Genomic DNA, 117,306 nt, shown 5'->3' with positions numbered 1-117,306 from the left:
CCTCTTTTAAAAAAACCTTGTTAAACTTTGTGACATATTTACATTCTATGGAGGTCAGGCGCGAATAAACACCCACTAATTTTATTATACCATATTTCTTCAAACTGAAACATAATTATCAAAGTATACTTACGCAAACAGATATGAAAAGTCTTTGTTAAAGTTTGTGCCATTTTTCCATGGAGTACAGGCGTGAACGCAGACTCCACAATTGTATTATACCATCCCTATTTAAGTTGAAACATACTTATCAAAGTATTCTTATGTACATCTATATCAAAAACCCTTGTAGACGTTTTTTTTCCCCCCATTTTTTATTTCCATACTTTGGGGGCCAGGTGTGAACGCAGACCTCACAATTTTTATGAACCACCGTTCTGCCAGATCAAACATACCCATTCCTGATCCTCGATACATCTTCTGTCATATGTAATCAGTTTTTTAAAATAGTCAACCATATAGAAGCCTATTCGTGACCAGACACACACACACACACACACACACACACACACACACACACACACAGACGTTCAGCTTTATATTATAGATATATAAAATCAAGAAGTAAAGATTTAGTTCACAAGTCAAAAGCTTCTGTGAACTTCAAGAGAATATTGGTATTTATATAGTAATCCCAAATATAAAAAAAACAAAAAGCTTGATACAACCACAATAGGAAATGGAGCTTGTCATAAAAGAACACAAATATTGTAAATTGTTATTTACAAGAATTTATTACAATTACAAAAAATCACAATGATTAACATTTTTTTAATTGGTTGAGGGGATGGGGTGGAGGAGAGTGATCTGATTAAAATTCACAAAAGTTGGCTGGTACTCACTCCCTTCCCCCCTGGGGGGATGGTGACGAACCCCAACTTGGTGTGCACCATTCCTAATTGGGGGAGTTTATGAAGAACTGCATTAAATATGACCTTAACTTTTGACCTTGACCTTGAAAAATGGTGTGCACCATTCCCAGGTTGGAGACCATCATCCTGTCAGGTTTGGTCATGATCAGTCTAGTGGTGTGGGTTGTAAGAGAGTGTATATATGTTGTATTTTGTGTTCGATTATTATTATGAATGTTCTTTTGTTGTTCATGTTATAAGAAGAGTAAGAGTCTTAGGAGTGTTCATGTTGTTGAGATGTGTTGTTGGAAGAGATGCTAGTTATTATATATATTCATTGTTGAGATGTTCATATTGTAAGAGATGGGATGGAAACATTAACAAGTATATATATATATAAAGAGAGAGATTACATATAAATACACTTTGAGAGGCGATTCGATATCTAGATAGATAGACCGAGAGATTGGCATTTATGCTTTTGACAGTTCTGTATGAAACGGGAGTGTTTCTATAACATAAATAGTTTGACACATATACTTTCTAACACACATTTTTTAGATGATGATTTTATCAAATGGTTCTTATACATAAATGGACAATACCTTTTCTCGTTGTAATGATGAATACAGAAGACGGCAGTTATGATAAACATGATCATTTATTTCTTCCATATGACCGGTCAATGGCTTTGCATCCAGGAATTCAAAATTTCTTCTTTACATCTTCTTCTAAAACCCTCTCGCTTCCAGACGGTGCCAAGGTTCGGTCTGAACCTCTCTGCGTCCCTGGTCGGACTCTCATCTGACTCTCGTCTACCTCTCTCTCTAACTTCGAACTCTTTCCTATATTGAGAAATCACATGTATGTCTGGCCAACGTGACTATAATTCACGTGCCATCAACATGCGTGATTTGCATGCTTTTGAAACATTCTGATGACCAGGAAATTTCCCAATTTCCTTTGTTGTTTTACAAAGGAATTTAACCAACTTATCTAATTCATATAACGCATATTTTATTATGCACATTCTTTCTAACAATGTGCATAGTTTCCAGCCAAATTTGTATTTATAAAATATTTTATCAGAATCAACAATTTACTGGACATTCCATTTAAAACCTATTGTTCTTTAAAACTTATCTCCAGGATTCCCGTTTTCTCTGATTTTATTTTCATTTACTAATTCTCTTTATTTTTACTTACATGAAAAAGGGGACAAGCCTTTTTCATGTAACATCTCTTACTAAGTATATGCGTTTCTGTTTTCATTGTATTTATTACTTCTTACTGGTACTTAAGGTAGAATTGTGTTTTTTAGTAATCGAAAAAACAAAACAAATATATAACAAATAAAAGGTACTTGTGCACTTATGCTACCATGCTGAAATAACATTATTTAGAAACCCATTCTTAACATGGGGAAGGAAGGGTGTTTTGTTAACTATTCGGTACTTTCACCTAACAATTAAATATAATATATTGTGAATCTTTAATTTATTTTTAACTCCTTGTCAAGACCATTTTTTAGGTGTTTTTTTTTGTTTTTTGTTTTTTTTACAGACATCACCACATTACCAAGGCCAAGAGGCCACTCGAGGATAAGGGTTGAAGAGTGTACAGTAGAAATTGGATAATATAGTAATCAATTAGATAAATTTAACTTATATGGAACGGCTCATTAAGAACTTGTTTACGTTAGACTTGAAGACAACCATATGGTAGTCAGCAGGAAAACGGAAGACAATTCTACAGGCGTGCAGTTCTAAGAAAAAAGCTTGGTTCATGGAATCTACGTTTAGGTTTCAGATAAAGAGTTGGGGGGGAATTATTGATAGTGTTTTCGATAAAGAATTTCATTGTGATGCATTTTGTAAATTTTTACCTTATTTCCACCTTTACATTTTTCTTTAAAATGACTACCTTTTAAGGTTTTCGGGTATGCTGAAAACAAATATCGCATTTAAATTTTTTGCAAATAAGTAGTTTTCCGGATATTAAGCAATGTCATTTCTTATGTTATTGATGGTGGCCAACCTGGTACGTGCGTTTGCGCATAGTTTCTCGGGATTGCGCCTGCGCATACCAATATGGCCACCAGCGATAACATAAGAAATGACATTGCTTAATATCCGGAAAACTACTTATTTGCAGAAAATTTAAATGCGATATTCGTTTTCAGCATACCTTAAAACCTATAAAAGTAATCATTTTAAATGTTAAGGTGGAAACAAGGTAAAAAATTACTGTTTTATTTTTTTTGTTTACATAATTGAATTTTCAGTAAAACAACGATAGAAATAACAAAAATTACCATCAACTAGTGAATATTTAGTTGTTGCTTATCAGGTATCCTGGTGCTGTGAAAGTTACATCCAGCATTCATGTAGAGTACGATTTCTGGTTGAATCTCAGAAAATAGGGGTATATTTTGGGCCAGATAGAGAGGATTTACAAAATTGAAAATTGAACTGGTCCCAAAATGCATAAGTTCTGGTCGACTATGGGAATTTCCATCTTTTACAGAAATCCAAAATCTATATTAAAAATTTTCTTCAATTTATTTCTGAGATTAATTCATATCTACTCAATTTGTTTTTTTTCTTTGAGGGGAGTAATAAATGCCATGAATGCTCTTTAGGCATTCAATGGCTACACCCAGATTAAGCTCTCCTTTGGTGAGTAGGCAGGAAAATGCCTGCTCTCAATAAAGCTATATTTAAATACCACTATAATACTTAGTTTTATTCATGAATAGACACCCACTGTATGATACCATGTGCCAGTTTTAAAAAAATTGAAATTTGTACATCTGAATTTATAATTCATGGCTTATGGTAAAGAAATACATCAAATTTGACTGCATAATCAGAAAGAGCTCACAATTTTACGTAAGAGTGCCAAGTTTCATGAGAATAGCTTGAAAAATAAATAAATGGTGGCGAAATTGCCAAATTTCTTGAAATATTGAGGTTCGTAATTTTCTAAAGAAAAATGTCCACAGAAAAGCCTAAATTTTTGCACTTAAAATTCTCATAACTTTTGAACTACTGATGGTATTCGCATCATTCAAACGGTTTTAAGCATCTTTTACGTAGCTCTTTTCATGCAAGTTGATAAAATAACAAAAAATCAACTTGTAATGCTAATATATATAGCAGTGTTTCTACACTATCACAATGAAATTTCGAAAATCGTAAAACTGAAATAATGCTATCTACGTTTTCCTCATATTTTTAAGATGATTATATCCAAAAATTATGAAAATCAACAAAGTAGAAAATTATGTATTAAAGAAAATAGAATTTGAAGAAAACAATTGCTTATATAAGACACAGGAGAGTTCAAAAGGAAAGTAATTTTCCATTTCGATTTATTTTATAAAAACTAGATGGCCGTAATTTTTCACCTGCTAACACGATTAAAGTTTTTTTTTTTTTTTAATAATTCAATAATATTGATAATTTCGACTGCATAATTTGGAAGCTAACATTGCAAGTTATTAGAATTGACAAAAAAAATCAGTAGAAACCATTAGTTTTTATCTGAAAACTTCATTTATTGACTACAACCTTTCATTCTAATAGTGTAGAAGCACCTACATAGGCTATGACTTTAATCTTGAAACATGGTGTGCACCATCCCTAGGTAGGGGACCATCATGATGCCAGGTTTGGTCATGATCGGTCTAGTGGTGTGGATTGTAGGAGAGATGCACACACACACACACACACACACACACACATAAATTTTACTACTTTATCCCAAGTTTTATAACGATCTTCCCACACTGTTTTTCTTTGCACGTTTGAATGAGAGACAAGCTGTGTATTCGCAGCCAAGTTTTTATTTAACATTCAAATGAGAGTAGCTTGGGATGGCTGACATTAACATGTTGAGAGATCTTAAGGCAAAACTTAAGGAGTCTGTGTTGGCCATGGTGATCAAGAGTTTCTTTCCTGATCTCATTCTCAGTCCTTCAGTTGAGGGCCATCATAAACCAAGACATGAATTGCACTTATTCACGGAATGTCAAGCTGTGCTCATAAAGCTTCCTCAGGCTAGTGAACTTTCACAGTCTAAAAAGGAACTATGCAAGTATTTAATAAAAATTCTGCTTGGGAAGCATCTGAGATGCTCGATGGAGGAGATCTTCTCTCAATGGAGTTTCATGCTGGGTTCAGGATACCGCAACAATTCTGTGTATTCTTTGATCTGACAATTAATCTAGAATATGTTACCTTTCAATAGTTTGCTCTGGTGTAAGCGTACCTGATGGTTTGTGTTATGAAAACATTGAAGAAGAAATGGCTATAGTAAACTTCAGCTGTTCTGGAAGTATGGCATCAAAGTGACAGTTCTGCACCAATCCTGAGCAATTGATCTCTTGATCTAGCATATGTGATCAACAATATCGATCCATTGTGGACTAAAAAGGAACGAATGGTGTTTCTCTTTTCACAATCCTGTCTGTAGCTAGAATGATAGTGTGGATGTAATTCATTATGTCATTTTGTATGAATTAGATGATTATTGTTGGCATTTGTGTCACTGATATCTTTCTAGTTAGAATTCATTCTAGAAGTATATTGGGTACTTATCAGAGGAACTATGTGAAGGTTGCCAATATCCTTAATAAAAGTGTTTCTGTGGAGAGAATTGAATTCAAACCAAGGTGTCAGTTTATCATTAGACACCGTCACCTTTCGGTAATATGGATGATATGTATGAGGGGATAACATGGAGTGGAACCTTTTTCTTATAAGGATTGGATTTTATTCTTCACGCATCAGCTTAGGGTTAAAATTAGATGCAATAGAAATTCAGAAATAGAATTTAAGTTGTTTTTATTTTGAAAGGATAAAATCCACTTCGAATCTATATTCCGATTTCTTGTACTCCAATTTAGAAATCGACGACCTGCTTGTCTTCGGCGTTTAACAAATCGGAAACCAGTGATGAATATACTCTTACTAACTTTTTTTTTGGGGGGGGGTATGTTCCCCCCCCCTTTTTCCCCCTAATTAAATTGCTAATATCTTTGATAAATAAAATTGATTTTAAAACATTGGGGAATATTTTATGAAAAGTACTCCATAGAGTAAATGTGGTATTGTGGCGACTGCTGAAATGAAAGAACAGCGAATCAACGAATAGGTCAAACTACATCCCGTATATAAGTAGAATCCACAGAAGATGACAACGATCCCCGCCTCTCAAACTGACATTTTTTGATAGCCATCTGCCTAATTTTTAAGTAATGTTTATTTTTTATTTATGAATAAATAATTCCATGTATAGTGTCTCAATCAGTGAGAGGGAAATCCTTCCCGACTAAGGCAAATCTTTTATTTTTGTTTCATTCAGAGTACAATTCTCCTACACCATTTTAGGGGAACTGAATATACCCCGCATTATAATCTGACGTTGTGGGGGGGGGGTACGTAAATAGAGTTCTTTCTGATTCAATTTCTTATTACTGTGACAGAAATTTTTTTTTGAAAATTTACCTATTTTTTTTTTTAATTAAAGTTTTTAAAACGTATCTTTTTTTCATTAAAAGCAATTTTTTAGCTTTTAAATATATTATTCAGAAAAACTTAAAGCTTAAAAAAAAAAAGAAAATAAAAAAAATCGTGTTTCATGTGAGAACGAGAATTTGGAATTATTGGCGGCAGAAACGAAAAAGCAATCATGGTGGTCAAATGTCATCTTCAATATCTTATGTAATTAAAAGAAAAGGTAAGATTTATCAATTGTAAATTACTATCAATTTTTTTTTTTTTAATTTATGCATTTATTGTACCGTGCTGAAATAATAACGTTATTTAGAAAGCCATTCTTAATATGGGGAGGTTTAACTATCCTGTACTAAGTACAGACTAGTTGTGTACTTTCATCTAACAATTTAATAATAAATAGATATCGTACAACTTGAATTTAACTTGAAAATACTATTTAAAAAATAGCGTGATACAATGAGTGCATGAACACCTTTTTTTTTTTTCGGTATTTCTACGGTTTACGGACCGTGCTGAAATAACGTTATTTTGAAAGCCATTCTTAACATGGGGAAGGGAGGGTGTTTTGTAACTATTCTGTACTTCCACTTAATAATTTAATAATATCGTGAAACTTGAAAATACTATTTAAAAAATAGCACGGTAACAAAAGTACATAAGCACCCATTAGAAATTCATTCTTAATATGGGAAAAGGGAGGCTGGTGTGTATAAGTGCTAATCTTAAACTCAATTTGTACCGTATTTTGTACCTATTTACTTGCCTTCCCACGAGGGCAGAGTTAGACACAAGGTCGGTTTTTAATGTGGGGAAAATCCAGCTCTCCAAAAGGGGCACTCTGGACAGGAACAAAAATAAAAATTGTCTCAGTTTAGAAGGACTTCTCCCACTGACTGAGGACAGGAAAAGTGAAGTGTAGTATCAGAACAGATACTACACTTTTACCCTATTTTGTTTATTAAATTGTTAGATGAAAGTGCAGACTAGTTAAAAAGCAACTCCTTCCTATGTTAAAAATGGGTTTCTAAATAATAACGTTATTATTTCAGCATGGTCTGTATTTTGCACAAGTACCGGGGGTTTTGTTAACTATACTGTACTTTTACCTAACAATTTAATAAGCAAAAGATATCATAAAAAATGAATTCAACTTGAAAATCCTATCTAAAAAATGTGCACGGCCTGAATTCCTTCTGCAGATTTAGAATGGGTTTCTAAATAATAATGTTATTACTTCAACACATCCGTAAACTAAGTACCACTTTATAAATGATTAAACAACATGATTTCAACACATTTAGTTCGAATTAAAAGTATCTAATTAAAGTTTGTTTGCAGAATTTTAAGTAAACAATTAAATCTAAAATTAATGTCTTGGAAGGATAATAAATTCGCATTTGTATTTTATTTCATATTTCTATTCGTCTTAAAAGATCATGGCCCTCCGGTAATCACGTATACAGGGTGACCAAAAAAAAATAAAAGCTAAATGGAGGCCATCTAGAACATATGCTGTAGAACGGAGAAAAAAAGGCCAAAGACCCTAGCGTTTTGATGTGATGTTTTGAATATAATAAACTAGTTATGACCAAAGTTTCATTTCATTCGGACAAAACACTAAGAAACGGGGCCTAATTAGAGTTGGGCCCGTTTTTGTTTTGGGTCACCCTGTATTAGCCTACTCGTGCGTAGCTTACGTAAATAGAAGGCCGTTCCACTAAAATTACGTTACCTACTGACATCACAGAATCAAGTTCGAGAGCCAAGGTTAGGTCACGAATGAGAATAGTTATTTTCTGTCTCAATTCTCAAAGAAATTGCCGAAGGATTTATAAAACTGGTCCAAAAGTAACTGTATTTGGCGCGATCTCTCATACTAACCTATTCGAGCCATTGCTTGATATCTACGTCATGACACCCCAGGAAATAGACGATGTCAGCTGTATTGTCATCAATAAATAATAATCTAATTAAAAAATATATATATTTTAAAACGCCTGCACTTTTAAATTAATAATTGAATACACTTTTAAAGAAAACTTCACAGTATTTTCCAGGCAAAAAAGAAATGTTTCCTTTTAATTGCACGTGTCCAAATGTAAAATAATCTGTCGGAAATTAAAATGCAGTCACTTTTGGATCAGTTTTTTTATGAATCCATCAGCAATTTCTTTGAGAATTAAAGCAGAAGATAACTATGCTCATAATACTCGTTTATCGCCTAACCGTGGCCATTGTACTTTATTCTGTGACGTCAGCAGGTAACGTGACTTCAATGGTATGGCCTTCTATTTACGTAGGCCATCGAGTGAATGCCTCTTTTTTTTTTTTAATTTGTTTTCCATTTTTATTTTTTTAATAAAAACTGTGGTAAAATTGAAAATTGTAGCCCTATGCTACTCTCACGGTCCCAACCAAAAATTGGATTTTAACTTAAAAAAAAAAAACGATTACATGTAATTTGCATAATTTTGGCGGTAAAAATAAGTAAACATTAAACAAGCACAATAACGAATCCTTGACCGGACCCGAATGAGACCCCCCCCCCCCATAATTTTTTTTTTTACCCCACCCTCACCCCACCTGATGTTAAGAACTGCTTTTGAAGTTTGGGGGGAGGGTATTCCGAAAGCCGTTCTTAACATGAGTGATTGCAAAAAAAAGTTCAATAATTCATTTCCGTGTTTACAAAATGGGGGATCGATTTACTATAACTAGGTACGTGCAAAATGAATACCAATGCTCAAAATGAATAAACATTTTGACCCCTCCCTTTACTTAAAAAAATCACAAAAAATCAGGAAATTAACCAATTTTTAATGAAATTTTCAGCATATATCAAATAATGATCACGGGATATATTGAACCCATTATTTTTATTTAAATCTTAGTGGAAATGTATTTTTTTGTTTAAACAAAAAATACTTTTACTAAAGTTATGGTTTTCAGTGATTAAAAAAATTAAAGGAATTTATTTTTGCTTTTTTATGAAAATAAAACATCGTAGAATATAACAATTATAAAAGTTATTTAATTTTTACAGGAACATTACGATAAAAGCCTCTAAAGTCCGTATTAATGAATTCGATATAACTCGAAGAAAAATGAATTTCTCGAACTACCGATATTATCATTGAATTAAGCATTGTTTATATAATATTTTCACACAAAAAATTTATAATAGCAATAAATATTTCTACTTTTTTTTTTATTACAAGTTTCGCATAATTTTTATATGTAAGATTTTAATATTTTCCTTGCTTGAAAAAATGTGTAACTTTCGGCGTAACATAATTTTTATATAATATTGGCCAATAATTAAAAAAAAATTTAATTTAGAAACAGGAACATAGGAAAATAATTAAATAAAAGAATGATAAAAATTGTACAAACGTTTACAATAGAAATGTACAGATGCATGTCTGGGGGGGGGGAGAAACCCAGCACCCCTCCGACTGTCTCAGATTTTGGCCCTCTCTGTATATTCTGTGTTTACAAAAATACGGTTTGTTACATTTTTGTGAACGGCAAAATCACTCGGCTTTGGGGCTAATTCAGCTATTTTCTTTTTTTTTTTTTTTTTGCGCAAACAAGGTGTTTTTTGTATTTAATTCAATATCTTAGGATTTTACTTTACTAATTATCTTTGAAATAGACCCAGAAAACTAATATTTATCTTTTTAAAGAATTTTTACAATGAATTTATTTAACTTAAAAATTTAGCTAAATTGGTTAGCTTGCCGTTAAAACATTTTTCATGACTTTTTTTTTCACATGTACAAATATTTTTTTCCTTTAGAAACTAAGTTTAGTCCTTAATCTTTCAAATACAATCAAAAGGTAGTCGGAAACCTACAAAAAAATTATGATAAATCGGTTTTCAAAACTATGTCCCCCTATCCTTATTCGTTTATTTTTGCCCGTACCTATAGACTATAACATAGTAGCTAAAAAGTGAACACTTCTTTTAAATGTCGAAATAGACTTTTTTGCTTTTTTTTTTTTTTTTTTTTTTGAGATAATCTGGTATGTTAGTGTCCAATCAATAATAATTCACTGAAAAAATTGCAGAAAACTGAACAGAAAAAAAATTATGGGGAGGGGGGTGATTCTCATTCAGGTCTGTGAATCTTTGTTTTAGAGTTTAGTGTGTGATCTGTTTCGAATATAAATTTTACGTAATAATGATAATCCACTGCCGGACCAGATAGCATTTTTAAGGACATGTAATGAAACTTTTTTAGAATAAAATAAGTTTTGCGTAAATTTGTAGATGTGAACCCTCCGATGAATTAGCCGTACTACTGTTGCTAAATATGAGTGGTACCACGACTTCCGTTAAGAAGACCAGGGAACTGAATCACGTTTATTTGCTGACCTTAGTGTTCTAGTATTTTGTTTAATTTTCTATTTTTAAACGATTCACTGTGCAACAATTTTTTATTTTTTGAATATTGTCTAAATTTCTACAACTGATTTAATTTCTACAACTGATTTAGGGTATTTTTGCTCTGTTTAATCAGGAAATGGCATCAGTTTCTCTCCACCAGGTCAGGTTTTTTTGCTAATTTGAAAAAAATCAGATTTTGTGACAAAATCGGTTACATTTTTGTGACATTATCAGCTAATTTTTGTCAACACATATCATCCTAAGTAAGTTTTTAAGAGAAAAAAATGTTTTGCCAACAACATATATATGATAGAAACATCGATTACTGTAAACTGAATGGTGCACATTACCTTTATGGTATAAGTATGCTTAAATTACATGTTGCTTCACCATTGTTCAAACTTGAGGGCTTGAACTCCTGGAATACTCAGCAGCAGGGAGGTTTCTCTTCAGATTCCAACAGTAGTCAGCCATCATGACTGAATCTTAGCAAACCTGATACATGGTCTCTATTTCTTCCAAGTCCTGATGGAATCTCTCCCCTTGCTTGTCACTCATTTAATCCAAGTTTCATATGTGAAAATAGCTTATGTTGCAGATAAGATTTCTGAAAGCATTCAGCATTGTCAACAAGTTCTGCATGGTTTTCTTTATTGTCGCGAAGAAAGTTCTTAATTTCCAGAATAAATGTCTTCCACACTTCCAGTTCCACTTTGTTCATTGAGTTTTCGAACTCTGAATCTCTGAGCTGCCAGATCCGAGGACCGTCAAAGATGCCAGCTTTCAACTTCTTCATGGTCAATCCTGGAAAAGCCTGGCGCAAGTAAGTGAAGCAGTCACCATCCTTGTACAGAGCTGCCTTGGTGAACTGATTGATGTGCAGCGGTGGGAAGAGTACTCTATCTCTGTTTACCAGAGGGTTATTGAGGACGTTCCTTTCTTTGCAAGGTGTTAATTCCTCCCACACAATAAAGTCCTTTGTGTATGTTGAGCACTAATTTTTAGAAGATTTTGAGATTTTATGACTTCCAACTGACCTCTTTTTGACATATTCACCCAGAACTATCGGACCTAAATATTTCTTGTCATTAAAATAATAATTTCCAATTAAAACATGACATTTTATCCCCACTCACTTCTAAAATGCTCTACACATGCATACAAAAACGTAAAAAACAACATCTGGAGATAGCTCCAAAACTTGATCTGATTAAGTAAAACCAACATAATTTTTGGACTCAATGCATTAGATTCGTCCTAAATCAGCTGAAAAAAATGCAGACAACAATTTGTTGTTGGCCAGTTATCAATTGCTTATTGGCAGCCATGTTGATTTTTTTCTTTGTTCTAACTTACCAGAATCGGGCACTTTTACAATCATCATGATTGTGCTGAGGGAGATAACTCCATTCTACTAATAGATTATTTCAGTTTTCATACAAAAATTTAGGACGCTAATTACAGAAAATTGTTATTTTTTTACTACTTTTTTTTCAACTGTTTTTTTTTTTTTTTTTTTTTTACTTTTTATGACTACTTTTTATTAAGAAAATGCAACTTTGCGGAATTATAAAAATTGTAAATAGAAATGCGACTATTTAAAAATGTGATGATAATATTTATTAAACAAGTGCGACGACTTATTAAAGATTTGCGTATAAAATCAAGTACTTTATTTGATGTAACAAAGTTTTATAACAATTAATAAAAAGAAAAAATGAAAACGTGACGATATTGTAATTTTTTATTAAACAAATCATTCAAGTAATTGTGAGAGAAAAAATGAGTTTTTCAACTACTTTATTTAATGTAACAGTTTAAACATTAGAAAAACATAAAAAAAGAAAAAAGCGACACTGACAAAAAATATTTATAACGGTGATAAGACGTGTCCACCTGTACGCTCTTTTCTCTGTAATAATTTTAAAGTAAAAATGAATGACAAAATAGCTTGTACACCAAAGAACTAGAAATTTATCCCTATATATAATAAAAGCAGCGCAGTTTTTCCCCTCTGGACAAAAATACTATAGGTTTACAACAACAGATGCCACATACAAATTCATTATGTTTACACTATTAGGCACTACCTTATGTAACTTTAGCACGCCATTATGTACACATTTAGGCGTTATATTAAAATAATGTTTGTTCTAAGGAGCGACACGATCACAATCTCACCATCTTCTGAGGAAGTACTTCCTCTTTACCTTTCTCCCTTTCCTGTACTTTCACTGCGCCCACTTGACACTGGCACCATTCCTACATATTCCTACTCTACTGGGTTATAATAGCTTTGAACTTATAATTCAACACATACACTTCCCATAACTTTCACATATTCCTAATTATAGATAATAATTTCTCCTTTTCTGAAATCCAGCACATCTGATTGGCTGCTCAGTAGACATTCTAAAATTCTGCTGTTCGCTTTTTACCACCATTAAACAAATGGTTCGACACTTATAAACACGCCACCATTTTTTCCCTCATATCCATTCGTTTCTATATAAACCTTGCACTACATTTACTATTTATTAATTAGCTACATTAACTTTGCATTTCTGGACTTTTCTGATATTAAATTAAATCATTGCTGATGCTGTTATATTTATTCAACATCAACGGACACCCGAAACAATACACAGCTCCATAAAAATTAATTCCACTCACTGTGATGGGGGGACAGTTAGAGATATAGAGATGCAGAGAGTGGGAGAGAGAGAGAGAGATAGATAGATCAGCCGTATTATAACGGTTAATTTGAAACCAATTAAAGTGACAATTTATTGTGGCCGATTCAGTAGAGGTGTTTACTTTTAATTCGCCTCCTTTTTCACTTATTCTGCGTTCCGTGTTTGCGCCTTGGAACTGCTGGTAAATTAAAAAAAAATTTTTTTGTTTGTTCGACAGGATACTAGATGCTATTTGTACATTTCCGTAGGGGGTCGTTTAATTTTTACACTTGGAAATTTATTTTTTCAACTTTTTGATTTTGTTCTTTTTTTGTGGGCTTGAAAGGCAAATAACTAATATTAAATGTTTTGCTTCTATTTATAAACCCACATAGGTCACAAAACCAAAATACAATTTTAGTTTGCTTTTATGTATATTTTGAAAGATACCTGAGTGTAATTTAGGTACTTTTAATTATGTGTAAATGCAAATATGTCACAAACCTAATTAATTTGCTGTGAAATATATTTCTGTCAAAAATACATAAAATGACCAACTACTCCCCCACTCACAAATGTGGGTATTTGTTTATTTCAAAAGCCGTTCTTAACAAAGGAATTACTTTATTTAATGTAACAAAGTTTTAACATTAATAACAAAAAAAAAAGCTTTAACATTACAAAAAGAAGGAAAATGCGACTATAATTATAATTTAAAAAAAAGCTGTAACGACTTATTTTAATGTAACGACTTATTTTAACTTAATTAATTTAAGAAAATTGCGGCAATGTTTTGTATTTTACAGAAAACAATATTTGCTCCCTGATAAAATTCAATATTCTTCAGAATATCTGCAATTATAGTCGCATCTTTTTTCTTACAATTCCTCAAAGTTGTGTTTTCTTAATAAAAAAGTAGTCGAAAAAAATAACAATTTATCTGCAGTTAGCATTTCTTTTTTTTTTTTTTTTTGTTATTAATGTTTTTGTAATATTAAAACTTTATTAAATTAAATAAGATAATTGAAAAACAGATAATTTTTTGGTACTTATACAGTTTAATCAAGACATTAAAAAATGAAAATGTTGAAAAAAGTTACATTGTACATACCCGTTATGGAGTGAAGTTCTCTGAAAAAAAATTTCACTTCATTTTTTTTTTTTTTTACAGAGAAAAACATGTTTTTATGACAGCGTGCTGAACGTAGCCATGTTTGGATTTTTAAAACACGCCGTGGGGAGATAACTCAGTCTAAACTAATGTATACCCATTTAGAAGCATGTATACCCATGTAGAAGCATTGAATTAATTCAAATTAAAAACGAAATTACTATATAAGCAACAATACCTCAAAATAAAATGGACGCTTGTTAGTTATTTGTTATAATAGCAGAATTTGAAATATTGAATTTCAATTAAAACCAATCGTATCTATTTTAATTGTCATGTTGAATTTAGTAACATATCCTGAAATTATGAAAAACAATAAGATAGAAAATTAATTATTTATGAAAATATTTTTCCAAATAAATTGCATATTATACTTAAATAAACAGCATGAAGTCAGGGGAAGTAACTGCAATTATGGCAATTAAGTAGATAACATTGCTTTTAATTGAAATTGTCATTATAAGTAAATAGGTACCATTGCTTTTCAATGGAAATTTATTTTTTCAACTTTTTGATTTTGTTCTAATAACGAAGAAGCACCATAAAATATAACATTTCATTTTTCAAAATAAATTTTAAATAGACAGATAAACTATAACATTCAGTTAGGAACATACTGAAATGGATTTTTTATGTAATTATTTAGATACAGCAGTCAAATTAGAATATTTTGAAAATTTTGTAGTTTGTGTTTTAATAACTTTATTTGTGAAAATTAAATTAGGAATAAAAAAGATTTCTTTTAATGAAATAAAAAGTTTAACAATCATTAAACTTTAGAGATTATTTTCTCTTTTTCCTAGTATAACTCTTCCGAAAAAATACTTAAATACTTAGTTAGCTAAAGTGAGCTGGTGCCCAAAATGCTCACATCTAAATGCAGAGTGGAACGATAAAAGTGTCGCCCTAAAGAAAACAAGATTACAGCCTTATTTAAAAAATTTTATGAAAAAAATCAATTCAGATAACTTGGTTATGTAGTGGAGCTGATATCTATTCAATGTAGCTGCCTTCAGCCTCAATCACTGCCTCGATACGGATCCGGAACTGTGAGCATGCCTTTTTCACAAGCAGCTGCAGGAGCTCTACGAATACTCTGCAGATGGCGTTGATCAGGTTGACTTTGGTGTTGTGGAAGGTCAATCACTGCCTCGATATGGATCCGGAACTGTGAGCATGCCTTTTTCACAAGCAGCTGCAGGAGCTCTACGAATACTCTGCAGATGGCGTTGATCAGGTTGACTTTGGTGTTGTGGAAGGTCAATCACTGCCTCGATATGGATCCGGAACTGTGAGCATGCCTTTTTCACAAGCAGCTGCAGGAGCTCTACGAATACTCTGCAGATGGCGTTGATCAGGTTGACTTTGGTGTTGTGGAAGGTCAATCACTGCCTCGATATGGATCCGGAACTGTGAGCATGCCTTTTTCACAAGCACCTGCAGGAGCTCTACGAATACTCTGCAGATGGTGTCGATCAGGTCATGTTGGTGATGTTCTCGACATGACCAAATGAAGTAGTCCAGCGGGTTCAGGTTGGGGGAGGAGAAGGACCCCTGATAGAAGTCATAGCACGCCTTCTGAAGCCAAACCTGCGACTCTTTAGACTTGTGGGTCAGCACATCCAGGTACAATTTGGTGTTGACTTTTAAGCCGACTTAAAAGATGTGAGGTCGCATGATGTGACCCTCACTTGAAACCACACCAAAGATCATAACTGTGGCCAGAAACTTTGTTTTCATCATCCTGGGCACATCCCTGTTATTCGATGCATTTTGAAGGTTCTAGCAATAGTCTTTTTTTCATAACTCGGGTTGGTAGAGAGCATGAGTTGTACAGCGTCGCATCTCCGATCTCACTCATTGAACATTGTGTGACTTTCAGACATGATAGAAGACTCATATCGCTCTTGGGATTTGTACACAACTGGCCAACTAGTAGATTGTTTGCAACAAAAATAAAACAGCTTTCATCAAACGGAAATGGGATCATGTCGTCTTTTCTATGGCGACAATTTTATTATTCCTCCCTGTAATTATATAAAAAATACATTTCATCCATTTGATAATATTCTAAACTGAATGTTATACTTTAATTTGTACATGGTCCCAAATAGTATTGGTTACTCTAACATGTTTTTACACCATACAAACATTTACTATTTTACGTTTGAATTTCTTGCTTGTTTTTTTTTTAATTATTTATTTAATAATAGAATAAAGCCTGCTTTTATTTCAGTTAATAAAGAAAAGGGCACCTTGTCGTAACTATCCAAAATTTTGTGTTGTTGTTGTTCCTTCATCTTCATCCAAGTGAAATTAAACATCATGTTTTCCAAGCATAGAGAGCAGCAGAGTCATCCTTTACAGGACAGCAAGAAACTCCGGCAAAAACATCGTGAAAATGAAAGGTTTGATCAGTTGTTTTCAATGTTGAATGAGGGGTGCCTCTCAGATAACGCCAGTTTTAAAATAGGTATAAAAATATTTTCCAAAACAAATATTTAAGCTGGACTTCTGCATTTTAAAATATCCACTTTCTACAAAGTCTATTACTGCATGCATGAAAAAAGTGGATTATTATTTTATATCGTGATTACACAAAGCTAAGGCAATTAAGTTGTTTTTTTTTTTCATAAATTTTTATTTGAAAAAAAAAATTTTTATTTTAATTTTTAATTTTAAAAATATCTTAAATTAATTTGTGGAAATTTCTTTTCACATGTTGGCTTTTTCACATTTTGTCTTAAAAAAAATCTCTGGAATTAAAATGCAAACAAACTAAAGAAGTTATTTCCCTTTGTTTCAACTTCCTACCTTTTACATATTAATAATTAAAAAAAAAAAGCAACTCTTCAAAAATTCAAGCAACTGTAATTATTAAAAAAAAATCAGGTAATTTTAATTTAAAAAAATCAAGTAATTTTAAATTAAAAAAATCAAGTAATTTTAATTTAAAAAAAATCAAGTAATTTTAATTTAAAAAAAATTCAAGTAATTTTAATTAAAAAAAATCAAGCAATAATAATTATTAACAATACAATAATCTGTTCTATCTTTATGTAATTCATGGAGAGTAAAAAGGGGGCCTTATAACTCTCGCATCCCTTATTTTATCCTTTATTCCTCATATTCCATGATTGATGTTTCTGACAAAAGTGGAAGACTTACTATTTTCTGGATTTGAATCTATCCATAATACACTTAGTTTTTTACATTAAAGTAGTACCTTTTCTTTTGCTTCTTACATTGGGTGCCTATATGTTTTGTCTGGAGCGATTTCCATGAAAAAATATTATAGATTTATTTTTGTTTATTTTAGGGTTCGTCACCACACCTTAAATGAACTCATGAAGAAACTGTGTTGTCAGATTCCAGGTGATGAAGAATACTCAAAAGGAACAAAGGTTTATTAGATAATTTATTTTCTTAAATTATCTCGCATGCATTTTAACCTGTATGAAATAAGTTAGGAATTTCCAACAGTGGCTCATTGTAGAGTGTTTTACTTTTAAATATTTTCCATTTTGCCTGTCTTGCTTAAGTTTAAAATAGCGTTTTTGTCACTCAATGCTAAGAAATAAACATTTTATTGCAAGAATCTGTGGAATAACAGATAAATTGTTTAGTAATAATCAGTTCTAAGTGACAGTCTTTTAGAGGTTGAAGGTTCAATCCTCAGTTGTGGTCGATACTAAGAATACAATTCTGAATGACTGAAAACTTACCCGATCATACCTAATGTAACTAAAGCATCTTACCCCCATTTATTGAATAAAGGGTTCCGTTCAAAATTCCGTACAGATTCTTGAGTGTGACAAGATACACCTGAAGAAGGTTGGAGGTTACATTGGCTGAAACGTTGTGAAAATAAAGTTCAAGCTGAGAACAGTAGTTCGGATGACCCAAATAATACAAGTTATGACGCGACTGGAAGTTCGGAACGTTAAAATTAGGCAAAGTCAATCCAACCGATATGATGACTTACAAAAATGGCTCGCATAAAATCAACCCCTTCTTGTAGAAAACTGCCCAGCTGAGGGTGAAGGAATTAATGTTTTTGACCAATTTTTTGATATTTGTCGTCTGAAACGTCGAGCTTCAAAATGATACCGATTTCGTGAAAATCCGTTGCCTCTGTCGAAAGTTTTAGGCAGACATATATATATATATATACATACATACATACATTTAAATAGACAGGTTAGATTTATCTATAAATATAAAAGCGAAAATGTGTATATGTATGTATGTTCGCTTTTGTGTATTTTTTTCGCTGGACTTCTCGGTCGGCTTATTCCTTCTTAAAACTTTTTATATCACGTCTGGGGGTCGCCTGTCTATTTAATTTGCTTGACTTTGAAAAGATAAATATTCAACATTTTTCGATCGTCGCATGTGCATTAAGCTTTTTCGTATAATAAAAGCGAAACTAATTCTGGCGGCATTTTTCCGGTCGCGATCGCCGGAAACGTCCGAAAGCAATCAGCTTTGATTAATGTGGAGTTTCTCCTTATATCAGACAATTGCTATTCAATTTCGACAATTCCCTTTTTATGGGAAGCTGGTTTTCCCCACAACATCTTGGTGAAACAAAAAAAAAAAAAAAAAATCCTGCCCCGTGGTAAATAAAATACTGCCCTGCAGTCAAAGTTGACCTCATTAAGTATAGGCACCTGCCAAGTTTTAATACTTAAATAAATTCAAACATGTTTCCATTATTATTTCGTGGTGGCCCAGTGGTTAACGTCGCACGTTTTTTTTTCACACTTTAATTTCCAACTTCGACTCAAGGGTTCAGGTTCGATCCTTCATACTTACCTACCAAAACTTTTTATTTTATTTAAAATTTTATTGGATATGTTACTATTTGAGATCTAACAATTATGTAGGCACCATTTGTTTTACTTGAAATGCAATATTTTTTTCATTATTCTAATATAGAAGCACTGATCATTTTTACCAGCAGCCTTCGAAGCAGATTGGATGTAAGTGAATGTCAGTTTAAAGAGCTTGTCAAAGCAAGGGATTATGTGGAGAGCTGTTCATTTCTTGTAAGGTTTGAATGTCACAAAATTGGTTGCTGCAACTCTTGTCAGTTTATAGAGCAAGGAAGCAATCTTCCTATGATCACTGTTTCTGTATTATTTGATTTATTTAAACTACTGTTCTCGTTAGGGTTTGTGTTCCTTGAATAGGAGCGCTGGTTGAGTTTGAATAAAATAAATGCGTATTAGATATGTTTGAAGCCAAAACAATACATTATTACAAAATAAACAGATATTTATTTTGTTTGAAATTTCCAAGTAAAACTTCATCGTCAGTATGTCTTTTTTTTTTTTTTTTTTTTTTTTTTTTTTTTTTTTTTTTACATAGGCATCACCACATTATCAAGGCCAAGAGGCCACTCAAGGATAAGGGTTAAAGATTGTACATTAGAAATTGGACAATATAGTAATGAAAATTTGGAAACTTTGATAACTTATATGGAACGTCTCATCAAGAACTTATTTACGTTAGACTTGAAGACAACCATATTGTAGTCAGCCGGAAAGCAGGAAAACGGAAGACAATTCCACAGGTGTGCAGTTCTAAGAAAGAAGCTTTGTTCATGGAATCTACGTTTAGGTTTAGGCGCAGATAAAGAGTGGGGGTAATTATTGATAGTGTTTCTTTCTTTCTTTCTTTTGTTTTGCCATGTTGTTGTTTGAGCATAGAATCAGTAGAAGTCCGTTTGTTGTTTCTGCGTTGTTTTGGCTTCAAACGTATTTAATACGCATTTATTTTATTCAAACTCAACCAGTGCTTCTATTCAAGGAATACATACCCTAACGTGAATTCCGTATGATCAACGCACCGTTCTGACATTTGAAAAGACTACCGCAGAAACAATAAACGCACTTCTACTGATTCTATGCTCAAACAACAACATGGCAAAAGAAAGAAAGACATACTGAAAATGAAGTTTTACTTTGAAATATATTTATAATTTTCAATTCTATTCTTCTTTAGACTGTTATCCTTCATAGTTGTTGTTTCACCATGTTTCGGTCCTACGAGGCCCATGGTACAGTGGATAGAGGCATTGAGTTCCAGGTGGGTATTATCTGAAGCAATCCTACCCAAAGCAGGCCAGGGGATTAGTTAGCGAAAATGTGATGAGACAACAACCATGGAAGACAGTAATTACTTACGTAATTACTTACGAGACTCAACATTCTATCTGGTCACGGTTAATCACCTGAAGAAGACCAGAGGATTAGTAGGCCGGAACATGGTGGAGCAGCAACAACTATGAAGATGAGGATAACAGTCCGCAAAAAATTGAATGCACATGCTGTTCTCCTCTTGTTATTTTCACAAAATTTTGCTGGACTGAATATTGGATATTGGATCACATTGTGTGGATGACCTGCTGACCTTTAGTTAAAAGAGACACTTTTTTTTTTCCTTCCCGTTTTTTTCTCTTTTACTTATGGTGAAGAAATATTAATGTTTTATTTTCTAAACGTTTGTTACAGGTTGTTAATATGCAACGAGCCATTTGTTACATTGTTTACTTGGAAAAGATGATCACGAACGTGTGCAAGGAACTAAACTTGGATGATTCCAATTTACCCTTTGCTTCGAGACTCAGCCACGAAGGTAAACAAATACTTAGTGCCCTTTTTTCTCTCATTGTTATACCCTTACTTTAAATAGGAATACAGCAAGAAACACGGGGTCATGGGTGAAAGACAAAGGGGTTTATTTACAAGGGAATACAGGTGACAGAAGAGTTACTCGACATCTTTTCTTATTCTCTGTCTTTTTTCCTTCTGCCACAGTCATGTGAGAGGGTCAATATATCCATAGTTCATTTCATCTTTGAAGGATGTTAGGTTATTCCATTACATCACCCATATAACTAGTTTTTATCACTACTAAAGAGTCGCCAATCTGATAGGCCCTGAACTGGCATCTAAGCTTCAGCCTCTGTTCCATCGACGAAACGTTGCATCCCCCTGCCTGTTCTACAAGTATTTTAATGGTGAATGCTCTGACGAACTGCAGACACTTGTGCCCCCACAACGTAGACACCCTCGACAAACCCGACAGGCAGCTAAATCCCACCCCCACACAGTAGAGATCCCTAGATGTAAAAGATCTTTCTACTCCAGTAGTTTCTTCCCCAGAACCGCTAGACTCTGGAATTCCATTCCAGGTTCCTGCTTCCCTAACTGTACTGACATGCAGAAGTTCAAATGCAACGTGAACCGACATCTTGCTGCCCAAATCCCTACATAGTGCCCCAGTAGTTGCTGCCCCTGATAGTAGCCCCCTACACCAAAGTGGCAATGTGCCTTGTTTGGAGTGAAAATGTAATTAAAAAAAACAAAAAAAAACTGAATTATTGGTGCTTCTGTATAATTTGCTTTCAAATAAATGTATTTTAGGTAAGAAATACTCTTACACATCATGTCGAAATTAGTCAAAATTCCAAAAATTACGAAAAATGATTTGAGTAGAAGATTTTCTAGAACCATTTTTTACAAAAAACAGATATTAGTAATCTGCCATATTCTATTTTGAAACAGCGGATTTTAATATTTTGTGTCAAAATCATAGACCTCACCTGAATTTTCAGAACTTTCTATTAACAATAATAATAAAAGTATATAATTCGATAAATTTTACTTTTACTTGTAAATATTTTTCTATTTGATCATTTTTCATAATTTTTTATAGTCTTACTGATTTCGACATAACAAGTAAGTAATAGTGTTTCTAGCTAAAAGGCATTTTTTTTAAATTTAATTTTACTGCATAAGCATTGAAACATTAATTGAAATAGATAGTTTCTTCCCTCGAACTGTTACACATTGGAATTCCCTTCCTGTTTCCTGCTTCCTTGATTGTATTAACCTGCAGAAGTAACGCGAACAGACATATTGCTGCTCAACTCTCCACATTCACCAGTTAGACATGATCCCAAATAGTAGCCCCTGCGCGAGCCTTTTCTAGTCTCACACAAAAACGTGTTCACATCTCAAGCTATATTACTTGTCACATACATACGCGCACACAAACATACACGTGCACGTGCACGTCCACACACGTACATGTATTCACGTTCGCGTTGTATGCACACACAAGCGCTAACGTACGCACAGATGGACGCCGTCACTTCCTTTTTAAAGGAAATCCACACATGTGCAAAAGACCACCGGAAACAAGTATAAAAGCAAGAGCAATAAACAGCATCTTCCTTTTTCCATCTCGCCTTCTGAGGTGAGTGGTCAGCACACTAGCCGCTGCTGTTTCGGCAGACGCGCGTACCTCACGCCACTTGCTACTATGTGGGACAAAAAGCTAACAGACAGTATGTACACTTTATACGCTTTCTCTCTCCATAACCTGGATTGACATTCTTACTCTTTCTCTCTCTACATATACAACTTGTCCCTAAGAATACCTTCGTGTAGCTGACTGCTAACTGATGTCAACCCTCTATCTTTTTCTTTGTCTACACGCTGGACTATCATTCCCATTTTCCACTACATCACTTCTTTTCCCATGCGCGAACAAACGATAGTGACCCGAACGTGAGATGAACACACATTTCCTTTTCTTTCTACACCACCAGTCCCGCAACAAACGATGGTTACACCCGCGCGGACATGAACACGTGTTATACTTAAAACATCCATTCTCTCTACACCCCTTACGTTCAAAGTGGCAATGTGCCTTGTTTGGAGTGAAAAAAAGAAAAAAAATACAAAACCTTCAGTAAATTTAGTTTCTTTTACAAGTCTCATTTGAAACATACTGACGATGTAATGCATTCGTAATAACCATAAACACGACCGATATTATTTTGTAAATCTTTCAAAAGTTCATGTAAACATCTACTTTGTTACCATGCTATCCCCAATGATCTTTTTCAACTGCTGATTTTAAAAAAGCTGATATTCAGGTGTCCTGCTTGCCACACGCAGAGCATGGTCAAGACTTTCCATCTGAATACTGGAGATGGAGAAGCGCTCGTAAAACCAATTCAATTCACATTTGTTATCTCTTTTGCCAATTGGTTAAGGACTGATTGGAAATCAGCATTGTCTACGGACCCGCAGCGACTCAGTTCCTGATGGCTGATAAAGCACTGTTAGCTGCACACTGCTATTGTTGGATGGGTGGGTATATATTATTTGTATATTCATGTACGTTATTGTTATTTCCACGAGAATCTCTGGTTCCCCCCTCGCCAATCTTTCACAAAAACACCCGTCAAGCTGAAACCACTGTCAGTAATTTTCCCCATTCTTTATCTGTGCCTAAATCAAAACGTAGATTCCACGAACAAAGCTTCTTCCTTAGAAGTGCACGCCTGTGGAATTGTCTTCCGTTTGCCTGTTTCCCACCTGACTACAACTTGGATGTCTTCAAGTCTAACATAAACAAGTTCCTGATGAACCACCCCCTTAAGTAAGACACTTTTTCAGATCTCCATTACTAAGGATTACTACGATAATGCCCCAACCCTTATTCCCGAGTGGCCTCCAGGCCTTGATGTGGTGACTTCCATGTAAAAAAACACAAAAAACGTATATATGCATGTATATATATTTCGGTTACATTATATACAAGTATATATTTATCGTGTATCATCTAGCGTTTGTATTTTACATTTACGCAACAGTTCTAACATAAAACGATTGACGTGGACATATCGAAACAGTTGTAGACAAACACACCACATACCTGGTTTGTATATGAAACATTTATTCTCTTGATTCCCGCTGGATTCTTTACGTCTTCACGTCTTGGAAGACGCCGCTCCCCGCGTTATGAGGAAAGAACAACTTTCCCTTGCGTCGTTCGTTTTCCCTAGTGTTCAGCTAATAACTGGTTAAAATCTACTCAAATCTACATATCACGTGTCCAAAACCCCAAGGCAGACGTAAGACTAACTCTAGTTATTTCGTTTACGTAAACTAAAAATTCCTCCAGAACTTCGTTTACCTTTATTTGTCGCTTTTTATTATTTCAGCTGTCACTCACATTTTTCCAATTTAATTGTTTTTATTTTTCTAATCATAATCAATCCAGTGACCCGCCATCGCTCGCTTGATCACAGCCAAAGGGTCACAACATTATTCTGTGTGGCACACTTAGAACTTGTTGGTCACAGGACGTTTTAAAACTGTTTATCTTCGGGTACATTCAATAACTTCACTTTCTCTTACGCTTCTCAGGAAAGAAATGTTGATGATTGTCCAGAATTCCCCCATAATAAAAAAAAAAACATAAATAAAAGAAAAATCTGTATGGTGCACGTATCCACAACAAAAAGAAAATATTGTATTCCAAAAATCACGTAAATTGATCAAATAGTTTTATTTTTAGAAAAAAAAAAGTTTTTAAGTAAATGCAAGCTTTTCCAATGCCTCCATGTTAAAAATGGCATTCTAAAATCTCACAAGTTTTAATTATTTGGAGTTATCTCCCTTTGTCTTCAAAATGGTATCGCGATATCATTGCTGTTTTTTTTTTTTTTTTTTTTTTTCTTTGTTGTTTTTTAACATAAAATTTGATTTTCTTATTTAGGAATAAAACTACTTGATCAATTTATGTGATTTTTAGAATGTGATATTTTCTTTCTGTCATGGGAATTTTTCTTTATTTTATTTTTTTTTTATTATAGAAACTCTTGACAAGAACCGAAATTTTGATACTTAATGGTTTTAAATGTTATGAAAAAAATAATTGTTGTTATATTCTGTCATATTTTATTGTAGATATCACAAAATCCTTGTGGGGTCAAAACGATAATGCTTTTAAAATCGCTACTAATCAATGCAGGAAATTTCCAACCTTAACAACAACAAAGGTAAGAAATAATTATGTTCAATTGCTCCATGTTTGCAACATTTTTTTGTTTCTTCGGACCAGATCACATATTAACCATTGTTAATCAACCTCTCAACAATTAGATCACGAGTGAAACTTTTGTAAAGGTTGAAAGTTCAATCCTTACTACAGGTGATAATAACTAAAAATAACAAATTAACATTTCTACCTGGTCATGGCTGACAGTACAAGAGTAGTCTTTACCCGTGGATTGAATAACAGGGTCAATTTGAAAATCTGTAAAAGTTCAACATCAAGATTCCCAAGTTTAACTAGAATGTTACTAGTTCGAAAAGATGCACCTGAAGATGGTTGGTAGTTACATTTGCCGAAACATGAATTTAACAACCAAGATGAGAATAGTAGTCCGAATGGTACAAAATTATCAATCCTTATCTCATTATGTTTTCTAATTATTGCTATTATTCCAACTACTGTTCTCATTCTGAGTGTTCCTATTTACTTGCCTCCCGACCCTGGCAGAGTTGGACACAAGGTCGGTTTTTAATGTGGGGAAAATCTAACTCCTCACAGAGGGGCATTCTGGATAGGAACAAAAATAAAAATTGTCTTAGTCTCATTCTGTGTTTCATGTTTTGGCCGATGTAACCTCTGACCTTCTTCAGATGTATCATCATTTCTGTCGAACTCAAGAATCTGCATGGAATTTCAAACGGGGCCTTTTATTTAATTCATAGGAGTAGCATGTTCTTGTTCTGTCAGCCATGACTGAGTAAAAGTCCTAAGTAATTCACAATTGTATTTTTTTTTTCATGTGGACCGCGATGAAGTTTGAATCTTCGACCTCCAGAAAAGTGTAACTTACAAATAAATTTTACCAAGTACGTTGCAAATTATTTAGGACTTCTTTTTTATCTCTTTATTACAAATTTTTTGTAGCGTTTATTTTATTACATTTTTTTTATATATTTTGAACTTTTTTTTCTTTTTTGCAAAGAACATTTTAAAATATATAACATTTTTCATAACACAAATTTTATGACACATTTTTTTACAGTATTGTATAATTTTTTTACATATTTTTATAATATATAACAATTTTTAATATATTTTTTACAGTATTGTATAATTTTTTTTACATATTTTTATAGTATTGTATAACAATTTTTAATATATATTCTTTACAGTATTGTATAAGTTTTTACATATTTTTATAATATTATGTAACAATTTTTAATATATTTTTTACAGTATTGTATAATTTTTTTACATATTTTTATAGTATTGTATAACAATTTTTAATATATATTCTTTACAGTATTGTATAATTTTTTACATATTTTTATAATATGTAACAATTTTTAATATATTTTTTACAGTATTGTATAATTTTTTTACATATTTTTATAGTATTGTATAACAATTTTTAATATATATTCTTTACAGTATTGTATAATTTTTTACATATTTTTATAATATTATGTAACAATTTTTAATATATTTTTTACAGTATTGTATAATTTTTTTACATATTTTTATAGTATTGTATAACAATTTTTAATATATATTCTTTACAGTATTGTATAATTTTTTACATATTTTTATAATATTATGTAACAATTTTTAATATATTTTTTACAGTATTGTATAATTTTTTTACATATTTTTATAGTATTGTATAACAATTTTTAATATATATTCTTTACAGTATTGTATAATTTTTTACATATTTTTATAATATTATGTAACAATTTTTAATATATTTTTTACAGTATTGTATAATTTTTGTACATATTTTTATAGTATTGTATAACAATTTTTAATATATATTCCTTACAGTATTGTATAATTTTTTACATATTTTTATAATATTATATAACAATTTTTAATATATTTTTTACAGTATTGTATAATTTTTTTACATATTTTTATAGTATTGTATAACAATTTTTAATATATATTCTTTACAGTATTGTATAATTTTTTACATATTTTTATAATATTATATAACAATTGTTAATATATTTTTTACAGTATTTTATAAGAATTTTTAATATATATTCTTTACAGTATTGTATAATTTTTTTACATATTTTTATAATATTATATAACAATTTTTAATATATTTTTTACAGTATTGTATAATTTTTTGACATATTTTTACAGTAGAATTTTTAATATATATTTTTTACAGTATTGTATAAGAATTTTTAATATATATTTTTTACAGCATTGTACAATTTTTTTTAGATATTTTTTTATAGTATTGTATAACAATTTTTAACATATTTTATTTTATAAGCATTCTGATCCACAAATATATTGTAACTGATGCCTCATTTTTTAGTCAGGTCCTCGGAACCTTATTCACAAAATCCATAAAAATCATAGTCGAATCTCTTCAACAATGTTGAATACAAGTGCCAATCATCTTGCATCTTTGAGAGAAGATTCTGAAGTGGAACATTTTCCTGGAATGTCTTCAAGTCAAGAATCCAATGATGAACATCATTTTCATGATCCAGTCATGTGTTACATCTACAGCAAAAGTCCCGCATCTGGTAAGTAATAGCAATTTTAGAATATCAGCAAGAAGACTTCTCAACCAACAAATAATTTGAGAGTTTCAAGAAAGCTAATTGACATCATAAATTGTTATGCTTGTATTGTAGGAATATTGTTCTTTGTGTAACGATACGCCAGAGACATTAAAATGGATGGACAAGGAACCAGTTATGTGTACATCTGTCGTATCCATCCACGCAAATTCTGTAGAAGTAAAAAGTAAACTGTCTTTTCGCGCGGACATATGACAAGGTATCCATTTTCTGTCCAATCAACACTCGAAAAAAACACTTTCTAAAATCATTTTCTAACAGCCTTCGCTGGGAGCCACCCAGAAGGCACTGCGCGCGAAATCCAAATTAGTTGAACCAAAGTTCAGTTCAGTTCAAAACGCAGTATCAAGAATGAACGACGTGCTACTTTGACTCGGTCTCCTTGATGTAAAATTACTAACATTGATGCCACGCGCCATGCACCTAAAGCCTCCTAACCTCACTGGATTAATTCTCTAAAATATAACCTTTTGTTACATCAAACACATTTATGGAGCAAAATTATCACATTACTAGGACTAACTAATATAATAAATGTTATTTCCTTTTGTTAAAAAAAAAGGAAGAAACATTTTTCTCTGGAGAAAATATGATTGCCTCAGTCAGAGGAAGTTTTTTTGTCTTTTCCTCTTTTTGGTGCAGTTCTTTTACTCAAGTCCTATCAGACACTCTTTAAGAAATATTTATAAAGTCCTCACGACTATTCCTGGTTCTAAAAACTTAAAATTTGTTTCCAAGAACTATGAACATCTCGTAAATCATTTAATGACTTAATCTTTCCCTCGTGTGTTGACACGGCACACACATAAAAAAAAAACACCAAAAAAGTTATGTTTTCTTCAATAAATTTCTATATTAAATGTTGAAACTGGTCTTCATATTGCTAATTACTGACACCTGTATATTTTATTTTTTTGTTAAGGGTTGGGAGATCTATGCTCATGCCACGGCTGTGATACCAGTGAATATCGACCAATCATTTACAAATGTACTATGCATATATATATAAAGAAATTGAATTTAAACTCTGTAAATTAGAATTTACAACAAATTTCTTATTCGACAAGGAATATAAGTTAAAATTTTAAAACTTTTCCTTTTTCCATGGAGTTTCAAAAAATGGCTTTTATCCCCAGAGGAAATTAGTTAACAAAATGATATTCATAGGCAAACTATAAATTTTGTTGGTTAGCACATTAATTGAAAACTACAAATTATAAAAGAAGTCATATTTGTATGAAAATTAATAATGCAGAAATGTATAAATTAAAAGGATATTCCAATGGAAATCCAGACTCATTTGGAGAAAAGTTAAAAAATGTGGTAAAATCCAAAGAAAATGTTGATTAGTCAGGTGTATAGATGCACATGAAAATGTCCAACAGAAATTGTATTTTATTTTCCTCAGCCGATGGAAGCATACAGAATTCTTCACTCTCGTCGGAAGGCTAATAATAGCTTTTTCACTGTCCAACAGAAATTGTAGTAATTCTAGTGGTTTGAAAGGTAAATACTAAACGTGAAGATGACATCCTAAAATTATGGTAGAAGATTTTGTTACTGGAAAAGATATAAAGTGAAAAAGCTGTTATTGGCCGACGATAGAGAAGAATCCTGTATGCTCTCATCAGCTGAGGAAACTAGAATGAATGCTAAAAGTTAAAAGCAAAAATATTTTTAGAACAAATTCAAACTAGTTGCTAAGTTTAAGATGTCAAAATGACACGGAATTGGAATATTGAGTTTTTTTTTTTTTTTACATGACACGGAATTGGAATATTGAGTTTTTTTTTTTTTTGACACGGAATTGGAATATTGAGTTTTTTTTTTTTTGTTCACCACTTATTAAGGCCCAATGGCCACTCGGGGATAAGGGTTATTGTGTGTACAGTAATCAAAGGGATAGTGTAGTAATAGTATTGGAGAATTTGTAAGGTGTCATTACTTAGGGGGACGGTTCATCAGGAATTTGTTTGTGTTCGACTTGAAGACATCCAGGTTGAAGTCGGGAGGGAAACAGGCAAGTGGAACAGAGTTCCACAGGCGTGCAGTTCTAAGAAAGAAGCTTTATTCATGGAATCAGCATTTTGATTTAGGCACAGATAAAGAGTGGGGAAAATTATTGACGGTGGTTTCAGTTAGTCGGGTGTTTTTTGAAAAAGATTAGCGAGGGGGAACCAGAGAATGGAGCTCAGACGAGCACTTGCCATGGAAATAATGATAGAACAAAGACAGGCTCGCTACGTCACTTCTGTGGGAAAGAGGTTGCAGGGAAGAGAAAAGGGCATCCCCCACCAAGCCACGAAGACTATTTTGTACTCTGTCAAGGCAGGATAGGCTGTTTTTAGCAGCTCCTTCCCAGATGTGGCTGCAGTACTCCATCTTTGGACGTACTTGGCTTTTATTCTGTTTAGAATTGCCCTATTAATATTAGTATTAATATTAGTATTAATATGCTCGCTTTAAGTTTCCATTTGAAAACTTGATAAAACTTTTTGAATTTGTATGTGTGTATATATATATATATATATATATATATATATATATATATATATATATATATATAAAGCTCTTATTTGTAAAGACTTGTCCTGCCTTGATAGAGTTCAAAATAGACTTCGTAGCCTCGTAGGAGATGTCCTTTTCTCTTCCCTGCAACCTCTATCTCACAGAAGAGATGTTGCGAGTTTGTCTCTGATGTATCGTTATTTTCATGGAAAGTGTTTGACTGAGCTTCAATCTATGGTCCCCCCCTCACCTAACTTTCACAAGAAACACTCGTCTAGCTGAAAACACTATCAATAATTCCCCCCACTCTTTATCTATGCCTAAACCTAAACGTAGATTCCATGAACAAAGCTTCTTTCTTAGAACTGCACGCCTGTGGAATTGTCTTCCGTTTTCCTGCTTTTCAGCTGACTACAATATGGTTGTCTTCAAGTCCAACGTAAACAAGTTCTTGATGAGTCGTTCCACTTAAGTTAACAAATTTACCGAATTTCCATTACTAACGATTACTATATTGTCCTTTTGACTACTGTACACTCTTAATCCTTATCCTCGAGTGGTCTCTGGGCCTTGATAAGTGGTTATACCTATGTAAAAAAAGAAAAAAGAAAAATGGAGCACATTAATGTGGCCGTCAATGTTTATATAAAGACATGGAAATATGATTTACAAGTGTTGATCCTAAAGCCTAGTGATAGGACTGCTGACTATCGAATATATGAGTGTAGGTTCGATTCCTGGCTTAGTTTCCGTGTTAGTTTAATGTACCTAGTTATTCATTCAATGTCAATTAGTACATTCTGATTCAAAATGGAATATTTTTAAAAAAAGATAATATTGCTGTATTGGCTGGGCACAAAACGATCGATACAAGGTTTCTCATTAGATCCTGAGTAATAGAGGGGGGGGGGGCGGCGATATTAGTAATATATAATCACCCACAAACTGGGTCACTGTATCCCAGCTCTTTAGTTTGAAATAAAATTTTGTAAATTTATCATATTAGTTACATGTTTAGAATAGAAGTGATATCATCAGAAAAAATATCCATCTCAGACACAATTTCATCAGGCATGTCATTTATGAATATCAGGAATAATAAAGGTTTAAGGATCGACTTCTTGGGTACACCTGCATTAATATCATGTTTGCATATATGACCATCGAGAACAACTTGGATTTTTCTTTTAGTTAAGAAACATCTTGTATTAAATATTCGTTTAGTAATACCATGTGATTTAATTTTCAAGAGAAGAGCCTTCATCTGCGTTTGGAGATGATCGTTATCTGCAATAAAATGGGTTCGCCTAAATCTGTACTGTCTGGCAAAAGTTTAGCGTTTATGAGACGATGGACTATTGCTTGTGTATGTTTGTTTTTCCCACATGTATGGAGCAAATAGTAGAATAGGCTTGCCTAAATCCATACTGCCGGTCAAAAAGAAGTTTAGCATTTATGAGGTGATGGGCAAACGTTTGGTTGATTAATGATTCAAAAATTTCTGTCCATTTGTATCTGACTTATGGTGAGTGAATGCGAGGAACGCTTACTGCACTAGTAGCTGCTTAAAATGAAGTGAACCATTGGGGAGAGTGGGTCTAGCTATAGAATTTCTGCATGGGCAGAAATACTTTTATTTTTTAATTACATTTTCACTCCAAACAAGGCACGTTGCCACTTTGACATAGGGGGCTACTATCAGGAACATAAGCTACAGGGGTACTATGTAGGGAGTTGAGCAGCAAGTTGTTGGTTCACGCTACACTCGAACTTCTGCATGTCAGTACTGTTGGGGAAGCAGGGACCTGGAATGGAATTCCAGAGTCTAGGGTTCTGGGGAAGAAACTACTGGAGTAGAAAGCTCTCTTACATCTAGGGATCTCTACTGTATAGGGGTAGGATTTAGCTGCTTGTCGGGTTTGTCAGTATTTATCTCGAGGAGGTACAAGTGCTTGCAATTTGTCAGAGCATTCACCATTAAAATATTTGTAGAACAGGCAGAGGGATGCAACATTTCGTCGATGGGACAGAGGCTGAAGCTTAGATGACAGTTCAGGACCTATCAGGCTGGCGACTCTCTTTTGAACCTTGTCTAGGAACGAGAGACTAGTAGCAGATGCACCAGCCCAAATATGAAAACAATACTCCATACATGGGCGAATGATTGTTGGCCTTATAGAGGTACAGGATACTTTGACCACGTGAAGTATTTTTTCTTGACACAAGCTCGCACACACTTCTTAATTTTCATATGTGCTTTAACGGCTGCTGCTACAGTTCCTGCTGATATTTTCACGCATGCGTACACACTCTCTGTTACAAAGTTATCTCCCTTGAAAATTAATGGACATTCCATTTTAAAAAGGTTGTAATTTATCCTTATTTTTATTATTAAATAACTTTCATTAATTACTGGAGAAAACCATTGCATGTATTTAGGAAAATAGGACAATAAAATTACAAATAAATAACACCAAACAATTATTTATTGTGAACTGTTTAAAAAATAGTTATGCATGTTAGGCATACAAATAGTTGTGCTTGGGCCTTTACTTTCTACTATGGAGTATTTTAAAAGACCATGTTTTTGCTTTAAAAAATAGCAGACTGTTTTAATGGTAGCACAAATGTGATAAAAAAAAAGAAGCTTTTGCATTTATTGATTTAGATTAGTTGTACTAATAAGTATTTACTGGGAATCATTTTTATTTTCAGTTTTGTTTTGTATTTTTATTGATTTTTAAAAGTTAAATTTATTGTTTGGTCATTAAATTATTAATTGAACCAATAAAACTGTTATTTTAAAATGAAAACATTATAAAACCCAAGTAATGCTGTAATCTTTTTATTAAATGAAAATTATTTTTATTCAAGATTTCCAGTGGAATCAACCCTAACCATACAGGACTTTGTAACAAGGTCTTCTTTGATTATGGTTGATTCAGCTGAAAGTTTTACTGAAATTAACTCAAAAATGATTTTAATTTTGAATTTAATAAAAAAAAAATTACTCCATTTAACAATGTTTTCATTTTAACCTTATGAAATAACTGGCGAGAAGCAGTGAAATAAAAAAAATGGGACCCCCCCCCCCCAAAATAAAATGACATGCACAGGATACGAACTCATACAACATATAACTGAAGTTAGTAACTAAATGCTTTAATCAGTTGGCCCATCAGAACACAGATGCTATAACGTTGCAAATTTAGCTATTTAAGATGAAGGATTGTATTGACAATTTGCACATGCGCAGTTTGTAAATTGCATGAAAAGCAAGGTTTTTATCTGACACCCCCTTCAAACAAAATATTTCTAGTTTTTCCCATTTTTTTCGTATTTTTTGTCCAATTCCATGTTGATGTCTGTACGATGCGCAAGACAAAAGTTTTTAGCCAACATACAAACACACAAACATTTGCCCTTTATATAATAGAAAAAGAAGATAGAAGATGTTTTCAAATGATGTGCTTGCTCCTATAACTAATTTTGCAATTGTAACGTTATGTTGACTTTCTGCAAAAATAAATTATCTAGAAAACATGTTTGATTCTTGACTTACAAATTTTAAGTCATTAAAAGTATTTTCTGTTTCTTCAAAAAGTTTTTTTTTTTTTTTTTTTTTCTTTTTACTCCTATACGAGACTTTGTAGATACAACTAATTCAATCTAAATCATTCTTCATCTTTTTGTTTTAAATTTTATTTTCAGGGGAATGTAATTCACTCTTTGATAATTCCTGCAGTCTGCAGACCTTCGATACAAATCGTGTAAGTTGACTCTTATTTATTACTAGCATGGATACCCAGTGTTGCCCGATTGTTGAAAGGTGGACAGTAAGGCTATTGAGCAACCAACTCCTTAAAAAAAAAAAAAATAAATAAATAAATAAACACCCATGAACACCCATGCGAGTGCAAAAAAAAAAAAAAAAAATTAACTGCAGTAGCCGGCTCGAACCTGTAACATGAAAGAGGAAAAAGAGGGGGAAAAAGCAAACACATTAGTTGTCTTGCCCACGGCGACTTTATGATGTCACACGCCTTCAAAATAACGTTGTTTAAACGTACGCTGAGATTGCTAGACATGAATGACTTACAAAAATGTTGACGCAAAAACTGACCCCCTCATTGCAAAAAAAAAAAAAAAACGGCCCAGTTGACCAGCACAGAATTAATCTTTTTGGCCGATTATTGCATATTTGTTGTGCAATCTTATTAACAATACCAATTTTGTCAGTGTTCGTTGTGTGTATCAAAAGTTTTTGGCACACATTTTGCCTTTTATGTATTAGATTTACTATTTTTTTCACTTCCCACTTTGGGTAGATTTGTAACGGTTGGAGATATGTCCTTAATAATTGATATGACATTGATTTTGTTGCTGTCAAACTGAGGTATGATTTTCTTCAGTCCATTTTCCCAGGCTTTATCTTCTCCTTCAGAAGGAGTTTATATTTTGGCAGACTGGTGAAGATGTGACATTATCAAATAAAAGAATGACAAACTCTGTCCAGGTAAAATAATTTTTATTGACAATTTGTTAAGACAAAAAAAAAATGAAAAGTTGGCAAAGATTGAGAGTTCTTGATGCAAGAAGAGTTGTTTAGAAATTTAGTCGTCATATTTTGTTTCAGAAAGAGAGGAAGAAAACACTGTTTTGGTTTTTATAGTATTCGTAACGTTTTTGGAGTGAATACATCTTGTGTTGTGCTTGCTTGAGAAAAACGGATGTGAACTTTTGTCCAATGGAAAGTAAATGCGTAAAAACTTCTAACAAGACAACAGCTAAATAATCTTGTTATTAAAAAAGAATCTCTCCTCTTATCTCGGCATTGTTTCCAGTTGTCCTGGACTTCACCTTGCCAGTGGACTCAAACAATGCCGATTCAGGAGAGGTGTTGAGGATTATGCAACTCTTGCCTCACAATTTCATGTGCAGATGCCCTCACAGAGGATATCCTTTGTCTTTCGAGACTGAACGGAGACAGCGGAAAAAAAAGAATGGTTGAAATTCTAAAATGTCACTGTAAATTCTTTCTGGTGGAATTCATATTAGATATCTGTGATTTTTCATACAAGAAATGATAGCCAGTATGTTGGAAACCTGGAAAGAAAAAGAAATTAATTACGAATCATCATCATCAGTTTATATCAGTGTTACATGAACATTAATTGGAGCTTGGTGGACGGTCCAAGACCTATTAGATTTGAAACTATTTCAGATCCTGTCTAAGAGTATGAGACTAGTGATAGATGCACCAGTCTAGATGTAGCAACAATACTTCATGCATGGGCTAATTGTGGTTTCGTAAAGATATAGAATGCTCTCTGGTATGAGTAATTTGCAGCAACTTTGGTGATGTCCTCAATGTATTTGTTCCGTTAAAGTACTTGTAAAACAGGCATAAGGATGAAACAATGGGACAGAGGTTGGAGCTTGGCCTAAAACTTTTTGGACCTTGTTTAAGAGTGAGAGACTAGTGGTACAGGCACCAGACCGAATGTGGCAACAATACTCCATGTATTAGTGAATTGTGACTTTGTAAATATATTAGATACTCTCTAGTGTGAATAACTTTCTAGAATGGTAGAGGGAGCCCACCTTCCTTTTAATGTGTTGGAATTAATTCATCTGAAAACAAAATAATTTTTCCTCATCATTCTGAACGGATCAATTAGGGTTTAAGGACAGCTGCAGATGGGGGGAAATAAAAGGAACAGCTTTCAGTTGACAGCAGTTGATCTTGACCTCCACACACATATGACATTCTGTAAATAAACATAAAAACAAAGTTCAGTTTTTAACCAGCAAGATTTATTTTTTAATGAGAGTATTTTTTTTTTTTGTTATTTATAAAAAACTTTTTAATAAAACTATTTAAAAAGTTTTTAATAAAAATATTTAAAAAAATGTTTTTGATAAAACTAAACAAAATTTTTAATAAAACTATTTAAACAAAACTTTTTAATAAAGCTAATCTTTAATAAAACTATTTAAATGAAGCTTTTTAATAAAAACTATTTAAACAACATTTTTAATAAAACTATTTAAATTAAACTTTTTAATAAAACTATTTAAATTAAACTTTTTAATAAATCTATTTAAACAAAACTTAAGAAATAAATGACGGATAATTATTTTATATTTTAATAATTATGTTATTTTTTGGTAGGAATTTTAATTTTTAAATAAAAAAAAACAAAACAAAGTTGTTTTCATTAGAAGATCGATTGTTAATACACGGAAAGTTTTATTTTAAGAAAATGGATGTTGACGAAAAGCTGATCCTACTGTTTCCCTTATTTGTTGAGATCCTTACACTCTATTGGATCCTTCTTAACCGCATTATTTTAAAATATCTTCAGGAAAAAATTATAAAGTATACTTAGCCACCTATGACTTGTTGGATCAATATTTATTATATCTTATATATCTTATTAAATATTTATATTTATATCTTATTAAATATTTATATAATATTCATATTTATATCTTATTAAATAGTTATATGATATTCATATTTATATGATATTTATATTTATATCTTATTAAATATTTAGAAATTCTAAGAAGTTTCATGAATTAAAAGGTGTAAACCAAATGATTTTTCTTTTACGTTTGTTTTTGGGTCTATTTGTGTATAATGTAGGTTCAATATGATTTTATGTTCTTGTAACTACTATCTTTTAGGACTATTATAAAAAGACTAAGCTTATTTCCTTTAATAATTACCAGAAACCTTCTCAACCACTGATTGCCATAGCTAATGATATACTGCTCGAGTATTTCCCTCAAGCTCCTATGGTTAACATTCACAGACAACATGAATTGGAACAAATACATTGAGGCACTATTCTGTATAGTCGTTTTAATAAAAACAAACAAATGAGATCTTTTCACTTATTTGTAAGTGTTTTATTTATTTATTTATTAATATTTAAAAATAAAACAAAACGTCTTTCTGTCTACACAAAATTATTTTTTTATGCTAGAAACTTATTGCAATTACCAAATTATTTTATGTGGAGAAGAGTTTCTTTTTTTTTTTATCTTTCGAACTTCAGAACATATAAAAAAAAAAACTCGTCAGGGGAAATAATTTTACCCGTTTCTAAAAAAAAAATTGATGTCGGACATAATAATTCTAAATAAATTAAATTAAAAAGTTGATGAAATAACAATCTTAAATAGAACACTTAAAATAACTCTCTCGTTAGAAACTTAAACTAACATACAGCTATTTAATTAAATCGATTTTCCTTAATGTAATATGCAAATGAGGTTACCTCTTAGTCGTATATTTTACAAGAACCATACTATATATAGAAATAAATGAAATAGAAAAGTAATAGACCTTTTGTATATATTAATCAAATTGTGAACAAACAAATAGACAGGAATACAAATTTATATACACCCATGAGCAAAAAAAAAAAAAAATGGGCCAAACAAATGTTATACATTTTATTGCACTAAAAGCTATATTGAACAAAGAACAATTGAACAAAGAAACTTAAACGAGACTAATAACACAGAACAAGACATTTACTTTAATAAATGCTTAGGATGGAATCGCATTCCCTTTGGATTTCTTTAAAAGATCAATCCTTTTAGACATGCTCTCAACCAAAGTGGAACACTGTGAAGAGGAGATGCTATTCCATTCGCTTTGCACAGCTTCCCACAGTTTGTCATTGTTCAAAAAAATTCTTCCATCCAATGCACGAGATATTATGGACCAAATATTCTCGATTGAGTTTAAATCGGGGCCTTTGACCTGGCCAAAATATCACATTAATTATCAGAAAACCATTTTTTTGTGACTTGAGCAGTGTGTGCAGGGGCATTATCATATTGAAAAATAATGTTCTGAGATATTCCCAGTTTCTGGATACTTGGTAACAGTCCTGTTTCTAATATATAATCCTGCTGCAGTAAAAGTTCCCCATACCATTATTTCTCCATTCCCATGTTTAACTATTGTTTTTATACAACTTGGTGAAAATCTTTCTCCAGTTCTTCAGTTGCACTATTTAGGAACATCGGGAGCATCAATAACAACAAAATCTTGATTCATCTGACCAGAAAACATTCCTGAACCAGTCTGTATCTTTTTTGCCATAATACGAGAAAAATCTCTTTCTATCATTGATGTTTTTCTTAGATAAAAATGGCTTCTTTGCACACCTTTTAGAAGAAAATCCCATTTCTTTCATTCGTCTAGATATTGTATATCTAGAAAGAGAATTTCTAGCCCTTGTTTTGAATTCTTTGCTACGGTCAACATAAGTTTTCTTTCAATCCTTCAAAGTTAATTTAAGCCTGTGGTCGTCCTTCAAAGTGAATGCTCTAGGGCGACCAGATCCAGATTTCCCTTTTACCAAGCATTCAACTTCGAACCTTTGACCAATTCGCTTCACTACAGAAAGAGATGTTTTCACTTTTTCTTGCTTGCTGCCTTAATCCTGCAATTCGTTTTTTATATCCTCGCCAAGATGCGGTCCTACCATATTTAGGATTAATTTTTCTACTTAATAATCTGCAAAATAGAAATTTTCAGTTAAAATTAACAAAAATTCATGGAAAAATATTGAAAAATCGATTTCTTCTTTCACTCTTGGCCCATTTTATTTTTTTGCTCATGAGTGTAAAAAAGATTATATATATATATATATATATATATATATATATATATATATATATATATATATATATAGGTTATTGTTTTCCAAAGGTTAAGTAACTAATAAAGTTTAACAAGGTTGATACAAGAGGATTCATTACCGAAGGCATACTTTTTATTTGTTTTTACATAAGCAGTAATATGTTGCTACACAGTCATGAGCATGTTTCGGGCAGCTAACTAGAGACCTCTTCAGGCGATACAGCTTATCCAAAAAAAATGTTTGCAATGAAAATATTAAGTCTTCATTGTCACAAGGGGGTAATATCCATATTAACTCCATGTGACTAGGAAGACCTAATATTTTCATTGCAATCTTTGCTTTCGTATAAGAGGTCTCTAGTTATTGGTAACTAGCTGACCGAAACATGCTCATGACTGTGGAGCAACATATTACTGCAATATATATATATATATATATATATATATATATACACACACACACACACACTCTTTACTTGTTTTTGCAGTAATATGTTGCTCCATATATATATATATATATATATATATATATATTTATATATATATATATATATATATTTCCATCGTTTAATACGAAAATTACAGCATAAAAATCTGTTGGGAGAAACCATTTCAAATGTTTAGAGGCACAGCATTCAGAAAGAAATCCATCATTTTATAATGAGACCATTACTTTTGTTTGTTTTATTTTTCTTTCTTTCCATACCAATTGATATGTTATTTATTTTTTTACTTTACTGATTTAGAAATTATATTATACGAACATTGGCAAAAAATCGTTTTTTTGTCATTTTTGCAGCAGAGTAAATATTTTAATGTTAAAAAACATGAATTTTTTTTCTAAGTATAAAATACTTCAACAATTGTTTACCTTTTCTTTTGTTTTTGTTTTTTTAGGAAAGCAATTTTCTTAATGGCAGTCATTTTACAGAGGATTCGTCTTCTGGACTGAACGACTTTGTTCCAATCAACAACCAATCAAATCAATCCGCTCTTTTGAACAATGATCCCATGTTCCAACAGGTAAACTGTCATTGATCAAATTTATTCTTTGTTTTAAAAATTTATATAACATTGTTCCACATTAATAGTAAAACAACCTTAAACTGCTAGTGGGAACTTTATAATCACCCCATAGTTGCTGTTACTCCCAGGTACACTCTGGTGTGCATTGTTTGCTTTTTAGACAAATTCTACTTTTTTTTATCGAGAAAAGCCAAATTTCCGAAAGTTATGAAAATATATATTTTCATAACTTACTATCTAGCTCTGCCTATGTATTGAGCACTGTTGAAATAAATACTGCAAAAGTTATACATAAAATTATATCTTCGTATATTAATTTATGTGATTAAATGAAGTAATCATATATATATGTATATATATACATGGTGGATTCTCTCATCAAAGACGATGAATGAGGGTTCAGTATGCAATCTTCAGCAGCTCCCAAGCTTTGTTACACCACATGCATAATTGCAATCCTGTAGACGTCCGGCACACTCCTTTGCAGATGGTGAACTTGCATATGCGCATCGGTCAAAGATGCCTTCTCGGGTGAACAGATAACTCTGCTTTGCTGCTTTGAAACCGCAGTGGCATACCATCACCATCAACACATACCACTGGTTGTGAAGAGGGCGTAGCGTTTGGTTTTGGCTGATGAATAATTTCAGTCTTTTTTATACTAATTGTAAGGCCTTCGGTCTTACATGTGTTGCAGGGCCTTTCGTCCGGAGACAATCGACCCAACAACTAACAAAGTAGACACAGGTAGAAAAACAGTGAATAGGCAAAGAAGAATGACAGACACAGGATGTTCATTTAAAGGACGGAAGATCGCCTTTTTATTCGTCAATAACTAAATATAGTTGTTCTCAGGAACTGGTCTTGCTGGACGTTGGAGTGGTCCGGAGATGTTGGTTCAGGTCAGGAGTAGTCAGCTGACCATACGGGTCGTCCGGATCAGGAATCAGGAACGAGAACCTAGACGTTAGGGTGGTCTACGGTCCTCGTCCTGGTCTGGATTTATCGGCTGGACGTCAGGAACTAGGGAGGCCTAGGCACTGGAGCGGTCTAGGAATGGCGTCCAGGACTGGAACAGGGAGGCAGTAGACTGCAAGGCAGAACAGAGCTGTACTGGAGGAAAGCTGAGTGCTGCAGGCAGGAGATGCAGGAGGCTGAGTGCTGCAGGCAGGAGGTGCAGGAAGCTGAAGGCTGCAGGATCGCTGGAAGTTGCAGGAGGTGACAGACAGTAAAACAAAGGGGAAGTTCTTTCGTAGGAACCTAGTCCTGAAAAGGGCTCATTGAATTACTGCTGTCACTGGTACTGGAGTTGAAGCTGCTACTGTTGCTGCTGGAATCCTTCGCCGCTGGTGGATTTGGTTGACATGACTGGTAGCGGCAGTTGTCGTTTGGGAGCCTCCTCCTATTCCCCCCTGGCCCGGGCTAGCGCCCGGCCGAAGCTGCCCGGGTTGGCAGTCAACGTGTTGTACTTATGAGAAGGTGTTGTTTCAACACGCACCGGTCTCCGAGAGAGAAAACAAATGAACAGAATTAATTCTTCGCCGAATCAAATATAACCAAAAGAATTCCATGTGTAAATTTATGTTCGATTATTGTGCTCTCTTCCGTAAACGTCATGAACTCGTGTCCGTGATCTGTGAGATGTGTGGCATGTAGCACCGTCTTGTTGGAAAACAAATTGCATTTTGTTTTGTGGTGTCAGTTGGTCATTAAGAGAAAGATAAGAGATATCGGGCTACTTTAATGTGTGTCATCCTGTAAATGCTTTTTTTAAAATAAATTTGCTGATGTCATCTGAAAATTTGGGATAAATGTTTATAATTTTTCTGACTTTTTTTTTTCTCCTGTTATTTTCATTGATGGTGACATATAGTCACCTGCATGGCCGTTTAGTCAACAGGCAGGACTTCTTACTCCTCATTAGTAAAGAGAGGGTAATTATAATGCTTTATATATATACTAGCGGGGGATACCCGGCATTGCCCAGGTGTTCGGAGGTGTGTGTGTGTTAAAAAAAAAAAAATGTTGGCCGGGTGTTTGGAGGTGTGTGTGTTAAAAAAAAAAAGAACGTTGGCCGGGTGTTTGGAGGTGTAAAAGAAAAAAAAAGTTTTAGTAGGAAGGTAGGATTGAACCCTGAAACCTTGCCGCGAAGGTGGAAACGAAAGGGAAAAAAAGCCAGACACCTAACCATCTCGGCCACGAGGGGAGAAGAATTGATAAGCATGTTAAGTTAAGGTTTATAAAGTGAAATATACAGGTGCGAGGAAGTTAAGTTGCGTGATGTTTGACATGGTTTTGCACTGCAAGCCAGTTACTGTTTCCCCCACCCCATCATTCGCTTTTCGAAGACGCAGCGATTGAAAATAACTGGTAAAAATTGGGCAAATTAAAGATAGTCGCGACCCCCGTTCTTAAGTCGTAGTTATTATGATTTAGATGTGATATAAAAAGTTTTAAGAAGGAGCGAGCCGAGCGAGAAGGCCGATGAAAAAGCGTTTTGCGGACATACAGGAGAAGTGCACACACATACATTTTCGCTTTTATATATATACTAGTGAGGGGTACCCGGCATTTCCCAGGTGTTTGTAGGTGTGTGTGAAAAAAAACCAAAGCTTTTACGACGCACAGTTGGAAAATAGTAAAGTGTGAAAAAAAAAAACAGGTGCGCGTTTTTGATTGACGTGACGGTGATAGGTATTCAGCAGTTAGCATTTTGTGCGGGACAGTTTTTAATGAGGTCAATAAATCGGTTTGTTTGTTTTTAAAAACCCGCTCCCCCGTCTGATATGACGAAGTCCACATTGACCAAACGTTCACTGGCTCTGGGCCTGTGATTAGAGTCGAGTTTCGCTTTTTTTTTATACCAAAAACCCGAATGTAACGCGTGCCGATGCGGGAAATGTAGAATAATTAACATTTGAAAGTCAATAAAATTAAATAGACAGGCGAGCTCCGTGGTTAGTGTGAGATATTACAATTTATGGATGATATAAAAAGTTTTAAGAAGTTGTGAAGCGAACGAGCGCTTGTCTGAAAGAAGCCTTTTGTGGACATCGAGGAAAAGCGTACATACATACATACATTTTCGCTTTTATATATATAGATATATATATATGCTTTCATATTACTCGGTGCTCAATCTTTTTTTACAAAGAGCTATGCCTTTGCTATGCGATAATGGTTTATTATTATGTGTGAAAAGTAATTTTCATCTATGTGCTCACTGCCTTTCTTCATCCGTATAGTTCGTTTATGGTGATATTTTCTCTATGTTTAAATATGATATCAAACAAAAATAATGAAGATATAAAAAATTTGAAAATATAAAAAGCAATGGACTGTTTTCTCGTCATATTAAAACATCTCGTTTAATAGTGACACATCTTTTGAAAAAAAAATGATTTTGTAAGGTTAATTTTGAAATCTAGAAATTTGAGTAATGCTGTATCATTTTTTTATTAAATGAAAAAAAAAAAAAATCTTTAACAGTTAAAAAGACCAGACGAGTGTGAAATTGTTTTCAATAAATTTTGAAATTTTTTTTTTGTTCAAATTTTCAAATAGTAAAATATCTTCAAGAAATTGGACAGTTTGTTCTTTTTTTTTTTTTTTTTTTTCTTTTTCTTCCTCTTATATGCCATGATAATCCCTGGCATGACTTGAGGTGTTTTGAGTTAAGTCAAAATGATGTTTATTTTATTTATTTATTTATTTTTTCTTTAATAAAAGGTGGATGTCACTGAAAATCCCAGAAAACAAACAAACAAAAAAGCTAGTTTTTCATTTAATAAACAATTATACAGCATTACACGGTCTTTTAAAATATTCAAAATTTTCTGGTTTTTCTGTTTTACATGCTGGCATACATTGGATGACTTTTAGAAATTGAACACCAAAGTAAGCTATCAGTTTGACAAGAAAGTTAATGCGATTTTTAACTTTTAAATTCAGATGAACATATTTCGACTAAACAAAAATTTATTGATCGAAATAAGCACCATCAGAATCAACACACTTTTGCCAACGCAAAACAAATGTATTTATGCGAGTAACGTAAAAATCTTGTGTTCTGGTGGTGATGAAGTCGTTAAATTTACTAGATCCAGAGATTCAAGCCTGTCTTTACAACTTGCATTACAAATTCATCGTATCATTCTCATATTATCTCTCCATATAATGCATGTTCTAACTGGCCAGATTTCACTTCCATACATGATCACATTGCGTACACATGCCTGACAGACTCTTCTCTAGCTCAATAGTGTTTATTACTCTCTTAATAATGGCAGAAGTTTCCCTCAAAAAAACATTACTCTATCTTGCAATCACACTAGCACCAGTTCCTTCCTGTGCTCCAATAATATCACCTGAATAGTCATTTAAATATACTTTCTTTACATCCGAGCTCTCATCCGTCTCCATTGTTTTACACTTCTTTGCAAATAAACTGGTTGTCGTTTCGCAACTTAGCTGTAATTCCACTTCTTGTCTAACCAATGCTTACAAGCAGTACAAAAAATTGAATTTCATCCGCCTTCCTTTCCACAAACTAAGTAACAGGAACATGTCTCTTTCGTTTAGTCAGCTTATATACTTCCTAACCTTCCACATAGCGCTACCAAGGCAAGTCAGTTCCTTCATTTGTTTTTATTTCATGCCTGTATCTCCCCTGTGCATGTACTTTGTTTTTATTGGGTTTTTCCAATCTTTCTTTTTTTTTTTTTTTATTTAGTGATATTTAGTGATCATTGAAAGGTTTTTTTCGTTCTTATTTTAAGAATTATTGAAATTATTTTTATCTTTTTTAAAGACTTATTGAAAACATTTTTTAAAGTTTTTTTTAAGTAATAAACTGATTAATAAAGAATAATTGTGTTATTTTTATCTGTATGATCTTATTAATTTTTATTGTATACTTTTCGATAGTGTCCTTTGCTTATATAAATCACTTCACAATAGAATTAAATCAAAATAAATTGCTTCACAATAGAAATATTAAAGACCAATAAAAGTTAAGGAACTGATTTTACTTATCACCGCTCGACAGAAACTTAGGAAGTACGTTAGCTGACTATAACTCTTCTTTTTGAGGACTTTCCAACATTACAACAACTGAACATCAATTTTGGCTCAAAGAGTTTACTTTCTATAGCATTTCTCCAAGTAGATAATTTATTGTTTCATAGTTAAATGCTAAATCAGCACTTTTTTCTGACAACCCAAACAAATTCCCCTGGACAATGTTTCTAAGAAACAAATCAAAACAACAAACACACTACAAATCCCTACTGTATTCCCATTTTAACATTAAAGCTGTTGTAAGGGAATTTAGGCAAAGAACACCGGTTTATATAGACACCGGGGAGTGACTTCCCTGGACACACGCACGGAGCACGAGTTTGAGCATCGAGAAGGGAAGCTGTGTTAACACCCCGTGGGCATATGTTTTGGCCTTGACAAGAAATGTAAGGTTTTACCCCAGTGAGAACATTGTCCCACTATGAGACAAAGCAGGACTTTAACGACTTCTAAGTGAGTACCAAATTATTGTTGCTCTGTATTGTGCTGTGACATGACTTTCATGTTTGATAATTTGTAATAAATGTGATGTTAATTCTAACACGACTTTGAGCATTTCTTTACATTGTTTGAACAACTTTCACCAAACACTCACTTGCCTCTAATTTACACAAAGCCCATTGCATATCATTTCTTGCCACTCTGTTAAAAGCTCTCTCCAGATCCATAAAAACAAACTACAGGTTCTTCTTGCATTTGTTTAGCAGCAGTCGTACTTTGCGTAGGCATAGATCCAAGCGTACGGCAGAATCACAGCTGACACACCGATTCCCATTAAATCTCTGAAATTAACTTACATTGAATCTGGCCACTATTAAAATAGGTGACCATTTGGAAATACCACGTGCTGTATGTGCTCTCCGATTATCTCAATATTGTTTCTAGTTGTTCTGGAGTTCTACTTGCCGCTGGAATCAAGCAGTGATTCAGGAGAAATGCAGTTGGAGATTACACAGCCCTTGCTTCACAATTACATGAGCAACCACCCTCACAAGAGATTATTATTTCTCGAGACTGAACAGAGGCGACGAGATTCCAACTGATTTCATTTATCTTCTATTTGCTGCGCAATTATTCTCTCGATCACTTTCAGAATTTCATCTGTCAACTTTTAAATCTCTTTATCCAGTCATCTATAACGATATATGTAATCATTATTTTGTCCCATGAATGACTGCGCTCCCAAGTCCTGACATTGCTGGGCATGGATGATTTCCTTGATCAACGCTAATTGATAACGGATGAAGTTCTCTAGACTTACTCCATCCACTTTCAATCACATCAACACCTGCTCCACTCTCTGCTACAATGATATCACCTAGTCAACAAAACTTCTCAACAACCTCAATATTTTTGCCATATTGGAACTCATTTTTCATTCTTATTGAAAAAGTCTTGCTGCATTCAAATGATTTTACAAACTTCTCAAGACATGGTAATCTGTTGGTGCGATATTTGAGGAATATGAAGGGTGTTGCATAATATTCCGGTCAGATCAAACATTATCCTTCATAATAATAATGTTTAAACCCATATTAAACATCCACTATATTATTCTCATTGTTTCTCTCCATGCAACACATGTCCTCAACCCCCATTGACCAGTTTTCACGTCCATACAGCTTCACATCTTAAATACACAAGCCTGATAAACTGATGATACTTTGGTCAACCAAGATAAATTCATATGTTGGCATGTATTGGATTACTTTTAGAAATTGATTTCCAAACTAATCTATCTCTGACCAGGTCTTTATTTATCCCTCTTTCTTTCAAGTCAATTCTTATCACTTCCTCAAATGTTTTCCTTTGCCTTCTGCTATGAACTGACCTTGCTACCTCAACTGTTGTACATCTACTAATCCAAGAACTCTCATTCATTCTTTCATCTTTCAACATGGCCATTCTGCACACTCCTGATATTGTCCAGATTTAATCTTCCTCCGATGTCAGCAGGTTCAAGCCTGTCTTTAACACTCACATTACACATTATGATTCTCATATCATTTCTCTCCATGCAACACATATCCTCAAGCCTGACTGGCTAGGTTTCACTTCCAAACACCATCATACAGTGAAACATACCTGATAGATTCTTCCCTTGATTGCCAAAAGTTTTCTGAACTTCATTCACTCTAAACTTTCAATCGCACTAGCACCTGCTCCAACCTGTGCTCCAGTAGTATCACGGAGTTACAAAACTTCCCAACATCCTCAATAGTTTGATGATCATAATCAGCTGTAAATTGTTGATTATTACGCAAATTTATATTTTTTAACTTATTTTTATTTATTTTTTCAGGTGACTGATAGTCCTAGAAATACGTGTATAAAGAAAAACAAATACGAAATGAATATAAAAGCTGATGACGAATTCGAGTGTGCTTTTTCGGATCAATTTACTCCTGTTGACTTCACAAATTTTCATTCCAACATACCAGCATCCCAGGAACTTAAAAGCAACGGATCTCAACTAGTACCTGAGATGAGCATTATAGATGAAAATTTATCCCCCAGGAAACCTTATTCGAAACGGCCCCGGAGGAGAGTTGTTAGCAAGAAAGGTAAACGGATGATTTGACTCTAGATTAAAAATAGACAAAATAAAAAATAAAAAAAATTAAAAACACTTTTTTATACATAAAAAATGTCATTCCCAATCAGTGAGCCTTGGTACAGGCTTTAACGTGTATTAACAGAAGGTTAAGGCAATAATTCTACAAGAACGAGTCAAAAGTTTATGGCATGTATGTCAAACTGTAGAAGGTACCTGCTTCACCTCATGTGTTATATAAAAACTGTACACGACCAAATGTAATTAAATTGCGTTCTAAACAAGAATCAGTGATTCTTGTTTAGAATTTTCCCTTTATTAAAAAACAAAAAAAAAAAGTCATATTTCCCGTGAGAGAAGCGTTGTTTAAATTTTAAAATAAAATGTTTATATGCCAAATTATAACGCAAAATCCTCAGAATTTTATAATTTTTTTTTTTTTGGTCCTAGTCATGATGTTAAATTGGAAGAAAAAAACAGTAAAGAATCTGCATGTTGTCTGTCTTCAGTGCTATTTTGAAATGCCGGAAAAATACGCTTCGCGCTTGTGATATGAAAATTTGCATGATGTGTGTACTCATGACAAAACGAAAAAATATCATATTCTAAAAATCGCGTAAATAAGAAAATCAAATTTTATGAGCAACAGAAAAGTGGCTGTCTTGTCTATCATTTTGAGAACAATCTAAAAAATAAAAAACAAAGGAAAATAACTCAATAATTCAAAAACTTGCAAAATTTATGCTGTAATGCCTACAAATTCCAATTAATCACTTATAAATGATTTTCTCATGTAAAAATAAAACTACTTGATCAATTTACGTGAATGTTGGAATATATTTTTTGTTTCATCATGGATACGTATATCATAAAGACTTTTCTTTATTCAAAAAGAAGTCGCTTTATGTTCTCGTTTCTTGTCGATATGTCACTGCCACAACATTCTCTTCTGCTGTGTCCCTCAATCTATCACATACATTAAGAAACAATCTTGTTCATTACTTTTTACAAACATTCAATGAGGTATCGCATTAAAAGACAAAACCTCTATGGATGCAAGTTTGGTACTTGTGAAGAAAGAGTCGAAAAATCGATTTTCTTTTTAAATGTGTCATCTTAAGCAAAAACAACAGTGCTTATCATGTCGAAAATAATATATCTAAAAATTACAAAAGTTCGAGTAGAGAATTATTTATAGTCAGAAGTAATTTTTATGGAAAATTGTGAGAAATTGCATTTTCCTTACATGTGAACACCTTGAAGATTGCGAATACGGGGAACATACGTATCACCCTTTTCGGCAATTTAATGGCGGCTTTTTTTTTAAGACCCTAGCAATGGACTTTTTTATTTTACTAAAAATACAACAGCAGTTGTTTTACGCAATGAATTTTTGTAATTTTTAGATATATTTATATATATATATATATATATATATATATAATATATAATTTTCAACATGACAAGTAAGTACTGTTGTTTTTGCTTGAAATGATATAGTTAAAAAAATCGATTTGTCGACTTATATCTTAACAAACACAGGCAAGTTTTTCAAATTTTTATTTCTGCGATTTAATAACTCAGAAATATTTGTACAACATTTAATTTTTCACCTTTGTATATTTCAGGTAGATTGGAATATTGCAAGAACTATTTTGAACTACCGAACACAAGGAGATACAACTTAGACATGACAACTTTGAAAGAAGACAATTGTGATCAAATTGGTAAAAAAAGGGAAACACTTCTGCAGAGGTTTGTATTTTTTTTTTTTTAAATCTTTTTATTATTATCTATATACTAGCAAGCTACCCAGAGTTGCCCGGTTGTAAAACACTGTTAAATATGATATTTTGGTTTATGCAGATTTTGTATTTATTATCATAGAAACTAAGTTTCTATTGGTTATTATATTATAAGCAATAGTTAGTAGTGATTTCAAAAGCAAAGAAAAAAAAAATACAAACAAAAATTTGAGTTCGGTGCCATCAGCTAGAGTCAAAACCAAAACATATAGCTCTTCAGCATTATTCAGTATCATCTGATCTAAGTTCATATATGCATATAAAAACTGAACATTATCATTAAAGGTATATACAAAGATGTATATTTGCACATGCAAAGAAGTAGCATATTTAGTCGATTTAGGCCAAGTTTCATTTTTTTTTTTTTTTTTCAATTTTGACCCCTTAGTTATTTTTACTGATCAAAAAACAAATTAAATTTGTTTCACAGGTCCAAATCCTTTATATATCAAGTTTCAAGTCTGTAGACAAAAAATTGACAGTAGTTTGGTAGAGATTGCGCCCCTCCCCACGCCCCACACAGACAACCAAGGTTACTTATTCTAATATTTCATCTGCTTCTGCGCATGTTATGCTCTTTATCTAAAAAACTATTGATATCAACAATTTAAAACATGATGTGCAAAAGAATTTTTTTAAATTTTGATTAAACTATTACTTTTTGTTTGGTAGTATCTCCATTTTGGAAGTATAAAACAAGAAACAATATTTTTCTTCTGGTGATAATGGCATGATAAAAATTCTAGTTTCTGGTCGACCACTCAATCAGTTGTTCATGGATGTGTGTCCCTTGAGGTATTTTTGGCATAGATGACCGAGTACGTCACTGCCATGCTAATGTTTCAGTTTTAGGTTCAATTGTTTTACCTCTCAATTTATTAATGTCAGTTAAAAGAGTTTATTTTGAAATGATTTTACTTTCATCTTTTTTATTACTATGCAACTTATCCATCTTTCTTTTTTAGCGGTTTCATGTCTTGTCTGAAGCAAGTTACATATTTTTTTTTTTATCTATACCATTGAGAAGGTAGATGTGGTTTTGTAAATGGTAGAAGGGAGAGGAGGGCGAAAGTCATATTTTCAAAATAACCGGAAGTGGTTATCATAGAACACATGAATTGAAATCAAAACTTGTGAAGTGGGATTCTACTTAAATCTTTTTTTTTTTTTTTTTTTCCTGCTTTGCCTTGATTTTATTTCGTTCTACCTTTCTCTTCATTTATTTTTATTTCTTTTTTACTGTCTTCTTTCAGTCTCGGCTTGTCTAACTTTCATCTCCCTCCTCTAAATGACAATTTTACCATACTTCAAACGGTTCAAGGTGGGGTGTAAGAGTAGGTTTGGAAATTTGGTGGGGGGGGGATGCCCTATACCTCCATATTAGAAAATGAGAGGGGGGGGGTTCAGTGTTGGAAATATTTTGAATAACATGTTTGGCAATATGCATAATTGAGTTTATTATAATTTATGTTGCTTTTTGCACGCTTTAAGGAGAAAGGTTCTATATAGATTCTCACAAAAGAACTTTTAACAGAAGGAACTCTCAAAATTGGAGGAAGCTAATTTTGATTAAAAAAAAAGGGGGGGGGGAGTACATCATCTCTGTTAAATGGATTTTTTTAAACAAGGAAAACACCTTCCAGAACAACTGTTTTTTGGAATTTAAACAAGAAACCGACTAAGTGTCTCTTTGTTGTATTTGGAATTGTAAAATATTTGATTGAATGCAATAATTGCCTTTTGTTTGGTTTGTCACTACATTTACCCAAAAAAAGACGATTGTTCTTAAACGAAAGTGTTTTTGCTTGATGAACTTATTGGAAACTGACCTAGGGTGAATGCCACAACGATGACGCTGAAAAATATACTGTAAGCCTCACGTTAAGGATATACCAGCTCCGACCACAAACACTTGTTCTGTAATGTATCTAAGCCCACTTAGCTAATTTGAATGAATATATCCTTTTCACAGAAAACATCAACAACTATTTCATCTAACATTCACAGGTTAATACATTCCTATTTTTTTAGTTGTTTTTTGCCATGTTTAGCTGCCATCAGTGCCTACTTCTCCACATTAAAAGAAATGTGTTTTTTTAAATTGTATTTCTATTTTAAGTAATTTTCTATCAACGTGAATTTTGATAGTTTGTATCTTGAATAAATCCATGCTTACATTTTTTTTTTTTTGTATTTGAAAATTTCATCCATTTTTTTATGAATTTCATCCATTTGTTTCAAAATTTCATCCATTTGTTTAAAAAGGAAATTTTTTTTTTATTAATTTCTTGATATCAGGGATGTGGAGCTGAAAGATCGCGTAAAAGTTGATCGTAGACGAATCTCATGGATGAACGGATTTATGATGTTTAGTCAGATGAACAGACGAACATTTATTGAGTTTGTACATTTTTTATTCATTTTATTTTTGCAAACATAATTCAGTACCATTGGTATGCGCCCCCAATTTAAAGGTCATCTTTTGATTGCTTTTAATCTCAGATTCACTGACCATCACAGATTAATGACAAAATATATATGCTTTGTGTTGTTCTGTTTTATTAATCGGCTTTTAGCAAGTAAAATGTTTCCTTGCTGTTATCTTCAATTTTAATTAAAAAAAAATTGTTTCTGCAGAATAGTGGATTTTGAAATAGACACATTTAAGGTGAAGATGTATTTTTCAGAAAAAAAAAACGTAGATAATAGTAGTCACATGTTGTTGTTGTTTTTTTTTGTTTGTTTTTTTTTGTTTTGTTTTTTTCAGGGGTGAATTTTAAGAAAAGTAAGGAAGATAAGTCAGTTTGTGATAACAAGATTTTAAAAACTCTCCAACTTAAATATTAAAACTCGAGAATTTGATAAAATTCTATTTTGACTTGTTCCACTGGATCATTTTTTGTAATTTATACTAATTTTGACATGGCATGTAAGTATGTAAGGTTTTCGCCTGAAATGTGCTGGATTCAAATGCCTCTATTCTGCATAAACAGCAAAAAATTTAAGTGGAGTTGTACAGAGTCTTCATTTGTCTGTTTCTTTGTTTCTTCCAGTCTCAACCCGGGTGTTCATACATCTCATATAAGTAAAATGATGGGACACGTATGGAAGGCGATGTCACCTAATAAGCAATTACCTTACAAGTTTGTATCATTCTTTTCTTTTTAACTAGCGGCAGGGGGGGGGGGGTACCCGGCGTTGCCTGAGTGTTTGGAGGTGTGTGTGGTTACTAATGAAAACCTAAGAATAAGTGAAGTAAAAAAAGAAAACAGAAAAACGAATGTTAAAACTTATCTGAAAAATAAAGCAGGGGGAATCAAAAAAAAAAAAAAAAAAACTAACGCAAGGCAAACGAACGATGGTAAATGTAAACACGTGAAAAATGGCTTAAATAAGCCTGTTTCGATATTAAAATTTAAAAAATCGGTGGGTACCCGGGTGTTTTTGGGTGTGTGGTCGGGGGTGGGGGTGTTAATGAAAACCTAAGAATAAGCGAAGTAAAAAAAAAAAAAAAAAAAATGAACGTTACGTGAAAAATGGCTTAAATAACCCTGCTTCAATATTTAAATTTTAAAAATCGAAAAAAGAAAAAAAGACATCTCACACCATGATTCGAACCCAAAACGTTTAGATAATGACCCAACGCTCTAACCAACTGAGCTAACACGACATACATGAAATTTAGTCAGTTCTTCAACTATTTAAAGTAAATCAGGTCATGACGTCATCTGATGCATGCGTAGAACCGGTCGTCGTCATGAGAGGACGGTTTTTGTTTTTGGCCAATTTTTCGATATTTTTCGGGCGGAGGATGGAGCTTTGTCAATTTTTGTTCTGTCTGTCGAAAGTTTTTAGCGGTCACACACAACACACATACAAACACACATTTTCGCTTTTATATATATATAGACTAGCGGGGGTACCCGGCGTTGCCCGGGTGTTTGGAGGTGTGTGTGCTGTTAAATAAAAGAGAAACGGGGTTGGGGTAAAAGTTGGTAGGATCGAAGCCCTAAGGCGAAGTTGGAAAATAAAATGTGAAAAAAACATGAACCGTTCGGCCAGCCAGAATAAGTTACTGAAAGATGTTTGAATTTATTTAAGTAAGAACCAAATTGACAGGTGCCCGCACGGAAGTCGTAGAGCGTTACGACAACGACGACGTAAGCAATAGCTATTCATCAAATGAGGTCAATGACCAGGTTTGTTTGTTATAAGCGAAGTAAAAAAGAAAACATAAAAACGAACGTTAAAACTTAAGCGGGGGGGGGGGGTCAAAACATCGAGGAGAAAAAAAAAAACTAACGTAAGGCAAACAAACTCTATATAAAAGCATATAAGATATCAACGGATACACACTCAAGAGTCAAAACAATGAAAAGAATATGCTATTGTCCTAGCCCTAGTGATGACTTACCTAAAGAAGGAAAAACAAAAAAAAACTTATCCACTCTCATTTTCTGGATCATGTAACATTTTAAGTTTATTAACCATTTTTTTTTTGTTTTTTTGTCATGGAAGATAAAATTTGTATGGTTTAATTTTTAGGGTGATTTCATGTGATTTTACAATTTTACCAGTGGGACTTAAGGTTAGAGATAAAATCATTTTATGTTTAAAACATGCGGAACTAATCACTCGTTTTAAATTGTAAAAAAAATTTGGAAGGGGATCTACAAGTAATTACCTAAAAAAAAATTTTTTTTTTTTAAATTTGGAAGGGGATCTACAAGTAATTACCTAAAAAAAAATTTTTTTTTTAAATTTGGAAGGGGATCTACAAGTAATTACCTAAAAAAAAATTTTTTTTTTAAATTTGGAAGGGGATCTACAAGTAATTACCTAAAAAAAATTTTTTTTTTTGAAAATTTGGAAGGGGATCTACAAGTAATTACCTAAAAAAAATTTTTTTTTTTAAATTTGGAAGGGGATCTACAAGTAATTACCTAAAAAAAAAAATTTTTTTTTTTGAGGTCTGATAATTGTGTGTCCTCGTCTATTTTTCAATATCAATATAATTTCTTTTTAATTAGACAAACATTTTATGCTCTCCTTTTATATATTGTATCCAATATTTTGATAGACTTGTGAGATTTTCATTTAATATCTATTCCGCATGCAATTTTTTCCTATTTATCCACTTTTGCCATTTTACCTAAATTTGTTTTAAGAACACAGTTCTTGTATTATCTTTTCCAATTATGTTTTAATTAAAAAAACAAGTCGGACATTTTAATATTTTAACAATAAAAAAAAATATTTTCTGTCTGATCAAAATTTGAAAGGAAGTTGGAAGTATTTAAACAGTTTAATAGAAAATCATTTAAACTGGTTTTAAAATTCTTAGTGAATCTTCAATTAAAAGATTGAAAGTTCTGGAAGCTATTTACATCAAATCTATATTCCTGTCTGTTTGTATGTTTGTTCACACTTTGATTAATATATATATTACTTTCCTAATTAATTTTTATACTGAAAACTTACTTGCATAAACTTTTATTTCATTTATTTCTATAAGAAGTAACCTAATTTGCATACTACATTAAGGAAAATCGATTTTATTAATTAGTTGTATGTTACTGTTTAAGTGTTCTATTTAAGATTGTTATTTAAGGTTGATTTATATTGATAATATATTTAATTTAATTTGAATTATTATTAATAACATCGATTGTTTTAAAAACCAGTTTAGATTTATTTCCCCTGAGCACCACATTTCCCTTCGAAAACTCTTTAAGCTGTGGCAAATTACGTTTAATACATATTAAAAAGTGCCTTTATGAATAAAAAGCCAGTACTTTACGAAAAAAAAAAAAAAGCCGGTGAAAAAAGTGCCTTTACAAAAAAAAAAAAAAAAAAAGTTAAAAGTAAGCCAGGAATTCCATTTTTTTCTTAAACTTTTTGCAAGTCACACATACATTACAAAGTTGTTTTGATTTATTTTTTGGGGGGGAGGGGGGGGGTCCAGCACACGGGCAACAAAATGTGCTTAATATCTGGAGAATAGCTTCTCTTCCTATCCCTTTTGCTGAAATATCTTATGGAAAGGGTGTCATGTACGGGGGAGGGGGGGGTTACGGGTGTTCGTGTTTTTATCCATTCTTTTATTTTTTTTAAATTGATGTGGGGGTCTTGACATTGCCCACGATGAAAGTGATCAATATCACTAGTATAGCAAGTATATACCAAACGGAACTTCATGTCGATCCGGGCAATGCCGGGTATCCATGCTAGTAATTTTATAATCATTTTTAGGTCATTTTAACTTTATTTGTACGTTACTTAAAATGGATTGTAATTATTATATCCCAATCTTCAACTTCTCAAATTGTTGTATAAAAATAATATCAATTGAAATTCATATTGTCTCAGAAAAATTCTTGGAACTTATGTAAATGAAAATGTCAGATTTGTTTACTATTTATGTATGTATGTATGTATGTATGTATGTGTGTGTGTGTGTGTATGTATGTATGTGTGTGTGTTTTATATGTACTTTGTACAGATTTGTTTACCTTGTACTTTATGGTAATTGCACCAAATCCGGGGGTAATTTCGCCAACTAAAAAAAAGTGCTCTTTATATGCATGGTTGCTAAAAGAACACTTTTACCTAATTGCCGCAATTACCCCTTACTCCAAAGTACGGGGTGTGTGTGTGTGTGTGTGTATATATATATATATATATATATATATATATATATATATATATAGGTTGACTTGTAACATTGTCTTAATTTCCTTTTGCAGAGAAAAAGCTAAAAAATGTGCTCAGTACTTGCAGGATTCTCTCCTGTTGACACAGTCAAACGATTACGTTTCTGATGTAACACCGGGTGATAAAGAAACGCTAACGACTGCAAACATTCCGAATGATGTGGATGAAGAATTTACCAATAACTTGGAATAAAAGATACCATTTCAAGAAATTTTTCCTACTGATAAACTGTGATTGTGTTTCAGTTTTATTCATATTCTAATGTTTTGTCTTTTTTTTTCATCTTCAACAGCAGTTTGATTTTTTTTTTTTTTTTAAATTTAATGTTGTGGGGTTGCATGATTGACCAAATGGATTTATGAAATTATTAACACGCATTTCAAATTCTATTGTGCATGTATCTAACAGACTGTTAACTTGTCAGATTAAAGTCAGACCAAAATAGCATTTAAGCTGACAAATCAAACTTTGCTTTCAACTAGCCAATTTTCATTGGTTATTGCTGTACTATGTTTTATTGGCAATATAATAATGTATTTCACTACAAATTATTTTTTACAATTATTTAGTTCAGTTAATATGAATGCTAATATTAAACATTTATAAATAATCATTTAATAATTAAAAAAAAATACAGCAAAAGTCATAATTAGTAGGGTTGTCTCCCTTACAACTGAACTTTTTTCTGTATAAGTTAAAAAAATGTAGAAAAAATTAAAATGACTGTTGCATCCCAGGCAACACCAAGAAGGTATGAATAATAAAAAAAAATGTGTGTTCATGTAGAAGGGGGTTATGCTTTGGGTAAAGCTTTCTAAAAATTGGTAACCGATTTTACTAATGGCTGTAAGACAGATTTTAATCGCTGATTGTATTGTTTCCGTAACTATTCACACATCAAACATTGAAGGATATTAAGAATTTGAAGTGTAAAAACTTTAAAATGACTGGATTTGGCATCAAATGACGCAGAAAATCTTGAAATGTTATAAAACAAAGCAACCAATCCACATCGATGCTGGTTTTCAAGTACTTAAAACTGTTCAAACAGTCATCTTTATATAAACATGGAGATGCTAACAATTTTTATGTTTAAACATTATTTACATAACTTTATTTTTCTTTCCTAACATTTTAGAAAGAATATTTCTTTGCACACAAATAACATTTTTATAATCAGCTCAGACATTTTTCTTTTTTTTAATTGGTTTCTATCTTAACACTATTCTGATTTTTCTTATTTAACTGATTATCGGGCAAATTCTTATGATTTGGAGATCTATGAAATAAAGTTTTCATAAGTTTATAAATAAAAGATTTTCCTGTTTAATAGCATTGTAAAATGTTCTAAAAAATATTTTACTACAGAAATTCATTGCAAACGTTTTTTACTTTCTGAAATGCAAAAAAAGCACCATTAAAAAGAAAATGTTTTTCTAAAATTGTCTTGTGTGATTCATTTCAGTTTTATTTCTTTTTATCAATATTTTATTTTTATTTTTCCTTGATTTTTTTTTAAAATCCTATATGAATATTCACAGTTCCCCTATATTAAAAAAAAAGTAAAGAAAAATCTGTATAATGTATCTTTAATATATTCCAAAAATCATGTAAATAGATCAATTTCAAATAAGAAAATAAAATTTTATGAGTATTCAGAGTGAATGTCTGCCATTTTTAAAGAAATCTCAAAAAACAAGGGGCAATAACAATAATTCAAACTAGATTTATGTTGTAATATCTACGATTTCTTATTAATTGCTTAACAGTTATTTTCTTTATAAAAAAAGAAAAATCTACTCAATCAATTTAGATTGTTTTGGGGAATATGATCTTCTTGGTTTGTCATCATACAGATTTTTTTTTTTTTTTACTTTATTTTTGTTTTTAATATAAGGTGAATTCTGGATGAGAATCGAATATTCTTATATATCGTAACGTTAATAGAGAATTATCAGAAAATAAATAAAACGTGAGATTTGTTTGTGTCTCGACATTCACGGTTCCTGCAGTGATCTTTTTGGACTGTGGACACTCATTCTGAAATCGAAGTTGGGCATCCGACAAAAACAAAGTCACATTGTTGTCACATCTAGGTTGATGCACCAACCACTAGTATCTTCCCTCTTCAATAGGATTAAAAAAAAAAAAAAAAAATTTAACCTAATACATCCCATTATCTACCCAACTACAACCTCTGCTGCAATGTTGCATCCTACATGCTTCTTTTTACAAGTACTTAAATGAAATGTGTTCAAATTTCCTGCACTGGTGCTTTCCTCAGTCGAAAACACTCCGATGAACGTGACAATCAACAAAATCCCACCCCTTAGGTATAAAGGTCTCTAGGGACTGCCAAAATTCACCACAGAATTACCCCACCCTATATGTAACTTTATTATAAATAAATTAATATTATCAGTATAATTTTTGTATCATGTAAAAGAAGAAGGGCAAAATAAACCAGTAATAATTTAAAAAAAAATTTTTCAGTGAAAATAATGAAATTGCGAGACGAAAATCGTGTTTACATAATTGGCGCTTTAAAATAACATTCCCATGTAGTAAGCATTTCGAACGTGAAAACATATCCGTGTTTAATAAATCTAGCAAAAGTCAAATAATTGTCAGATTTTCTTGAAATTTTTTTATACTTATGCAGTTTAGAATGAAATTACATATAAAATGCAGTTTCCGTAAAATATATGAGGGGAAATATTTTTTTAGTGCGTGTTCCTCCCTCCTCCCATATTTATTTTTTCAAAATTCGAACAAAATATTTAAATCTATCAAAATTTCTATTCATTATGAAACATAAGAATTCAATTAAGTAAAAAAATATTTATTTATATTGAACAAAAATTTACCTTTAAGTTGCAATTAAAAAAAAATGATATAAATTTAATGTTTTTTTAATAGCGTTTTTTTCAAATTAATATATACTATAATCAGTTGAATTGCCAAGAAAAAGAAACTTTGTAAACATTATTTAATTTTTAAAGATTAAAATTCCATTATTTCAAAACGTTCCATTACAACATAGATTTTCAATTATGTTTGAATTTTTAAAAAAAATAATGAGTTTTTACATAAACATGGCTCTTGTCAGCTATTTTATCGCCAGATTAAAACCAATTTGAAAATATTATTGCACAAATATTAAGCATTTAGTAGCCCCCCCCTCATATTTTGTTCGTCTCTTTTTACCGAACAAAATATGGAAGCCCGTAGGTAACCAAAAAAACAGTCAGTAAAACTGTATTTCATATTTAATATACAAATGTTTATAATAATCATTAACCTGTGTAAATCTTAAAACCTAACAAAATTATAACAAAGATTAATTATTAATTGCAGTTTGAAGAAGATAAACAAAAGGTTTTAAAAAATCATTAAGTCGCTTCTGATTTTCCATAGTTCGTATAGTTAACACAAGTTTGACGTCATGGGAAAATGCGCTCCTTTTTTTCACATTGTTTTGGGGATACCTAAAAACTTTCTACTCTAATAGCTTCTTTCCTTAAACTGCTTGCTTTTTGATCTCTCTGTTTCTTCAACAACATGTGGAAATTTGAATGTAATGTGAACAAACATCTTGCTGCACAACTCCCCACTTAACATCCCCTAATTCATAGTAGCCCCTTGCATCTCAGTAGCAATGCGCCGTGTTTGGGGTGAAATAAAAACGAAAAAAACTTTATTTGGAAGAAGATAGACTTTATTTTAACGGAATGGATGCTTACAACAATAATCAGAGATGAGTGATGGATGCTGAAATGAAGTGCTTTTTAGAACTACACTAGTTTATTCAATAATTGAGTTTAAGCTTCAATCTCCAGGAGAGTCACAGAAATTGAAGAAAAATTTAAACTTATTTTGACAAAACATAATTAGGCACAAGGCCAATAAAAATAAAAAAAAATCTATGGCCATTCTTGTAACTGTACCTTTGTTGACTAAGCTAACCCTAGCAAGGGTTCTCAATCACCATAATACCACATCCAGGGATCGTTCTGTTTAAGATTCCGTGAATCAAATCGTTTTTTTTTTCTTTTTTTGAAATAAAAAATTGCTTCGTATTTTAATCAAATATCATTTCAGATGTGAAATTTATTTTTAAAGTTACACTTATTTTTTGATGAGAAAATATTTTAAATTTTAAATTCTTATTTTGAATTAGTTATCGGGGTGAGCGCGAACGCAGACCCCACACTTAGAAATAGTGCACCCGAGTCGTCCACATTTAGGACGATCGCAAAGGTCAACCTAACTAGTGCAATGGAAGGGCCTCACTCTGGGAGAACGGCCTGGATAATCACCGTTTATATATATATTTTATTTCAAACAAAATTAAAAATCAAACAATAATAATATTGAATAAAAGGTAAGATTAATCACAACAAAATTAGACACAAGGCCCTATAAGACGTTGGGGAGGGGAAAGGTACAGGGTCTTTGTGACTAAAGTAAGGAATGTAAATAATGAAGACTTTGGAGTTTTACTCTTGACTGGCAACATTTACCATAATACCTCATTCACTCTATGGATCCTAATCTAACTAATGAATCCCCAGCGTTAAGAATAAAAAAGCATATGTACAATTTGTAAAAACTTGTCTGTGTGTTTGTGTAGGTATTTTTTTTTTTTTTTAATAAAAACAGATTTAGTGTGTGTGAGATAATAAAAAGTTCAATTTCATTTGAAAAATTAAAAGTTTTTGAATTAAGAATGTAAAAAGTTTGTGGAGTGGGGAAAGCTAGTGAAAGGGGTTCCTTCCAAAAATAAAATATAAAACCTACTGGGTTGTTAGTATTGCCCCCCCCCCCCCCCCGTGCTATTCTAAGTGACTAGACCCCCACTGTTTTCCGGGGAACTGAAAACAAGCTGGGAGATCCCTATTGGGGATTGGGGAGAAGCCTTAGTGGAAGAGGGAGAAAATAAAGCAACGGGTGGAGGGGGTTGGAAGGTGACCTCTGAGTAGGGGAGTGACCGGGGATGTTCAAAAAACAAACAGGTGGTGTAATAGGGGATGGGTAGACTCAGAGGTTCTCTAGCACCGAAAATAAAAACAGGAACAGGATCTCATTTGTACCACCAGTCAAGAGTCTTCTTAAATTTTCTCCAGCTAAAACCTAAGCGGGATGGATTCCGAATGACCCAGCACCGCCCGTGCCATGCCTAAGGAGGGAACACGTATTAAAACTTGGCTCCTCAACTAGTGTTGTGCACCCACCTCTTGTTAAACTCCGCTCTAGACAACTTCCTCCAATCGCATCTGATCTTTACTTTAAGCAAATGTTTAAAGTAAATGATCAGATCCCGATCTGAAACATGTCCCTTCACGGACCAAATTGAGGCGCGTGATCCAAATGACCATTCGCGCTACTGCTAGGATCACCAGGAAAACCATTCTTTCCTCCCTGGGGAATGGCGGTGCCATGTTGTACACAAAATATCCTGCGTCGAGATCGAGCGGCCACTCGCCATCGATGTGAGCCGTTACCCCTCTGACGTACTCCAATAGGGCCTGGATCCGGCTACAACTGAAAAATGCATGCTCAACCGATTCAAGCTTGTGTTCGTCGCAGCACGGACACCAGGCCCTTATTTGTTCTTTGTACCTGCTGAATTCGGCGAAGAGGGGCAGTGCTCTTCGGACCAGTCGCCAGGTCAGGGAGAATTCCGAGTTTGTCAGAAAGTCCCGTCCGGGTGCCCAACTCCATTGAGAGTGGATAACCTCCATCGACCAACCTAATCGCCTACAAAGAGGATCCTTCGCGGTTCCTACCACTAGTTCCCCATAAAGTTTCTTTCTAGGCTGATCAAGGACACTAATCCCCGGCAAAGTTCTAAGAGCGGTCCGACATTCGGCAAAGAACTTGGACTCTTCCTTCGGTTTACGATGACCTTCTACCGAGGGGTCGGGTTTGAGATTGGGAAACGAGTTCTCAACCCCAGGGACCCAGGGAGCTTTCTCCTCCAGCGAACGACCCAGGAAAGCCAATCTCTTGGCGTTTTTATGACACAAGAGACTGGGCTGACCCAGACCTTCCTCACTCGGACTCTGGACGCAGACCTGTCTCCACATGTAATGCTTTCCCCTCGTCCCACAGAAGTGAGTCGAGGCACTTTTTGTATCTTGCTTTTCTTGTATTGAGCACTGTTAATAACCTTGTTAAATTCATTAGTTATCACTCTTAAATACTTCACCTGGTGTGTGTATGTATATAAATTAATGTGTGTAAAATGAACGCGAAACATGTATATCAATTTTTATCGTTTTCCTATTTGTAGTCAGACGGGTAAATGTCTTTAAAAAAAATATATATATATAAAACGACAATTTTTTTTTTTATTGTTCCATCCTTTGGTCTTCTTAAACTGAACCAATTTTGCACAAAAATAATGCATATTATTTGATGGTTTTCATTTAATTATCTCGGTGAACACGAATCTCTACCCGCACACATAGAAATTTATTATGGATATTTTCTATATATATGTTTATAATATTTCTGAAATATTACTATAAAATTATTGAAGTTGTAATTATGTAAAGTTAACAAAATACAATTACGAAATTACGAGATAATTAATATAGGGTGACCAAGAAAAAAACAAAAAAAAAACGGGTCGCATGTTAGAGGTGGAGGGAGGGGGGGGACACTTTTTTTGTTAAAAGATGTTCTGATTTTAGATTAGTTATCGGGGTGAGCGCGAACGCAGACCCCACACTTAGAAATAGCGCACCCGAGTCGTCCACATTTGGGACGATCGCAAAGGTCAACCCAACCGTAGTGCAATGGAAGGGCCTCGCTCTGGGAGAACGGCCTGGATGATCACCGTTTACCCCTGTGCCAGGTAAGTATTATATTTAGCCCTTCGTCCCCGGCCTTGGCATTATCTACTGCCAAGGCCTCATTTGGGGTACGAAGAAGCTTAGGCACAAAGGCCAGTAAGGGGGAGTGGGGGAAAAAAGGGGTCTTTTCTAGTCCTTAGCTAGACTTGCGTAAGATAGCAAGTACTTTATTATAAAACCTATACTAGAGTTTCTATCACGCACTGTTTCGCCTAACATTCTTACCCGGACCTACTTAAAATAACAGCTCCCCAGCTTACGGGATGGCAGGCGACATTCACGCTGTGATAAAAGAAGAACATATAACATTATATACAAGAAATTAAAAGGAAAAATATCTACAAACTAAAGAGTTTTAATTTTTTTTTTTTTTTTTTTTTTTTTTTTTTTTTTTTTTTTGTAATGGGGGTGAGATGATGGGGAGGGGGGCAAGCTAGAATACACCCAAAAAGAAATAAAAAGAAAACAAATTAACAAAATGCCTATGGGGGCGGGTTAGTAAGGGGACCCTCCCTACCTAACGGCTGGTCTGTCATATGAAACGCCCACTGTCTTCCGGTCCTCTTCCCCCGGGGGGAAAGGGTGAAAGCAAGCAGGTCGTTCCCTAAAGGGGAGTGGAGGAACTAGGGACATGTATGGAAAATAAATTAGGGTCGGGGATAATAGGGATGGATGGCGTCTTCCAAGATAATGTACGTAATGGGCAAGATAGGCCTGGGACAAAATAAAACAAGTGGACTTTTGGGCATCTTTGGAAGCTCTCCTAGTGCCAATCTATCAAAAAATAAAAAGCTATGGGAACAGGATCCACACGCATACTACCCTAATCTAGGCCCTATAAAAAGCACAAGCTATCCACTCTTGGTGGTTACTGCCTATCTAGCCTTAAAACTACCCAATATTATAAGGTAAACCTTATATTACTTGTCTTGATTGGGCTGGGTTCCGAGAAAAAAGAAACCTCAGCACCCTAGGACCAATACCACTAGGGTGGAAACACGAACTTAAATCTAGCGCCTCGTCGGATGCACAAACTAGTGTTGTGCACCCATCTTCTATCAAAGTCGATGTGGGGCAATCTTTTCCAATCACATCTGATTTTCGTTTTAAGTTGATGCTTAAAACGAACTACCAGATCGTGATCGGAAACAGACTGCCCCCTATAGACAATGTCCAGACGTGAAACCCACGTCACTAACCTAGCCACCGCTAGGATCGCTAGAAACCCCAACCGTTTCTCCCTGTCAAACGGCGGATCCACATTATCGACTACGTACGCTAAATCAAGTGGCACCGACCGCTCGGGGTCGATGCGAGCCGTTACCCCTTCGACATACTCCCAGAGACTCCGCACCCCGCTGCAAAGAAAGAACGCGTGTTCTCTCGTTTCCTCCTCTTCTTCATCATTGCAGCGTGGGCACGGGGGATAGTAATAATCCCTATCATGATCGTCCCTGGCTAGTTTGCCAAAGAGTGGCAGCGCGTCTCGGACTAGCCTCCACGTAATAGAAAATTCAGCATTGTTGATGTAGCTACTGGCAGGCGCCCAACTCCACAGCGAGAGAACTTCCCCCCTCGACAGATGTAGCCGCTCCACCAGCGGGTCTTTCGCAGTCCCCTCCACTACATCCCTATATAGCAACCACCTAGGCCGTGCAAGGTCACTGGACCCCGGCAATGCCCTAAGGGCGGCTCGGCATTCGGTCAGGAAACACCTTTCCCCCGCCGGTCTTCTGCGACCTTCAGCGGCAGGGTTGGATATGAGCCGTGGGAAAGCTTGCTCCACGACTGGTACCCAGGGCGTTTCCTCCATCAGTGTCCGACTCAGGAATGCCAATCTTTCTGCGTGCTTGTGACTTAGCAGATCAGGCATCCCCAAGCCTCCCTCGCTAAGCTTCTGTGTACAGACCTGTCTACGGACATACGGCTTTCCTCCTACCCAAAGAAGTTTGAATAGGAGTTGCTCTAAAGCCTTACAGCGGTCCGCAGGCAGGGGAAGAACAGATAAACGGTAAAGGATCAGCGGAAACACGTATGTAGCACATGCCTCCGCACGACCCTTCAAGGACAATTTCCTCCGAATCCAAGTCCCTACTGACGACTCGACCTTAGTCTGTACTTCCGACCAATTCTTGTCCAGGTAAGTATGCTTTTCACAACTTCAGGCACATTTTTATATCACACACCGACACACAATACCGACACCGACTTACAACTTAACAAAATACATTCAAACAATTTCAACAACATTAACACTTTACAACTTTTACATTCATCAATAACAACATTTCATAACAAACAATTTATAACCATTTAAACACATCAACGTTTTCATACAATACGATATTTCTTAAATAAGCACATATTTTACCGTACTATTCAATGTCAAGGTCGTTTGTATCGTATCAACAATAATTCATTTCGAAGTTTCGTCAAAAATAAAAACGGAACAAACTTATTTTATTTTAAAACAAACAACAACCAAAAAAAAAAAAACAACCATATCCTTTTTATCAAATGAAACTATTTCTTTAAAAATTCGCTTTAATTAAGTTTAAGATTCAAATCAAAATAAAACAATAAATACATTTTTGAAATGGTTGCAGTGTTGCCTCCCCTGACCTTATGAAAAAGAATACTTTGAGCTTTTGTATAAAATAAATATTCAGTATTGTTTATATTATTATAAATTAGCTTTTATTTATTTATTTATTTTTTTAGAAATTCAATATGTAACTAACATTCCGGTTGAATGTTAGTTATGTGTTGTTAATGACTCCACACACACGCACGATATAGAAAAATAATCAGAAGAGTTATCTCCCCTTACAACAGCATATTCATTTCTAGTAAACTGACATTTTTCCCTTCTCATTTTTTAATATGTAAATTAATTTGAACAATTCTAAAAACACCAAATTAACTTGAATTTATTTAATTACTAGCGGGGCTACCCGGTGTTGCTCGGGATTGTATAAACAAAGAGGAAATTTAAGTTGATTTTGAATATATTTGTTATTTTTAGGAGAGAGAAATTTCTAATGTTAGTGGATTCTCGTTTTCAAGTACTGTTGCCGGCTTCTTGTTCTTCTTAATAATAATAAATAATAATAATAACAACAATAATAGTAGTAGTAGTATTTACCATGCTTCCACACTGGACAGAGTTATACACCAGGGTCATTTCGTAATGTGGAGAAAAGAAACAAAAAGTAAAGATTGTCTCAGTCGTGAAGGATTTTTAGTTAAATAGTATTCCTCCTCCCCATAGTAAGAATTAAGATAGTGACGTCATCATCTGAGTTGAACGCGTCAGACCACGGCCACCGAGAGTAAGAAGAAGGCCTGTTAACTAAAAAATGTCTGCAGGCAATGTAGGTAAGATTTGTCAGACTATCAGTACTATATGAGGGCCATTTGAAAAAAAGCAATAAAACATTTTTAAAAAGAAAAAGGAACACAGTTCGATTATTACTTAAACTGAACTTTATTCAATATAAAATATAAACATTATGTAAAATTAAGTATTTTTAAAGCAATATACAATTTAATACTGATAAAACTGAATTATGAATTTAGGGAACAAACAATTAAAGAAACATTAAACGAATATTTTTTGGCCCTCGGAACAAGATCTGTTTTGATGATACACTTTACCTTTTCTGTCTTCGGTCGGTGGAGGAGAAATTTTTCATGACTGAGATTATTTTTGTTCCTATCCAGAGTGCCCCTTTTTGAGAGGCTGGATTTTCTCCACAAGATTATATAGGCACCGCCAAAAAGGCCGAAAAATGAAGTTGTTGTTTTTTAAAACGAAATTACATTTATTAAAATCCATGATTTCTGAGTAACTTTTTTTTTTTCCAGAAAGATAAAACCCTGAATTTTATCATATAGAAAGCTGAATAATGTAAAACTTTTTCTACTATTTTTAATTAAATTTTAAATGTTAAAATTTCCCCAAAAGTTAACAATTGACATTTTTTGTCTTGCACAAAAAGCGTATATAAATATTTAAAAAAAAAGGTTTTTGAAAGAATTAAGTGGTTTATTTTTAGTCTAAGATTTAGGGTTATTTTATTGAAAATATGCAAAAATATTATAATATAAGTACCTGGATTTCAAATAATTCCACTTATTCATATAGGCAACCAGTTACTTCGCATCGATTTGATAGTGTTTACATTCCTATTTACGTTTGTACTTGATAAAAAGCAAACTACGGAAGACCAAACTTGCACAAAAAACATATTTTTCAGTGAGGAAAATTTCAATGTATTATTAACGCTGAGGCTGGCTAGCACCAGATGGGTGACCATTTTTATGAGTTTGGTTTTTAATGTGTATGTGTGGGGGTTAGGCTCCCAAAAATGGAGGAGAGGGGGGGGTTTAAAGCAGAATAAAAATTAAAATTGACCCAGTCTAGAAAGATTTCTCCTTCATTGAACGAGGAAGAACTGTAGGGTTTTTTGACTACATAAGCAACCCCGAGGCTGGCCAGTACCAGATGGGTGACCATTTTGATGAGTTTGGTTTTTAATGTGTATGTGTGTGGGGGGAATTTAAAGCAGAATAAAAATTAAACTAAACTACATAAGCAACCCTGAGGCTGCAAGTGTACGGGCCATACTAAAATAATAACTTTATTTAGAAAGCCAATCTTAACATGGGGGGTGTTCAACTATTCTGCACTTTCACCTAATAATTCAATGAAGGTTTAACCATTTTTTTTTTACGATGCGTATTTTTCGCAGTATAAAAAAAAGTACTGTTTCTAGTTTAAAATTAATTTTTCACTGTAAAGTTTCGTTTATGGCAGACGGACAAACAAATGTCCGCTATAGTTTCGGTAAAATAAAAATAAACACGTGTAATAATAAAAATAATAATAAATTTTTATTTACCATCCATAATTTTGTCTTGCAATGAAAAGAGAAGCATCTCGTTTCTATGTGAGTGTGACCAACCAAAACTGATTCACGCTTGCACCGGTTTTGGCAGTCACGGAGATCCGACAAAATTATTTCAGCGCGTATGGTCCACCATAGTCAAAAGGCGGCAAACGTTATCAAACGGGATCGAAAAACTGATGATATTTTTAACACAAAGGGCACAATATTTATCAATTTTTTTTTTTTTTTGTATCGATTCTTCAAAGCATTCCCTGTTTTAATAATGGTCATGCATTATTCGGCTTGCTAAAAAAAAATTATTAATTTATTTATCAAAGATTTTAAAATGGCTTTTTTCGTATAAATATTTAAAAAAATTTCTTTTTTTTGCTTAACTTAAATTAATTATTTTACTTAACATATTCACCGAATTTCACACTCCAAAAGTCAAAAGCGGAATAATTAAACACAATCAAAGTTCTGATATTCAGACCTCAAAATAAGGTATGTAACAATTTTTTTTTTTTTTTTTTTTTTTATCTATAATCCTGTTCCTTACAACAACGGAATATGTTTTGTTCAGTTTCAGATGATTATTTTAAGCATATTTGGTACCCCCCACCCAAAACAAGGGGGGGGGGGGTTGTAAGCAAAAAAAAAAAAAAACAATATATAAATATCGTTTATGAAAAATAAGTACACTGTTATAAAGTTCATTCTTCTCTTAATAATCGCTGAAAATTTTGTATTGATTGGATAATTACCTGATTTTCGGTAGATTTTTAAAAAGACGGTCCGTCAAAAAGTACTTACCTGCCCCCCCCCACCAGCTTTGGCGGTGCCTAAGATTATATGTTGAAATATTTAAATAACTATTACTTTAAATACAGAAATTAGTTTTGGTTTTCTGTTCTTCTATGTCCATTTTTTCCCATGTTTTTCATCAAAATGTGCAGCGTATTAGTTGTCTCACAAGCCATCATCAGTGATTGCTCACTGGCAGTAAATTGTGGTGTTCCCTGGAGACCAAGTTACAAGTCTCCCCAGATTTCTAGTGTTCTCCACCTTTTGACCACTTGTGCATGTTATCGCAACAGCCGTTGTCACTGATTTCTTGTTGGCATTGGTGTTTCCTGGGGTTTGGGTAACAAAATGCCGCGGCAAGGTACCAGATTTGAACTGCACACTTCCAGTGGAGATTTGGTCAGTACTCACTCACCTGGAAAAATGTGCTATAAATATAAAACTAGACAAAATACTGTTAGAAACTCGCTCAATATATATTACTGTGACATAGGTTGACATATATTCGTGTTTTTTTAAATAGTATTTTGTCTAGTTTATTATTTATAACAACTTTTCCCGAACTTACCGTGTTAAAGAGAGAGTCGGGCGCCATTTTGAATTTTCCAATACATCGGTAAACAATGTATGTTTTTCGAGCTGAATAAACATGTTACATTGAATAAAAACACGGAAAATATATCCAGTTTGGTAGAAAAGTAACTTATCTTGCTTTTGATAACATTTATTTGTTATATATTTGTTTTTTTGACAACTTTTTCGAATCTATGTGTACAGTAATATAAACCCAAAAATTGTTTGTTTTGCAGTAAAAAAAAAAAAAAAACATAAATAAAATGAAATATTCGACTTTCTCCAATAAAAATAAAAGTTCAAACACGAATTCACTTACGATATTTCGATTAAAATTATCCCAAATGTGCAATTATAATAATTGTTTTCCGAATGGAGAATTGTTCTTTTTCTTTAGAACATACATGCACAATCGGTAACACATATTGGTAGCCATATTTTTTTATGCCTGTTAGCAGTTGAATACCGGAAGCTGTCTATATCTAAAACTTAATTAGGAAGTGACGTTACGCTGTCATATGCATCGGCCTTCTTTCTCGGTAGCCACGGTCAGACTATCATCAGGCCCTACTCGGAAATCAGGAGTAGTTTATGTTTTAGCTCTAAGAAAAAACTCACCAAATCCATCCACATTTCGTATAATAATAAAATGTGTAAGAAGACTATATAAAAACAGACGTTGATTAACTCATACGATGCCTCCCCCGTGTACTCCGTAATGTATGTGTTTACGAATGGGACGTTAAGAGTTTAATGTAGAAATGCATTGTTTACATTTTAAAATCTAGTAATTTCGATCCGTGTCTGTAAATATCAGGCATAATTTGAATTGTTCCTAATCGAATTGCGTGAAAGTTTTATATTTTACAAATTGAAATGCGATAATCACGATGCTATAAATATTTTGACCAGAAAAATAATATTTAACTGTTGAAACAAAAAAGGAAAAAAAGTAGCCATGTTCAAGAAATCTGAAAAATTGAAAACGGAAAAAAGAACATGGAACGAAATGAAATGAAATTGATGTATTCGATCTTTATAAAAAAAAAGAAAATGGTAGAAATTTTTTCTTTTTTACTGTATTGAGGAAGATACATTGATTAACTAATACAGGGTGACCAAAAAAAAAACGTGATATCTCCATTATTTATTCACCGATTGCCCTTATTTTACAGGACACTACTCCCTCCCTGATTTTCCTTTGCGAACAGACGCCACACTAGACAATTTGAAAATCACCCCTTCTCTGGTACATGCTATTATAAAAAACCTAGACACCTCAAAAGCATGTGGACCAGATCTCATCCCGGCTGTGCTATTAAAAAAATGCTCTGCCGAGGTTGCTCCAGTTCTCTACAAACTTTACAATAAATGCCTTAACGAATATTGCTTTCCCAACTGCTGGAAAACCGCCTCTGTGGTACCAGTCTTCAAGAATTCTGGTGAAAGAATTGACCCACTAAATTATCGCCCCATTAGCCTCCTCCCGCTTTTCGCCAAAATATTTGAGTCCTTAGTTAATCAAGCCCTAGTCCAGCACTTAACAGCTGCTAAACTCCGGACTGACAAACAATATGGATTCAGGCAAGCCCATTCAACAGCAGATATCTTAACTGTAGTTTCTGAACGTATATACTGTTCATTGGACAAAACAGGGGAGGGTAGAGCGGTGGCCCTTGATATATCTAAGGCTTTTTACAAGGTATGGCACGATGGTCTTCTAAGGAAAATTAGATCATATGGAATCACTGGAAGAATTCATAATGTAATTAAATCTTTCTTAAGTAAGAGAAAAATCCAAGTTGTCCTCGACGGTCATACATCCAAACAATATGACATAAATGTGGGAGTACCTCAATTATTCCTGATATTCATAAATGACCTCCCTGATAAAATTGTTTCGGAGATGGGTATATTTGTCTATGACACCACTCTCTATAACAGATATGAGGGGAAAACAAATGAACACATATCTAAGGAAATGGCAGAAACACTAGAGGATGACCTCCAATCTGTAGTGAAATGGGGACAAAAATGGATGGTCACATTCAATGCTGCTAAGACTAAGCTTGTTTCCTTCAATAACTACAAGAAACCTTTTCTACCACCAATAGCAATGGCCAAGAACACATTGCCTGAAATTACTTCTTTTAAACTCCTCGGCCTAACGTTTACAGGGAATATGAACTGGAATAGATACATTGAGAGCATTGCCAAGGCTGCTACAAGGAAGGTTCGCTCCCTCTACCATGCTAGAAAACTACTTACGCCTGACAGATCCCTATACCTCTATAAGGCCACCATTCGCCCATGTATGGAGTACTGTTGTCACATCTGGGCTGGTGCATCTGCTGCTTGTCTCTCGCTCCTGGACAGGGTTCAAAAGAGAGTTGCCAACCTGATAGGTCCTGAACTGTCATCTAGGCTTCAGCCTCTGTCCCATTGACGAGATGTTGTATCCCTCTGCCTGTTCTACAAATACTTTAATGGTGAATGCTCTGACGAACTGCAAACACTTGTACCTCCCTGACGTAACTACCCCCGACAAGCTACTAAGTCTCATCCCTTTACAGTAGAGATCCCTAGGTGCAAGAAAGCCTTTTACTCCAATAGTTTCTTCCCCAGAACTGCGGGTCTTTGTAACTCCCTTCCGGGATTCTGCTTTCCCAACTGCACTGATATGCAGAAGTTCAAGTGTAATGTTAACAAACATCTTTCTACTCATCTCCCTTCATAATGACGCTGCTAATTAAGTCCCTGATAGTAGCCTCCTGCTTCAAAGTGGCATTGTGCCTTGTTTCGGGTGGAAAAAAAAAAAAAAAAAAATCAACGACCGTGAGTACACCAAGACCCCAGTGAGAGCTGGGACAAAGAATACACTGTGTTAAATTTCGTTTGGACAAAACACTAGGAAACGAGGCCTAATTAGAGTTGGGGCCCGTTTTTTTTGGTCACCCTGTATGATGCATTCCCCGCTTTCCTCCGTACATTTAGTGGCATATAGGAATGCATTGTTTATATTTTGCAATTGAGTAATTTCGATCTTTGCCGCTAAATAGTTTTAATCACTCATAAAATTAATTGGTCGTAATCGATTTACGTGTAAATTTTATATGTTACATTTAGAAATGCAATAATCACGATGGTGTAAATATTTTGAGAGGAAAAGTAATATTCAATTGTGTACCCCTCCCCCCTTCCCAAGAAAAAAATAACGATGGCAAGAAGAAAAAATAATGACGGCGAGCGTCCCCAAAAAATCGGGAAAACGTAAACATAAAAAAGAAACGGGAAATGAAATAAACCCGAAATGATGTAATGTACGTATGTGGAAAAAAAAAATAAATAAAAATAAAGAAAAGGAAAGAATCAGTATTTATTTATTTTTCGTAGTGTGAAAATGTATGAAAGGAAATGGTAATTTAAAAACATAAAAGTAAGCGTAGTGCGTTTCTCCATAGGAAGCATTTCAGTTTTTATAAGCAACTACTAAACCCGAAATCAGTGTGCGTTCGTAGCAGTCCCTTGTGAACGATCAAGCAGCGGTGTAAATGGGGCGCGGGGAAAGGAGGAATTTAATAGAGAGAAAAGATTTTACAACTTCTGTTGATTCTAACCGATTTTTGCAGTGAACTCTCACCAGCAAAAATATAGCAATGTACGATTATCGAGCAAGTGTAGAGGTAATAGGCCTATAGCACACCTCAGATAATCTGCTGGAGTTTGTGCATATTACATTTGCATGAAATGTTGTGATTTTTAATCCTATTAAGGTCAAACTCGGAGGGGAAAAAATGAGTACATTTTATATATATATATATATATATATATATATATATATATATATATATATATATATACAAAAGAGAAGATAACCCCCCACACACACAGACACATGTAGAAAAAAAAAATCAGTTGAGTTACCTCTTCTTACATAACCATTTTTGTTTTTGTTTTTTTTTAAGTCGATTGCCACTTTTCCCTAGAAGATGACGTCCCCCCCCCCACAGACACATAAATAAATAAAAAAATCAAAAAAATCAGTAGTGTTACCTCTGCTTACATCACCATTTTTAAGTCGATTGCCACTTTTCCCTAGAAGATGACGTCCCCCCCACAGACACATAAATAAATAAATAAAAAAAATCAAAAAAATCAGTAGTGTTACCTCTGCTTACATCACCATTTTTAAGTTGATTGCCACTTTTCCCTAGAAGATGACGTCCCCCCCACAGACACATAAATAAATAAATAAAAAAAATAAAAAAAATCAGTAGTGTTACCTCTGCTTACATCACCATTTTTAAGTCGATTGCCACTTTTCCCTAGAAGATGACGTCCCCCCCACAGACACATAAATAAATAAATAAAAAAAATAAAAAAAATCAGTAGTGTTACCTCTGCTTACATCACCATTTTTAAGTCGATTGCCACTTTTCCCTAGAAGATGACGTCCCCCCCACAGACACATAAATAAATAAATAAAAAAAATAAAAAAAATCAGTAGTGTTACCTCTGCTTACATCACCATTTTTAAGTCGATTGCCACTTTTCCCTAGAAGATGACGTCCCCCCCACAGACACATAAATAAATAAATAAAAAAAATCAGTAGTGTTACCTCTGCTTACATCACCATTTTTAAGTCGATTGCCACTTTTCCCTATTTCTCATTTTTCTTTTATATTATGTGAACTAACTTGAACAATTCTAAAAGCACCAAATTAACTTTCTTGAATTTATTTAATTATGACCTAACCTCCAAATATTGTTCATTTTTAAATAAAAATCTCTTTAAATTACTAGGCACAATTAATATCCATTTTCCCAGGGATTACTTTTTCTTTTTTGAATCTTGTGTAATATCTTTTCTGTTGTTTCTTCTTTTATGGGGCGGATCTTCTCTGGTTTTACTTTCTATTTTATATTTTAGAACGATATATATTACATTATTACAAGGGTATTATATATAACAAGGGTCTTTCCAAAAGTAAAGCCTCCTTTTTTTTTTTTTACTTAAAATGCTTAGGAGGTATGAAGAGTGACCTTTTATGCTTCAGAATTTATTTTTCTACATACTCACAACTGTTTTCAATGCACTTTTCCCAGTGATGGCCCTATCGTTGGGGCATTAGAATATGCCGACTGCCCCCCTGCAGAGGGTAAAAGTCCCTCAATGGGGGTCCTGGATATGACCTTAAACTATATCCAGTGGTGAGCCCCCAGCTTGTGGGCTTTGGGGAGTGTGGAGCCACCCTTTAATTACCATTGCTCCCAGGTCCACTCTGACCCGGAGTGGTAGTACCTTTTAGGGTCCCAACTATGGGTTAAATAGAAACCGACGTGAAAACAACAAATATATTCTATTAAAAAGCTTTCTTCCGGATCTTTGGATTCGGCATTAAATAACCTGAAAAGGGTTGATATGTCGTAAAACAAAAACAATCAACCAAACCCAGTGATGGGCTGGTGACTGTATATGGGTGTCTAGAGCGCGTTTCGTCACTCACATGGGGATGTTTTGCAACTATTTCGCATTACAACTATACTGTTGCAATTTTCTTACAAATAAATCAACTTTGACGCGTCAATAAAACGTATTGTTTTACTCTGTACATTTTCAGCATCGTTTTATTTTTTGCGTTTAAAGTTGTTAGAACCTGATAAGAAGTCTCAATTAAGGGAAAGAATAACAAAAGTTTTCTGAAAAAAAAACTCAAATTGTACAAAAAATGCTGTAAATAGAAATTGTCTTAATTAGTTTTATTGACCTTATTATTAACATATAAATTATTATTAACATATAAATGAAATATTTCACCCAATGAGTCATGAATGTTTGTTTAAAATAAATGAAAAAAAAAGTTACATTTTATTTTCTATTTAAAAAGCCCTTCTTAACATGGGGAGAGTTTTTTTTTTTAACTATTCTGTACTTTCAACTAACAATTTCATTTTAAAAAGATATCAAAATTTGAATTTAACTTTAAGTATTATGGTATCTGTTCAGTGCACATTTACCTTATGTATGGCAAAAGTATAATTCAATGGCTGTAATTTTTTTTCTTTTCAAAAAAAACAATTATAAACAGAACGACTCATAGAAATCTATCTTTATTCTTTTTTCATTTTAATATACTTTCATAGAAATGTTTCTGTTATGTCACAAAAAACTATTTTCTTTGTCACAAATGTCACAGTCATACATTAATTCCATAGCTAATATAACATACAGGTTGATTATAGCATACATCCTCATGGTGTCCGAATTTTTGGCATTTTTGACATCTAAGTGGGTTTGGTATGAATAGTTCAACTTTTACGTTTGTATAACCGATTTTTATTTCTGTAGGGGCCTTTGATGAGTTAAACGTTATGATATAGGTGTTGGTTAAAAATGAGTTCCCATTTTTTTTAATGGATATTCTTTTTATGTCTGTTAGTCCTTGGGATTTTAGTTCGATTTTTATTTCGTCAATTGAACAGTATGATAGTTCTTTGCTTCTTATAACGCCTTTTTATGAATTCATTTTACCGTGGGGATATGCTTTGATCTTTTTATTATGGAATTTTTCCATTTTTAAGAGGATATTGGCATCTTTTTTTTTATTCACTTCTACTAGAATTGTTCCATTTCTTAAATTCTTAACCGCTTTGGGTGATATTCTTGCAGCAATTTCTTTCTGTATCAAGAATGGGGACAGTCTTGTCAGGGGGTTGTCATCTTCAGCTTCCAGGGTGATAAATCTTGGAAAGTTTTGTTTTTGTAAATCTTCTTCTTCTGAGCTAGAAATATCCAATATTTCCATGTGATTTCTTTTGGGAGGCTTTTTCTTTTTTTCCACTTCTATTTTTGGTTATTTTTCATTTCTGCTGCTCCCCATCCGCCTCGGAGCCCTATGTGGGAAGTGTTTGGGGGGGAAACCCATTCACCCCAAACACAACAGGGATACAGCAGAAGTATACTCTTCTTACTGTTGGATTCCAGCACCTGTGTTTCCTTTGTCCCCTCCAAGTGCCTTATTTTTGGAAGGGATGTTGGTTTTCCAGCCATGTTTTGTCCGAACTCAGCAAGTTGATTGACTCTTCAGCCACCGCTTACTAAATCAGTTTATTGCCTAATGTGGGGAGCGCGAGCGTGTTTTCTTGTGTTTGATTTAGGGCTAGGCATGACCAATCGATTGATCGCAGCAGTCCTCTCCAACCGCCCGTCTAGCCGAGGTAAGGACCAAAGTGGTGTGTTGGGAAGGGGAGGAAACCATTTCTATCCACCGCAACCCTCAACCACCAGGATTCCGTTCCAAGGTGCACGGGACGCCACCCACGGCAAACTGGTGGCCCCATTGAGGGACTTTTACTCTCTGCAGGGGGGTAACTGGTGTATTCTAAAGCCCCACCGACAGGGCGAAGGGAGGAAGTAGAGGTGAACAAAAGGGGGAGGGAGAGGAAAGGGGCTGTTGTTTTTGTTTTCGGTTTTGTAGAACATAATTAAGTTTTACGAAAGAGAATAGAAGAACAAAAAGGAACATCAATGTAGGTGCATTCCATCTCAAGAAGCCAATAGACAGCCTGATCTGGTAGCACCAGAGGTCATTTGAAACCTTAGCCCCAAGTTTTAGTCTCCCCTCCATCAAGACCAGAGGTTTTGAGGAAATATCAGATGTAATTCATATGCAAAACTAGGAAAACATGACTATGATTGAAACATTTTATAGCAGTAAAAAAGTGCCAAAAATAGGCTCTGGATGATTCCCTTAATGTGCGACCTTAAGGGCAAATGTCACATAGCCCACTACACAATTCAGGTCATTAGCTTTCTAAAGAGTCTTCATTTGTTAAATTCTGATCAATAGTCACTGAGATTTGGAACTTATAAAATTGCCAAAAAAGGTGGTATATGTGTCTAGACTGGTAACTAAATTGAATATTGAGATGCTCATATCTTTGGTTCTAAGGGACGAAACTACACGAAAATGTGCAGGCTTTTTGAAGATTCTTATCCTATCCTATGGTTAAAATTTTATGACATTTGGTAAAAAAAAAAAAAAAATTATTTTCAAACCAATAAAATATGCTCACATTTGCCTATATTTGTATATATAGTGTCCTGCAGGCCAGCTTCAGTTTTGCTACTTCAGTTGTCTCCCCTATGGCTTTGCCAGGCCACTAATATATAATCTTTCCAGCATATAAATGAAAGTAATTGACTGCATTTGAGAGTCCATGTTGGTAAGTGTTTATTCTCGTCACATGCTAACTCAGGGTGAAATGCTTCTGTGAACTTTATTAATTCCTGTCATTAGTTTTTATGGATTTAAAAGATTTTTTTTAATAAAATTTTTGCCATGTTGGCTGATATTATTCAGGTTTTATTTGCAAGCTGAGACACAAAAAGAAGTTTTTCGTACACAAATCAAAGTGGCATTGGATGTTTCAAAGCCGATTGTTGTCCACTGCAGAGATGCTGAATAGGATTGCTTCGATATACTTAAAACGCTAAGAAATGGCGTGACACTTTTTCATCCCGTTTCTTTTTATCAGTTTTGTGGTCTGAATCTTTTCGGTGATGCTTCGTATGTATGATAGACTGACCGTTAGTGACAAACGGTTCCACAGTTCGATACAAAACACCTGATGAAGGTCGGAGTGCAAAACGGCCGAAACGTTGTGACTATAACAACCAAGATGAGGAAGTCAGACCAACAATCTCAATAAATAACTAATGCATATTATTTGATTTTTTGGTTTTCATTTAATTATCTCGGTGAACACGAATCTCAACCCGCACACAGAAATTTATTATGGATATTTTCTATATATATGTTTATGATATTTCTGAAATATTACTACAAAATTATTGAAGTTGTAGTTATGTAAAGTTAACAAAATACAATTGCGAGATAATATAGGGTGACACAAAAAAAACAAAAACGGTTCGCATGTTAGAGGTGGGGACACTTTTTTTTTGTTAAAAGAAAGATGTTCTGATTTTAGATTAGTTATCGGGGTGAGCGCGAACGCAGACCCCACACTTAGAAATAGCGCACCCGAGTCGTCCACATTTGGGACGATCGCAAAGGTCAACCCAACCGTAGTGCAATGGAAGGGCCTCGCTCTGGGAGAACGGCCTGGATGATCACCGTTTACCCCTGTGCCAGGTAAGTATGCTTTTCACAACTTCAGGCACATTTTTATATCACACACCGACACACAATACCGACACCGACTTACAACTTAACAAAATACATTCAAACAATTTCAACAACATTAACACTTTACAACTTTTACATTCATCAATAACAACATTTCATAACAAACAATTTATAACCATTTAAACACATCAACGTTTTCATACAATACGATATTTCTTAAATAAGCACATATTTTACCGTACTATTCAATGTCAAGGTCGTTTGTATCGTATCAACAATAATTCATTTCGAAGTTTCGTCAAAAATAAAAACGGAACAAACTTATTTTATTTTAAAACAAACAACAACCAAAAAAAAAAAACAACCATATCCTTTTTATCAAATGAAACTATTTCTTTAAAAATTCGCTTTAATTAAGTTTAAGATTCAAATCAAAATAAAACAATAAATACATTTTTGAAATGGTTGCAGTGTTGCCTCCCCTGACCTTATGAAAAAGAATACTTTGAGCTTTTGTATAAAATAAATATTCAGTATTGTTTATATTATTATAAATTAGCTTTTATTTATTTATTTATTTTTTTAGAAATTCAATATGTAACTAACATTCCGGTTGAATGTTAGTTATGTGTTGTTAATGACTCCACACACACGCACGATATAGAAAAATAATCAGAAGAGTTATCTCCCCTTACAACAGCATATTCATTTCTAGTAAACTGACATTTTTCCCTTCTCATTTTTTAATATGTAAATTAATTTGAACAATTCTAAAAACACCAAATTAACTTGAATTTATTTAATTACTAGCGGGGCTACCCGGTGTTGCTCGGGATTGTATAAACAAAGAGGAAATTTAAGTTGATTTTGAATATATTTGTTATTTTTAGGAGAGAGAAATTTCTAATGTTAGTGGATTCTCGTTTTCAAGCCGACTTCTTTTTCTTCTTCTTCTTCTTAATAATAATAATAATAATAATAATAATAATACTATTATTATTTATCATGCCTCCACACTGGACAGTTATACACCAGGGTCATTTGGTAATGTGGAGAAAAGAAAAAAAAAAAAAAAAAAGATTGTCTCAGTCGTGAAGAATTTTTGGTTAAATAGTATTCCCCCTCCCCATAGTAAGAATTAAGATAGTGACGTCATCATCTGAGTTGAACGCGTCAGACTATCATCAGGCCCTACTCGGAAATCAGGAATAGTTTATATTTTGGCTCTAATAAAAAAACTCACCAAATCAATTCACATTTCGTATAATAATAAAATGTGTAAGTCTATATAAAAACAGATGTTGATTAACTCATACGATGCCTCCCCCGTGTACTCCGTAATGTATGTGTTTACGAATGGGACGTTAAGAGTTTAATGTAGAAATGCATTGTTTACATTTTAAAATCTAGTAATTTCGATCCGTGTCTGTAAATATCAGGCATAATTTGAATTGTCCCTAATCGAATTGCGTGAAAGTTTTATATTTTACAAATTGAAATGCGATAATCACGATGCTATAAATATTTTGACCGGAAAAATAATATTTAACTGTTGAAACAAAAAAGGAAAAAAAGTAACCATGTTCAACTTGGAAAAGAAATCTGAAAAATTGAAAACGGAAAAAAGAACATGGAACGAAATGAAATGAAATTGATGTATTCGATCTTTATAAAAAAAAAGAAAATGGTAGGAATTTTTTCTTTTTTACTGTATTGAGGAAGATACGTTGATTAACTAATACAGGGTGACCAAAAAAAAAAAACGTGATATCTCCATTATTTATTCACCGATTGCCCTTATTTTACAGGACACTACTCCCTCCCTGATTTTCCTCTGCGAACAGACGCCACACTAGACAATTTGAAAATCACCCCTTCTCTGGTACATGCTATTATAAAAAACCTAGACACCTCAAAAGCATGTGGACCAGATCTCATCCCGGCTGTGCTATTAAAAAAATGCTCTGCCGAGGTTGCTCCAGTTCTCTACAAACTTTACAATAAATGCCTTAACGAATATTGCTTTCCCGACTGATGGAAAACCGCTTCTATGGTACCAGTCTTCAAGAATTCTGGTGAAAGAACTGACCCACTAAATTATCGCCCCATTAGCCTCCTCCCGCTTTTCGCCAAAATATTTGAGTCCTTAGTAAATCAAGCCCTAGTCCAGCACTTAACAGCTGCTAAACTCCTGACTGACAAACAATATGGATTCAGGCAAGCCCGTTCAACAGCAGATATCTTAACTGTAGTTTCTGAACGTATATACCGTTCATTGGATAAAACAGGGGAGGGTAGAGCGGTGGCCCTTGATATATCTAAGGCTTTTGACAGGGTATGGCACGATGGTCTTCTAAGGAAAATTAGATCATATGGAATCACTGGAAGAATTCATAATGTAATTAAATCCTTCTTAAGTAAGAGAAAAATCCAAGTTGTCCTCGACGGTCATACATCCAAACAATATGACATAAATGCGGGAGTACCTCAATTATTCCTGATATTCATAAATGACCTCCCTGATAAAATTGTTTCGGAGATGGGTATATTTGCCTATGACACCACTCTCTATAACAGATATGAGGGGAAATGTAATGTAGAAATGCATTGTTTACATTTTAAAATCTAGTAATTTCGATCCGTGTCTGTAAATATCAAGCATAATTTGAATTGTTCCTAATCGAATTGCATGAAAGTTTTATATTTTACAAATCGAAATGCGATAATCACGATGCTATAAATATTTTGACCGGAAAAATAATATTTAACTGTTGAAACAAAAAAGAAAATAAAAGTAACGATGTGAAACTTGGAAAAGAAATCTGAAAAATAGAAACAGGTAAAAAGAAAAAAAAAAAAAAAAAAAACGTGGAAAGAAACGAAATGAAATTGATGTATTCGATCTTCATAAAAAAAAGGAAATGGTAGGAATTTTTTCTTTTTTACTGTATTGAGGAAGATACGTTCATAAAAACGTGATATCTCCATTATTTATTCACCGATTGCTCTTATTTTACAGGACATGGCAGAATCAACGACCGTGAGTACACCAAGATCCAGTGGGAGCTGGGACAAAGAATACACTGTGTTAAATTTCGTTTGGACAAAACACTAGAAAACGGGGCCTAATTAGAGGTGGGCCCCTTTTTTTTGGTCACCCTGTATGATGCATTCCCCGCTTTCCTCCGTACATTTAGTGGCATATAGGAATGCATTGTTTATATTTTGCAATTGAGTAATTTCGATCTTTGCCGCTAAATAGTTTTAATCACTCATAAACTTATTTGGTTGTAATCGATTTACGTGTAAATTTTATATGTTACATTTAGAAATGCGATAATCACGACGGTGTAAATATTTTGAGAGGAAAAGTAATATTCAATTGTGTACTCCCCTCCCCAAGAAAAAATAACGATGGCAAGAAGTAAAAATAATGACGGCGAGCGTCCCCCAAAAAATCAGGAAAATGTAAACATAAAAAAGAAACGGGGAACGAAACGAAACGAAATAAACCCGAAATGATGTAATGTATGTATAGGGAAGGAAAAATGGAAAGAATCCGTATTTATTTATTTTTCATAGTTTGAAAATGTATGGAAGGAAATGGTAATTTAAAAACATAAAAGTAAGCGTAGTGCGTTTCCCCAATAGGAAGCATTTCAGTTTTTATAAGCAACTATTAAACCCAAAATTGGTGTGCGTTCGTAGCAGTCCCTTGTGAATGATCAAGCAGCGGTGTAAATGGGGCGCGGGGAAAGGAGGAATTTAATAGAGAGAAAAGATTTTTTTTTTATTACATCTTCACCCCAAACAAGGCACATTGATACTTTCGTGTAGGGGCTACTATCAGGGGCAACAACTACTGGGGTACTATGTAGGGATTTTGGCAGCAAGATGTCGGTTCACGTTGCACTTGAACTTCTGCACGTCAGTACAGTTGGGGAAGCAGGGACCTGGAATGGAATTCCAAAGTCTAGCGGTTCTGGGGAAGAAACTACTGGAGTAGAAAGATCTTTTACATCTAGGGATCTCTACAGTGTGGGAGTGGGATTTTTCAGCCTGTCGGGTCTGTCGAGGGTGTTCACGTCGTGGGGGCACAAGTGATTGCAGTTCATCAGAGCATTCACCATTAAAATACTTGTAGAACGGTGAGGGATGCAACATTTCGTTGATGGGACAGAGGCTGAAGCTTAGATGCCAGTTTAGGGCCTATCAGATTTGCGACTCTCTTTTGAACCTTGTCAAGGAGCGAGAGACTAGTAGCTGATGCACCAGCCCAAATATGACAGCAATACTCCATACATGGGCGAATGGTGGCCTTATAGAGGTACAGGATATTTTCGGGTGTTAGTAGTTTTCTAGCACAGTAGAGAGCCCACCTTTCTTGCAGCGGCCCTGGCAATGCCCTCGATGTAATTGTTCCAACTCATGTTTCCTGTGAACGTTAGGTCAAGGAGCTTGAAAGACGTACTCTCAGATAAAGAGTCGTTGGCCATTGCTATAGGTGGTAAAGAAGGTTTCTTGTAATTATTGAATGAAACTAGTTTAGTCTTGGCGGCATTGAACGTGACCATCCATTTTTGTCCCTATTCCACTACTGATTGGAGGTCTTCCTCTTGTGTTTCTGCCATTTCTTTAGATATATGTTCATTTGTTTTCCTGTTGTGCCTGTTATAGAGTGTGGTGTCATCAGCATATATACCCATCTCAGAGGCAATTTTGTCAGGGAGGTCATTTATGAATATCAGGAACAGTAGAGGTCCAAGGATAGACCCCTGGGGTACTCCCGCATTTATATCATATTGTTTAGATGTGTTACATTATAAGGGCTGTCCCCTTTTCATGTAAGTATAAAAATAGAGAGATTAGTTAAAATGAAAATGAAATAGCAATAGACGAAATTCGAACCTTGTAATTTAGGTTTAGAAATAGATTACGTGTGAGAATTTAAAAATGTAAAACAAACGATAATAAACAGGCGTTGGAAAGAATACGAAAATTCTTAAGGGGACCAGTAAACCGAGGATAGGTAGTCCCGAGGCAATCACATATAGCTTAATGAAGTAAGAGACAGGCAAAAATATGCCGTAGATTATGTAAGAAAGATATAACCTTGTATTTTTTTTTAGAGACGCATGAATGTGGGATATATCTGCTGGATCTTGGAGGCTCTGGTGAGAGAAAAGAAAAATCAAAAAAAAAATCGGGCTATTAGATAGTATTTAGAGCGCAATAAAGGTGTTGGGCGCAGAAAAGTGTTAGTTAGTTAGGGGTGATATTTCTAAATCCTCGTCGAAGTTTCAAGAATCCAAGCAAGGAAATCCGAGTGAATCCGTATGAGAGAAAAAAAGGTATATCTTAAACTTCTGAAGCCAACCACAAAGATTTAAGTATATGAGCTTTGGTATGTCCCGTGTAAGATAGTTATGGAATAAAAAACAAAGCCATACTTGATAAGACTAACCATGCGGAAAGAGAGATCAGAACACTTTTGGGACGAAGGAAGTCGTCCATTTCGAGAAAGGTGAAAACCTCTAGTCTGCGGCATATGGGTGGCTGGAAAATAGCTGATGTGAATCATAGGTAAAGACCCTAAACCCAAAAAGTAAATGCCACGAAGATCAGAAAGATTCTGATCTTATAAAAAATAAATAATTGTGAAGTCGGCCGTGAAGGGCTGACTGAAAGAGATTTTTTTTTTTTTTGTTTTTTAGCCTGATCTTTCTAGCCGTGTGGTTGTGTAGATGTAAAAATAAAAAATGTACTAAATTTAAAAATGCATACATTTTTTTTTTTGTGAAATATGGAAGGGAGGGATGTTACATGATAAAGGCTGTCCCCTTTTCATGTAAGTATAAAAATAGAGAGATTAGTTAAAATGAAAATGAAATAGCAATAGACGAAATTCGAACCTTGTAATTTAGGTTTAGAAATAGATTACGTGTGAGAATTTAAAAATGTAAAACAAACGATTGTTTAGAATAGAGATAAAATATTTCAAGAAAAGAATGAACTGTCAAGTTTGTTATGAAATTTTAAATTCAAAGAATGCAGCTTATAAGATAATGTTTTTAACATATTGGAAAAATAGGTTACTGAGTATAGGTTAAAATTCCTTTTGTAGAAATAGGAAAAGTTTTGGACACGCATGTCCAGAACACGTGAAAGAAGGCACATGTTTTAACATGTGTATGACGTCACGGAAAATAGAAAGTTCTAGGGATAGAGAAAAACTTTAGAGTAAAAGAAGACGGTCAGAGAGACAGTCAGTGAGAAACTCAGGGAGAGTCTGAACGTCTAGAAGCGAGACGATCACTTTGAAACTAAAATGTGAAGCTTTGAATTCTTGATGATGGAAATCATGGCCGGTCGTGTGAAGAATAAACTCATCTGTATTTTCGTAGAACGTCGTCTTGTGTTTGTGATTCCTACAAAAAGGTACAATCTAAAAATAAGCTTAAACCAGGATTAGGGACAAACAAATTCAACTTGCCTCCTCCCTTGAGGCTCTCATTCACAAATATCCGTGGGCTTAGAACTAACTTAGCTGATGTTGAAGCATTTCTCTTAACAAATACCCTGGATATCTTAGCACTAAGTGAGACTAACCTACACTCCTCCATTCCCTCTAACCACTTTAACATGCCTGGATATCTCCCACTCTGCCGTAAGGACTCTGACAGACATATGCACGGACTTGGAGTTTACATTCGTAATACCCTTCCCTTGACTAGAGAAACAAACCTAGAAACAGATGATCAAGCCTTTATGTGCTTTAGACTAAACGTGCAACACAATATTAGCTACTATTATTTTCTCTACCGCTCTCCCTCGACTCAGGACTGCTCCATAATAAACAAAGTATCTGACAGCATAGACACGGCACTAGCGCACAAATACATGTGTTTGGTGACTTTAATGTCCACCACAAAAACTGGCTTGGATTCTCTACTCACACAGATGCAGCGGGCAGCACAACTCATAGCTTCGCTATATCTCACTCCCTATCACAAATTGTTACGTTTCCAACCCGTTTCCCTGACCAGGAAGAACAACACGCATCACTTCTAGATCTGTTTTTGACCACAGTTCCCGATGACTGCATAACGAAGGCCCACAGCCCACTCGGGAACACTGATCATGCAGTGATAATGGTTGAAATCGCCCTAAACTCTAGACCCAAAACTAAAGAGCCAGTGCTCAAAACAACGAGATATTATAATAAGGCTGACTGGGAAGCCATCAGGGAACTAATTAGAGATGCTCCATGGAAAAATATTTTCTCTCTCCCTGCTGAACAATGTGCAAACGAGACCACTGACTGGTTCAAAACTGCAATCGAAGCGCATGTTCCCATGTGGAAATTTTATAGTAAGCCCCACTCTCCCCAATGGTTTACGTCGACTTGTGCATCTGCCATTACTCAAAAGCAGCATGCATACCGCAGGTTTAACCGACATAAGTCCAGTTCAAACAGACTGAAGTATATAGAAGCTAGAAATAACGTTAAGAAAGAAATAGCGACAGCTAAGAGAGAATTTACGGAAACCACTAAAAAGCGCATCGAAGCACAAAAACTAGGAACTCGAGACTTCTGGAAAATCTACAACAGTGTAGTAAATAATGGGCAATCAACAATTCCCCCACTAACCAACAATCATGAGGTTGTCTCCTCAGCAACCGACAAGGCTAACATGCTTGCCAGTCGGTTTGCCCCAAACTCCACACTGGACCCTTCCAACCAACCCCTACCTGACTTTCCTATGCGGACAGACGCCACACTAGACGATCTGAAAACCACTCCTGCTCAGGTGTATGCTATCATAAAAAACCTTGACACCTCAAAAGCATGTGGACCCGATCTTATCCCAGCTGTGCTATTAAAAAAGTGCTCAGCCGAAGTAGCTCCAGTTCTCTCCAAACTCAACAACAAATGCCTTAATGAAGCTTGCTTTCCGGGTTGTTGGAAAACTGCTTCTGTCGTACCAGTATTCAAGAATTCTGGCGAAAGGACAGACCCATCAAATTATCGCCCCATTAGCCTCCTCCCACTTTTTGCCAAAATATTTGAGACCATAATTAACCATGCTCTAGTCCATCATCTTACAGATGCTAAACTACTGACTGACAAACAATATGGATTTAGACAAGCCCGTTCCACAGCAGACATCCTCACTGTGATCTCTGAACGTATATACCATTCACTGGACAAAGCGGGGGAAGGCAGAGCGGTAGCTCTAGATATATCTAAGGCTTTTGACAGGGTATGGCATGAGGGTCTCCTCAGTAAAATCAGACCATACGGTATCACTGGTAGAATACTTAACATAATTAAATCCTTCTTAGATAAGAGAAAAATCCAGGTTGTCCTCGACGGTCGCACATCTAAACAATATGATATAAATGCGGGAGTGCCCCAGGGTTCTATCCTTGGACCTCTATTGTTCCTGATATTCATAAATGACCTCCCCGACAACATTGCCTCTGAGATGGGTATATATGCTGATGACATTACACTCTATGGCAGACACGACAGGAAGACGAATGAACACATTTCTAAAGAAATGGCAGAAACACTAGACGAAGACCTCCAATCTGTAGTGGAATGGGGACAAAAGTGGTTGGTTGCGTTCAATGCTGCTAAGACTAAACTAGTTTCATTCAATAATTACAAGAAACCCTCTCTACCACCCATAGCAATGGCCAACGACTCTTTATCTGAGAGTCCATCTTTCAAACTCCTTGGCCTAACGTTCACAGGAAACATGAGTTGGAACAATTACATTGAAGGCATTGCCAGGGCGGCTGCAAGAAAGGTAGGCTCTCTCTACCGTGCTAGAAAACTACTAACACCCGAAAGTATCCTGTACCTCTATAAGGCCACCATTCGCCCATGTATGGAGTACTGCTGCCACATCTGGACTGGTGCATCTGCTACTAGTCTCTCGCTCCTTGACAAGGTTCAAAAGAGAGTCGCAAACCTGATAGGCCCTGAACTGGCATCTAAGCTTCAGCCTCTGTCCCATCAACGAAATGTTGCATCCCTCTGCTTTTTCTACAAGTATTTTAGTGGTGAATGCTCTGACGAACTGCAATCACTTGTGCCCCCACGACGCGAGCACCCTCGACAAACCCGACAGGCTACTAAATCCCACCCCCACACTGTAGAGATCCCTAGATGTAAAAGATCTTTTTACTCCAATAGTTTCTTCCCCAGAACCGCAAGACTCTGGAATTCCATTCCAGGTCCCTGCTTCCCCAACAGTACTGACGTGCAGAAGTTCAAGTGTAACGTGAACCGACACCTTGCTGCCCAAATCCCTACATAGTACCCCAGTAGTTGTTGCCCCTGATAGTAGCCCCCTACACCAAAGTGGCAATTTGCCTTGTTTGGGGTGAAAATGTAAAAAAAAAAAAAAAAAAAAAAAAAAAAAAAAAGGTAAATTAAATTGTATTATATATCTGTTATAAAATGTCATTACATACACGCCTCGACATCTCATGTCTACACAATGTCTGAACAGTGAACACTGTCTCCTCACTCCAAGAGCTTCTTCCCCTTCTTCTTCCATAAACACAATTAAGGAATGAACATTTAATATGTAGGAATCGTTATAAAGGAACAATCTCTCTAAGTCTCTTACAACAACATCTCTCTCTCGGAGTCTTTCTAAGCATCACTTCTAATAAGACTCTTTCTAAGCATCTCTCTCTAAGACTCTCTTTTCCTAAGACCCCCTATATAACATATAAATAATTTGGTGTACGTGACTAGTCCACTCATGCAAGGGTGGGTTAAAAAAAAAAAAAAAAAAAGAAACTGGCGTTACCACGAAAAAAAAAAAAACACAACGTTTACTAGACGATCACAGAATGCGAAAAAGAAAAAGACACACGTTTTAAAAGGGTCCAACATAATTTAAAAAAAAGAAATAAATAAATAATACCACGGAAAAAAAAAAAAATTAAAAACAACGTTTTAAAAGGGTCCAACATAATTTAAAAAGAAAAATAAATAAATAATACCACGGAAAAAAAAAAAAAAATTAAAAACGTTTTAAAAGGGTCCAACATAATTTTAAAAAATAAATAAATAAATAATACCACGAAAAAAAAAAAAAAATTAAAAACAACGTTTTAAAAGGGTCCAACATAATTTAAAAAAAAAAATAAATAAATAATACCACGGAAAAAAAAAAAATTACACGATCACAGAAATGCGAACAAAAAAAAAAAGAACAAAAAAAAAAGAACAAAAAAAAAAGAACAAAAAAAAGAAATTGAACACACACACACAAAGAACAAAAGATACAAGAAATATTAAAAAGAAAAAGAAGAAAAGGCCGATATGCCGTAAAAGAAATCCGTAGTAATGAATGGAAATATAGTAAACACAAGTCACCGTGCATAATTCATTGAAATGAATTCTTTTGTTTATATAGCACAGAAATATTTAAAAAAAAAAAAAAGAAAAGAAAAGGCCGATATGCCGTAAAAGAAATCCATAGTAATGAATGGAAATATAGTAAAAACAAGTCACCATGCGTAATTCATTGATAAATGAATTGGTTTGTTAAAAAAAACAACAAAAAAACACACACACACATACACGCAAATGCAGAGATTGGGGTCACCCATTATTGTTTTGAAATTTGTATGGAGTGTCAATTAGAAATTTATGTCAATATGAAATCGTTTGGACGAATTGTTGAATTTAATCTGTCAATCAAACAGGAATTTTTCAAAGGTTGCATGTAGCCTCTGAAACAGCGTGTAAATTCTGTTTGGAAATGCATTTTTGTGTTCATAGTTAAACTTTTCGGGGTTTTTTTTGTGTGTTTCATTTGAATTGTTTTTGAAAAAAAGGGACAATTGTTTTGGACAGACTTTAATTGTTGTTTGTTACAGATAACTTTTTTTTTGTTGAAAAAAGTTATAACTGTTGATCATAGTTTTGTGTAAATCATAGTTAAATGTATTAAGGTATTTTTTTTTTTGAAAATGTTTTTATGATGTTGAACAAATATTGTAAATTGTCTTATGTATGTAAATGTTATTGATTTTCACAGCAAGAATTCAAAGTTATCCGTAAATATACATTAGATTTAAACAGTCTAGGTGAAAATAAAACTAGTTAAGACGTATGGTTGGCTTACAGATTCAGTTAGAATTTTAGAAGGGGGACAAGAATTAAAATTACGTAAACGGGTATTTAGAGAGTTTTTAGATGTGATAAGCCGTAAGAAAGATGTTTTTTTAGCATTTGAGTTTTGTTGTTTTTCTTTTTTTAGAGATCCTATAATTTTTCTCCAAGAAAAGTGACTTGGTAGAGATTGATAAGCACAAGATGTGCCCCTATTCGAAAAATTTGGGAACCTGGTTAATTAAGTGCTTAAAATAAGCTGGTTGCACGTAACGACTCCAAGCAAGTGGTCAGACTTGGCTTAATTAATAAACAGGCGTTGGAAAGAATACGAAAATTCTTAAGGGGACCAGTAAACCGAGGATAGGTAGTCCCGAGGCAATCACATATAGCTTAATGAAGTAAGAGACAGGCAAAAATATGCCGTAGATTATGTAAGAAAGATATAACCTTGTATTTTTTTTTAGAGACGCATGAATGTGGGATATATCTGCTGGATCTTGGAGGCTCTGGTGAGAGAAAAGAAAAATCAAAAAAAAAATCGGGCTATTAGATAGTATTTAGAGCGCAATAAAGGTGTTGGGCGCAGAAAAGTGTTAGTTAGTTAGGGGTGATATTTCTAAATCCTCGTCGAAGTTTCAAGAATCCAAGCAAGGAAATCCGAGTGAATCCGTATGAGAGAAAAAAAGGTATATCTTAAACTTCTGAAGCCAACCACAAAGATTTAAGTATATGAGCTTTGGTATGTCCCGTGTAAGATAGTTATGGAATAAAAAACAAAGCCATACTTGATAAGACTAACCATGCGGAAAGAGAGATCAGAACACTTTTGGGACGAAGGAAGTCGTCCATTTCGAGAAAGGTGAAAACCTCTAGTCTGCGGCATATGGGTGGCTGGAAAATAGCTGATGTGAATCATAGGTAAAGACCCTAAACCCAAAAAGTAAATGCCACGAAGATCAGAAAGATTCTGATCTTATAAAAAATAAATAATTGTGAAGTCGGCCGTGAAGGGCTGACTGAAAGAGATTTTTTTTTTTTTTGTTTTTTAGCCTGATCTTTCTAGCCGTGTGGTTGTGTAGATGTAAAAATAAAAAATGTACTAAATTTAAAAATGCATACATTTTTTTTTTTGTGAAATATGGAAGGGAGGGATGTTACATGATAAAGGCTGTCCCCTTTTCATGTAAGTATAAAAATAGAGAGATTAGTTAAAATGAAAATGAAATAGCAATAGACGAAATTCGAACCTTGTAATTTAGGTTTAGAAATAGATTACGTGTGAGAATTTAAAAATGTAAAACAAACGATTGTTTAGAATAGAGATAAAATATTTCAAGAAAAGAATGAACTGTCAAGTTTGTTATGAAATTTTAAATTCAAAGAATGCAGCTTATAAGATAATGTTTTTAACATATTGGAAAAATAGGTTACTGAGTATAGGTTAAAATTCCTTTTGTAGAAATAGGAAAAGTTTTGGACACGCATGTCCAGAACACGTGAAAGAAGGCACATGTTTTAACATGTGTATGACGTCACGGAAAATAGAAAGTTCTAGGGATAGAGAAAAACTTTAGAGTAAAAGAAGACGGTCAGAGAGACAGTCAGTGAGAAACTCAGGGAGAGTCTGAACGTCTAGAAGCGAGACGATCACTTTGAAACTAAAATGTGAAGCTTTGAATTCTTGATGATGGAAATCATGGCCGGTCGTGTGAAGAATAAACTCATCTGTATTTTCGTAGAACGTCGTCTTGTGTTTGCGATTCCTACAAAAAGGTAAATTAAATTGTATTATATATCTGTGTTATAAAATGTCATTACATACACGCCTCGACATCTCATGTCTACACAATGTCTGAACAGTGAACACTGTCTCCTCACTCCAAGAGCTTCTTCCCCTTCTTCTTCCATAAACACAATTAAGGAATGAACATTTAATATATAGGAATCGTTATAAAGGAACAATCTCTCTAAGTCTCTTACAACAACATCTCTCTCTCGGAGTCTTTCTAAGCATCACTTCTAATAAGACTCTTTCTAAGCATCTCTCTCTAAGACACTTTTCCTAAGACCCCCTATATAATAGATGTACGAGTGTCAAGGACAACCTGGATTTTTTTCCTATCTAAAAAGGATTTAATTATGTTAAGTATTCTACCAGTGATACTGTATGATCTAATTTTCCTGAGGAGACCCTCATGCCATACCCTGTCAAAAGCCTTAGATATATCTAGAGCTACCGCTCTGCCCTCCCCCGCTTTGCCCAGTGAATGGTATATACGTTCAGAGATTAGTTAGGATGTCTGCCGTGGAACGGGCTTGGCTAAATCCATGTTGTTGGTCAGTAAGAAGTTTAGCATCTGTAAGGTGATGGACTAGAGCATGGTTAATTAAGGTCTCAAATATTTTGGCAAAAAGTGGGAGGAGACTAATGGGCCGATAATTTAATAGGTCAATTCCTTCGCCAGAATTCTTGAATACTGGTACCACAGAAGCAGTTTTCCAACAACTCGGAAAGCAAGATTCATTAAGGCATTTGTTATAGAGTTTGGAGAGAACTGGAGCTACTTCGGCTGAGCACTTTTTTAATAGCACAGCTGGGATGAGATCGGGTCCACATGCTTTTGAAGTGTCAAGGTTTTTTATGATAGCATGCACCTGAGCAGGGGTGATTTTCAGATTGTCTAGCATGGCGTCTCTCCGCATAGTAAATTCAGGTAGGGGGTGGTTAGAAGGGTCCAGTGTGAAGTTTGAGGCAAACCGACTGGCAAGCATGTTAGCTTTTTTTGGTTGCCGAGCAAACAACCTCATGATTGTTGGTTAATGGGGGAATTGTTGATTGCCCATTATTTACTACACTGTTGTAGATTTTCCAGAAGTCACGAGTTCCTTGTTTTTGTGCTTCGATGCGCTTTTTAGTGGTTTCCGTAAATTCTCTCTTAGCTGTCGCTATTTCTTCCTTCATTAGTTCTAGCTTCTATGTACTTCTTTCTGTTTGAACTGGACTTATGTCGGTTAAATCTGCGGTATGCATGCTGCCTTTGAGCAATGGCAGTTGCGCAAGTCGAAGTAAACCATTGGGGAGAGTGGGGCTTGCTATAGAATTTCCGCATGGGAACATGCGCTTTGATTGCAGTTTTGACTGTTCAGCAGGAAGAGAAAAAATATTTCCCCACGGGGCATCTCTGATAAAATCTCTGATGGCTTCCCAGTCATCCTTTTTATAATATCTCGTTGTTTTGAGCACTGGCTCTTCAGTTTTGGCTCGAGAGTTTAGGGCGATTTCAACCATTATCACTGCATGATCAGCGTTCCCAAGTGTGCTGTCGGCATTCGTTATACAATCATCAGGAATTGTGGTCAAAAACAGATCTAAAAGTGATGCGTGTTGTTCTTCCTGGTCAGGGAAACGGGTTGGAAAAGTAATAATTTGTGATAGGAAGTCAGATATGGAGAAGCTATGAGTTGTGCTGCCCGCTGCATCTGTGTAAGTAGAGAATCCAAGCCAGTTTTTGTGATGGACATTAAAGTCACCAAATACATGTACTTGTGCGCTAGTGTCGTTGATTCTAACCGATTTTTGCAGTGAACTCTCACCAGCAGAAATATAGGAATGTACGATTATTGAGCAAGTGTAGAGGTAATAGGCCTATAGCAACCTCAGATAATCTGCTGGAGTTTGTGCATATTACATTTGCATGAAATGTTGTGATTTTTAATCCTATTAAAGTCAAACTCGGGGGGGGAAAAATGAGTACATTTTATATATATATATATATATATATACAGAAGAAGAGAAGATGACCCCCCCCACACACACACAGATGTAGAAAAAAAAAATCAGTAGAGTTACCTCTCCTTACATAACCATTTTTGTTTTTGTTTTTTTTTAAGTAGATTGCCACTTTTCCCTAGAAGATGACGTCCCCCCCCCCCTACACACACAAAGACACAGACACATAAATAAAAAAAATTAAAAAAATCAGTAGTGTTACCTCTGCTTACATCACCATTTTTAAGTCGATTGCCACTTTTCCCTATTTCTCATTTTTCTTTTATATTATGTGAACTAACTTGAACAATTCTAAAAGCACCAAATTAACTTTCTTGAATTTATTTAATTATGACCTAACCTCCAAATATTGTCAATTTTTAAATAGAAATCTCTTTAAATTACTAGGCACAATTAATACCCATTTTCTCAGGGATTACTTTTTCTTTTTTGAATCTTGTGTAATATCTTTTCTGTTGTTTCTTCTTTTATGGAGCGGATCTTCTCTGGTTTTACTTTCTATTTTATATTTTATAACGATATATATTACATTATTACAAAGGTATTATATATAACAAGGGTCTTTCCAAAAGTAATGGATCCGCTTTTTTTAACTAAAAAAAGTTAAAGACCTACAAAGATGAGAATGGTATCATTAAAACGAACAACTTTTTATAATCCAGAATTTATTTTTCTACAGTCACCAGAATTGTCAATGCAGTTTTGCCAGCAATGGACGATGCCCATTCAAAGCGTGCTTTGTCATACGAGTGTCGTTCCAAAAGCAAAGCCTCCTTTTTTTTTTATTACTTAAAATGCTTAGGAGGTATGAAGAGTGACCTTTTATGCTTCAGAATTTATTTTTCTACATACTCACAACTGTTCTCAATGCACTTTTCCCAGTGATGGGCTGGTGACTGTATATGGGTGTCTAGAGCGCATTCCGTCACTCACATGGGGATGTTTTGCAACTATTTCGCATTACAACTATACTGTTGCAATTTTCTTACAAATAAATCAAATTTGACCAGTTGACAACCATCATAATCAACGCGTCAATAAAACGTATTGTTTTACTCTGTACATTTTCAGCGTCACAATTGTTATTTGTTTTATTTTTTGCGTTTAAAATTGTTAGAACCTGATAAGAAGTCTCAATTAAGGGAAAGAATAACAAAAGTTTTTTTAAAAAAAACTCAAATTGTACAAAAAATGCTGTAAATAGAAATTGTCTTAATTAGTTTTATTGACCTTATTATTAACATATAAATTATTATTAACATATAAATTATTATTAACATATAAATGAAATATTTCACCCAATGAGTCATGAATGTTTGTTTAAAATAAATGAAAAAAAAAGTTACATTTTATTTTCTATTTAATATACTTTCATAGAAATGTTTCTTTTATGTCACAAAAAACTATTTTCTTTATGTCACAAATGTCACACTCATACATTAATTCCATAGCTAATATAACATACTGACCCAACGGGTCACAGGTAGTCTAGTATTAATTATTTTGTAAAGACAAGTTCACTCCCTCTTTTGCTTCCCAGTGAAAATTTATCGAAGAGACATGCATTGCCTACACCATATTATCAAATAACAGGCATGACATGCTGTTAACATGTAGACTTTTGAGGCAAATAGATGTAAGCATATGGGAAATTTCCTACTTTCTCTGTCGAATTAACATTTTTTACTTTAAATCATTTGTAAAAGAAAATTATTACTTCATCTTTCAGTTTTCATGTTGAAGAATTGTATATTAAATTGTGACCACGTGTGAACTGAAAATAAAGCATTCTTCATCAGTCATACTCTTGTTCCTCATTTTCAGACTCTTGTTACCATTACATTTTTTTATTTTTCTGGTTTAGATAATATTTTATTGAGATAAATTACTAACTAGATATCAGACATAGTTAATTTAAATATGTAAAAAATTTATATTGACAACAACCTTCAACCATTATGGAAACCAGTTTCTGCTGGAAGTATGTTGATGGAAATCCCAAGAATAAGAATACAGCTGTCTGCAAGTTATGTCAAACCATTACATCAAAAGGTGGCAAATCAGCAAAATTTTTTACAATGACTAATATGTTAAACCCTCTTAGAAAGATTCATCCATTATCAAATAATCCTTATACAATGTGAAATTTATTTTAAGTGGGATATGAAAACCAAAGAGGGGAAATGTAACATATGAGAAATATTTGGAATCAAGTCTCCCCTTGCTGTTATTTTAGATCATTTGAAACCTTAGCCCCAAGTTTTAGTCTCCCACTCCATCAAGGCCATAGGTTTTGAGGAAATATAAGATATTTTGTAATTCATATGCAAAACTAGGACAACATGACTATGATTGAAACATTTCATGGCTGTAAAAAAGTGACAGAAATAGGCTCTGGATGATTCTCTTAATGTGCGGCCTTAAGGGCAAATGTCACATAGTCCACTACACAATTCAGGTCATTAGCTTTCTAAAGAGTCTTCATTTGTTAAATTCTGATCAATAGTCACTGAGATTTGGAACTTATAAAATTGCCAAAAAAAAGGTGGTATATGTGTCTAGACTGGTAACTAAATTGAATATTGAGATGCTCATATCTTTGGTTCTAAGGGACGAAACTACACGAAAATGTGCAGGCTTTTTGAAGATTCTTATCCTATCCTATGGTTAAAATTTTATTACAATTGGTAAAAAACAAAAAATAATATTTTCAAACCAATAAAATATGCTCACATTTGCCTATATTTGTATATATAGTGTCCTGCAGGCCAGCTTCAGTTTTGCTACTTCAGTTGTCTCCCCTATGGCTTTGCCAGGCCACTAATATATAATCTTTCCAGCAATATTATCAGCATATAAATGAAAGTAATTTACTGCATTTGAGAGTCCATGTTGGTAAGTGTTTATTCTCGTCACATGCTAACTCAGGGTGAAATGCTTCTGTGAACTTTATTAATTCCTGTCATTAGTTTTTATGAATTTAAAAGATTTCTTTTTTAATAAAATTTTTGCCATGTTGGCTGATATTAGTCAGGTTTTATTTGCAAGCCGAGACACAAAAAGAAGTTTTTCGTACACAAATCAAATTAGCATTGGATGTTTCAAAGCCGATTGTTATCCACTGCAGAGATGCTGAATAGGATTGCTTCGATATACTTAAACCGCTAAGAAATGGTGACACTTTTTCATCCCGTTTCTTTTTATCAGTTTTGTAGTTGGAAAAAAACATATGTCAGAAACTATTAATAAAATAGTAACCTTCAATCAATCATATATATATATATATATATATATATATATATATATATATATATATATATATATATATATATACAAGCTGTACCCGGCCACGCGTTGCTGTGGCTCAGTTTGTTAAAATGGAACACATGTGAAAGTAGAGAAAAGTTTGATTCTTTTTTTCAAGAGAATGTACAAATTATTATTTTTTTTTTAACAGATGTTAAGAAAATAAACAGAAAAATACTTCCATCATTAATTATGCAAAAAAATAAATAAATCTGATTTAGTGTTTCAATATGCTTATAAATTATAAAACTTGCTGAGTATGCACTGTTTTACGGTTGTTGTAAAAATGGAACGGAAACTTAAATTTCGCTTCATTTTAATCTTTCTTAATTTTTTAATTGTGCCCCCCCAAACGAATATAATCAAAACAGTAACATTCAACAATTGTACCTTATGTATATAAAACACAAAGTATTTATTAAAAAAAAAAAATAAAAAAAAAAAAAATAAAAAAAAAAAAAAAGTTAATAACGAAAGGGAAATAATTCCATTTTTAAACGAAAAAGTCAGTTTACGTAACTTACTGTATTAATGCTATTTTTTTTAAGCAAGAAAAATAAAAAAGGTAAATATCCAGATACGCTACTAGAGAACACCGACCACTCTAATTTGTTTTTGTATAGGTAATTGAGGTCGCTGACAACGAATCTGATAGTCAAACTTGGGGCAAATTTACCGTTTGCATGGTATTTACCCCTGAACCCACGAACTTCTTTCCACCATTTTGCAGCTTCCGTTTATGCTACGCGCATGCACGCTGTAGCATAAACGACGGCTTCACCAAGCAAACTACGTTGGGGGGAGGGGATTTTTTTTCCAGGACATAGAATTTTTTAATTTTCAAAAATACATTATAGCACTTTTTGGGTGGAAAATTTAAAATTAGCTGAAAAAGAAATAAAATAAGAAAAGGAAAGCACACCAAGTTGGAGTACGGGGGGGGGGGGTTTAATTTATCTGTTTTTTTTTTTGCCTGGAACATCAAATTTTCCGTAAGTAACGCACCGACATTTACCAATTAGAACACCATTTAACATTTTCCGAAGATTTTACTTTGCGCGTGCGCACCAACATCACCCCCCCCAAAAAAAAACAAATTAGAGTGGTCGGTGGGGTGTGTATTACTGTACACATAGATTTGAAAAAGTTATCAAAAAACAAATATATAACAAATAAATGTTATCAAAAGCAAGAAAAGTTACTTTTCTACGAAACTGGATATATTTTTCTTGTTTTTATTCAATGTAACATATTGGGTTTGTATTACTGTACACATAGATTCGAAAACGTTGTCAAAAAACAAATATATAACAAATAAATGTTATCAAAAGCAAGATAAGTTACTTTTCTACCAAACTGGATATATTTTTGGTGTTTTTATTCAATGTAACATGTTTATTCAGCTTGAAAAACATACAGTGTTTACCGATGTATTCGAAAATTCAAGATGGCGTCTGATTCTCTCTTTAACACGGTAAGTTTGGGAAAAGGTGTTATAAATAAAAACCCAGATAAAATACTGTTAAAAACTCGCTCAATATATGTTACCGTGACATAGGTTGACATATATTCGGCGGGTTTTTAATAGTATTTTGTATAGTTTTTTATTTATAACACCTTTTCCCAAACTTACTATGTTAAAGAGAGAATCAGGCGCCATCTTGAATTTTCCAAGTCATCGGTAAACACTATGTTTTTCGAGCTGAATAAATATGTTGGGTTTGTATTACTGTACACATAGATTCGAAGAAGTTGTCAAAAAACAAATATATAACAAATAAATGTTATCAAAGGCAAGATAAGTTACTTTTCTACCTAACTGGATATATTTTTTGTGTTTTTATTCAATGTAACACGTTTATTCAGCTTGAAAACCATACAGTGTTTACCGATGTATTGGAACATTCAAGATGGAGTCTGATTCTCTCTTTAACACGGTAAGTTTGAGAAAAGATGTTATAAATAAAAAACCGGATAAAATACTGTTAAAAGCTCGCTCAATACATGTTACTGTAACATAGGTTGACATATATTCGGCGGGTCTTTAATAGTATTTTGTATAGTTTTTTATTTATAACACCTTTTTCCAAACTTACAGTGTTAAAGAGGGTGTGAGACGCCATCTTGAATTTTCAAATACATCGGTAAACACTGTATGTTTTTCGAGCTGAATAAATATGTTACATTGAATAAAAACACGAAAAATATATCCAGTTTGGCAGAAAAGTAACTTATCTTGCCTTTAATAACATTTATTTGTTATATATTTGTCCCCCCCCCCCAAAAAAAAAACAAATTAGAGTGGTCGGTGTTCTGTAGTAGCGTATCTGGATATTTACCAAAAAAAAATATGTTTAGGTTTGGCTATAAATTCCTAAACTTATTTCACCCTAAATAATTTAGGTGACTGAAATAGCAATCTAATTGAATCTTTAATTTCCTGAATAGTATCCGATAATTCATTTTTTTTCGAGTTATATCGAATACATTAATACGGACTTTAGGGGCTTTTTTCGTAATGTTACTGTAAAAATTATTTTTTATTGTTACAAATTACGATGCTTTAAAAAAAGCAAAAATTAATTCTTGCGTTTTTTATTTACTACTGAAAACCATAACTTTAGTAAAGGTATTTTTTGTTTAAACAAAATAAAATATTTTCACTAAGAGTTAAGTAAAAATAATTAGTTCATTATATTCTGCGATCATTATTTGAAAAATACTGCAATTTTCATTAAAATTTGTTAATTTTCTGATTTTTGGTGAATTTTTAAGTAAAGGGAGGAGTCAAAATGTGTATACACTTTGAGCGTCGTCATTCATTTTGAAACCATGTGTGGTTAATTTAAATATCCAGTTTGGCAGAAAAGTAACTTATCTTGCCTTTGATAACATTTATTTGTTATATATTTGTTTTTTGACAACTTTTTCGAATCTATGTGTACAGTAATACAAACCCAAACTTCGGAGGTTGGAATCCCCCCCCCCCACCTAAAATGTACTTGGAAAAATCGATTTTATAGTTAGATTTAAGAATGCTTAGTCGAAATAAAAGGTGAAAAACAAAACAAATAATCAATAAATAATTGTTACCAAAGGCAATAAATGCTACTTTTTTTTTACTTACATTGAATATTTTCAAGCGCTAATGCGGGTGTGTGGGTGCCAAATACCTCCAGATTTTCTAGAATTTCCCGCTAGATTGTAACCAAAATCTCCAGATATAGCAGGAAAACCGCTAAATTGTAACACTGGTCACGTGACAGGAAGCGGTAATAAATAATTGTCCCTAAATAAAAAAAATGGCCTCTCGGTAAAAAGAAATCCACCTTTTTATCATAGGAAAATTAAGTATAATGTTATAATTAAAAAGAAATATATAAAAACTAGTGGTGGGACGATTAATCGGAATCGGAATCGTTAATTGTAAGAATCGTGTATTTTGGGAGGTATCGGAATCGGAATCGCATCGTTAAAAAATATCTTAATTTTCCGATTCCTTCATTACGATTCTTTTAGTCTGATGTTGAAAAAAAGAAAAAAAATTTCCTGATATTTCTAACCGCAAGAGAGAAATGTAGCATGTTATAAAAAGAAACCAAAGAAATTCATTATTAACAGGGCAATGCTTAGTGCCCCTCCCTTACAAGGTTCATTCATTCAGATCTATTGTAATCAAAACTACAAAAGAGTTAACTTGAAAAGAAGTATGCAGGGCTCTACATTGCGAGTAAAAATTAAAAAAAAACGCTTATCTTTTTGGCGATTGTTTTTTTTTTACTGACAAATCTTCTAATACTGAATGAAAATGCTTTTTCAACTTATATTTTCTTACAATAAAACGAGCAAAGTCAAATTATTTAAACAGTAAAAGGTTTAATAGAACAATATACTTTTTTTTCTTTTTTTAAAAGAAGGCTTTTGAAAGAAATATCTCTAAAATGAAATTGATCACGTTGTATTATTTCGCAAAGTTTTGACAGTAGTCGGCTTCTTTTTAAGTTTAAAAAAAATCGACCCCATACCTATCTCTTCCAAACCTAAAGTTATTAAATATCCCCTTCGTTAATTTAAGGGTAATTAATTCAATTAAGTTTTTTTTTTTTTAATTTCATCGAAATAAAATCCATTATTTTTTTTTTATTTTCTTCTTCAGAAAGATAAAACCCTGAATTTGATTATATTAAAAGCAGAATAATATAATCTTTTTTCTAGAATTTTAAATTGAAAATTAAAAGTGTTTTGCACAGTTTTTTGCCGAACGAAAAAGAAATTAATATATATATATTTTTTAAAAGGTTTTGTAATCAATTAATTTTTATGTCTAAATAATATTTACGATTAATTAAATAATTTCATTTTAAAAAGTATTTATAAATAGAATTTTACTTAAGACTTATAGTTCAGCAATATTGAACCGCATCAACCATGTGTGAATTGAACACAGTCAACCAAAAAAAAAAATTCAAAAGAAAATGCATATTTGCATTTCATTATGTCAACTTTTATACATTGGTTTCAAAAATTAAATTCTATAAGTTTTTTTTGTTAACTACCGGTTGGTACAATTTACCGCCCCATCCCTTTATATATTTTTCTTTTTGTCTTTTTTAGCGGATTATTTTCAATTAATTATCCAAATAAGTGACTAGCTTTAAAACAAAATTTAATAGTAAATTATTTGTTTACAGATAAATTGAATTTTCTAATATGGCCCAAAGTCCAAAAAAAGTCTTGCATGGAAACTTTTTGAAGTTGATGAGTTGAAAGCCATTTGCAAAGTCTGTCAAATTAAAATATTGCAATCAATAAAACCATCTAACATGACCACAACCAACATGTTAAAACATTTAACTATGAAGCATCCAAATAAATTGGAGGAGCAAAATAAAAAAGAAAAGGAACAAAAAATTACTAACTAGTCACTCAGAGCAGTTTTATTAGTGAGGGTTGAAATCGCAGTGTCTTTTTTTTTTTTTTTTGGCCTGCGACACCATCTAGGTGTCACCAATTTTTTTAACCCTCCTTAACTTCAAAGAGCAAATACAATATATACAACTAAAAAAATAATTTTTAAAAATGCTGATTCTATTCATGAAAAATTCTTTTAACTAGAAATTAAAACTTAGGTAAAGATAGCTGACTGACAGCAACAGGAGCACTGGTTAACTACTGAACCACGTGGAAAGGTGGGGGGGGGGGAAAAAAGGAAATTAAATGATGATAATAAATTATGATAACCGTCTTTGAAAGGCACTAAACTCCTAAAATTTACTTCTTTAAAATTTTAGGTGGCACTCCCTGGCGATTTTAAAGCACTCTCTCTCTGTCTCTCTCCAAAAAAAAAAAAAAAAAAAAAAAAAAAAAAGATTTAATTTTTAAGCTTGGGAAAGATATATTTATTATAACCGAATTCCTGTATGAAGACTGGATCTACTTTATTGGACGTTAATTCGTGAGATAAGTAATTTTTCAATGTTTAATATGTTTTTAAAGTTTCAATTATTAATTAAATTTTTTTAATTGCGTTTATTTTTCAATTTATTTTAAAAAAACAGGGTTTTAAATGTATTTTTCAAGGTAACAAGCTTCGAAAGAAGTCTAATAAAAAAAATCACTTAATTTTTACTTTCAACAATCCTGAGAATTTAATTATTAAAAAAATATTGAAATGTGACATTTTTTTATTTAACATTTTTTAATTGTTCCATCCTTTGGGCTTCTTAAACTGAACCAATTTTGCACAAAAATAATGCATATTATTTGATGATGTTTTGGTTTTCATTTAATTATCTTGGTGAACACGAATCTCAACCCGTACACATAGAAATTTATTATGGATATTTTCTATATATATGTTTGTAATATTTCTGAAATATTAGTACAAAATTATTGAAGTTGTAGTTATGTAAAGTTAACAAAATACAATTACGAGATAATTAATATAAGGTGAAGAAATAGAAAACGGGTCGCATGTTAGAGGGGGAGACTTTTTTTTGTTAAAGATGTTCTGATTTTAGATTAGTTATCGGGGTGAGCGCGAACGCAGACCCCACACTTAGAAATAGCGCACCCGAGTCGTCCACATTTGGGACGATCGCAAAGGTCAACCCAACCGTAGTGCAATGGAAGGGCCTCGCTCTGGGAGAACGGCCTGGATGATCACCGTTTACCCCTGTGCCAGGTAAGTATGCTTTTCACAACTTCAGGCACATTTTTATATCACACACCGACACACAATACCGACACCGACTTACAACTTAACAAAATACATTCAAACAATTTCAACAACATTAACACTTTACAACTTTTACATTCATCAATAACAACATTTCATAACAAATAATTTATCACCATTTAAACACATCAACGTTTTCATATAATACGATATTTCTTAAATAAATACATATTTTACCGTACTATTCAATGTCAAGGTTGTTTACAAGCAATCAACAATAATTAATTTCGAAGTTTCGTCAAAAATAAAAACGGAACAAACTTATTTTATTTTAAAACAAACAACAACCAAAAAAAAAACAACCATATCCTTTTTATCAAATGAAACTATTTCTTTAAAAATTCGCTTTAATTAAGTTTAAGATTCAAATCAAAATAAAACAATAAATACATTTTTGAAATGGTTGCAGTGTTGCCTCCCCTGACCTTATGAAAAAGAATACTTTGAGCTTTTGTATAAAAATAAATTGAATAATCAGTATTGTTTATATTATTATAAATTAGCTTTTATTTATTTATTTATTTATTTATTTTTTTAGAAATTCAATATGTAACTAACATTCCGGTTGAATGTTAGTTATGTGTTGTTAATGACTCCACACACACGCACGATATAGAAAAATAATCAGAAGAGTTATCTCCCCTTACAACAGCATATTCATTTCTAGTAAACTGACATTTTTCCCTTCTCATTTTTTAATATGTAAATTAATTTGAACAATTCTAAAAACACCAAATTAACTTGAATTTATTTAATTACTAGCGGGGCTACCCGGTGTTGCTCGGGATTGTATAAACAAAGAGGAAATTTGATTTGATTTTGAATATATTTGTTATTTTTAGGAGAGAGAAATTTCTAATGTTAGTGGATTCTCGTTTTCAAGTACTGTTGCCGGCTTCTTGTTCTTCTTGCTTGGGAATCTTAGGTAGGACGACTCCCGATGTGTTTGCTGTATTACGGTGAATGAGAACTTTAGCTAGGAATTTTATCGTGATATTCAATGTCAAGGTCGTTTACATGCAAACAACGATTCATTTTTTTTAAACAAAAAATACAAAAAAAAATTTCATTTAAATTAGTTTCTTTACACATCAGTTTTTTTGTTATTTTTTTTTAAATTAAAAAAAAAATAAACTTCTTTCAGAAAAGTTGCCTCCCGTTTCGCCGGCAACCATGGTAGAAAAAAATTAATAGAAATCAACAAAGGAGGTTTTACCTGCACCCCCCCCCCCAGTTTTGGCGGTGCCTAAGGTTTTAATATTCTTTTCTTTTCTTTTTTTTTAATATATAAATATTTTTAATAATATCCCTTATGGGATTAATTATTTTAGTTGTTGAAACTTTACGAAAAAAGCAATTTAAATTTTGCAAAAAATTTTTTTTTGTATTTAACTATATTTATTAAATGAAAGATAAATAAAAGTTATATGACTTTACATCAACAGAACAAAAAGAAAAAGTAAAGGGAAAAAGTGAGAAAAAAAAACTTCTTTAGGCCATGACATTTCGAAGCTAAATGCTTCTCATCAGAAGGAGGTACAAGATTATACAAATATAGAAAAACTGGCTTAATATTATTGTTTGCTCGTCTTAATAATGTTGAGCTTTTCTTATCTTGATAAATTCTTTGTTAAAGATTACTCTCTGATAATATATATATCTATATATATATAAAAGTGAACGTGTCTTTGTGTGTGTGTACATTTCCCTACGCAATAACTCTGTCAATTTTAATCTACAGACTCAAAATTTGATATACAGGGTACTGAGATTTGGGAAAATCTTTGTGATCGGTTTTCGGACAGAAATTTGGCTGTTGAGGTGTCAAAGGTCAACGATTTGACGTTTGAGAACTCTACCAAACAATTTTGAGTCTAAACACTTGAAATTTTAGATATAGGACATGGATCTAACTTAATAACTTGATTTGATCCAAAACAATAAATGGTAAGGGGTCATAATACGGTTCAAAGTTTAAAAAAATTGACCGTTTTTTTTTTGTTTAACATACACCTCCAAAAATTCGGGCAATGCCGAGCTGAAATGCTAGTATATATATATATATATATATATATATATATATATATATATATATAAAATAAAAATTACAATTAAATTTACCAACATGATCCAAGATAGTAAAATTAAAGTATATTATAAATATTAAAGAATTAATATTTATAAAGTTATCTCAGCCAGATGTAAAAGCTCGATAAAACCAAATAGGAGATATAGCTTATAATATATATATATATATATATATATATATATATATATATATATATATATATATATATATTGTTGCAATATTTTCTATTTCTTTGTTAAAGACTAGCAGTTCAGCCCATATATATATGAAAAAGTTTGACTCATGTCCAGGTAACCTACATCTAAAATTTCAGGTGTTTAGACACAAAAGTGATGGAGGAGTTTGGTAGAATCTGCATAGGTGAACTTGACAGCCAAATTTTTGCCCCAAAAAATTGATTAAAAAGCTTGCTGCATGTCTAAATACCCTTTATGTAAAATTACAAATGTTTAGACCAAAAATTTGCTGTATAGTTTGCTAGAGACCGCAAAGGTAAAATCTTTGGAACTTTGACCCTTTGGCAGCCAAATTTTCGGCTAAAAATAGATTAAAAAGCTTGCCCTATGTCTGAATACACTTTATGTAAAATTTCGAATATTTAGACAAAATATTGTCTGAGAGATCAAATTTTTTTTAAATTTTGACCCCTTAATTTGGGCTTAAATAAAGTTGGATCGATATCCAAGGAACTTACATCTAAAATTTCAAGTGTTTAGACCCAAAATTGGCGGAGGAGTGTGATAGAGTTTTCAAAGGTCAAATCATTGAACTTTGACCCCTTAACAGCCAAATTTCTGTCTGAAAATAAAGCTTTTCCCAAATCTCAATACCCTTTATGTCAAATCTCGAGTCTATAGATTGAAAATTGACTGTAGTTTGGTAGGGAAATGTACACACAGACAATTTCACTTTTATAGATATATAGATTTACTCTGATATATATATATATATATATTTGTTGCAATATTTTTGATTCATAATGCGGGTATGGTCCCTCACAGTTGGGAGATTCTATTTATAAACGCTGCTTCTAGAAACTGACGAATTCACATTCTGCTATCAACCAATCAGAAACAGAATTACTCCAGAAAAATTAAACCTTTTTAGCAACCCTGCACATTTTCTTGTGTCAACAAGAGAAAGATCTTTTGCTTTTTGGCTGCAAAACTGAGAATTTGTCATCTCCAGTGTAGAATAACTACCCATCGGAAACTTTTCCGAAACGAAAACATGGCTTCCAACTCAAGAGGTTATGGGCCCAGCGTGAGACTTTATTTTGATGGATCAGAATCAGAATTCGAATTGTGGCTAGTGAAATTTTTAGGATATTTATGAATCTAAAAGTTACACAAAGTAATTCAGGCACAACGAGAAAACAGAAATGACCCCAAATGTATTGAAAAGAATGCAACTATCTTTGCGGAATTAACCGAAGTCTATCACTGGTAATGAGAGAAGACGATGGTTACAAAGCATTGAACACATTAAGAGAGCATTATTTATCGAAAGGAAAACCCAAAATTATCTCTTTATATACTGAACTGACATCTCTAAAATGTATGAAAGCCGAGACGATTACAGATTATATTATATATTATAATACATATTTATATTTAATTTTATATTATAAGGGCCGAAACCACCACAAATTTTTTTACAAATGTCTGGTGAAGTTATTAGCAACAGTCTGTTAATCTCGATGGTTCTTAAAAGGTCACCGAGTGATTTCAAGTCATTTACCACCGTGATAACCCAGAAAGAAAAACCCATGATTTTTAGTTAATTCAAGGTGGCACCCAGGAAGAAAGAGAAAACTGAGAAAATGATCACAGAAAAAAACAAATCTACAAATATCATGAAATTTTAAAATGCCCACATAAAAACACCAAAATTTAATTATACCTTTACCGCGAATAAAAACTGCAATTTTTCCAAAAACAATTTTTCTCTTCAGAAAAGTATGAAAATTATTTGCTATAATTGTGGGCGACCTAATCACACGAGTTTCCAATGTACATACAAGAATTTCAAAGGGGACTCCATTAAAATGTGGAGAGCTCCGTTAGCGAACATACATTTTTATTTTCATGTACGTTTGACACGTCAACAAACAGTAACAACTTTCTTGTTGATTGTGGTGCAACGGCACATGTAATTAAGAAGGAATCTGATTTTATCAGTTTTGATCCCAACTTTAAGCCTCAGAATCACTTTGTAAAACTGGCTGACAGCAGTTGAGTAAACGGTATCGTTTGGAAGAGAGGCGAAGCTAAAATCTCGCTAAGGAACAATAAAGGTGAACTATATTTCTGGAAAATGCTCTTCTAATCCCGAAATTTAAACAAAATATATTTTCTGTACAAGCCGCTATTAAACAAGGTGCAAATATAAACTTTAGCCCCAATAAATCAAAACTGGTCTACCCAACTAGAACTATTCGACATTAAAGACAATGAAAGACTATATCATTTAAATAGCGTAGTCCCATCAAAAACCGCTTGCCATGATTTACAGACATGGTATAAAATTCTTAGGCATTGCAATATTCCAGATATCAAAATGTTGCCGAATATGGTTGATGGAATGAAAATAAAAGCATCAAAAAAACTTAAATTGCGACATTTGTACACAGAGAAAAATGACAAAGTATCAAAACAAGATTCCAGACAAGAAGGCCACAAAAATCCTATCACTGGTACATTGTGACTTGAACGGTCCCATGGAACCGATGGGCAGAGAAAATTTCTGATATCCACTAAATTTTGTAGACGATTATTCTGGTTTAATAATGGTTTATTTCTTATAGAACAAATCTGATACATTTCTAGCAACTAAAAGATATTTAGCTGACATGGCCCCCTATGGTGGAGTGAATTGTATTCACTCTGACAATGGTACAGAATTCACTAATAAAGATTTTGAACTTTTATTAATTTAACCAGTGTGCAAATGAGACCACTGAATGGTTCAATATGACAATTGAAGCGCATGTTCCCATGCTGAAATTCTATAGTAAGCCCTACTCTCTCCAATGGTTTACATCTACTTGCACAGCTGCCATTGCTCAAAGGCAGCATGCATGCTGTAGATTTAACCAACATAAGTTCAGTTCAAACAGACAGAATTTTATAGAAGCTAGAAGTAATTTTAAGAGAGAAATAGCGACAGCTAAGAGAGAATATACTGAAGCCACCAGTAAACACATTGAAACACAGAAATTAGGAGACTGTGATTTTTGGAAAATCTACAACAGTGTAGTAAACAACGGGCAATCTACGATTCCCCCACTATCAAACAAACTAACATGCTTGCCAGTCGGTTTGCCTCAAACTCCACATTGGACCCAGAAAACCACTCCCTCCCTGACTTTTCTTTGCAGATAGACGCCACACTAGATGATTTGAAAGTCACCCCTTCACAGGTGCAGGGTATCATAAAAAACCTAGACACCTGGAAAGCATGTGACCCGATTTCATCCCAGCTGTACTATTAAAAAAATACTCCACCGAGGTTACTCTAGTTCTGCTTCTTTGGTACCAGTTTTCAAAAATTTTGGCGAAAGAACTGACCCATTAATTTATCGCTTATTGCCAAAATATTTGAGACCATAATTAATCAAGCTCTAGTCCATCACCTTACAGCTGCTAAACTTCTGACCAATTTAGGTAAGCCCATTCCACAGCAGATATTCTAATTGTAATCTCTGAACATATATACCATTCACTGGACAAAGCAGGAGAAGGTAGAGCAGTAGCTCTAGATATATCTAAGACTTTTGACAGGAAAATTAGATCATATGGTATCACTGGAAGAATACATAACGTAATTAAATCCTTATTAAGTATTTGTCCTCAACAGTCATATATCTAAGCAATATGATATAAATGCGGGAGTACTTCAGGGGTCTATCCTTGGACCTTTATTATTTCTAATATTCATAAATGACCTCCCTGATAAAACTGTCTCTGAGATGGGTATATTTGCTGACGATACCATGCTCTATAGCAGGCACGAAGCGAAAACAAATGAACACATATCTAAGGAAATGGCAGAAACTAGAGAAAGACCTTTAATCTGTAGTGGAATGGGGACAAATGGATGGTCACATTTAATGCTGCCAAGACTAAGCTTGTTTCCTTCAATAATTACAAGAAACCTTCTCTACCACCAATAGTAATGGCCAAAAACACATTACCTGAAAGTACTCCTCAGTCTAATGTTCACAGGGAATATGAGTTGGAACAGATACATTGAGAGCATTGCCAAGGCTGCTGCAAAGAAGGTGGGCTTTCTCTACCATGCTAGAAAGCTACTTATGCCTGAAAATATCCTGTACCTCTATAAGTCCACCATTCACCCATGTATGGAGTAGTGTCACATTTGGGCTGGTACATCTGTCACTAGTCTCTCCGTCCTTGATAGGGTTCCAAGAGAATCACCAACCTGATAGGTCCTGAATTCTACAAGTATTTTAATGGTGAATTCTCTGACGAACTACAAGCACTGGTACCCCCTTGGCGTAAATACCTCCGTCAAACCTGACAAGCAGCTAAATCCCACCCCTACACAGTAGAGATCACTAGGTGTAAGAAACCCTTCTACTCTAATAGTTTCTTCTCCAGAACTGCTAGACCCTGGAGCTCCCTTCCGGAATTCTGCCTTCCCAACTGTACTGACATGCAGAACTTCAATTGCAATGTGAACAAACATCTTGCTACTCAACTCCCTTCATAATGTCCCTGGATAGTAGCCCCCTACTTCAAGTGGCACTGTGCCTTGTTTGGGGTGAAAGTTGAATGAACAAAAAAAAAAAAAAAAAAAAATTTTTTTTTAAATAACCATCGTATCAAACATGAAAAATTGGCCCCTAATTCACTACACCAAGATCATGGTGGACACTTTTTGAAATGGCAAGATGTCAACTCATTGAATCAAAACTCCCCAAAAACTTCTGGACGTACGCACTTTTGGCTGCTGCGTATATACGCAACTGGTGCTTTAACAAAAAACTATCTAAAACCCCATATGGAGCTTTCTGTGTCAGAAAACTGAATTTAAGCAGAATGCATGTATGTGGTTCAACTTGCTTCGCATTTATAGATAAAAAGAGCAAATTAAATATTAAAACTGGTAGCGATATATTCCTTGGGTACGATAAAAACAACCTAGCCTATTTAGCATTTTTTCCAGAGAAAAATAAAATAAAAAGAATCTGATGTGTAAAATTCACAGACATGTTTAATTTCAAAAACGAAAACCCATCATATGAAGAGGATGAAATTATATTTCCTCAAATTAATAAAACAAATGACAACGAAGTCACCGTTGGTGGGGATAAAAGTATTCATAATGACGATGATGTTGATATTGTTAAAGTCGAATGTTACCCCAAAAGAAGTAGAAGACGGCCTGATTTTTTTGTGGTCAACAATGTGAAAGATTATTAAATCAACTATTGTTATTAGATGGATAATATGCCAAAAAGCTTTAACGAAGCAATTAATTCAGAGCATTGTGATCAATGGAAAATAGCAATGAAAAACGAAATAGATGCTTTAACAGAAAATAACACCCATTCAGTAATACCTCTCCCTAAAGGATAAGCATGTCATTTCTACAAGATAGGTCTTTACAAAAAAGACTACAGCATCAGGCGTTGAACAGTACAAAGCTAGATTTGTTGCTAGAGGATACTCTCAGATTTACGGTATAGAATATTTTTCTACATTTTCACCGACCACAAACCTAACGACAATCCGAATTTTATTGCAAATCGCATCACAATATAACCACAACATTCATCAAATGGACGTAAAAAATGCTTATGTAAATGCCCCAATAGACTGAAATTTATATTACTCCTCCAGAGGGATTCGTAATGAAAAATAAAAATGGTGTGTGGAGGCTTAACAAATCACTGTACGGTTTAAAGCAAAGTAGTTAGTGCTGGAATACAGTATTTCTTGATTATATGATTGAACAACAATTCAAACAATGGCCAGTTGACCCGTTTAAATACTCAAAACAAAGACAACTACTGATTTTGGTTTTATAGGTTGATGACATTTTAATCACATCAAATTGTGACAATGTTGACCGATGTTAAGAACAGGTTAAATAAAAGGTTCAAAATGACCGATCGTGGCAAAAATATGGTTTTTGGGTATAGAATTTACTCATGAAAAAGTACTTATTTAAATGAACCAATCTAGGTACATTGACAAAATGTTATTGTAATTTGGAATGGGAGATGCAAGAAACGCTCTACACCAGTCGAAAATGATATTAATAAAAATATACACACAGAATCTGAAATAATCGACGATAAATTAAACAGTGAAATTATAGGAAGTCTTATCTATTTAATGACCGATACGAGATCCGACATATGCTACAAAGTAACAAAACTACCACAAAAATTATCAAGACAAACAATGAAAGATTTAAACAGAGCTAAACAAGCCCTTCATTATTTAAAAGGAACTAAGGAACAGAATTTAGTATTTAGAAAATCAACAAGTACCCTAAAATTAGGATTTTCAGAGTCAGATTGGGGAAACGATGAAGATCAAAAAAGTATATCTGGATATTGTTTCAGATTATCAGAAAATGGGCCTATTATTTCGTGGAAATCTGAAAAGCAACAGATTGTATCTCTCTGTACGCATGAGACAGAATTTATTGCACTTACACATATTGCGCAAGAAGCAATTTACCTTACCTGTTTTAGAATCAAAATTAAGTAAAACCCCCGCAGTAATTAATTGTGATAATCAAACCAGCATAGTCTTAACACAGAACACAGTAATTCACCAAAGATCTAAGCATATAGATATTAGATTCGACTTCAGAGACAAAGTGAAAAAGGAATCCATTATTTTGAATTACATATCAGAACAAAAGATCACTGATGTATTCATAAAAACCCACAACAAAAATAAAATTTAAGCGTTTTGCCTCAAAACTTGTTGGGATTTAACTTTAAGTAACTTTTCACAAGCCTATGTATGAGTATATGTATATATATATCTATATATTGAAAATTTGTCCTGGGCAAGATGTTAAACTGCATCCATTTTGTTTCTATTAGCACTTTAACATACTAATGCGTAACTAATACTTTTACTGAAATTTAAAAAAAAAAAAAAAAAAAAAAAATCACTTTTTGAAAACATTTTCTTTGTATATTTTTTTTTTTACAAATACTCTTTGCATGCTTATTTTAAAGTGCGCATAAATTACAATTGACTCTTTTTTACTTTTATTTTATGCACAATATTTTCTTTCTAATTCACCGAGAATTTCCTATTATTTTTGCTTTGTTTTAATTAATACACACACACCCAAAAAAAAAAAATAAATAAAATAAATAAATTCTTTTTTTTTTTTTAATGGATATATATTACATGTATATTTCTTTATGTGTGCTGGGGTTCGAGTCTTTCAATTGGCGTTAATCGTGACATCCTGCACTGATGATTCCCGAAAGGATGAAACATTAGTGTCTGTAGGTATTTCATAATTATTATAGTAAATAATAATGTCAGCCCCTTTAAGAAACTTGTTTCTTATCGTTGAGCACTTTAAGTTGTAATAAAGTCGGTCAACTTAGCTAATACGCGCAGATCGCCAGTTAATGATTAGATCATTTGCTGACACTAAAAGCATTTAATAAGAATAAATGTTTAATTTCAACTTTTATCTCTCGTAGTTCGCGGTAGTCTAGTGGTTCGGGTCCTTGCTAATGAAGCCAGACACGACTTCTGTTGCCGGGGTTCGAGTTTCTCAACTGGCGTTAATCGTGCACTGATGATTGCCGAAAGGATGAAACACTACTATCTGTAGGTATTTAATAATTATTATAGTAAATTATATATATATATATATATATATGACACACACACACATGTATTCATTTTTTTTTTGTGGAACGAGATTGCATAATCAAAATTAAGAAATAGCTTCGTTTTTCACATGCCCACCCTTTTTAAGGTAAAATAAAAATAAATTTTTGATTTCTCTTTTCTACACACAGTTTTTTTTTTGACATTTGAAAAAAATTAAAAATGGCTTCTTTTTACATGCTCAAATTTTAAGATCCAAATAACTTGTTTTTATTATGCATAATTCAATATAAAAATATATATTTATCTTTGAATAGAATTAAAAATGAACCAGAAGGATTTCCATTACATAAAAATAGGGGAGGGGAGAGTTGCAATATTTTTGATTCATAATGGGGGAGGGGGGTTAGATATTTGATTGCTTCCCACCAGAGCAATGTGTGACACAAGGTCAAGAAAGTGGGAGATATGCAAGCTCCCCTAAAGGAGGGGTACTCTTGCCTAAACAAAAATTACAGGGGGGAGGGGAGGGCATCCCTGTCAGCATTCCCCAGTCGGGGTGCCTCAGGCGACAAGCAATAGACTTGCCCTACCCAAAAGCCAGGTGGCAAGGCCTGGGAGGGTAGACCTCCTGGGCGATACCCACGCAGTGTACTTCATTTTGACAGGTACTGGGCCAGTTCCTAGCCCCATACTTGTCAGGCTGAGTGTGAAGAACAGATCCTTGATGAGTACTCTACTCAATCTCCCTGCAACTGAAGCCGCTAGGAGACACCCCCACCATTCATAATGGGGGTATGGTCCCTCACAGTTGGGAAATTCTATTTATAAACGCTGCTGCTAGAAACTAACGAATCAAATTAATTCCTGTTCTGCTATCAACCAATCAGAAACCAGAATTACTCCAGAAAAATTGAACCTTTTTTAGCAACCCTGTACATATTTTTTTTTGTCAACAAGAGAAAGATCTTTTGCTTTTTGGCTGCAAAACTGAGAATTTGTCATCTCCAGGACTTGTATGGAATAACTACCCATCGGAAACTTTTCTGAAACTAAAACATGGCTTCCAACTAAACACACACACACACACGCAAATCAGCACATTTTTCCTCTGTCTAGACAATAACTTATTAGCATTGTTAACACACTGACCACTTAGACATTCAATATCATTAGCTATGCAGAGTTGGTGCGAGTTTTACGCTTATTATCATTCATTTTTACTCACGACCCTAACTTCCTCTTTTCGTTCCAGCAGAAATCACTCTTGTAACGATTCGGAACACGGAAGACGAATGATGGCCAGTTAATAAGTCTTTATTCATCGAGAATCATAGGTATGCTGAAATAGGAGAATGAAAAATCGCTAAGATTTCTTACATAAAGCAACAATGTTAATATGACGTTCACCCCGGGTGGAGAGAGTTCAGACAGAGGTTATGAAATGATATACAAAGGTTCAAGTTCAAGCATCTCTGTTTCAGATGATAGAGATGGATATTGTCTAAGGATGAGTTCCGATAGGTTCTTATCAAGCGTGGTATCGGCCTATAAGGTTTCACAAGGTTCTTCGGATACACGCAATTCAAAAGAGGCATCTAGTTGCAGAGATGGCGTCCCCGGTAAGATAACAAAGTCATTAGTATTAGGTGTTATATCTTGCAGTTTTGGGGCAAGTTGACGAAGCAACACTGTTTCCCCCCTCACTAGATCCCTGTGGAGTTTCCTACAGATAGCAATCACAAGGTCGCTGGACCTTGGCAGTCATTTTAGTATGGCTCAGCACTCTTTCAGGAAGACCAAGTCACCCCGCGGCCTGCAACAACTCTCGACAAAGGGGTCGAGAATGAGGTTGGAAAGACAGCAGTAATCGCGGGGTGCCACGGTTGATCTTCTTGAAGGTAGTGGCTCAGAAAAGCCATCCTTTCGATGACACTTCAAGTCTGGTATTTCCAAGTCTCCCTCACGCGGACGTTGGTCACCCAGTGTCTTCCTTTATCTCAAAGAAGCGAGGACAAGAGCTTTTAGGTGTTGTGCAGGCAGGGGAAGTACAGCCAGTCGATAAAGGATGAGAGGGAAGACGTATGCGGCGCACGCCTTGGCTCTACCCTTTAGGGAAAGTTTCCTAGGAAGCAATGAGTTGACCGCAGTCTTCATCTTTGACCGTACCTCCGACCAATTTTTGTTGAGCTGGAGACCCGATCCGAAGCACATGCCGAGGATCTGAACCTGGCAATCCATCCAGCTGAAGGGCACTGGGAGGTCTGTGTTGCCACGCCAAGCTGACTTGCTGCGGTTTATCTTGGCCCCCGTGATTCTTTTGTACTGAGCGAGCGCCTCCGACATGATCTCAATGTTCCTGAAGTTCGACACAAAGACGTCCCTCCACTATGACAGACAGTGTCCCCTCTTCGCACCTCAACGTTGCCGGTATTTGGTTGAAATCAGCCGTCGAGGCGCATCTGGAGTCTATACTCCCGGTCAGGACGTCTTTCCTTTTGCTCACTGGTGCCACTGACACCACGTCCCTGTACTGGTTGATGGACTTGATGGTGGCGTCAATAAGTTCTTTTGTTCTCTTTGAGGTGCCACCATCTTCTTTCTTTTCCTGTTTGGCAGCTGTCCTCCTTGGCTTCCAAGGAGGAATTCTTCGTGGGCAGGGAGACTTGAGGTGCTACGGCTGCAGCTCACCTTCTTTATTGGGAGGTTTCTCCTCCCTTTCTGGTGCAACTCCCTCTTTTGGGTAGCAGAGGCAGCAACTTCTGCAGTTGAGCCCAGGGGTGTCATGGGCTGCGATAAATCTCCACCGTTCACATTTTTTCCGTTTTTTTTTTCTAGATGTCTTCTCTTGTTTGGTGGGTGTAACTGCCTTTGTTTTGGGGGGGGGTCCTTCCAGGAAACGGGTGTTGGTATGCTCATTTTTGCCAGTGTGCCTGTTCTAGTATGCTGCATAAAGCGTACCACCGACCTGGTGACGTCACTCAGTGTAGCATTGGGGAGGGAAGGGAGAGAAAGGTGAGGGAAATGGGGAGCCATCCTATTTAAGATTCCCTGAATCAAATCGTTTTTTAAAAATCTTTTAAATTCAAAATTGCTTCATATTTTAATCAAATATCATTTCAGATGTTTTATTTTTTATTAAAATATATTGAGGTGCTAAAATTGATGATAGTTATACTTGTTTTTCTGAGAGAAGATAAGTTTTTTTGTTTGTTTTATTTTAAATTCCACCATATAATGAAAAAAATAATACAATATTTCTTAAACTCATATTTTACCGTAATATTCAATGTTATGTTAAGGTCGTTTGCATAAAATCAATAATTCATTTTCCTTCATCTTTTAACAACAACAAATACAAATACAAAACAAACAAGAAACAAAAGCAAAATAAGATTTTCATTTAATTAAATTAGTTCTTTACACATTCTGTTTTTTTTTGTTTTTATTTCAATTATTTCAAATTACAAATTAAACAAAAACAAAACTACGACCAGACGAGTTGCCTCCCCTTTCGCCAACAACCATTTTTAAAAATGTGTTCATGTTTAATTTATATTGTATTTTTTTGTTTAACCTGAATGAAAGATTTAATACCTCAAATCAGTTCATAAACATGATTTGAGAATCTTAAATAGAAAGACCCCCCACCTGTATGCTTGAGGTTAATGAGAACTTTAGCTAGGATCGGCATAGACTAGCAAAGGTACAGTGATGATGAGATGAGGATGACCATAGACACCTCTCCCCCAAATTTTGAGTGGCCTTGTGCCTAATTTTTTGTTTTTCTTTATGCCTTTTTGTACAGTCCGGAAAATAAAAAATATCTAACTCAAATTGGTTCAGCCGTGGCTTGGCCGTTGTAATATTAAGACATATTACGAAGGCCATAGTTCAGCAGTTTCAAAAAATATATTTATACTCAATTAGAGCAACAAGATGTTTTTTTTTAAATAATAATAATAATAATAATAATAATAATAATAATAATAATAATAATAATACCATTAAAAAGACAAAGTTATGGAAAACTTCATGTGAACGAACGGTGGACAAAATAAGTCAACTGACTGAAGAAAAAAATTATAGACATAAACAAGGGCGATAAGTTTTAAATATCCTTTTCTTCTTTTCTTTTTTTTGTAAAAACTGGTAAAATCTATCGGAAATAACTATTTTACTTGT

The 117,306-nt window shown here is 33.7% G+C and overlaps 1 protein-coding gene, 3 non-coding genes and 1 pseudogene across 4 annotated transcripts; 1 reads left to right on the top strand and 4 right to left on the bottom strand.

Annotated features, from left to right (window-relative positions):
* Window positions 1–6,454: 6,454 nt before the first annotated feature.
* LOC145260337 (uncharacterized) lies at window positions 6,455–57,863 on the top strand. Its single transcript, XM_080118254.1, has 13 exons — window positions 6,455–6,593; window positions 16,846–17,017; window positions 17,929–18,013; window positions 21,128–21,251; window positions 25,385–25,476; window positions 27,805–28,018; window positions 34,295–34,353; window positions 40,149–40,274; window positions 47,659–47,920; window positions 49,539–49,665; window positions 52,014–52,115; window positions 52,769–52,858; window positions 56,462–57,863. Exons 2-13 carry the CDS (start codon window positions 16,935–16,937, stop codon window positions 56,619–56,621), a joined length of 1,524 nt encoding a protein of 507 aa, XP_079974380.1. The 5' UTR covers window positions 6,455–6,593; window positions 16,846–16,934; the 3' UTR covers window positions 56,622–57,863.
* Window positions 57,864–60,612: 2,749 nt separating this feature from the next.
* On the bottom strand, window positions 60,613–60,763 carry LOC145260792 (U1 spliceosomal RNA; annotated as a pseudogene).
* Window positions 60,764–63,135: 2,372 nt separating this feature from the next.
* Window positions 63,136–63,299, bottom strand: LOC145260785 (U1 spliceosomal RNA). The gene has a single exon (XR_013864366.1). It is a non-coding gene; the product is annotated as a U1 spliceosomal RNA (small nuclear RNA).
* Window positions 63,300–78,558: 15,259 nt separating this feature from the next.
* LOC145260784 (U1 spliceosomal RNA) lies at window positions 78,559–78,722 on the bottom strand. The gene has a single exon (XR_013864365.1). It is a non-coding gene; the product is annotated as a U1 spliceosomal RNA (small nuclear RNA).
* Window positions 78,723–102,978: 24,256 nt separating this feature from the next.
* Window positions 102,979–103,142, bottom strand: LOC145260783 (U1 spliceosomal RNA). Its single transcript, XR_013864364.1, has one exon. It is a non-coding gene; the product is annotated as a U1 spliceosomal RNA (small nuclear RNA).
* Window positions 103,143–117,306: the final 14,164 nt, after the last annotated feature.

Source organism: Euprymna scolopes, chromosome 36, assembly GCF_053919585.1.
Source record: "Euprymna scolopes isolate OS-2025 chromosome 36, ASM5391958v1, whole genome shotgun sequence".
Classification (NCBI taxonomy): domain Eukaryota; kingdom Metazoa; phylum Mollusca; class Cephalopoda; order Sepiida; family Sepiolidae; genus Euprymna; species Euprymna scolopes.
The sequence above is the reverse complement of the archived record's forward strand: the minus strand, read 5'-3'. Positions and strand labels throughout refer to the sequence as shown.

Bases quoted from the DNA above. Each gene is read 5' to 3' on its own strand.
- LOC145260337 (XM_080118254.1), top strand. From the start codon at position 16,935: ATGTTTTCCAAGCATAGAGAGCAGCAGAGTCATCCTTTACAGGACAGC. The intron at 47,921-49,538 runs GTAAACGGATGA...TGTATATTTCAG, and splicing joins GAGAGTTGTTAGCAAGAAAG to GTAGATTGGAATATTGCAAG. The intron at 52,116-52,768 runs GTTTGTACATTT...TGTTTCTTCCAG, and splicing joins AACAGACGAACATTTATTGA to TCTCAACCCGGGTGTTCATA.